This window comes from Caloenas nicobarica, chromosome 1 (assembly GCF_036013445.1).
Source record: "Caloenas nicobarica isolate bCalNic1 chromosome 1, bCalNic1.hap1, whole genome shotgun sequence".
In the NCBI taxonomy this organism is placed as follows: domain Eukaryota; kingdom Metazoa; phylum Chordata; class Aves; order Columbiformes; family Columbidae; genus Caloenas; species Caloenas nicobarica.
In genome coordinates, this window is record NC_088245.1 from 119,073,017 (window position 1) to 119,217,195 (window position 144,179).

Sequence of the window (144,179 nt, forward strand, 5' to 3'; positions counted from 1 at the left end):
AGCCAATCAGGCTGCAATGAGATGTAAAAACAATGGGTTGTGTGCCATTTACAATGAAGTATTTTGGTTTCAGAGTGACCAAAATCTGTAACAGTTACGTCTCAGCTTCTAAAGGCATTATTTAAATGGGCGAGGGCCTTTACAGAGGAGAGGTGATTTTTTTTATTATAAATATAAGCCCAACTTCTCCAGTAGGCATAAGCACACTGACGTGGTACCTTCTCCAGTAACCAGTGCTCTCATTACACTGGATACCTGCTCTCTTCCTCTTACAAAACACTGCCACAGCAGAGACTGCAGCGTGCTGACAGAAGCACTTGTTCCAACAAGCAGGAACAATTGTTTCCTCCTGTATAGTCCTGTGTGCTCTAACCTACACTGTAAGATAAAAATTCCTCTGTGGAGGGAAGTGCAGCTAAATGCTGCATGAGAAACAGGCCTCAAAATGAGTCGTGGTTCTTACTCCAAACCCCTCTTCTCACCTTGTATGCAGGAATAAAGAGCACAACACAGAGGTCCTACACATGCAAGCAAGAGGCATACAAGGGCAGTGGCGCAGAATGCCAGCAGTTGGCTTCCTGTGGAATTTCTTTGGAAAAAAAATTAAGACAAGGATGTTACTCACTTCCACATACCTACTATCTTACAATGAGATGATTACAGCACATAAATGCGCGCTCTTCCATTAATTACCCTTTCTCTGTTCTAGGATATAACTACGGAAACCTTTAATTACATCTGCTTTATTCAGCAAGACTATCAAGCCATTCTTGTTCTGTTTAATTCTGAAATGATTAATGCATTCAAAAATAGGATCTAACAGTTTGTGTGTGCACAGTATATTAAATGTAGATGCTTTTATTACAATCTTCCTTGCCACATATTTTAAAATACAATAAATCAATACAATCACCATAACAAGTCTCAGACAACAAATTAACACCATCCAATCAAGATACAGTTAAGATACCCAAAAAGGTAGTATGAGTAGCTGGCAACCTCTGTCCTCTGACTCTTTTGTATAACACATTGATTATAGAGTCATCCCACATAGATTTATCCCACTAATCATAAAAAGCAGCAAACAAACATTAAAGTTTACAATCCAGACTGCAGATTTCTAAAATAATTATATCAAGTGTGAATAGCATTGATTTTAGCACAATGTCCCCCAAAATGGTACATGGGAATTTTCAACGCGCAGAGACTAATCTGGGCCCAGAATAGAGTAGATCATTTGTAAACACCTTTTGGTCTCTCCTGCACGATGGCTCCGCAAATGAGTGCACTTGCAGTCATCAAAATGGCAGACCCCTACACTGCCAGGGTCACCCTGGAAAAAAAGGAGATCCAACACAAACTACTTCCAGCAAGGGAAAAGAAAGAACAGCGGGGAAGCCGACTGGCCACAAACACAAAGCGTTCACCGCTCCTGTGTGCGCGGGTACTTCAGCACGAGAAGCTGTCCCCACTGCCAGCTGCGCGGGTACACGCAGGAGCACACGTGGCAGCGGAGTCAGTGGTCCCCGACTGGCGAGCGCTGGGCTGGTGGGTGACAGACACCTCGCGTGCTGTTAGGACGGTCATGGAAGATTATCCACTTATCGACTCCCCTCTCTGGGCTAAAGTGCTTGTTCTTCTGTAATAAATTGGGACCTAGTTTAGACTAACCATTATTTTTTTACCTAAAGATCTGCAAGTGGATCAGACAACACTGATAAGTCTCCTCCGGGCCTTTAAATATTAGTCAGCTGTCTAATACTGAGACGCTTTCCAGCTCCATGAGAAAAACAGCAGGAACTCAGAAATAGATACAGATATCACATGCAGGAGGAGAGGAGGGAATAAAAGATTGGATGGGACTGTGCTGAGTCTTTGAATTTTGTTCTGCAAACGTTATGAAAAAGCGCTGTGTACCTCCAAACAAAAATGCGTCCAAATATTAAGTATGTATACTTTGACATTTAAAAATACCTGTTAGCCTGTTGCGACTACAAAATGATAGCTACACAATATATTTACAGATAGTTTCTGGTGTTTGTTCCTGGCAAGAGATGTTAAGCCCAATTCTTCACTGAAGATATAGACCAGACCGAATTTAGATCAGGTCAGTGGGAGTTTAAAACAGGTATCACATGAGAAACTCCCAGGGACTTAAGCAGGAGAAGCCAGCAGCCCATTGCTACGGAATCCAGCTACTAACTTTTGTAAATTGAGCACATTAGTATTGTTATTTGGTTTGGTGGGGTTTTTTTTTTGCATGGTTTGTGGTTTTTTGCTGTTGTTTTGTTTTTAGCATAAATATATCATGGATTCTAAGGAAGGTATGAATTACTGGACTGCTTCTTTCTTTGAAGCAGCGGGGAAAAAAAATCACACCTGACAGGTATAAACTGCTCCAGCAAACATCTCACCTTCTCTTTTAGAGCAAGATCTAGGTTCATTACGGTTTACAGATGAAATCTTGTTTGTAAGGTAGCTTTAAGTTTCCTAAATTCCAAGCTTCTTTATTTCAGAGGAAACCAGCCCTGCCTTTCTCTCAGTTCCGTTGTGAAAATCTGCTTTTAGTGCCAAAAACAATCGTGCTGTCTCACACTTACTAAAAGGGCTTTTCCCATGTGTTCATGCTTACAACAGGCAGAGTTTCTCTCACAGCACATTCTGACAGTGCGTACTTAATGTTGTTTTTAGAAAAAAAAAATTAAAGGGGAATTTTGAGCTTCTCTCCTGTGTTGATCCCCTGATGTGAAGAACTGAAGAACCTCAATTTTGCAGGGCCCCAGTGCAGGGATGGCCACCATATGGCTCTCAGTTCAGCCCCACGCAGCTCCCAAGCCAGGGACTTGAGTGGCAATGAAGCCAGAGTGGGTAGAGAGGGTGCTGGGCAACCCACAGCCCTGCCTGCAGGAGATGGTGCCCAAGAACTACCGGCAGACCCAGCTCCATGCTGGACCCATGGGACCCTAGAGAGCAAGTGTCATTTACTGCATGTGAACTGCTCCTGGGATTCATCTAATCCTTAGCAATCTGAGGGACAACAGCAGAGGTCTCAAAGCTTGGCCACTTGAAGATTTCTGTCAGTGGCCCATAGGAGCTGCAAAACTGGATACAACTGGGTGAGGGTGTCAAGCATAATGCTGCAAAGTCGACCATGACTGGACACTAGGAAACATTTCTTCATGGGTAGGGTTGTCAGGCAGTGGAACAGGCTGCCCAGGGAAGTGGTGGAGTCACCATCCCTGGAGGTGTTTAAAAGACGTAGATGAGGTTCTTAAGGACATGGTTTAGTGCTAGAGCTAGGTTAGGTTATGGTTGGACTTTATGATCTTACAGGTTAAGGTTGGACTCAATGATCTTAAGGATCTCTTCCAACCAAATTGATTCTATGATTCTATGATATATACAGGCAGGGAAGTTCAGTATGTTGATCCCTTCTTCCCAAGAGGATGGTAGGGATTACACACTTCCATGTGGAACACTCTAATTTAAAAAGATAAATAAACTCATAATTATGTCTGGAATATGGCATGCAACACTTCTTTAATCAGTGCTAGAAACAGTTAAAATCCTTTTGCGTTCAACTGTTGAAATGCATCACCAGCTACAGTATTTAAATATCACTGCTGAAAGCAACTATCTCAAAAAAGGCAATTGTATTCCTGGTACAACTGTCCAAGCAAAAAGCAGATGATCCAAAAAGGGGGAAAAATTATTAATACTGAGCTATTTCCTAGCCTCTCTGAATGTTTGTGTCTCAGGAAGAAAAAAAAAATTGCATCAATTTAAAAATACAGCACTGCAAAGAAAGGCAATTCATTGTACTTCACAGAATGGTTGAGGTTGGAAGGGACCTCGGGAGATCATCTAGTCCAACGCTCCTGCACAAGCAAGATCAAATACAGCAGGTTGCTCAGGGCCATCTTCAGTCAGGTTTTGAATATATCTAAGGATGGAGATGCCACAACCTCTCTGCGTAACCTGTGCCAGTGTTTGATCACCTTCACAGTGAATTCTGGTTTTAACATTTAAATGGAATTTCCTGTATTTCAATTTGTGCATGTTGCCTCTTATACCTTTGCTGGGCACCACTGAGGAGAGTCTGGCTCCTTCTTTTCACGGCTTCCCATCAATATTTATACACACTGTTAAGATAGTTTACGTCTTTTTACATGTTGGATATCAGCTATGAGCTCATCTCTGCTACTGACTGCTAATCTTAGCAACTGTTCACATCACCAAAATTATTATTGCTAGAAAGTGATTTCATGGCAGTGGTTAACTAAAAACTGTGGCAGCAGAGTCATGTTTTGTAGGTCATTATTTCCCCCCCTTAAAATTCTAATCTCATAAGAATATTCTTCATTTTTAATGCCGAATGTGTGAGAGGAAATAAAATTATTATTAGTTGTTGAAAGGGGAAGCCTGAAGTTTGCCTATTACATTTACTGCAAAATGTGTTCATCTCTTAAATTTCATTTGCTTTGGAGACACTGAAAAAAAGGGATTTCAGGAAAGTATTAATTATGAAATCTTACTCCATGAAAAAATCTGTTCAGCTAAAAATTCACTTTAAGGATAAATTACTCTTCTACTAGGTGAAATGGCAGAAAATCCACAAAAATGGTGGGATAAGTGAAGACTTCAGTGGCCAAAGCAATCTCCAAACCAGCTCTTCTGGGGACTCCCAAGCTATGCAAGTGATGCATCACTTAGGCAGGTGTGATGAGGAAGGGGCAGGAAAGGTATCTCGGAGATACCCATGAGTGAGTTTCCTGAGCATACTCAGGTAATCAAGAGAAACTCAGCCATTTCCTCTAATGCAAATTTGCTTCATGTTACTGCAAGCAGAAATGCAATTTTAATCTCCCTATGCCGCCTGAGACAAACAAAGCTCATCAACTGAATCTGGAATTAACACCACACTAGACGTCATCTTGGGAGAAGTAAGAACCTCACTCCCATACAAAAATGATATGGAAGTACGAGTGGCCAGTGCCTGTCAGCATATCTGCCCTACTGGTATATGTGGCTGTGATGTATAGGATGCTGAAATTACTAAGAATCCCATTTTGAAGGCTTATGAAGCAGAATTTTGAAATAAAGATGCATTAATAATAGTGCATTTCTGTTACCTCTAATCAGCAAAGGCTGCAGAGGCTTACATGAGAACAAATTAATTTTGCATGTTTCACTGCATTTGGTAAACATATGTAACTTACTAAACCTTACTAAACTAAAAATGTTACTTTTACCACACTGCTTCACTGACAAGCCTGCCAGCGGTGCTCACTGTTGTGAAGTGGAAGTGCCCTACGTAGTTTGTAAATACATCCACCCATGAAGAAGAAACTAGGGTAGCCAGCTTCCAGGGTGAGACCTGCTTTATCTTTCATCCTGACAGAATGTTTGCCCTTAGTGAAAAGCTAAACAAGGAATCAAACCCAGCCTCAAAGGTAGAACTACAAACTTCTAATCAGTGCTACCAAATAAAGATATTATCTTATTAACGAAGATGTTTTCTGGAGCAGCTTTTGGAAGAAGATCATGTCAGCACCCATGGACATTAGAAGTAGCCAGCACCTGCAAAAACTGAAACCGTGCAGCTGTTCACAGACAAGAAACGGGAGCAGCTGTGAGTAACATGAATGACACCTCAAGGTTGCTTCAGAGTACTTAAATGCCAAACATCTTCCAAGTACTCCTACACACGACCAGAACTTGGTGTGCGGTTTTAACTCTACTTAGTTTCATAACAGCTGGGATACTGAATACCAGAGTAGGTGGCCAGCTATTTGCAGGAAAAGGGAGCATGGAGCCAGCTCCATTCGCTATCTTGAAACGTATTTTCCAGTCAGTCAAACATCTGAAGTCTTTGGCAAGGCAGCAATGTTGTACTCTCTTGTCCTGGGTAATTACACAGACTAAGTTAATTTGACAGCCTTTTTGACACCTGGTAATATGTGTCAATGCACACTAATTGTTTTGTTTTTAAAACTGAGCAAGGCCAGCACATATGTTTGAGAGTGGATATCTGCCTATGCTGGGCGCTATTTCATGAAAGTCAGGTTTCTGTCACAGATCTAAGGCAAATATTACAATTTATAGGAAAGAAATGAGGACATCAATACATTGTGCGTTATTGGAGACATACGGCCTTTATAACACAGTGGCTTTCACTATGATCTCTGGGTTTTCTATGTCCTTTTTGCTTTGGACCATTCTCAGTTCCAGCTGGGCTGAGTTCGGTTTGTTTCCTTCTCCAGCTTGTGCTAAAAAGATTACATCAGAATGTCATTAAAAACAGCAATATAAAAAGACATGAGTTACATTGTTCTGTTACCCCACTATTTTTTCTACCCTCCTCCCCTCCCCAGTCTCCCTTACTATCCCTGCAAAAGGCTTCCAAGGTGGAAGATCCAGGTCAGCACTGTGATTTTTATCACCCCTTCTCTAGGAAAGAAACAGCTCTGCTGTAACTAGAAAGTGACACAGACATGCTCTGAGAAAGTACAGATCCCATCTGGATTTCCTTAGGAATTGAAAGATGTGGGAATTCCAAGGGGAGAGAAGCTGAAAAAAAATAATCGCTCTTCACATGGCCAATACAGCAAACAGACTGTTTATTACTAGTTGATTAACCCCTCTCAATACTAAACACACACACTCAAAGGGCAAGTGAGAAAGGTACACTTAGAACAGCAGCTCTCTTGCATGTCAAACTCGGCATTTCCTCAAGTTCTTCTGCCACTGTTCTGCAAAGCAGCCAAGCAGTCCCACTACAAGCTGAACAGTGACATCTTCTGTCAGGTGTTGTCAAAAATAGGCCTGGAGGACACAGTGAGGAATGTGCACTGACAAGACCACCAAGCTCTCACTCCATAAATTCTCTGGCTGCTTCTGCTGCCCTTAGGGGGCTGCCTTTAGTCAGGACACCCAGAAAGCCCTCTGAATGTTTCTTCTGATGGAAATTCAGACAGAACAAGAGAATGAGGTTTGCATGAATTACCTTTTGCACTCTTAATGGTCCTTTGCAGAACGTGTTGCATGGCTGACACAGTCTTTTCACATGCCACCTATGTTAGTATAATATATTCAGGTTTTAGTAAAATTGCAGCTGCCTGGTTTAATAGCAGCAATTTTGAAATAATATTTAGAGACAAACGTGAGTGACAAGATGCAAACAGGATAACAACTATGAAACATAGAGTTTGGGAAAAAAAAATTTAGACTCTCTTAATTCTGCCAAAACAGGTATTAGAAACCACACACTCGTATCAAGGACTCTCTGCGCTTAGGGGACAGAAAAAGAAAAATAGACCTGATAAATGATTTTCAGTACTGATTATGAAGTGAGTGTAAAAAATATACTTACAAACATGCATGCAGTCTCACTCTCTCCAGAGAGAACAACAAGTTATATGGCAAAACTACAAAATCTCTATGACTGAAATGTGACCATACGAAGTTATACAAGCTAAAATGTTCTGGGAAAAGGGAAATCCTGCTTTTTTTTTTCTTCTGAGGTGAGGAAAAACAAGTCAAAACAGAAGACAGTCTTTAAATATGGTCATAGATTAAAAGTAATTAAAAAAGGAACAGAGTCTAAACTTGCAGAAAGAAAAATAACCTCTCTCATACCTTCAAATTGTTTGGATGCTTATGTGTCCATGCCAAAAGCATAGCAGCAAACAAATCTCCTGTTCCAACGAAGACAGCATCCACTTTAGGAGACTCCACTCGAATTCTTTGTGTCATCTTGGTACCATCTGCGTTAGCTACACCACAGACAGACAGTTAGGTAACAGACTGAGCAATTAATACGAGAGCACTTACTATAATTTAAAAGTGATCACCAGACTTGAATTCCTTTGCTGTTTGGGACATGAAGATGCTAAGGAGTATTGTAAATTTTGTACCAGCTCTTTTAAAAGGTGCAACCTTAAAAAACTTTGCCAACTTGGAATTGCATTTAGAACTTATATACTGTACATACTTAAGAGGAAAGAGTTAGCTAGCACCTTCATTTTCACAAAGGACTGAGAGCTACCTGTTTTCATTTAGACAGCAGCAGCATCTTGCTCAGGAAACTGCATATATATGGAGCCTGCTGAATCCAAGATGGGGCATCCCAAACCATAATCTAGAGTATCTCTGGGTTATATGGAGGGACAAGAGCAGCTGTAGACATCAGCAGAGAATATCTGATCTGTGTGTCATACTGTAATCACCATTGGAATGACCAGGCTTCTTCCAGACCTGGCATGTACTGAGTGCTAAGAGACACCAACTGATTCTTAATTGAATCTGTTTTAAATATAATTTTTTTGTCTCTCAGCAGTCCAGAATGCGATGTCCACATTTGGATCACTTAAACGAACAAGAAAACTAGATCATATACCACACCACATAACTATGCCCTTCTCACGTAAAAGCATCCTGCGACAGTCCAAACACACAGTGAATCCTGGTGATGGTATAAAAGGGGATATAAAGAAGCAGAAGGACATTTTACAGCCTACTAGATGAGGAACAATCCGCTAACAGAGCAATGTAACTTTTCATGAAAGCATTCAAAATTCCTCTTTTACACCATTACTACTTCTCAGGGCCACTACTAGAGGCTTTAACAACCCTGACCAGCCTCACCCAGGAAATCCTCCACCCATGCACCTTCTGCCCCCTTGCCCAGGAGCTGCAGAGAAGCTCAGGCCCAGGTGCAAGCATGCTTGCCTGAGCTATGTTGCAGGTGTACCTGTGTACAGCCCTGACTTGCTGATTGGATTTTCCAGATTAATCTTGGACCTGGCTTGTCTCGCCTTTCTCTGATCATCACTGGACTCTCAATGAGACCTGTCTGTCATCACCCTACCCCTGTTCTGCTCACCTTATTTGGATACTGTGGGCCTGTGCCCTGTTGGTGAGAACAGTGCTCTCCCTGTGCTATGACTACACTCAGCTTCCAGCTTGTCTTCCCTCACGGAGCAGCTCCATTCTTACTGCTCTCTGATACTACTGTACGAGAAGAAGTTCACTTAGGGATCTAAGCTCCTTCTATGCGCTACAGATGGGTCTGATGAAACCAATTCTTCACAAAGTGACTGAAAGCACAGAACAGGTTAAAAGAAATCACACTTTAAAGAGGGAGTTCATGACTTACTTTTTCTGTGGCTTCCCAGAGCAATTAGGTAGTCGTTTCCTAGAGGTGCCTGGAGATCTGAGCTTGTGATCACCACAGTCTCTGGTCCCATGGCATGGAGCATATCCATTACCTTTCCATGTGCAAAAAGGCAGGAATCAGTAACTGCAATACGTGTTGATTAAACCTTGCATCATTCGTAAAACTGAGGATTTTTGACAAGCATCTTATTTTGGTATCTTTTGTAAAGAGAAGAAAACAGTTCCTACTCAAAGAACTCACTTGAATTAGGTAGATTAATTTTAAATAGGGGCAACCATACATAAATGTATAAGCTTGTTAAAATATACAAGCATCACTGTTTGTATTATCTTTGGATCCTCCCCTGAAAAGAATAGCCTGTTTCAGCTGTGATCAGAATTTTTGTCTGCATCATGTTTTCCGAACATGTTATCAAAAGAATAAGAGAACAAATATATAGACACATGCAACTGAGCTGGCAGCTTGAAACACTTGCCAGAAAGACAGTAACTCCAGATCATGAAGTCTTACTTAGCTACTACTTTGTAAGTTACCAAAAATGAAGAGTTAAAGAGCTGAATCAGATGCACAAGTGTGTCTGCCTCATTCTGCTTTTCTCATTGTCTTTGAAACCCCAAACTACACCTATAAATTAGGTACCTTCACAATTATATTTCCACTCTGTGTTCCTCACTTAAAACTCATGAACACCCTACTTCTGACATCATAATTGGTTGCTACAGAAGTGATTTTAATTTCACAGGAGAAATAATGACTTCAATAATGAGTTCAGCATAAAACACAGATAAAATATTAATTCTCCCAGGGGCTTTTAACTAAAAATCCTCTCGGGCTAGCTATGACTCATAAGCAGCTGAATGATAAGGATTTATTTCTGTTATTTTTTAATTCGCTGTTGCTTTTCCTTCTTGCCTAAGCCTCCAAGTTTCTTCAATTCCCAGACCTCTTTGCACAGACATCAGTTGGGTTTTAATGAAGCAGTAAATGCACCAGTATATGCTGACATAATCAACCAGTAACATTAAACTCAATTTCATTTCTCAGTCACCAAGAACCTAATCACCGGTATTTCTAGTTGCAAGACTTAGCTCCTTCTAGTTAATATTATGTCATATTTAATTTTATGTTAGAAGACTATACTGTTGTCACTAGTCTTGCTAAAGAAATGAATAAAATCACTTCACCATGGAAATCGATGCCAGAATTTCTACCTCCTCCGAAGGGGACAAATTCCAGCATGGATTATTGCTCAGAGGGATAGACATATATATGACATGCAGCTGGGGAGATCGTCAGATTAAAATATAATATCCTGCAAGCAACTATTTTAAAAATGTTTCCATTCCTAAGTATAATTCTGTAAGATTCTATCTCTTTAGAAGAGATTTTTTTAAACTCATCACAAATAAGACCTAGCACATGAATCAGAGACTGTGAGAAAACTAACTTGTAAAAGTGTTTAGTACATGCAACTCCTGTTCGCAGATGAAATACGCAAACTTAAAACTAAAGGCTACTCAGCTAACAGTGTTGTTCTCAAGACTGTGGCTCCACTGGTGAGGGTGAGAATAGAACTGAGTTGTAGTGAGCAGTTAGTGGCAGGAAGCACAGTTCACCACTCTTGCCCAGCACAGTGGGGTAACGCATTAATAAAACTGGAGAGGGTAAAAAAAAAAAATAAAAGAGCTGAGATCTTTGGAGCCACTTCCTGCCGTGAAGAGATGGTAATCTACCCATGTAGCATGATGTTGCTGGAGGAAAAAAGCAACAAACATTTGGGCTGACAGATCACAGCTCCTCTCCAGGGTGCCACTGCAGCTCCTCTTTGTTTAAAGATTTTGGGTTCCTTTGAAGTTCAAAACCAAACTGGAAGAAATAACATCAGTCGATTATGAAAGCATTTCACTAGTCAGCAAAAGAAAGACCTCACCCTTCTCAGGACACCAATAAAACCATATTCCTATTTTGTCCTTCATCACCAAGCCCTGCAGATTTTATTTTCTTCAGTTTGTGTAAAGGGGTAAATGCTTACATCTCAATGCAGCATATTTAAGGACCATCTATCACCTCTGTATAACAATGACAGCAGCTATCAGTGCTGTGGATTTGTCTGTCTTTCAGCAGGAAGCACTCAAAGGCCATCAGTCCCAGTCTGGTTTCTCATCGCAGTCTATCCTTTTGCAACCCAGGTCTCATCCCTTTTGAATCCATTTAAGGAAGATAAACAGAGCACCAGCTAACACTTTCAGGAAGAGATTCAGAGTGTATTCAATCAATCCTTGTAAGAGTTTGCTAGTGAGGTCTCTTTCTTGCAAGCAGCCTCTATGAGAGGAGAAACGCCTGTCCCAGCACTCAGCGCTGCTGCTGCACGACTCACACGCGGACAGCAGAGGGAGCGACTCACGCAGGTTTCTAAAGCCCGGGGTCACCCGGGGTTTTCACCCCAACCAGCTCATTTCCACAGCGCTGACAGCCAGGGCTCACTTGCCATGTGTGCTGCTGCTACCCTTCTTACACTGCAGGAACACAGGCTCACAGCGATCTACTCGTTGCCACTGTGATGCCTCTACCTTTAGTTCTTTCAGGAAATCTGACACTACAACAGAAAGTGTTTTGCACCTGGAGTGCATAAGCTTTGATGATAAATGGAGAGAATGGATAGAGGTCAAAATGACTTCAAGGTTAAAGACAAATGGCGGAATGCAGTGTTGCAGGCAGGAATGCATAAAGAGATCTCACACATCCCACTCCTTGCCTACTTACCTCTAAAGCTTCTTTTTCTGTGTGAATCTTCCTGCCAGTGAGTAACCTGAGAATAAAACAGAAGACTTAAAATAGCACAAGCTCTCCAGGCAATGACTGCTTTGTTTACTCTTTGAAAGGAGGAAAGCTTGGACTGCACCATACAGGCCTAAACAGTTTGTAAGGTCTGCTGCACCAGACCACTGTCTTTAAAAGTTACATGCACAGATACACAGTGCTTCTGAAGCGGACACACACCAGTCCTAACCTGTCTCCTTTAGAGATCCCAGTATTGTAAAATTCCCTTACAAGTGTCTTCTCTCCACCTCCCATGTAGCTGCTCCCTCCCCTTAGGGGACAGCCTGTGATGTATCACAACAGCTGATCTGACCAGAGTCACAGCTATGTAGACAGCATGGCCAGGGAGTAATTAACTCCTATGAGATGTTACCATGGTGGTATTTCTGAATCTAATTTTGGGGGAGTTTGTGGAGGACTGTGGTGGGTCCGTGGATTCCCTGATGGAGAGCATGGGACCAGAGATCAACCTTGAAGATATTAAGGCCTACCCATGAGAAAGATGGGAGTAAAGGAGTATCCGGAAATATTAAGATGTACCCGTGAGAGAGAAGGGAGTAGAAGAGTAACATTGATGATAGCAAAATTAGCCAATGAGATGTTACTGCTGTAACTTGTAACCAATAGTGAAGAGACACATGAATTGGTAAAACTGTATAAAAATGCACTTGTGGCAATAAATGGCATCTACTACTTTCATCCTGGAAGAACTTGGTCTATGTCGTTTGTCCGTCTCAGCCACGACAGGAGTTGAGTCAAATTAGTTCAGTTTTGATATTCTGACATATAATAAACATTTTCCTAGGAATGGGGAAGGATGGGGAAGGGAAGAGAGGTATTTTTTCAACCTGCCCTATATGCAGGCCTCTGGAGACAACAAGAAGTGATCATGAAAATGAGTGACTGGAGAAAATAAGAGAAAACTTTTCCTCACATAATTCCAGATTTTTTAAATTGGTTTCAATATGAAACAGTTGGAGGTTTGTTGAAAAGCACCACTAAAGTAAACAGCTGAAAACTAAAACCCAGCACATATATACATAAGGCACTGTATTGAGACAAATAAAATAATGAGTATCAGTCTCTCCTGCTTTTATCCTCAAGTTTATTTGGCTATAAAAGGAAATAAGTACTTACTCAGCTTCAAACTGGTTAGGAGTAATGATATCGGCAACAGGCACCACTTTGTCCCTGTAGACTGGGAGGAGATCCTTGGGCACGTACTAGAGGAGAAGAAACAGTATCGAATGTTGTCAGCAGCATCTGAGATGTAGGACTGCAACTCCCCTTCCCTCAACTACCACTCATGCTGTCATGGAGTAACCTGACAGCTCCCTGTGCACTGCTATGTGGCAGTAACTCAAGTGGCAGCACACCCTCCAGCTGGTGACAGTACAACGAACAGCTCTTCTTTCACTGGAGATGATGGGAAGCATCACTACGCAGACAGGCCTAAACTGGCGACATTAAACAGAAGTTGTGCCTGGGATGAAGAGCTTTGAGGTTTTCTCGTACCAAGGTGACACAGCAGCATGAACAAATAAAGTCTCCCAACATGGGAAAACCTTTCTCACGTCCTTATGTCTGAAATAAAGTACTTTGTTGTTGTACCGACAGTACAGAGGCCCTTTGCGGTACAGCGTGTGCCCACATTGATTATGTCATATTGTGGAACAAGTAACATCCATGCTACGGGTTATTTTGCCTCCTTTCAGTGCAGCATTTCTAGGGTGTGCTGAACATCAGTATGCGTGAACAAGACTCGTATTTGTAATTTGTTTGGTACAACTTAATCTATAAAGCAGTTCTGATAAGGACATTAAAAACGTTTTGCTTGTGTTGCACCCAAGTCTAACAAAACACTAGCGGTGCCTGCAGAATCAGCTCTTCAAGTGCTGAGGGCCAGTGCCCCCCTTTCTGCCTGTCTATGCCGTCTCTATCCCACCTTCATTAGCTAAATACAGCCCATTGGCAACGGGAGCTCGGTTGTCTAAGCAGGTGACATGCACTAAGATGTAACAGGAGCCCACCAGCCTGTGTCCTCTTCAGACTCAAAGCTGAAAAGCACCAGTTGTTTTGGCACACACTGGAGATCAGCTTGGAGTTCGGGTTAGATGGGTACAGGGGTGACTCACCATCCCAAGAAGTCCTGCTGTCATTCAATTTAACAAAACTTTTTAATTGAAGTTCATTGTTTACTAGTAACTGATATTCTTTGGTAGAACCTCATTTGTTAAATCAGGATTAATACCCTCTTTTGTCCATGTTTTATTTTCTCTGTTAGTCTCATAAGCTATGCAGGGCAGGGTGCATGTATACATGTGCCCGTGTGTTACTGTCTCCCAATTGTATCAGCAACAGCTACAATCCCACGGCAGTGTTGACCATGAGGTGCTACCAGAACACCCACCACACTGACACAGAGCCCAGTCATGCAGCCATGGGGAAGCAATGATGTCACAGGGACTCTTCCTTTAGACAGAAATGCAGGACCAGGTCATGTCTAAACCAAGGCATTTAAAAAAATTATTTTATTACTTTTTATGGCAGGAATGAGTTGGTGGGTTGCATGTTAAACACTCTCCTCTCCTTCCATCTACCTTATCTTCCACCCAAAAGACATAGGTAGGCCCATGGTTATGACTTCTCTCAAGAGCTAAAACTTTGCAAGGCGACTCTAGAGCTGCTAGATCTCTGCCTTGTTAGAAAAAGCCAAGGACAACCAATATTGCAATAGATGTAAAATGAAAGAATAGAACACAAAAGCAACAGCAAATTTATTACTAAGTGTTACTTTATGTGATGTTTTATGACCAGGGAAACTGTAAAAAAGTATGAGGACAAAGAGCAATTCATAGTGCATGACTAGCTAAGGCAGAAGAAAACATAAAATATCGCTATTGCTGATGTCTTCCTACATCACATTTTTACTGAAATTATTTGCTAGTTTTGGTCAAAAAGGAACGTTTCTTTGTCAGTGTAGGCTGGTGTTGGCACACAGAACCTTTCTGTTACTGATCACAGCCCAACCGCTAACAGCTGTTGGATCTCACACAAAATATGTCATCTTCATTTAGGGTCAAGTGGTGTGTCAATTCACACCATCACTGACAATGCCAGCCAGGCTACCAGCCTAAACAGCTCTTGACAGAAGATGAGGGAACTCCAGTGAGACAAGGAGAGGGAGCAGGGGAATATTTTCATGAGGACAGGGCCTGTATTCCACCTCTTGTCTCAGCAAAGAGTTAGAAATAATCCCAGGCCTATGCAGCCATCATTCTACCCAGATATTAAACTCATTCAAATACAGGAAATTAAAGTACAAACTTACTTGATGATGGGATCCAAGGCCACACTTAGGTAAAGTAGCTTAGTTTTGGAGTTTAACAATTAATTTATCTTTATAAATCTTTATATAGCAAATATTCACTATACAGAGAATCCAACCAAATAAGTACTAACCATAGAGCCTTCTCCATTCCATTTGTCACCCATCACTGGATCGCATACTGTAACAGAATAAATCTAGCTTTAGAAATGGGGTACAGTTACAGAGACCTTGTAGGTGGGAGGGGAAAGTTTTAGGTAACAGTAGTGACTGTATAACAGCACTGAGCACCCGATAGCCTATATACTCTCACAGCTCTTGCAGCACACTCAACCTGAAATTTATAACTGGCAGCTGCCAATTCTGAAAGAGAAAGCCTCATGTCTTAAACAACTGTCAGAAAGTTGTAGTCACCCTCTCCTACCTGCTTCCACGTTATGTCTGAAGGTGATGAGGATGAGAGGGTCTGACTGCTGGGAGTAAAGGGGCTTTTGTTACTGAAAACACAGAGAGCCCTTCCCTTCACTCCCCAACCCAAACCTCTGGCATAGTAGTATGATGGGGAAGACACATGTGAGAAGCTAACAGAGTCCTATTTTTAGTTTAGTGTAAAAAGACACACGCCAAATGTACACCCCAAAATGCTGTGTGTACACATAAAAAAAGAAAATCCACGACAAAGTACATAAACTCATACTTGGTGTAATACTATTAACGCACATTTGGCACAAGTTCTGAATCACCAGCAGTATTAACAACATATTCCAAGTGTCCGCAGCTTCAAAGTGAGGAAACAGCTTAGCCTTGTACTTTAAAAAGGAACATTGTTCATTGTATTAAAAGAGCTTTTAGCAAGATAAAAAAGAAATACAAATCCAAAGGTATCAAAGCAATGCTAAATCAGTATTTGAGGAAGTTTATATAAGTAAAACAAGGGTAATTTCTTTTAAATTTTAAAAGTCTTTTTCTTACATTATAATCTACTTATTAAATATAAAGGATCTCAGAAACCTAGCTGTGTTCCATCTGACCAGTTCCTTCCTGTGCTACACAGCTAGATGTTTCTTTCTGCTTATACTCCAACAGAGTTTTTAGCTTTCACTTACTAGTACCAGGCTCTGGAGAACCTGACAATGCAACAGTGCTAATAACGGCTAAAAAGCAACAAAACAGGAGCTCATTAAGATATCTCTTCTACATTTTTCTAAGTGAGAACTGTGCTTAGTTATTTTTAAGTCAGTATTATACTTTGCCAACCCTGCGAACCATTCTAGTTTTTTCCTGACCACACAGTTTACTGAACCTGAAGATGACAGGCTCAGACCATCATTCACAGCTTTTTATCCCACCAAATCCCCATTGACTGTGCCTTGTCACTCTAAAGGTTTTGCTCAATTCAAGCCTGTGCTGTTTATGTTCAAAAGTCCTGAAACACGCAGAGAGCCAGGAAGCATAAAGGAGAATCTTTTCTCACAGGTTTAAGCCTGACATGGCACATTATAATGACAGCAGTTGCTAGAGTCTCTTGCACTTTGAGAGCTTCCAGGTAATCTTAGCAGAGGGCGCCAGAGTTAAAAAAGCCTTGGAGTTTAGGCTAAATTATGAAGCTTATAAGGCACAGTAAGACACTTCTTCTGGGATGTAACATGAAATCATGGCAGAGCAACACCCGAGAGTCCATCCTGCTTCTGACTGACTTGGAAACCAAGGAGAGGGTTCAGCTACCAGCACCTCCAGCCTGCGCCGCTCAACTCCCAACAGCAGCAGCCAGCTGGGACTTTCCAAGCCTTTCTTTGATACAATCAGTTCTCAAGGCACATTCTCCTTTGGACAGCACAGTGCAAGAAACATACCGAAAGGCATAAAATCAGAAAGATAAAAAAGCAACTCCCTCAACACTCAGGCAATGCTAAAACAAAATTTCACTGGAGACGCAGCTGGTCCCAGCTGGATCGGAGCACAAGATGGCTGTGAAATGCCGGGTAACATCAGACCAGCATTTTCATCCTAAAACGTGCAAATGATGGACATACACAATGATGATGCACAAAGGATTACAATACACATCCTTACCATACACTAGGTTAGAATTCTGTTGCTTCAGCTCCTGGACAATATCCACCACCATTGCAAGAAACGACGTGTCTCTTGTATACCCTGTGGGAAAAAAAGACACTTTTGAAGTCTGTTTTCATGAACTTTTTTTTAATTAAATTTTGGATAGAAATGCTGCATATTTCTGATTCTTTGGAACAATGAATTTTTAGAACAAAGGCATTTTAGTATTTCGTTTAGGAATTATAGGTGGAATATAAAATTCAGATAGTGCTTGCACAACTACAAATACAACTTTAAAAATCTATTTACTAAGTTTGTTATATATGAAGGGCTCATACAACTCCAAAATGCTTGAACATATATGCAAAAAGTTCAGGCTGAAAGGAAAAAACATTCATTTTCTTCAAAACAGCAGTACGAATCAGTACTATTTACCATGTAGTAAATAAGAAATATTTTAAATTCCATACACTTTTCTCATACTCTGGTTTGAAGCAGGGTTTTTATTATTATGGTGCTGACATAGTCCAACACATTAATCCAATGGAGAATTAATCTTAAATATTTTAGAGCAATGGCAAATGTACCAATAAAATTCCTATTTTTAGGCTTAGCAGTGAAATAATTGGGAAATAAGTTTTATTATATCTCAAGGTCCTAATCACAATGCTTGCACCACAAAATTCTTATTTAAGCATTAATTTGTTTACTTTATAGACGCTTCTTTATTTATATATTTATTTTAGGTTTTAACTTCCTTTACAACATTTATTAATGAATAATTTGTTTTCCACTGATTTTAGTTCATTTAATAGTATTAATTTAGCAAGATGCTTCTTCAAACCTTCAGCTTGGAAATGTCCACTCTACTAAAATATCTGAAAATCCGTTTTGGAGATTTTTCTTTCTTACTCATAAAATTGATCAATTCTTAGTTATTGCAGAGAAATGGCAAAGCTTCAAAGATTTTTTGGCTGAAATGCTTTGTCTTATGTCTATGAAATACTGATAATCAATCAAAATATCTAAGCAAAGATTTTTGTTTAAAATGACCTATGATGGTAGACTGGCTGAAAAAAAGAATACAGAGTATGATTAACATTATTGACAAAGGTGTTTAAAAAAACGTTACACTGAACTGGAGTTTCTCTCTTACCTTGACTGTTTTGCTGTAAATGGAACAAATATATTAAGATCTACAAGTAACCAATCACGAAAGTTAATGAAGTGCTATCTTGTATAATCAGCTTAAGTATAACGATTTCCATCTCAGCCAAGATAACTACAGTCAGACATACAACCACAGTCAAATCCCATCCGCTGACAAATTAATTTCAGTGTTTGAATAATCACATCCAGGTTCATGGAGGTACAAAGTACAGTTGTACACTACAAGTGAATGGCTATTCTTGTTTGAAGAGAAAAATCTGCCTTTTGTCCCTGAACGAAAAAAGCTGAATTTTAAGTTCAGCCACAACACAAACAAACACTAAACCACAGAGTGTTATTACATCTGAAGAAATTAGTGTCATTTTCACCTATGCCTTCTTTTTGTCCATACTGAAAATGGTTACACTGAACAAGATTTTTCAACAAACAGGAACATGCTGACCCATCTACCCACAAATCATATTTTAAAAACCATATTAATGAATATCCCTTTTTTCCTCCAAAATTTATTTTTGCCAAAGATTTCTGTTTTTTCTTCTACAATTTTTAATCTCTTACATCTGTTTTGCCAGTACAAGACAGTGACAGAGAAGGACTTGGGGTCTCTTTGAACAGTTGAAAGTAAAGTAAAAAAGGAACATTTCAGCTAAAAGAATACTCAAACATTATTTACAAATTTTGCATACTAACATCTCCTGAAAACTCCCACAATACAGCGCACTTTTCCCGGAAACGTCATCTACGTGACTTCTTTCAAGGAATGAAAAGGTGTTTGTCTATTTCTCAGTCACAAAGAACCCACTTATACTGAAATGAATTTCTTAACCTTAGTTCATTCTATTTTCTGTTTACTGTCCTTCACTTCAGAGATTATTTCCTGAAGAAGAAAGAAAAATGACTCTTCAGACATGCTATACCCTTCAAGCCAGAATGATTACTTTGGGCTTACAATCCATACACTTAAAGTTCCAGTTTTCCTTGTGTATAAAGCACTTTCCTACACGTGGAAGCCACGAAATCAATCAAACCTGGTAATGTTATTTTCTGTTTACCTTTAAAAGTGACTGTTCACTACTATGAAAATTTGATACTGTAATCTAAACCAGATGCATAGCCCTTACTGAGGTGAAACCCAATCAGTAACGTACATTTGAGAAGCAGGAATTGGATAAGAAGCACTTTTTAATAAAAACTGCATATAGAATCTCCCTCTTCTATAAAACATTCTAGAAGAAGCTCTCTTTGCCTATATTTATAAACACTTTGCAGCTAGTGGCAAGCAAAGGAAAACACCACACTGTCATTATGTCCTGCAGAACCGTATCCACTCAGAGGACCTACACAGTAACAACAGTGAAAAATCAAGAGAGATGACAGAGTCAAACCCAAAATCCAACCCTGCTTATACTTTGCTCTGTATCCAAAGCACTACCTCTTAAAGATCAAGTAGAAAAGACAAGGATAGACAATTGTGTATAAAATCATGCTACAGTACCGCTGCATGACAGTACTGCAAATTTAGGAGGAAGGATTAAACTTGTGTCTTCATAATAAATTTTAAAAGAATACTCTGACATTCCTCATCCTTTTTTCAGCAGAGGCACTCCCAAAACATTAACTAAGCCTGTACGTGACTGGCCTATACAACTCTGTAAACAACACAAGGGGATCAATTTACGCACCGAATTGCAACTTTCAGGCTGGAGAACAGTGGTTGTTTCAAACTACATAGCATAAGCAATTGAGACTATAATATACAGATAAAATTGCAGGAGGAATCAAAGGTGGTAAAATGAAATTGCTTGGTTTGGAATAAGGAAGGATATGGTTTATATTTCTTTACTTTTGTCTACATCTCATGGGAACTACCAAGGAAGAAGCTCTTCTTACCTGTGAGTACGTAATCATACTGGTTGACATTGTTCAGCTTAAGTCCATCATACAGTTCATGAAGTTCATCTGAATTTAACACCTGACCCTTCCAGTGGGCATAACCTGCAAAGTAAATGCCAGATAATTTTTCAAGAGATAGATGTTCTATTCAGGATCACACAGATTATACACTTGGAGGGATCAGATATCAGCACCAGAAAGCATTTCCATCTCCTCTTCTGTAAAACACTGTTGCTGAATTAAAACTTCTATCAACAAAACAGTTAAGTGCTCCACTTTTTCTAAGCATCTCTGTTTCCCAAAGGAACTACAGTGACTACACTGGAGTTTGAGACTGTTCATTTATCAGCAAACGGAGCAGAGCACAAACAAGCTCTTCCAAGTTTCCCCATGGAGCCTATATAACTATCCCTCTACTGTGTGGAGGGGGACAAACATATGTTTTAGACTCCACTGGGGGAAGGAAGGTGTCAGTATAATCTATTTTTTTATTTTATACTATTAAGAAAAAAAGATTGACAGCTAGATGACAAGCTTAAACAGGCTTGTGGATCCATCTGGATGCAGACAGGCAGCACCGCTGCACCCATTAGACACAGCGTTCACTGGGACTTGTATGTAACGAATAGAGTGACCACAGCAGAACACTGTCACGGATGTTTTAAACTTACAATGTCATCTGACAGATTTTCTTCCAAGCATAGCACAATTTTAATGCTGAGGATCCCACAAGAGGCAAGTGAGTTTCAGAAAGACACTATAAACAGACAAATAATATCCATACACTCTTATGCTTCAATGATCTCTAAGAATTATGAGCCAATGTTCTTGGCTAAGAAGCCGATGGAAGGTGAAGTTATTTTGGAGAAGCTGAACTGATTTCAGCAAACAAGGGACCAAGCTCCATGGCATCCAATTTCATGGGGGAAGTGGGAGAGGGGATTTTGTTCCTTGACAGACTCTAAACATTTGTTGAAAAATGTAAACGCACGTTGCACCTTTTCATCAAAGCCTGCCCATATAGATGGCAACCATCACTCCCTTGTATATAAGAATGGGGCTTCCTCCAGGATATTAGACAAAGGACACACAATTTAACTCTTCCAACCTCCACGAATTCAGAGTTTGTTAAAAAGCTTGTCTTTTTATTAACTGGAATTAGGAAAAGTGATACGTTAAATGAGGTATCTTCTTCCACATTGCCCCCGCGTGAAGACAATGGTATTTTGTTTGTTTTAATTTCTGCTGTTGGAGTTAGAAAATTCTGTGATAAAAACTGTTGGCTTTGATTATCACTCTAAACTGTGTTATTAGAGTAACTGCCAAAAGGTGCCTAGAGCCTGGAATAAGCACATCTTTCAGTTTTCCTTCTTATGAATGCAAATACACCCACAGTAGGGCGAGCAGATGGATCATTTTGCTCTCCTCAGTTCACAAAGGCCCAGCCTCTGAAACACGACTTGCTGCCAGCTGGCTGGGAGACTGACTCACATCAGCCATGACGATCCCCTCCAAGCAAATACTTTTTAAAAAGCCTTTGTGAAGAAATGGACAAAGTGAGGGATTCCCATATGTTATGGCTGTAGTTCCACTCCAGAATACAGCGATATTCAAAATGGCAACACCTAACACCTAGGTATGTGTCTAGCCCCAAGTATATGGGGAACCCTTGACTACAACTGAGTCAAATATTTGGCTTATTTAACACACATGCGGCTGTTTCTTCTGTCACATCTGCAGCTTCAGAGAAAAACAGTCTGCCCCCTCTCCTCCAAATTTCCACTTCTATTAGCACAGCAAAGCCAGCCTGTACAGGGACACAACACAGTCCTTTTTATTCCATTGTGCCCATCAATGAAACTGACTGCAGTTTCACCCAGAATCAAGGTCAGGCAGCAAAAGAGCAATCATTCATCTTACACACAGACATAAAAATAACTACAATAGATTGTCCAGACAATCTAGATACACTTGGGAACCTTTCCTGCACAGGGACCCTGCATGTTCACTATATAACTAAAAGTTCGTCTTCCTATCTCAAGCTGTCTTAAACAGTCAACGCACAGGGTCCACGTCACACTGATCCTCCACCGAAGGAGAGAAATAAATGACATCCAAGGGTATCTAGAGGATCCTTTTTACCACCTGGTAACATGTGCAATACAACCCAAATTTAAGGAGGAAAAAAAGCCCTAGGGCAGCCCAAGCTATTCAAACAGAAAAAAAAAAAAAGGCCAATGCCTTCACCAGATCTGCAGAGAACCATGATTTCACTAGGAGCTGAATTATGTTCGAGTAAGAAAAACCAAACAAATCAAAATTGTCAGCAAGATGGGAACCACGCTAAGCCCCTTCCCCAGGGCAGCTTCATGTAACATGATGAACAAGGGGCAAATTCCATGACCCTGATTTTATCCTACTCTCCTAGTGCAATATACAACCAAAAAGCAGCTTCTGTAGATAGCCAGAAGAAAAAGCTGGTTACATGTATTCAAAAAGGATTTCACTACCTGAAGGATGGATACCCTCTGGCCCCAGAAAGAGGGGCTGGCTGGAAAGGCACGGGGGTAAGGTTCAGCAAAAATCCAGATACACTGTGTGATCAAAAAACCACCTGCCTAGCCCTGAACGCAAAACTAGTTAGCAGGGAATGCCAACAGCAAGCTTAAACACACGAGGTCAAATTGGATTTAGGGAAAAGCATAAGAGTGGTTGGAGTTAGGATGACAAGGAATCGCTGTCTTCCTCGGCTAGATATGAGAACTCAGCTGACAACGAGCACCTTTGAAGGCCCAGAGTTGCCTTGCAAGACCTAAAAGAAAATCAGCTTCCTATAAATGTTATTTCTATGCCTACACCACTGAAGATGAATATCCAAAAAACAGCAACAGAAAACTTAAAATATTCTGTTTAATTGTCCACTTACTATTAACCCCTAATCTGCAGTAGTATTTCCACTGTGGTGCTCAACAATACAGCAGTTCACAGTCTCACAGCATCTGGCTATTTGCACACATTGTACCAGAACCACAGCCAAGAAAACTTAAGAATGAGTTTCAAGTTTGTACTTTGGCAAAACAAATGAACCCTATCTGGAGACTACAGAGCTGGCTAGGCAGAGCAGCTGGATCAAATTATTACACTTTTATCTTGGATATTAAAGTGAGATCTTGTATCTTCCACAGAGGAAGAAAGTTGAGTCTTCCTTGCTTTGGTTACAAAACCACCAAACAATTCCCCTCAATGCTGGCCTGAGAAAGCAGAGACAATGCTGCAAATCATGATATAGCTCTCCAGAATTGCACTTGGCTCAGACTGACTGCATTAGTCTCCCAGATTACTAATAATTTTGAACACACAGATGAACATAAACACTTAAACATCTCTATACCCCTTCTGCATATCTGTGTTATGGTCTTCTATTGCAATTAAATGTTACATATTTGCTTTTAAGCAGGTAAGGGAATGAAAAACAAGCAAGATATGATGCCTCTTGTCACTCATCCCTCTAAAATGATAAAGGTATTCATTAGTCTCCAAGGAAATGCCTTGGTTCATATGTACAAAAAAGAAAAAAGAAAAAAACAAACACCACAACCAAGAGAGGCAGCTAATACTGCATCCAAGATGAATTTACATACCTTTCTTTCCTGCTTTCCTCTACTGGTACATTTTTTTCTCCTTTGGAATATATTTATAAGCCTCTTAGTTACTTCCAAAAACAAGGAAAAAAAAAGATAAAAATATCCCAGGCATGTAAGAAGAAAAAATAAAAAAAATTACAAAGCAAACAAAAGGCACCAAAACAAAAAACAACAACAACAAAAAAGCTTTCATTTAAGTACAACAAGGCATATAAGATTTATTTGTTTTCCAACCCAGAACATTCCGTTCTGAGGTTTGAGTTGCTCCTGTGGTGCTCCCTGCAAAACTATTCCATGTGGCTTCCATAAACAAATATTCGACATGGGAAAAGGAAGAAAGATGTAGTGTTTAATGAACACGGTGGGAAGGTAATCTGTTCCCAGCTGTGCCACAAAACTCACATGCAAACTCTGGCAGACAACCTGGTCCAAACATGACTTAATCTTCAGATACCAGGTGGCCTTCAACAAAACCAGAAATGCAGTACCAAACACTCCATTGGATTTTTCACAGCTGGTCAGTGTGGGAGTAAAATACTACCAGTGTCAGGCACAAGTGGAGATATTTTCTTTTTGTTGTGCACTGCACATGTGTGAAGGACTGCATACGGGCGGTAGACTGCGAAGAATCACATCAATGAGACATAATTATAATTTCTCATGTACTAGACCTACCAGCCAACCCAACCACCCACTACACATCCACTAAGTGGAAGTCAAAACTGCTTTGCTTAAAAATAAAAAGAAACAGAAAAAAAAAACCCAGGCTTTTTGTTCTGAAGCAGTTTCAAAGGTAGGATTTGGATGGCAAAGTAAGCACATTATATGCTTACAATTAACCTACCAATTAAAACCAAAAATGCAAACCACTGAAGTAGTAAACATGAACCCTAAAAAAAAAATTAACTATACAATAATAAAAAAAAAATCTAGATTTTTATTTTTGAACATGAGACAATGAGATGCTTCTGCAAACAGCACAGTAAAATTGAATAAAAGCACAGAATCTTTGTAGGTTGCATGACAGCTTCTTTTATTTGTACATGAAGCACGATGCCATTCAAGGATGAGTCACTCTAATCATGAAAGCTCCTCACCAAGCAACATGACAAACTGTTCTCCCGGAGGACCGATTTAAAGCACATTTTCTGAGTCTCGGGATTATCAGAGACTAAAGAAAGCTGAATTTTCTGAGCAGGAGTCAGCAGAAATGGGCCTGTGGTATCTTACTAATTTAAAAACAGGGCAAAAAAGCGCAATAATGATTCATCAAAGAAAGCCTGTTAGTCATAAATTCTCTCTGCGTTTTATCTTGCTGCCAAGACCAGGTTAAAAGACAGAGATGAGGAAAGAAAAAAATCATGACCAAAGCCTCACACACTTTTCTACCTGCGTCCCATCTGGAAGGCCACCTTCTTTTAGTAACTGGAGTTCACAGATTTTGAAGCAAAAATTTGCCCTTCAGCTTGAAGGATGACCACAGAAAGGGTTCTCATAAGATCTTGTTCTTGTAGGAAAATCAAGATATCTTTGCCAGTTCATCCAGCACAGGATTCCTGTGTATTGTGGCACTGCTCCAGGCAGAAGCTGCAACCTAGCGAGGCAGTTTCTTTCCATTAATCCCTGCAGTGTCACAGAGGGCACGTCCAGGGGTTTGCAGGTACTAGTGCAAGTCCATGTGCAGGCACACGTAAACATTCAAGCTTGGAAGTCTTTGTATGAGGATACCACATGCTCCTATGTGCCTCTCTCAAAAATTAGGTGCAAAGTCACTGAGCTTGTAATTTAATTCTTAAATTTAAGAAAGGGTAGAAAGGATTTCATGGAAAAACTGCACTGTTAGAAAACTAGACCTGCCACAAAAGAGAACATGTGCCCTTCCTTTTTTTTTTTTCCCATTCCCTTCCTCTTTCGGTCAAATGACCAATACTGCTAAACATAATCTCCTTTTACTCACACTTGGCAAGTACCAAACAGTGTATTGTGATTTTTTTCTGAAAGCTCTGCTTCCCAAAGTCATGAGGTTGTGCACCAATCTTTGGGACTTTTTAACACATTTACTAAGACAACCAAGATTATAGAAAAAAAAAATGTGACTCCTAAACATGAGGAGATAAAAGTTCCAAATATTTTAAAGACTTGTGATCTTTGAGATATTTTTAGGAGGTTTATTTAGGCCTTGGGGGGAGGGGTGGTAGGGGACAGGCAGAGGAAATCACAGATTTTTGTTCCTTCTACTATCTTCATTGTCTGCCAAACCATGAATGAAGCACTGGTAACCTTCCTCCAGCTGTGACACTATCAGAAAGAAGGAAGATTTGTTTGTTTTGTTTTAAGAACCTGGTCATCTTATTGGTAATGTTGTTTTCCTACTTTCAGACACATTCCGTTTATCATACAATAAAACCTTTTTTAAGCTCTTTTAATGCCCTATGATGCTGATTTGATCTTGAAACTGAAAGCCAACAAATGACAGGTTCTCATCCATTTTAAGCGCTGAGTTATTTCATGTGAAAAAATGGCTTCATTTCTGGAAGATTACAACAGTTTTACCCAGCTATCAAAAATGAAACAAAAAAATCCCAAACTCCAAAACCAACTACATTAAAAGAAACAGAATGTATATTTAAGTACCTCTCAAAAACATGAGAGAGCCTTTGTACTGTGTCAAAGGGTACAAGCAGAATAAGCAGCTTTTTACCTGAGCCAGGAAAGATTCTCAACCTTCGTTTAATTCTTACCTCTTTCGTGCCTTTCCTCAACAAGCAGAGATGGCTTTCTAGCTACCTTTGAAACTTTTATTTCTTCTTCCCAGGGTGCCACTGAATTCCTTCCATGATAGGAACAGCTTACAACCTTTTTGAAAGCTGCATGGAGCTCAATATAGTAAGAGAAGACAGAGGCTTCCTGCTCTGCTCTCTGTTCCAAAAATTTAGCAGTTTGTTAATGGGGCTGTACCTGTGAGATATTAAGGAAGTATCTCAACTTCTTTTTTTTTTCCTTTGTTAGAAACAATTTTTGCTCTTTTCCATGATGTAAAAGCCAGAATTTGTTACTGGACTATTTTTTAAGACATCCTTAGAATTTCTTTATCTAGAGTAGATCTCCCCTCAAACAACCTGCCACCACCACGGCAATAGATGTGTCTCTATTGATCCAAAAATAGCACGTCACTTGGAGCTCCTTTATGGGTGAAAAGTATTGCTAAAATAAATTTCAACTTTCTTTTGAAAACTAAAACCCTCTAGCACTGTGAGTGTTAGAAAGTCTAAAAGTATTATGTGAGTGCATCATGTTCAGGCTTATAATCCAAGTGGAAAAAACACCCAAATGTATTAAGACCCCATCCTCTTCCTCCTTCTAGAATTTACTTTTAGGATGCTTGCTAGCCAGTTGGGTGGGCACATAAAAAGAGGAAACATTGTGTCTAGCTCAGTATTTTGATGTTTGGTTTGGTAATAGGATTGTGAGTGTCATAGAGACACAATGAACAGAAAACAGTACTGAAGAGTCCTCCGGTTCACAGGTCTGCCTGCATAGATGGCTGTATTTGTGTTATTTCACTAAGTTAATTCGATTACTGCCTAACAAAAGAAAGTCACGCTCTGAAGTAGCAGAACAGGACATTACCACATCATATCATGCTCTAATGCCAAATACAGACTTCAATCAAAACCTAAAAATTACATTTCTGTCCTATGTCCTGAACATGTGTGTGAAAACCTAAGACCGATGTTCTTTCCACTGTCATGTGATGAGATGAGCCACACCTTCAGTACAGCTGAGTGACTGTGGAGTGGTATCTGAAGGCACACATAAAATTTACCTGTGTGGTTTGAAAACTGGACGGAGTTCACCGTATCAACTTCAAATCCCAAAACCTGTAACAGAACACAGGAATATTTATTTTACTAACATAGCTTTATTAACATGCTATCAATACCACAAAACACAAGAAAGGATTCTTATTTGCCAGTGCATATCTTAAAATCCTGAGCGCTGTTTCAAAGTGAAAGCTGAGTCAACATACATGCAACATAAACAAACAACGCAGTGCTTCACTGCTGCAGTGGACACAGAACAAAAGTCACACTGGCAACAGCACCAGAAAAACAGAGCTCTGTATACTCAGGCTGGAGTTCATCTGGGGATAGGGACAGAGAGGCTGGTCCAGCAGCGATGACTGAAACCCTGAAGAAAGCCTTGGCTAGTCTTTCTTGGCAAGAAAAGCAGTCTAAATTTCAATGTACTAAATTAATAAAAAATATGGAGAGAGGATGCTGTTAGTATTCCAGAAAGACAATCTTTTTTAAAGGAGGACAGAAAAATCTTAAAAGGTATCAACGTCATGAGCCATACTTGGATGTCACAACCAGTTTCTTTACAACTAGAATAGAAAGAAATCCCAGAGAACTAATTTGAGGCATGATTAGGCAACCAAAGGGAGAGAGCTCTTAAAAACACAAAGTAAAAAAAGCCTAAAGCATGCTCCAAAAGCTACCTGCTACCTTGCATTACCAGCAATCCAAATATTGAAATACCCAAGAATTTGCTAGTGCAATCAACAAACACGTTCTTGTTGCCCAAAAGGAGACAAATATTATGAAGAGAGAATATATTAAGAGCATTGAATCAGGAGAAAGCTAATGAGGATTTTTAAGTTGACAATATCTGCTTAATACAGACAGGCATTGCTGTTCAAGACATTTTTAGAGATTTTTATGTGCCACGAAAGAAATTCTAATGCAACAGTGACATAACAGTCTGACATTTAATATTTGTTTCCACATCCTACTTGGCTCTGAGTAAGAATTCTCCTCAAAAGAAGAGCTGCTATATATGGCTCAGTGAGTCACACAAGGGGATAACAGTAATGATGCATTGCTGTTTATGATCCACTTTCAGGCAATTTGCTGGGGAGGGGGAGTGAACAAATGAAGCTTTTGCCAGTCACGTTTTTCACTGAGATGCATGACTCCCTTTTTATCACAAAGGCAACACATCCACCTATATTAAAAACCTCTGGGTGTATGGTGCCAGACATGAGGTTTTCCCTGTGCACAAACCTTCTCTCACACAGAAAAGCCATGAAGTGGTAAAGGCTCCTATTTCAAACCCTGGGCCATTCCAAGATGGGTATACGTGCTGCAACAGGTGGTTCCCTCTGCCTGCAGGCACTACATTTCTATCATTTCACAGCTCAGAGTCCACACGAGTCTTCACAGAACAAGTTTCCTCTTTCACTGTATAATAAAAGTTTCTGTTCATTCTGAACCAGAAAGCAAAGTAATCTTACATTAATGATATACAGATCGGTGTGTTGGCTCAGCGTGATCAAGTTAAAATCAACCTCAGTGTCTACTGTCACCCCAGTTTCTTGTTTCACCTTGGTGGATTTTATTTTAAAGACCGAGGGAGGAAAGGGGTGAGAACATGGCCATACTGCTATGACATTAACCTTGATATTTGCATGTGCTCTTCAAAGAAATAAATGAGAATATTACTTCTAATGAGAGCAACAGATGTTGAGGTCTAAGCCTTAGTATAAAATATTAAAATAATAAAAATGTTGAAGCCGTATTAAGCCAGTACGTGTTAGCTACCAAGGCAAACTGCATTGAAAAGTCTCATGGAATTTAATCATCAGAAGACAATCTGAAACCAGGGTATACTGAAGTGCCAGAAGCAGCTTTTGACAGCAATCATCTCTTCTACCACTATAGAGAATCCTGTGTCTTAATTCTGGTTTGCATAGTTCATTTTAACAACCTGATCATTTACAGTGGATAAGGAAATGTTAGCTTCCTCCCTCAACCAACGATTAAAAAACAGTACTAGTAACTATCATCCTTGCATATCTAAAGCACCACATGTATCAGAAACAGTTTCTCATTCACTGAATGATGAATACATTCCCTGCTTACAAAGGGCGCTGTCTTCAAAGATGTCTTGTTAAATCTTCTGAATATATACTCATATTTTTAATTTCCTGGGCAGAGCTAACTAAAAGCATCAATTTTACGTTCCTTTAAATTTAATTAAAAATTTCTACCCAAACCAGAGGTTATATAAATCTTAAGTTAAAGTTAACTACCTAATTAGAAATACATGATTTTTGTATATACAGACCTAGAAAACTGAGATCAGAGCAAAAATATTCAATCATACAAAAAAAAAGTTCTTCTCATATTTGCACACAAAAGTATCAAATATCACCCAAAATTATGCATAATTTTTCCAATGTCATAACCCAGTAAGAATCAACCTTTCCTTTGGAAAATAACTAGAAAGCACAAATTCAAACCAGGACTAAACTCAACTATTTATATCATGTTTCTTGCTTGTTGATACGAAACACATTTAAATAACTTATTTTAATTCATTGATTCAATCCACTCTGGTTACTGACATTTTTTCTACATAGAAAAACAAACCTCTCCAGGTTTCTGAAGTAAGTACATATCTATATGCCAGTTAAATTGTCACTTTAACACTTTTTCTTATTTTGTGAGCAATGAAAATGCTGTAATTCATTAAAGACTGCACATGAAATGGTAAATAAATATAAAGTGAGATCTATACAATAGTTTGGTAGCATTCAGTCAACAGGGAACAAATTCAAGCTCATAATGGTTTATCATGGCTTAGTGAAGTCTGCAGGTGTCCCTACACTTTGCTCAAAAAATACAGCAGAATATTTCCCAGGTCTACCTGTGGCACAAATGCCTTTATTGAGATATTGATAGTTTCACCTTATACCCACTGACGCACCACTCTCCCTGTGCTGCCTGAATTTATTTGCATATCAGTCTGCTATGTTTGCAAAATGACCCAACTTCAGGTGTTGAAACTGTCATTTTTCTGTTCTGTGTGTATACATGTATGTGTTCCTTGCACTTCTGTGTAAATAAACTGAAGGAACTCACTCCACTTGGATTTTGCCTGTGTCAGAACTAACACCTTCAGATTCTACTTGATTAGTGTGATGACTGACCTTAATACAAAATGCACGATAATGCTTCATTCACTGCTTCCCTATACCAGCTTGTAAATAGTCTATACCTGTGTAATGTCCCCTGCTCCCTATAGAAAGGGTCTTGTGGTGACACTCCTGCCTCTGGTTTTGGAAATGTAGGTTATGGCAGATACTCTGCTGCAAGTGTCCAGGGCTCCAGCTGCCAGGGACACACATCATCTACGTTACCATTATCCCCTGCTTTGGGTGATCTGGTTTTTTACAAGCCCTCCAGCAGAGAATAATTCCTGGTTTCCATGCTCTTCTGCTGCTGTCATTCTATGTAAGTACCATTTGCCCACAGAACTGCAAATTCTGGGCAAATCTAAACCCATAGCCAGTTTGGCTAAGGATGATAAGCACTCTTCAAAGGAAAAAGATAACTGAGTTCATCCTAAATCTCTCAGCCTCCAGACTATGCACAAGGCAAACAATGTTCTTAAGACCCAAACTAAGGTTGCCTGTATCACATCATACAGTGACATTTAATGCGATTGAAGTCTCAGAGAAAACAGGCAATTCCAACGTATTTAAGTATCTTCAAGCAAAGGAGGTAAAACTGTTACATTTCTAAAAATACATCACAAAATATCAAAAATGGAGGAGTTTTGTATTTGGAAGGCATGGCTGGCAGATCTGAATGACACATTTCAGAAAAATATTTGGAACATTAAATCAAAATACACACACTGGAGCAGAATGTGTTTGAAGAAACACCTAGCATGAAACATATACTCCAGCATTATGCATGAGATCAAACTGGGCTTAGTTCTTCCTCACACATAACTGAAGGAAAGGGACAAATATCATCCAGATCTTCGCCCAGTGCAGAAAGTGCAATCTCAGCCTTGCAAAGAGAAGGTGTCTCACCCCTGCAGGCACCTCGTCTACAGCACTATTAGAATGCGTATCTTAGAACTAGTAAGTGCTCAAGGTAAAAATCAACACACAAGAAAGAAAGAGACTTCAAAATACATGGACAACCTCTGAAAGTGTTAGCTCTCTTTGGGAAACTGGACCAACAGCCTATTTTTTCTAAAAGCACGGAAGTAATTTAAACTTAGATCAAGACACAAATAAGAAGCCAAAAAACAGATATCCTTCAGGATTCAAATTTTACAAATGATACCAGTTGTTTTACTAGTAGAACAACCTAAACGTCCAGACAGACAGAAAATGTCTTGGGTTCTATAAGTTATATATATATAGTTAGATCTTAGTTCTGGTTCATCTGTAAAAATGCAACCTTTTGGACTTTGCTACTGTGCTAACACACGAATTGGAGCTTTGTTTAAAATTTACAGTCTCTCTCCCTTACAGAAAACATTTCAATCATACATACACTGAAACATGTTATTGCTTCACCACAAAGAACTAGTACCCAAGGTTGTTAGAAATGCAAGATTACAAACATACATTTCCTTCAAGAGGTCAGCCTAAGTTGTGTCTGTTATGTAAAGGGAGGGAGACTGTAAAACAACAAGAGAAATAAAACTGTTCCGCATTATGGAAAATTGTGAGTGTAGCAACAGAGGAATTAACAGGAAGATTTTGAAGCAAATGCAACATCTCAAATTCAGTTTTAATGGTTGCTAAGCATTATGTTTATATTTGTATAATCTACATTATGTACCAATGGACTGGAGACAAATAAAAGTACTCGTTTTTACCTCCTAATCCTATTTGTTATTCCACTGTTAACAACACTTGAGACTGAAAACAGTTATCTTCAAAGATAAGCTCTGCCTCAGAGTAAATATTAATATAAATTCTCATTTAATAATTCTATTTACTCTAAGAAATGCTTAGAGAAATGTGAAAAGCTGTTACTGAACTGCTTCTGTTTGAAATTTGTATTGCACCTTCACTACGCTTCTGCAGGGAAAAAAGTAAATTTTCAAAAGTATCACACGCTTTACAGTACTCAATAAGTTCTCCTTTTTCCTTGCTTGTGTTCAGTCTGGGGTTTTTTGTTGTTGTTGTTGTTACTGGGTTTTGTTTTTTTGTTTTTAAGATATAAGTATCTTAAATCTAAATGTGCAAGAAAAACTGTCACTTGGATTATGTGAACTTCTAAACTGAACTACATTTTATTGCTTTCCTGGCTACTAAACATTAGAAACAAACCAACCAATTTCCAATGCATTATATGTACATATTTAGAGAAAGAGAGGTTTAGAGGGGGCTGAGAGAGATCCTGTGGAATCACTGTCCTTGGAGGTTTTCAGGACCCAAGAGGACAAATCCCTGAACAACCTCATCTGAACTTAGTACTGATCCAGCTTTGAGCAAGCGCTGGACTGGGGACATCCCCAGGTCCCTTCCAGCCTGGGTCACTCTGTCATTCGATGACACTGCTACACAAAAATAGCTCAGCTTTACTTGTTGTAGAATGCCATGTGTAAAATTACACAAAATATCATCACCTGCTACCCATCCTAAAGTTCTGGTTATAAGGATAAAAACCAGTGGTATGGTATGTTTACACTATTGACTATGCCAGCTTTGTCAGTAAAGATAATACATCCTTTGCTGTTAAATGATGAGTGGACCAATTTAACTAGAATGTTTGAGTTTGTACTTAATTTAGACAACCTTAGAGAACGATGACCTAGTTCAGCAAGAAGAAAATTCAATTAAAAATACCTCCCCATTCTGCAACATGGTCAGTATGTATTTCGCTCCTTCGGCACCAGGTTTATGCTTCTGGTGGCATTTCATTTTAAGGTCTGAAACTAAAACCACAAAGCAGTATGGCAGCTCAAGTTAGAAAAAATCTGAAACAATGAGTGAGAGACAGAGTAAGGAGAAAAAATAGTAGCATGAGGAAGAAAAAGATTGTATAAAACCAGGCTTTGTAAATTGCACATTTCTTCCATAGTATTTATGTCCCCTGATACATGTTTACGGGTTGCTATCTGTATTTCACGGAACAAAGCTGAGACGTCCACCCAAACTCCTCAGTTCCTTCACAGTTCTTAATTTTGGAAAATGTTGCCTTTACCATACCAGAACACATCAAAACCAATTGCCCCAAGTGAGCCCACAAACCAAATGGTTTGTAAACTACAAGTCCAGGGAAAATATCAGAGGTTGAAGTTGCAAATCAAGCTCAGCCAATTGCTCATACAAATTCTTTTGTTGAGAACAAAAGGTAACTGATTTATTGCATGTATAATTAGAGTTTCACATTCAGATCTCAGCTACAAATGCACCAAAAGTGAAAATCTCGCTATGAAATTTGTACACATCTCTAAAACCTAAGTTTATCACAAGGGAACACAATTTGACAAGAAAACGGCACTGGCTAAGAAGAAAGAAGGAAGAAGATTCTGCTAACCGGGAGAAAAGAACCTTTCAGGCTCACACTTTTGAAAGAAGGATTTGACTTTCATGCATCTAGTTCTCCAAAAAATAAATGCACCATTGTATTGCAACACTTAACTTCCTTGCACGTCAAATCCCCTGTTTTGTACCAAGATACTCACTTTACAAGTAAAGTTCGTGGAAAAAGGATGACTCTATTTCAATTAATGTTCAAATGATGAACCATCCAAGCCAGGTATGTCCTGTCCTTTGTGACAACAGATGAGAACAGACTGATGAATTAGAGCAAAGCAGCAGTAAATATTAACACTAGTGAGAAGAAAGTCAACACAGACTAGACAAGTGAACCAAAACCAAGTGAACCAACCAGCCATTCACACACACAGTAAGAATGCCACTAGGGACAAGACACTGGTCCTTCCCCAGCTGCCAAAGAACAGCTTACGGAATTTATGCTCTGCAGAATCCACTATACTGCATTATATGTACTCCGTGTGCTGCCATGGTCTCTACAGTATTGTATAATACGTGCGGTCTTGTACTTTGTTTTTCAGAACACAGACCATGCGACCTGCTGCTGCAACAACTACAACAAACTCAAAACCCCTTTATTCTTCTCCACAAATTAATGGCTTTTTATGGAAGCCTTCCAATATACTCAAACCAAAATGTACTGTTTAATTTTCAAAAGTTAATGGAAACACTTGACAAGCCTATGGGCTCTACAGAAAGGAAATAAAAGTCCTCAGTTTCAAAAGCCAGTCAAGCTTTCCAAGTAATGGGGAAGTGCTTTGATTTATATCACTTAAAGTACACAATAGCATTTCAAAAAACAGAAATGAATATTTAAGAGCAAATTCTACATCTCTAATACATATACACAAAATAAAAACATACACGATTTTTTATTAAGCTTAAGAACATGTGAAGTTTATCCCAATGCAAACATGTTCCCTGTGACTATGAATTTTAGTTAGCATACTTAATAATTGCCTAATTACAGTCTTACTTCTCTGCCTCCACAAACACGATTTACATAAGGGAATTCAACAAGGTGAACTGGGATAAAGTACTTGAATAAATGAATCTGGGCCAAAAAAAGAAGCTAAAAGCAGATAGGTATACCGACAGAGCATATCCGGTGCCCCATGCAAGGAGAAATCGTCTCAAAAGTATTAACCAGTAGCCCACCAGAACCATGATGTATGTACTGAAAGCAAAACAGTTGCCCTGCTTGGGACTACACGAGCCATGTTGACTAACCTCAGAGGGCCTCTGAGAGTACATGACAGAAACACAAAACCAGTCAAAAGCCTGAAGAGCCCCACTATATGATCATATTTTCTTCCAGAGGATCTCCCTCCTCATTCAAATTTAGATGACAGCTGGCTGCATTGCTATCAACAGGACACACATATGGTAGGTCCTACATCAACAGGAAAATTACTTTGTAGCAATGCAACACTGACAGATGCATCAAAGGACAAAGTTTCATAGCATAAAGACATACATAACCAAAGGAGGGTACAGAGACTTAAACAGATAAAATTTCTGAGAAATTGTGTTAAGTCCCCAAACTGCTGAGTTTCAGCAGAACATGTGTATAATCCACAAACTGAATTAGTCAGTAATACCTGTATTTGTCTATAAAAATCACTGTATCACATAAATCAAAGCCATTCCATCCTTTGTAATTTTTTTACATGTATTAAAACTGAGCTTAATTGAAAGTCATTAACAGAATTAACTCTAATGCCATAGTTAAAATTACCTAGTCAAACAAGGCAATTGAGCTTTGGGGCTTTTTTTTGCTAAGTAATGGCAATGATACTTTCCAATAAGAAAGTCTGTGTATCGGGTCATGAAATACACTATGTATTCGTTATAGTACAAGTCATGTGCACATATGTGCTATTGTTTATGTACTACAGTTTAGAACTTTGTCTCACACAGCAACAATCACTGTACTTCCAGTGAACATCATTGCTCCACTGTATTCCTCTGGACATGGAACAGAAACATCTGAAAAGGCTGAATTTCTGTAATCAAATTCATTTGAAGGGGAAGAAAGAGAAAGGATTTCCCAGTTTCAGCTTGCACCTCTCACTGTGGGCCAGCTCTTTCACTTAACTGCATCTTCTTCCATTTGATACTGAATCAAAAAAAAATACATTGTACTGGATGTCGAAAATTAGAACACAAATTAAGTTTGAGAAAAAGGAACTTGGCAAAAAGAAAAGGCATGTCCTGGCAATTAGTGAGGCAGGCATAATTGCTGGCGTAGGTTGATAAACTGAAACTGCTATCGACTAACCCAATCTCTTTTTTCTCTGTCTGAGCTTTTAATAAACCATACCAAGTAGATAACGAGAACTCTGTACATATAATATAGCTGTATTTTAGTGCAGCATTTGACAAAGCACTGCAAAGAAAAACCATTACGATATTGGAGATATTGTGCCAGGTTAAAAATACAAGAGCAAACAAAAAAGCTTAGGAACAGGGATGCTGGAGATGTTGGTGATTCATTCATCTGGAGTCCGATACCAAACTCCAACAAGGTTACAGACAACTAGAAAACAAACAATAAAAAAATAAGGCAGATGACCCTGAGGGGGTGGAGGGGGGAAAAAAGCTTTTTCACCAGTGACAAAGGCGAAGAAAACACCACCACCACCACCACCACCACCACACCAAAACAAACCCAAAAACTGGAAAAAAAAAAAAAAAAAAAAAAAAAATCACAAAACCCTATGCCTTTCCCTACCTGAACCTAAACTTTCACCTCAGCTTCCTGTACTTGCCAGTCATACTCCATGCATCTCTTAAACTGTTTTCTTCCCTTCTTGGCTTTCCCGTTACAAAAAATATACATGAGAAGCAGCTAGGTTTGGAGGAGATTGGGATATATTATATATGCTGCAGCCACATTTATGGCTCTATGGCCACAAGTTCTCAGGCCCAACAACAACTAGCCCCACATCAGCAAAAACAAGACAAGATGATCACCTCAGGTAACTTATTCCAGTTTCTTGACTAACACTCCCTTTTCACCTCTGATGACCTACGTATCAGTTTTCAGGATTTACAAGCTGACTTAGCACTGGACACCACAGAGGACATACTAGAGACTGAAGCAGAAAACAAATGCCTAACTTTTCTGCCAGAGCAGACTGCAATTTTTGTCAAAGTGCTCTGGCAAAATTGGTACTTGCTGAGAGTTTGCAGATGGGCTGATCTAGCTGTAACATCGTGACCATCTGAACAGAAAAGACTAGAACGGCCTGAGACTGTAATGAATTTATCTTCAAATAGTTTGTTTCTTGATTTTTCTGAAAAGGTTCACAATATAAGTACATATCTGAAACACAATCAGGCCAAATTCAAGATGAGGATAATGGTGCCTTAAGGATGCTCCTCCAAATAAGCCTTGGAGACAGAGGAATACTTCAGAGCAAATACCACCATGTCACTCAGTTTTACTTACCACCCTGACAGACTGATTGGTACACATTGCTAACTATTCAGTGCAGGTTACTAACATGACACAAAAATACATGCCTTTATCAAAATTCCCCCTAAGCCATTTTGTTCAGCACTAAGAAATTCCTTGTTCTACATCGTCGGCATTTTTTCACAGGCTACTCAAACAAACAGCCTCTTGTGCCTGCAAGATGCACACGCTCATTGCCATTACTCCATGTATTACACCAGTTCAGTGCAGCATCAACCAGACTGCAGGGTCCAAAGATTTGTGGTAAAGCTGCTCTATTAACCTCCCTATGGGCAGGAGGTCACGCCTTCCATCTGGGTTGGGATCAAGTGATGGATGTGCAAGGCACTGATTTGTAAGGGCTACAGTAATGAAAGACACAGAAATAACAGCTTCTGCTTCCCCCCTTCATTCTTCCCACTAAGGAAAAAAAAAAAAAAAAAAACAAAACGAGGTGGTGTTGTGGGTTCCTGACCACCTTCCATCCAAGAAATACATTTTCACCCTCATCTTGAGATTCTGCATACTGTTAGGTAAGAGTGACCTCAGATACTAATCTCTAATTTCAGATGGAGAAGCTGTGGTTCACATATTCTTTTGAAGAGTTATAAAATCTGTAGTTTCGCTGCAAATTTCAGATTCATCATCTTCATGCTGCTTCTATACTTGGATGTAATTTGACAAAAACACCATACTTGTCACTGCAAACTCCTGCCAACTGGCATCATGCACAGTGCTACACAAGGACGTTTACAAACACTGATTAGGAGAAGCAGACATACACAGCAGCAATAAGTCCAACAGGCATGGACTAACCTATTTTTTACTTTAGTGAATGAAATTGGAGGAGGGGAGGAATCCCACAACACATTCTTTTCCTCTGATTTTTATTTGATTTTTAATCCTGCTGTTTGTATTTTGGATAGCTAGCGCTCTAACTGTCAGTCCATTAGCACAGCATGGCAAGCACATTATGTACATCTACGGTGGAGTTATCCTACAAGAAAGATATTTGTTTTATCCAGCACATAGGCTTTATTTGGCCTTCTTAGGTAGACTATGAATGGATCCCACTCTCCTACCAGGCCTTAGATGTTAAAATGCAAGATAACAGATGCTTGTGTTAGGGAACAGACTGCCTTAGCTTATTGAATTATTTGGTGTACTGCTTCTTACAGAACTTGGTTAGAAACTGCTTATATAGAATTTGCTTAGCATAAGTTTGCTTAGCACAACTTCTCCAAGCTGTGAACCTTTGAACTTTCTGCTTCATTGAGTAAAAAATGCCTCAGTGTCTTCAAGCTAGAAGATAAGGGGAGCTGCATCCCTGGATATAAGTAAAGGAACAGAACAGCATGTAACGGAAGAATAACGAAGAATTTACTCTCTCCAGCTGCAGGTGCAAAATAGCAACTGTAGGTCAGAACTTTAACTGACAGCTCACTTGACGAAAATGAAGAGATCCCATGAAGAACAAGGAAACCCCAGACTCTAATTTTGCAATTGGCCTGAAGTGACACACAGGGGACAGGAGGAGGAAAGGACTTGGAATTTGAGGGTGTAATTGTCCAAGTTTTTTTCTCCTGAGGGTCCCTCTACAAGAGGCACCCAGCTGAAGCTGCTCTATGCTGTATCTTGCAAATATATTAATTTAAGAAGACCTTCTGGAATCCATGCCTGAGTCTCTACTACAAGAAACCTAGGGAGAAGAAACTTCTCTAACACTTGTAAAAGTGGACAGGAAACAACTCTCTGAAAGATGTGCCATGTTATGCAAAGATTACACCAAGGCCACCGCAGGGAAAGCATGAAGCTTCTAGAGAACGGTTAAATGTCTCACCAATTCCTTCAGAGAAAGCAGATGTCTTAGATAAGAGTATACTTCGAGGAATGCTTCTTTTAGCAGATGCCAGGTGCAGGAGCCTGGGGCTTGCTCCTGATCTGGCACCTCAGCTATGCCAAAAGAGCTGTCTGTGGGGCTGGTAGGGAACTGGGTCAGGAAATTTACTCACAAGATAAAGATTTCCTTCTTTTCCCTCTTTGTCAAATTATTTATAATCTGGATTGCTTCTCAGAGCAGTCCACCACATGGCCTCACAAAATTAATCTCCTTGAAGAGTTGAAGTGAACAGCAAAGTAGTGCAGGTGGAAGAACCAGCTGGTGGTGGCAAGGAAAGAGCAGGACATTCTCAAGCTGGCTGTGCTACTGAAGCCAGCAGATCATGAAACTATACCCTAGAGCAGGGGTGTCAAACTCATTTTCACCGGGGGCCACATCAGCCTCGCGGTTGCCTTCAAAGAACCAAATGTAATTTTAGGACTGTATCAATGTAGGAGTAGCTCCCAGTGAAAATGAGTTTGACACCCCTGCCCTAGAGGGTAGGTGACAATATAAAATCTCTCAAATATAAACACTAAATTGCCATATATTTGTTTGGTTGTTGTATGAATGAGCAGAGGCACAACATTACTTCCAACAACTACAGTCAGAACAGAAACAACCATCCCTAATACAAAGCTACCAGCAATATTTGACTACAAAAGGAATAACCTGGGACACAGGTTGTAGCTTGTGCTGGTCCACAAACAGCAACAACAAATAATGCGCTGTAGGAAATACTGCCCCTGCTGGCCTCAGGTTTAAACATTTTTAAACGTTTTTTTTTGTTTCTGTTTCTCTTAGCTGCTCAGAGTATCTGACGGTTTCCACAGGTAACGTGGTGCCCACCTCTATGACACAGGGGCTGTATTCTGCCAGAAGAGTGAGAGTAACCGCAGTAAAGAGCTGGACAGATAGAAAAAGAGTTTTCCTTCAGCCTAAACTTGTTCAGCAGTAGTCATCACTCAGAACAAATGCTGTAAAATACAGGAAGATACACAGATTTATAAAAAATACATATATATCTTAATTCATTAGATTTAGGCCAAACTTTACTAAATACATCACCATAAATTCCATCGTATAATCCTACGAAAACAGTATCAAATTTTGAGAATTTGGTCAACATTTTTTCTCTTATAGCATTCTTTCTTTCCTCTTCCAGAAGATGGGGACAGAATTACCACGTACAGGAGCTATGAACAAACATAGTAAAATTCAGGAAGAAAACAAATAGCTTAGTCTTCATAAAAAATAGAGGACTATTAGGTGTAGTATGAAAGAAAAGATACTTATTAGCTAGCAATCTGCCAAGTTATGTAAGACAAAAAAAAATGTTGCCTTATTCTGATATTGTGGGACAGATCAACACTTCACTTCTTCGGCAGTTTCAAGCATGCTGACCTAGCAAATGCTATTCTTGAAGATTGCCATGGATTCCTCCCTTCAACTTACTAATGTCACTGACAGCCATGTCATCCTTGCTTGAGATTTCCACATGAATCGTCTTCTGAGAGGTAAAACATGACTGGATCCCTCAGAGGGGAGAAGGGGAACAGTTGTGATCAGACTGGAAAGGGTTCCCTGTTCAGGAAAAGCATTTACCTCTGTTTTCAGAAAGAAATGCATCTACAGATCAGAAAGTGGCTCTCCAGCTTTTGCTTTGCCACAGGGGAGACTCTTTACCATTTTTCAATATGTGCTCTAGCACCTCCTCAATCCCACACATCCCTCTGGCAGGAGGTGCTTTGCATTCCCAAGAGAGTGAAGTTAAATCCGCATGGAAGGATTTCTACTCAGCCCAAACTTGATACGTTTAAAATTTACACAGGATGACAGAAAGTGAAATGAGGTGGCTTTTGGTTTTCTTTTTTGTTTGTGCGATTTTTTTTTTAAAGAACTATGTGAAAGGGTTTGGTACCACAGTTCTCTCTCCTGCTCTATGGATAGTTGTTCCAGATGTTAAAGGAATTGGAGGTCAGAGGTGCCACAGATGAATTAGCATGAACAAATATGAGTACTGAACAAAGGTTTGAAAAAATTCAAGTAGCTCAGCACAGCCAAATTTCAGATCAGTAATACTTTTCTGCTATGACCAGCTGGCCCACTGCTGCCAAGCCACAAGATGATGAACTAGTTTGGCTTCTGTTGGAGCACGTATTACCTATCAACATGGAATTGCTTGGCATTTTATCCTCATTAATAATTTTTTTCCTCTGTAGAATACTATAGAGGTGCATACACTTACCATACAAAGTAATTCCAGAAGAATGGACATTTTAGGTACCAGGACTAATGTCCGACTCCACATTAACCTTGCTTCACCGACTCAGCCTGTTTTCCACACAACACAAGTAAGTGAAGTGGAACTTCCACTTGTGTCTTTTCAGCCTAACAAGGCTAAAAATACCTGCCTGGTGTGTGTTCAGTCAGCCATGGACAATGCTGTATCCCGTATTTAAAATGACTAAATATGCTCTTCAAGGAAAGGTGACCATAATTTTGGATATAAATAGAAAAAAATGGGAAGTAAGAAACAAAAGGAAGATTTTAGAGAAGTATCAGTAGCTTTGTATGTTACCTATTTTTCTCAGGTGTATCTTTGTACCATCCTCATATATACATACTTCAGTACCTTTTAATACATAAATTAATTTTAACTTGAAGCTCACATTTTTCAAAAATCTGATCAATATTGACTCTGTTTTCTGCCCTTTTTTGTTTATACAGGAAAGAATATTATCTCTACTGTTTCACTTGGAGCAGAAATAAGACATAAGAACTGCAAGAATTCTAACAATCAAAAAATCTAAGGCTTAAAGATAGAACATAAGGCCATTTCCTAATTAAAAATGCCTTAAGCAAGTAAACACTTGCTACTGAGTCTCTGAGTACACCATATTCTCCATACAAACAGTGCAAATCCAACTTCAGGCAAGGTTTTCCAGTCCTTTAATAAGATTTGCAATTTCTTGATGACTCAATTTTTTTCTAAAGAAAGGTGAATCGGGGTAAGGCAGTTTTGCTTGCTCTGAAGTCAAATATCTGCTTGTACTTGTAGACACTCAATGCGATCCTCCTTAATCTTTCTAATTTGCTGTGTTTTGTTAGATCAGAAGACCACAGTTACGTCCAAAAAAAAAAGCTAGTATTTCTTCACTACAGCACACACCCCAGTGTAAATACTATGTCGAATATCAGTCTATGCATCTGCATAGTTCAAATTTTCACAATGTACCATGAAAAAGGTAGCAAATTACAGTAATAATCTATCACTGTAAATATTTATCATCATCTTTTTAAAAAGTTTAAAATGGCAGCGGGTCAACTAGTCCCATACACACACTGCAAAATAAACTTTAATGCATCTTAAAATGCTTTTTTCAGCTTTTCAACTGTAATATACAATCAACCTGTGTGAACATCCCTTAGCACTTCTGTATTTTCATGACAAAAGCTTATTTAACAAGTCGCCACAATTAAGTGATTTGTAGAAAAGGTCATGGATACCACTATCCCACACTTAGACTCGACTTCAGATGATGACCATTCACTCAGCCCCACTCTCTGTTTATTAGAGACTCTGCTCAGTCTTGCAATTCAGAGTCCGTCGCACATCAGCAGTCCTAGCTGCACTTCTTTTAGGCAGGTTGAAATGATTCTAATTTTTCAAATTGATTAGTTCGCATTAGCAGTTGAAAAGACTTCTGTAAAAAGTTTGTAAAGAAGTTTGGGATCTCTTAGTTTACAGCACTACACAAACATAAACTACTATTGTCAAGTGAGATCCCAGGACTTTTCCCAGCTCTTTGCCTCAGTCTAGTCTGTCTTCAAGCAATGTTAAGAGCTAAAAGAGTGACGACCACCATCACTACCCCTATTTTATTTTACTTAGTTTCAAGGAGTTTCCTACTTTCTTGACTTCTCTCAAACCTGTTCTACTCCCCTTCCAGCCTACCATATGGGTCAAAAGTCTATCTCCTACAATCTTATCAAAAGTTCAAAGTTCTCAGAGTGCATCAGAGCTCGTAGAGGGCCAGAGCCATCCTTTCTTCATAGGTGGGTTCATCTGGACAAGTATGTCTGGAAAGTTCTGGTAAAGCCTCTTCCCAGAAATCCAGACTGCCAGGAACCACGTCGCTAGGACCTTTTGGATTACAAGTCTTTTTTAGGGCCTCATCTTGCACATGGTATTCATAAGACTTCTGCAACTACATATACTGACATCCATGTAACAAGAAAATGCTGTTTACATAGCTATGAAGAAGCCTTCCCAGAGGGGTTGAAAGTTGTTTGTTTTAAAAACTCATCTGTCCCTTGTTTACCTTCCTCACAAGAACAAAAGCAGAGACAAGGAAGAAAACCATGCTTCCACTAGCTTCATTTGAAGTATGAATCTAGAGCCACAATTCCACAATAAAATAGATTATTTTAACTTTGTGTTTATTTTCTGTTTAAGGGTTAGGCTTTTTGCGAATTTGACGTGTAAAAAAAATACGGGCTAGCTAGCAAGTAGGAACATTTCTTATTGTTATTCTGTAAAGACTTTTGATTGATTCATCCTTCTTCTGACTCATTATATAACACAACTGAAGTAGGTTTTGAAAAGCAGAGCAAGCAGTCCTTTTAAATAAGCAATGCTCTTTACCTGTCTCTCTTTCTGTACAATATTTAAGCTGTTTGACTATACTGTTCAAAGAAAGTAATAAAGAAAAACAGAAAGAAAGCAAGCCTTATTTTTTTTTTTTTTTTTTGCTAGGGCAGCAGATAATCATTAAAGATTGGTTGATAATGGCTTTGGTCTCAGCATAAGAAAGCAAATTATACCCTTGGCTTTGAACAATGCAGTTCAAGACTATCCTTAAATATAAAAGAAATTACCATCTGTGCTGACCAAAGTTGTTTTCCTATCTTTTTTACAATTAAGAAGGCGCTAAAAATGGATACTTAATCTTTGTTTTGCAGGAGAGAATCACTGAGGACTACTGTAAAAATGAGAATCATCTGCCCTTATTAATACCTGAACAGACAACTATTTCCATTCAGCAGGGAAAAAACAAAAAACAAAAAAACCCAAACTGAACAGATTTCAAAAGGCCATCTTATCGTGTATTATACAAGCTGTCTATGGTGGTGTCCTACAACTCAGAACAGATAATTTCATTCTCCAGATCCAAATAATTAATGGTATTTGTCCATGTTTTTAGCTTCATCTTCAGGGCAAGCAGATATAACAAGAAGTCAATAACTGAATACTCAAAACAGAGACAAGATTTTCTCAAATTCTATTGAGTGTTAAGGCAGACCCAAAAAAAAAAAAAAAGTAATCATGTTTCATTAGCATTATCAAACAAGGTAAGAACAGAAAGTACCAAACTCTGGATCTCATTGTTACTTATAGATAAACAAAGATCAACAGTTTTTGGCTTGCAGACAGGAGTATAGTGTCGTTTGTTCGTCTCAACCACGACAGTATAACTTACTCCAGTGGCAACCAAATGCCAGTGTCCACTGGCCAGGTGAAATCGGCTGGGACTTTCTCCTGTCTCTTCCTTGTACTTTCAAATCTTTTTCTTGGAAACTCATAGAGACCCAAAGGACTGAATATACAGACAGAAATACTCAATCACGAGAGCTGATCTTATGATGGGTGTAGTATATGAGTCGTACATTCACCTGTCTAGCAAAATTTTCCTGATGGTCAGAATTAAGTACCTCTGCAGAACAGAAATGAGCTTGCCCTTGTGTATTCTCTCTGTGGTTTGAGAAGGACAGTAACTCTCTGCTTGCCAGTACTTCACACTTCTTGCTACATTCTACCTACCTAAAAGGTGGGGCAGGAAAGGTAAACTAAAATGCTATTTAAAACTAACAAGTAAGAGATCCCTCTAAGGAAGAAATCACATAGGATAAAAGTAATGTTGAATGGCATGGTGAAAACGTACATTTTATATCATAAAAACTACGACAACTCTTAGTCAAGTAGGAGAAACATTCTGTGATGTTTTAAAACAATTTCTCTGACTGACAGTGGCAACACCCTAAGTTAAGGTATGCCCTACTGCTCCTGCTCTCTTAAAGTCTGGACAATCCTAAACCGTTTCCTGATACCGAAAGATGCTCAGGTTACATAATTGTGAAATAAATTATGACTATTTAAAAAATAATTCAGAACCACCTTTAGAATTTTCAAAGAGAGAGTAAAACCATGCAAGTAAAACCTATTTAAACTCTTGACAAGGCAGAATTCAAAGCACAGGTGAGGACAGTTCACTTCCTGGATTTGTGCTATCTGGAAAATCCAGACGTGCATTTCCCCTAAGATCTACTAGTTAACCTGAAATCTCAAACTACTTAAACGTATTTTATCTTGAAATGGTGTAAAGAGTTCTAGCATTTCTCACTTAGCTACATTATTTCCATTATTATAACTGCTCTAATATATGGTCTAACTCTTTTGCTGTTTGCTATGTAGAAAGCATCTACCACATACTTCACAGAGAAAGTATTTCCACACACCTACTCTTAAAATACTTTTAAAGTACTTTAGCTTTAGTATAACAGAAGCCTGACAAAGCAAACCCAACTAGTTAAAAGGAGACACTAAAAAGTTCTCTGCCAAGCACAGTGCTGCACTGCCTATTGCTAATAAATAATAATGCCATAGACTTCTACCAAAGATCAAGTCCTTCAAACATGACTGATGTTTTTGCAGAAGTCTGCAAAGAGCAGGCAAAATCCCATCTGCTTTTCTGTTTGGATGCTGCTGTCCAAATGCAGATTCCTGAACTGTTCTGCCAGGATTTCAGCCCATCAGGCCTCTCATGCACACACACACGTATTTACATATATCTTGCCTTGCAAACTCAATACTGATGAGCTCAGAAGGAAGCCTCATTTAACCATTATTGGTTCAGACGATAAAAGTAAAAAAGAGAACGGGAAATAACATAAGCATGTCAGATTTGCACCCATCCTCAAGACTAGCATCAGCTTTCATTTGTATGTATATATAGAGAGAGACACTCAGCTTTGGAATTCCTCTCCTTATTTCAAGAAAACATAAAAAGGGTAAGTTTCACTTGGTGGCAACTTGCTACATCTGACGTTCCAGCAAAACCAGGGTTTAAATAACTTTCTAGCAAGCACAGCTTCATTAAGGGTTGCCTACATAGGATTTTCAAGCACAGCCTGTAGTGAGAGGAGTTCAGCTATTCCCCAACTATCTTTTTTTCCACCCATCCCAGCAAATTCTTGTTAGGCTGTTCACTGAGGAACATTACACAATGCAAGTGTGATGGCCTCCCAAACAGAGCCCAGCTACAAAATCGATAGGACTTCCTAACTGCAATAGAATTTTATAGTGTCATAGTAAAGGAACTACAGACACTCTACAGGAACAAATTTGCCAGGTCATGGGAGACATCCATACAGAGGCTCATATGCCACAGAAACTGTAAGTTACAGAAGAGTGAAGAGAACCTTTGAAACAGAATTAAAATGAAGACAACAGTTCAAGAGACTGGAGATTTCTGGAATAAGTACTACTGTGTGCCCTTCTGCTACCACAAAAATAGCTGGAGGAGGTAAGCGGGGGAAAGGGGCACAATTTAGACATAATTCTCTTGGGAAAGAAGAGGCAGCTGGCCTGCAGATCATGACAGCCTTTAAAGCATGGGTCTCCACATACACAGATTTTTCCACAATACACAGACTTCATATGTACATCACCATTCATCACATACTAATTTTCAAGAGACTTGGTTACATATAATTGGATGGTGATAAGGGGGTGTGATGTTAGCTTCTTGCAGACCTGGTCTCAAGCACATAGCTTATCAGAGTATACCATCTCTTGTGTCTAGTCAAGTGGGATTATGCCATTGTTTGTTAAGTATGCACCAGGATAACCGATGTCACAATACACTGTGTTCTGGCAATGAGATTCTTAGACAGCAAGCTTCGTACAGCCACATGTGTGTCAAGGAACAAAGACCTCTTCATGGTAAGGGCCCAAATTAGCCCCTTATGGTACAGACACTTCACAAGAGAGAACACCAAGACATACAAAGGCTCAGCCCAAAGCACACTGATGTTTTCCCACCATCGGTTAGACCTCAACAAGCAACTCTAAAGTCAGATCATGACAGCTGTGAAAGCCAAGATCCAGTTATACCCTCAAGCCCCAGGCCATGTAAGCCAGTTGCTCTGGCTCAGCCTTGTAGTCATTAAGTGGTCCTTATACTCTACCACAGCTTCCCCAGAGGCAGAGGGGTGAGGGTTGACCCAGCTCCACCACCCACGAGGACTAGAGCAGCTTAGCTTAGTACCAGCACAAGGCTACCGGTCCACCGAGCCCAGCTCCCCGTCGCCAGCCCGGGACCCCCAAACTGCGTACCAGTGCTACCAGCAGAACGGACAGCCCGAAGCGGGAGCGCCCGGCCGCTGCCGGAGCACACGCCTCGCCGCCGGGCACAGCCGCCCGCAGAGCTCCGCAGCACGGCGCCGAGCGAACCCACCAGCCGCACCTCCCTCACCCTTTTAGGCTCGCTCGCCGTACTACAGCCTCGAGCCAGCAGCGAGAAGACGCGATGTCAGCGGGAGCCGGCGGGAGGCGCAGCCGCACCGGCCCCGGCTCGCCGAGGTGCGCGGAGACTCGGGACGCTCACTGCCCCCGGCTCGCTCCGCCCCAGCCCCGCGATCCGGCACTTGAGAGGGCGAGGAGGGCGCTCGGCGCTGCTCCCGGCCGTCCCCTGACCTTACCCCCGCTTGGCAGGAGGCGCCCGCCCGGGCACCGGAGCCCGCCGCTGAGCCCCGCCGCCGCACCACCTGCCCGGCTTCCTTCGCCGCCCCGCAAAGGGACAGCGGCGGGGCAGGCGCGGCGGCGGAGGGCCCGGTCCGCGAGCGCTCACCTGCAAGGGGAAGGTGGCCGCCTTGTTGCCCACGTAGCCGCGGACGACGTGGCTCTGGATGGAGAGCACCCGGCACTCGCGCTCCGGCTCCATGGCTGCGCCGCCCGCCCGCGCCGGGCCGAGCTGGTGGCACCGGGAGCAGGGGCGGGGGGCGGAGCGCGGAGGGCGTCACGCGCTCGCCCTCCCCTCCTGTCACACACACCCCCCCGCCCCCCACCAGCGCGCGGGAGGCGGGAGCGCGCGAGCCCGCCGCCTCAGCCCCGCGGCCGTCAGGCGATCGGTGCGGACACCTAATGGCCGCCGCCCGCACTGCCCGGGGTGAGGGGGGGGGGGGGGGGGGGGGAGAGGGGCGGCAGCCGCCGCGGCGGGGCAGGGCGGGGGGGGGGGGGGGCGGGGGGCGCGGCGCCCACTAACGGCACCGAACGGGCCCCCCGCTCCGGTGCTCTCACTGCAGGTCTCGCCGCGGCCTCCGCCCCCGCCTCCCGCTGTCACGCGGCCCGCGCCGTCACGCGCCTCAGCGGCCGCCCCTCCCGCACGCGGCGGCGCGGCGGGCCCCGTCGCTGTCACTGGCGCCATCCCGCAGGGGGAGCGGCCCCAGCGCCCGCACGGCCGAGCCCTCCAGCCCCCGGCCGGCCGGGCCGCTGCCTCAGCCCTCTGGCAAGCGCGGTGCCGTGACCCCCGGCCCACCCTTCACAGAGGGAGGGCTGTGACCCCCCGCCCCCCAGGTACTGGTGCGCCCGCCCAGCCCCGAGGTGCTCGCTGACACCCACAGAGGCACTGCCGCGCTGTCGCACACCTCTCCCCAGTGCAGGGCCCCCAGTACCGCTGCTACCGGCGCTGCCTTGGGTGTGCTGGCGCTCGAAGGCCCTTCCCAACGCTATGTACCCACGGCCCACACACATGGACCCCCCTTTCCCTCGTCCCACATGTCACACCAGCTGCCACCGTCATAGAATCATAGAATGTCCTGAGTCGGAAGGAACCCACAGGGATCATCGAGTCCAACTCCTGTCCCTGCACAGGACAACCCCACAGGTCACACCGTGTGTCTGAGGCCGTTGTCCAGTCTCTTCTTGAACACTGTCAGGCTTGGGGCCGTGACGCCTCCCTGGGGAGCCTGTTCCAGTGCTCCACCACCCTCTGGGGGAAGAACCTTTTCCTCATGTCCAACCTAAACCTCCCCGGCACATCTTCCTGACATTCCCTCGGGTTCTGTCACTGGTCACCAGAGAGAAGAGCTCAGCACCTGCCCCTCCTCCTCCCCTCGTGAGGAAGCTGGAGCCGCCATGAGGTCTCCCCTCAGTCTCCTCTTCTCCAGGCTGAACAAACCCAGTGACTTTAGCTGCTCATACAGCTTCCCCTCCAAACCCTTCACCAATTTCATAGCCCTCCTCTGGACACTCTGCAGTAGCTTTATGTCTTTTTTATCCTGTGTTGCCCAGAAGGGCACCCAGTGCTCCAGGTGAGGCCGCACCAGTGCAGAGCAGAGCGGGACAATCACCTCCCTGCCCGGCTGGCCATGCTGTGCTGGATGCACCCAGGACACGTTTGGCCCTCTTGGCTGCCAGGGACACTGTTGGCTCATGTTCAACTTGCCATCGACCAGAACCCCCAGATCCCTCTCCGCAGAGCTGCTTTCCAGCATCTCATCTCCCAGTCTGTATGTACAGCCAGGGTTGCTGTGTCCCAAGTGCAAAGTTCGGCACTTGCCCTTGTTGAACTTCCTGCAGTTGGTGATTGCCCAGTTCTCACCTCTGTCCTGTTCTCACTGCACAACACCACAGCACCTGATACCTCAAGCACACTCCCAGCACCCATAGCTATGCCCAAATGTTGGCCAGAACACACAGTGTTGGCCATGCAACGCTCTAGTGCCACCCATCCTGTGCAGTAATTGCCGTTTGCTGGCCATGCTCCCTTGCACCTCAGCGCTGCCCACCACGACTTCCCCACAGCATGCTGGGGGGCCAAGAGCAGCACACATGTCCCACCTGTGCTACAGCTTCCCCTCCTCAACGGTTCAGAAAGCCCTGTGGAGCCGAGGATGCCACAGGCAGCCTCACACGGCACCCTGCGGTGGCATGTCAGCCCATGCTGCGGTTGCCCTGACAGAACACCACCCTCGCAGTCAGGTTTTGAAGTGATTGCAATTGTTTGTTATTGACAAACACACAAAAAATCCTTCTGAGGGCTGCCAAAGAGTAAAAGAAGATGTATGCGTTGGCCAGCAAGTGCTACAATACATCAAGACTCTGCTGAGATAGGACTTCATAATGTGTTTGGGAATTTAATCTTTCTCCGGCCATTTGTCATTATTGACTGTCACAGGTTCAGTCAAAAATCACAATAAGAAATGACACCCCATGCCTCTTGTTCTTCTTTTTGGATAGCTTTAAATCGACACTTGAAATAGTATTATTATTTCTCAGCAACGTGAAAGAATACTTTCCTCACCATAAGTAATCTGTTGGAAAAGAAGTAACATACTGAGAGAATCTTTTCTGTTGTCACTCCAGTTGCAAAACTTGGGGCTTGTTCTAGGCTGGCCTTACTACTGTTTTTTCATCACCTATAAATGTAGGTATTTTCTTGAAATGTAGAAATTGGTCCATCTCCATGGAGTATAGGGCCAGAAAAATGAATGATCTGCACCTTGTATGCTCCATCAGTCTGGGAAAACAGTACAAAACGGCATTTCACACAAGGAGGTTATCTCAAGGGGACACAGGTCTGGATGGCAGGGTAAGCCAGAAGAATTAGAGACAAAGCTGTATCTTGGGATGTGATCTTCCTCAGTTTCTGGTCATCCATCTCCACCCTCCACCTCTAGGCTCCTTGCTTGCTTTCCTCCACACAGTCACTCCCCATATCTCTCAACCTGAAGGGTCCCAAGTCCCAGTTTTCTTTCTCTCATCATCTTGATACTCTCAGAGCCAAAGCTGCTTGCCAGGTCTGTTACCTCATTCACATTCCCCCACATCTCTAACTCTTAATTTTTCCTCTGATATGAGCTATTCACCCCCCCGCAATAACTCCACTATCTCCAGCAACTCCACCTCTTTTTTTCTTTTCTTTTCTTTTCTTTTCTTTTCTTTTCTTTTCTTTTCTTTTCTTTTCTTTTCTTTTCTTTTCTTTTCTTTTCTTTTCTTTTCTCTCTTCTCTTTTCTCCTCTTTTCTTTTCTCCTCTTTTCTCCTCTTTTCTCCTCTTTTCCTTTCTCCTCTTTTCCTTTCTTTTCTCCTCTTTTCCTTTCTTTTCTCCTCTTTTCCTTTCTTTTCTCCTCTTTTCCTTTCTTTTCTCCTCTTTTCCTTTCTCCTCTCCTCTCCTCTCCTCAACATATTTCTCAAGTCCATGTCCTTGACTATCTAGTCTCAGTTTCCAGTGATCACTCTTAACCTAGTGTCATTTTGTCCCTTCTTGCTCTCCTGCTTCAAACTCCTTGACCCATTCCCACTCGCACTCTCCCACCAACACATGGCTTGGTCTGGTCCAAATCAGGCAACCTGATCGAAGTTGACATTTTCTGAACTCACAAGGGAGGAAAAGGGAAGGCTCCATTTGCAGTGCTGAGATGAGACAGGATGCTTGAGAGTCCAGACCGGCAGCTGCAGGTCAAATCTGATTTAAAAAAGACAAAACTCTGAAGAATGTAAAGCAGATCTTAACAGAGCACAGCCAATGACTTTTTTTTTTTTTCTCCTCACAAGGGCTGACAGAACTGTGTTACATTTGGGGCTGCTTTCCATAAGTTGAGTAAAATGCACGTTCTTGACATGAAAGCTTCATCTTCCCCCAAAGAAGAAATCCAGGGTTCCAGAGCTTAAGATGTCATAATCCTTAAAAAAAGGTTGCCAAAGATATCAGGGGGTGATATTCTGTACCTTCTGCAGGACTGTTCCAGACATGACTCAATGGTTCTACCTTATACTCATTCCCTTTGTCCTCTGTCTTAACCCAAAATGAACCTGAGGCAGAAAATGTCTATGAAAACACTCAAGGGCTGGCAAATTATGAATTTTTTCCTGCTTTTTCTGCCTTCCCCAGCAACAGGGCTTAATGCTCCACTTTGACCTTGTAAGCATATGATACATACATACTGGCATATGTTCCTTTCGGGAATGACTCAAGATCTATTTTGTGGGTTCCACAGTGTTTTTAGGTGAGACTGGGCCTCAGTTAGGACAGTTGTGCCGTGACATTAATGATTTGTCTCTGCAGTGCCTACGCCAACTGTATCTTTCCCTTCCTGATAATGATATACAGTCCAAAGGAGATGCCAGGGAGTATTCTGGCATAGACAGCTGTTCTTTCTAAAAACTGTCCAAGCACGTCTGACATTCTCATTGCAGCAAGTTCCTCCCCCAAGAAGGAAAGCACAGCCTACACATTTATCAATGCCTGCCCGTAGGTTTTGTACAGCTGCTACTCCTGCACCTAGCAGACCACTACTGGGCAAAGCAAGGAATAGGCACAGGGAAGTCTCACATAGCAGAGCACAGCTGATACCAGGCTGCTTGTACACCTGAGTGAGGAAACTGGCATGGGTAGCAATCAGAGAATCACAGAATTGTTTAGGTTGGAAAAGACCTTTCAGATCATAAAGCCCAACGATTAACCTAGCAGTACCGAGTCCAACACTAAACCATGTCCCTAAGTGCCACATCTACACCTCCAGGGATGGTGACTCCACCACTTCCCTGGGCAGCCTGTTCCAGTGCTTGACAACCCTTTCCGTGAAGAAATATTTCCTAAGATCCAATCTAAATCTCCCATCTCCTCTTGTCCTATGGCTTGTTACCTGGGAGAAAAGACCAACACCCGCCTCACTACAATCTCCTTTCAGGTAGTTGTAGAGAATTATCAGGTCTATGAGGAAGGCAGGGAGGGCACAAATGCAGAGCTCTGCCTTCCTCTGCAGCTGCTGGGAGTGCAAGAGTGTTTGTTACAAGGGAACGCATGCTGTTTCTCCAACCAAGTGGAGAAACCCATTCTATGCAGGATTGCTGCCTTCTTCCTAATGTTCTGAAAGGTCCAACAAAGCCAAGTACTCCTAGCAATCTTTATGCCTGCCCCAGAGGAACATCTGAAGCTTCCCTTTACACTCTAAGCTGTAAAAATTGAAGTCTCTTTCATGGATTAAGGAGTAGAACCTGCATGGACAACCAAAAGTAAGCAAGGGGATGACTGTCCCGTCCCACCAGGTGGGCTTAGGGGTGAGTTAACTCTGAATGCGATGCATGGCCTTTCTCACCAGGTGAGATCAGGTGTGAGTTAACTCTGAGTACTTCTGCACAGTAATGCAAAATGAATGACAGACAGTCACTTGAGAGGTCCAATTCAATTATGAATATACTAAAAGCACTTGGTGGAATACAAATTACAGTGATTAGTGACTTGGCAAAAGTATGTTGTTATATTACAAAACTTAACAAGGCTTTAGCAGCAGAACTTAATTACCTTTATATTTTAAAGAAGAAGGAAAAGAGAGAGAGAGAAGGAAAACTAAGATGTCAGAGAGAGAGAGTAAGACATCGCGGCTCCACAGGTCGATCGGTCCCACAATGTCCTCTGGCGAGGGGTGAACACATTGAAGATTTTGCTACATGCCACCACCTCATGTCATGCGTGAGGTCATTTTATAACCCAGTTTATTTACATGCGAGATAGGAGAGGTCAGTTCGTTTCCTCCCTCTGTTCATTCTTCATGCTGATTAGGAAGACTCTTCTGGAAAGAGGTCTGGGGTCTTCAAACTAGGGAAAAGTTCACATTACTGACCAGAAGTGAGTTGTTTTGCCCATCAGAGATAGCTGTTGGTTCGTGGTTTCTGGTTCGTGGTAATTGGTTGTCCGACAGGTGGCTCACCTCTGTCATCCCAGTTAGGCCAACACTGTTAATTACCTCTGTCTTAAAAATCTATGTTTCGTTTCACAAAACCTTGGGAAAGAAAAGACAAGGTGTCTGCCTCCACCCAAAGTATCAAAAACTAGATGTGTAAGGCATAACATTATCCTTTGTTTTAATTGGGGTGGGGGGAGTGCTTCAAGGTTGTCACAGTGACAAGAGTATCAAGCCCCAACATTTTTCAAAATATGGGGGAATCTATATGTCTATATGCTAAAAATGTTGCCACAAGTGAAACAAAGTCTGGAAAACAATTCTTCAGTTCCAGAAAGCAGCTCATCTAAATGCAAGTACCCACTTTCTAAGCAGTGTTTTTTAACAGACTTTCCCCTATTTATTCTTTAAGAAGTTAGGCCCTTTCCTCAGAAAAAAAAAAAAAAAAGTGTGTGTCTCAGAAAAAAGTGAAGCTAGACTTCAATAGTCATAATGCATTCTGTGGTGCTGTCCTTCTCAAGTCTGTTCTGTTTGAAAAAAAAAAAACTCCTGGGTACTCCTCTAAAGGGGGTTCCTAGGACTATCTAAAGAGCAAATAACCATTCAATGTGTGACAAAGGGCTTCATTAGGAAAAAAGAAAAAGGCAGGACAGGTTAGATCAAATGTAGGCAATAGAGAAGCTTTCCTAGGCTTCCTACTACAGCTGCTGCTGGGATGATACCTTCTCGAGCTCCTGACCTTGTCACAATACTGTGCATGGAGTTTTACGGTTTATTTTTTAAGGTAACCTGACCTCTCAAACCAGTTTTCCTTGGTCAGAGCAGAATTATTTTCTGGAAATCATGAATTTTGAGCAGAAGATTATTGTAATGTGATCAAGAGAGAGGATAGTCAGAAAAAGCAGAGTTTATGAGCAACTGGCAATGTTTCTTCCACAAATGTTCGTCGTTCCTCCTATGCTCTCCTTCTACAACTCCCCTAAACCCTTCTCACATCTCCCCCTCTCCTCTGCTCAGCCTGTCTGTGCACCAAAAAGCAAGACACCCCATGACAGACCTGAGGCAATAATACACCTGACAGTTGGCCAGACAGCAATCCAGGAAGATACACCTCTTTACCTCCCTTCTTTGCTCCTGGCCAGACAGGACAAACAACTTTATGGGCCATTTTTGCACAGGCTGCTGCCTTCCTAGGTCTGTGTTGTTACCCTTTGGAATTCCAGCTCGCTATTCATGAAGAAATCGTGAGACTACAGTGAATAACTAGTTTAACATGGGTCAACAATGTCACAATATTGCAATAAAGGTAATCACCTTTTGGACGGCATAAACAACAATATAGTCTGCAAGACATATGAAGTAATCCTTGCAGCATGCTTAGCACTGGTAGGGTCTCTGGTGGAGTACTGCCAAGGTTTTGGAATGGCATTTCATTCAAAATGAAAGAATTGAACAATGTGAGAGGCTGTAAGAAGGATCCAAGGCTCAGGGGATATAACCTAGGAGGAAATGGTTTCTTTAGCTTCATGAAAGTGCAACTCTAATAGCAGCCTACAAATACATATAACGCAGAGTTACGAAGGAGCAGAAGGGAATAAACTGATGTCCTTAATGGAGGACTTACTGCCATTATGCAAAGGATTATGAAACACACAGGAAGAGATTGCTTTGTAAGACTGATGAGTTTTTATCTTCAGTTGTTTGTGGTTTGGTTTTTTTTTTCCCATAACTAGTGGAAGAGATATATTTTATAAATATTGATAGCTATATTTAAGTTTGTCTTGGAACGGAAGACAGACTGTGTTAGATAACAAGGCCTCCCAAAGTCCAGATTTCCTATGTAAGCACAATAGAAAAGATATGGGGCTGCCAAAAATATAACACACTCAGCTTGACAAAAGAGAGGTCTTAGATCAGATTTTGTAAATTGTATATGGATTCTCTAAATCATCGCAGGCATCAACAGAAAATATAAGGTGAAGTTTATAAGTCTTATTGATAGCCTCTCCTTTTCTCAGCAAGTCTTCACGGTGGCAAAATTGGACCAGGAGAGAGTAATAATTGTGTACTCCCCAATCAGAAGACCATCTATATTTAAGATACTGATTTTTGCTGGTCAGTTGAATGTTTGCTAAAACAGATTGTAAAGTATCAATTTATGATTGCAACAGTGATAAAGTATTAGCAGCATTTGATATAAAAGGGGGCCGTTATTCTTGTTTCACACCAAATTTTAACTTGGCCTGTATTAAAATTATTAACTACGCCAGTAATTGTCAACAATGGCAGAGAAGGAGCCATATTCTCAGCAAAAGAAAGCAAACTATTGAAAACCGATCTTGCCATCAAAGCTGTTCTGCATGGAGGAATTAGAAAGGCCATTCTAAACCCTTTGACAGGCAGGGCTGTGGGACTGCTGTCTCTAGTACAAAAAGAGCACCCATCAGTGCTGTTTCTCCAAAACCTAGCATGAAATAGAACTGCAAACTAGCAAGGTCGACATGCTCTCAGCTTTGGTGAAAAAACAGCCTGCAGAAAAATTGTTGGACGTAGATCCACATAGACTCCACTAGCGATTATCATGCAAAGAACAGTACTCATAGATGCGCCATCTTCTTTAAACAGTATTGAAACAGTTGTCATAACAGGCAGTAAATAATGAAAGTGGTACATGTAATGCTGTACCTCCAGAACCAATAATGCAAACTGCTGGATGCTCCCTTCTCTTATGGCCTTTGAAACTTGCAGAACAAGGACCTGTACAATCTTTCCCACACTCCAGAGTAGCCTGGCGTTGTAGCCATGTAAAAAAAAAAAAAGTAATTTTATGTATTAAGAGATTATATGATCAGAAGAGTAACAGTATATTCTGAGCATTTTTGCAAAATGGGGCCTCGGGGAAGAGATCATGCGACATATCAGCCTCCAAATGTCAGGATGAGTCTTGCCGTCCTCATGTCGATTTTTTAATTGAAGTAAACGGAACCGCTCCTACGAAAAACATGCACAGGACTGGGTGTCAAGCTGAGAGATGGGCCAGTGATAACTAAGTTCTTTCTAAAATGCTGTATCACTGTCACAAGTTGTCACAGTTGAACAGCACTGTATAGCATGTCATTCTTGATCCCCATCTCTTTCAAAAACCTAAAACCACACCTCTTTTTAACAAAAAAACCCGCAAGACCACTCTGCTGGGAAATTCTAAGCTAAAGCACCACTTATACTGCTACGGTAACTGCACATAAATATTTTGTTTGGTGCTGATGCACGTTTTGGTTCCAGTGTCCATTTAACAAGATGGTTGAAGTGAACGAAAAGGCAGCAGGCGGCCTCCTTTGGGTGGCTGAGGGAGCTACACTGCTTAGGATCAGCTTCCAGTTTTGCCCTGAATGCTCATGCTTATGCCCTCAGGATCCAGTCTTATTGCACTTACCAGCTACTACTGGGGAAAAGTAACTCATTATTATCACGAGTTTAATCCCAGTTACCCTTTTTTGTCCCTGAATAACCATTCACCAGCATTAAGGAGGTAGCAGGGTAAGTGCACGTACCCCTTTGCTGCCACCGTAGCAGCAGAGCAAAACTCTGCTCTGGCAAGCAAAGAGGTCAGAGATGCAAGCAGTTACAGCACAATCTAGTGCAACGTAGCATGTGGTCATGATAACAGCTTTACAGAACTGCATACAAATTCTTTCATTTTTGCTTTTGCTTCATTTTTTAAGGGGAAAGAGTGAAGCAATCAGTGTTACTTCATTGCTTTTAATACTTTGATTTCACAGATACTTGTGTGCCTGGGTTTTAATATTTAACTTTGAAAATTGTTCGATACAGATTTCGGATCAGAAATGCCCCACTACGTATATTTGTTTTATAAAACACATGGTAACACCTGGAAAAGAACAAGGCCCTTCCTGGCAGTGGGAATAAACCTCTCAGTCATGAACTGCGTCTCTCAGCAGCTTGTCCTGTGCGTGTCTTGCATCACATGCTGTCGTCTTGCAGTCATGAGTCACTTGCTTCAGCTCCCACTGCTCAGGGATATCGGTTTGGCAAAGCTCTGTCGCTACACAGCTCATTCCCTGGGGAAATCTGCACACAGAGCAGTGGGAAGTCAGGCCACTGCTGTGCTCAGAACAGAACAGATTTGCATTTGAGTTCAAGCTGCAGGGAGTACATGCGAAGTTGACTAATACAGCATCTATTTCTAGTCCTGTTACCTGGGTAAGGGTAATTTCATTTTGTTCTTTTCCTTCAGTGGTTACAACAATATTTTTCTACTTTAAATTAACCTTTAAAAATCTGAATGAAATTCAGTAAGTTCAGAAACAAACTACATAATTTTTCCAGTTAGCGTCATTTCACTAATTAGCAAAATAGGGATAATGGGGACAGATTTCAGTAGTCTGAGAGGTGTTGGTTCTGTTCCAGGCTGGAAATTCCTTTCTAATTTGCTCCAGCTTTTGCCTGTGCTATTAGGGGACAATCCTCCCCACTATGACCATTTTGAATAGTAGCAACAGCTAACTTAGGTAGTTCTGAAGGTCTCCTGGTTTTTCCTTCTTAGTACAAAAATATAATGGTAGGATGAAATGAGCAGACTTTAGTGGGACCAGGATTTCATACCAAACCTTCACACTTTCATCAGGAGTTTCAGAATGATCCTAAGTTTGCTATATTTAGCATTTACCAGCACCTTGCTGGTTTAGCACCTATAGGTATTTAAAAGGAAAAAAAAAAATGAGAAGCCTAAATCCCACATGCACTTCTCCAGCATGGTAATTCACACAAATAGCCAAAGTTACAAAAATTCATCATTAACTTCCATTCTTGGAACTCGAATAATAAACAATTCCTTCCTGGAACTGAAGATAAACCCAGCTTAAGATTCTCTGAGCGAACAGCAGCAATTCCAAGGCAGCCTCCCAAAACTCTAGCAAAAGGGACAGAATGAGAACCTAAGATTACAGACCATTCGCATAACATAAGCAATGCAATTGTGTGCAAGCCACAGAATCTGGATTTGGGCTTCTGGAAAGGGAGGGCCAAAAAAGAGAACATTGTTTTAGACTCATCACAGTCTCTCACCTAATTGAAAGCAAGATGCTTCATCTTCCCTAATTTGGTATCTGGGGATTGAAGGAGAGAAAAAGTTTGACATGAAAATTACCAACACCATATAGTGAAAAACATCCAGCAAGATACCGGTAAGTTTGATAGCAAAGGTTTTTCTCTGGGACAGCTAAATACCTCTATATTTAAATAAGCTAAACTGATACAGAAAAGATCTGAAGACTGCATGAGATAGATGGACAAAGACAAAAAGTTGCCATCTAGTCCTGGCAGATATGTGAGCTGCCTGTCATTATCAACGGCAACAGTAGGCTCCTTGGCAAATTAATGTCATCGACCATGGCTGCTCGGAAATAATCAGCAAAAAATTGTGTATCATATGCAAGCCATAAACATGCTAGTGGTCAACTGCAAATTCCTGTGCCTGGCGTTACAATACAATACAATACAATATTTCCTATTCTTGGCAAACAACCACGTTGGAGCTCAGACCCTCAATTTTGCAGCCTGCGAATATTAAAACAGCAATTTTTTTCCCTCTTGCCTTAAAGGGCTCCCGAGTGGATTTCTAAGCAAGAAACAGTGGGCACTCTCTCCTCTCTGTCAGTTTATTTGAAGGCAGTGCAGACCTCATGAATGATTCCAGTTCTTCCGTTCAAAGGGATTAGTGACAGGGAAAGACTTGAGAGCTTTCTTTTCAGAAACAAAATTACTCCGTGGCAATACTCTGCAGAGACAAGTAGACATTTTTGGATTATACAAGTGTTTACAGTGTCAGCCTTCATCATCAGATGTCTCCCAGATGTTCACCATAGTGGCAAAGCCTATGAAAACATGGGTTGAGGCTGGAAGGAGATCTGCTCCCTACACTAAGCATGGAATTCGCTTCCCTGGAGACACTAACTCTTGGCACTTCCACGTTTTTCACATATCTGTCTCAAAGAGGTAGGATTTAATCAGGGATTCTCTCCACATCTCCACCACTTTGTAAAGAGCAAAACTTCCTTCACTGAGAGCTATTGTAGCATTTTATCATTCTCTGAGCAGGATCACAGAAGGGTTCAGGCTGGAGCCTGACCAAGCCTTCATTGAACTAAAGCTTTCAACAGCAGAAGGAAATTCTAAGAAACAATGTACCCAGAAATCCTAACTGGATTTCAGGGAGAAGTCTGGCTTTTCTGTTATTAAGATCTTGAACTCTGGTTTCAGTCTTTTCCCCTTCTGTTTTAATTCTTTGCCTTTCTGACCTTGCATGCATTTTTTTGTGCTGAGTATTACGTTCACCATCATGTTGGCCCTCTTAGCCTTCAGGGAAGGTAGAGCATAGAAACAGCAACGGCAGCTTTTCGGCAACTAGCACGGAGGAATGCAGGCAGGAGACAGTTTCTGAGTCTGCAGAACTTGGACCCACACAGTGAACAGAATTCAAACCTCCCAGGGCTCTGGTTTGATTATGCAAGACAAATATCTGAAAGAGAAATGTAAATAAGGAACAGCTTAGCCTAGGAACTGTGTAATTGCACGAAGTTTCAAGTTCCATGTGGAACGTTGTGAAATGCTTGTGCTGAGGCCATTGGAGATTTTAATTTTTTTAAAAAAAACAACTCCGAAATTGGCTAGTATCTACTGGTGTTGAATCCAAAACATTGTTATATTTCAGAAGAATGGCATACAAATCCTGAAGGAATGAGGTTACGAATAGTGCTTTCCTCTGTTTAACTCCCCAAAAGAAGCCAGCACACAACTGATTGCAGGAAGTATTTTAAGCATATGCCTTAAAGCTCTTCTCCAAGAAAAAATATTCAGAAGACTTCTTACATAGGAATCTCACAAATGCCTCCTTTAATATTTCTGTTTTTTTTCTGGTGTGGGGCCAATATCAGAAAGACAATACTGAGGTGCTAAAACCTGAAGCCTGCCTCTCAGAAATAAGGAACATAAGCAGCTCTACAGAACACAGATTTTTTGAAAATCAGTTTCTTTAAAATAATTCATTTTCCAAGATGAAATTCATGTAAACAGGGTTCTAAAAACAGGTTTTGGAAGTTTCTTAAACCCTCTTTAAAAAGGCTTCCTAAAGAACTGAAGATTTTTCCACTTCCATGTCCAATAAAAAGACATGCCAATAAAGTGGCTATATTAAGGAAACTACTGCACAAAATGGTGTTAAAAGTATTTTGCCCACCTCTTGGATTTTATTTAGTTAACTGTATTATTTGCAACACGTCGGCAATGTTCTTGCAGATGAAATAGTTTTTTTCCTCTTCAAAGTAGTCTGTGCTTTTACACATACAAAATGTTTGAGTTTGGGCCCTACAATATAGAATATATACTCACTGTGATTTTGGGGACAAGACGAAAAAAATTCTTTCAACTTCTTTTACCGGAGTGATAATTTTTATAATCTGGAATGCAGCCATTACAGATGCCTGACTACAGCAGACTGGTCAAACATGCTCAAGTTATTTTAGAGATCACAGAATGATCACATCAATAATTGTAGCTGTGCAAAATACCACATGACGACTGTTGCATTGTTATGTTGAAGTAACAAAATCCATTAGCTCTTTTTTTTTTTAAAGTAGATTTTTGCCGGGAAGGGTTGTTTCCATGGTTCATATTTTGGTTCTGCAACAGATTATATGAATCTTGAAAGAGGCACTACATTTCTTCTTGATTTGCATAGTAGGAATAAAATGTAAAATATGCTTGTGTTACCTTGCATACTGTTGCTCAGACAAATGTTTTCTTCTTTCTTGGAAACGCCAGCCAGTACAGATCACCGAAATGCCAATCCCGGTCCACCCTGCTCGCATGGATCCCATGAAGAACCATGAGGGGCACTAAATTTAGGACAAGCCCTTGGGGAATGTTCAGGGCAGGCACTACAAGTTTTGCTGTACAGCACCCTACCAAAGTGAGTGAGACCCTTCGTGGCGTGAGGGTGGCATGAGGTACCACAAGAAGTCAGTCATAGCTTGGCCCCACAGCTCAACTACAAATTAGGATTTCCACCTAACACCATGTATAATAAAAGCACATGCAGCACTTAATTTATGGTTGTATGCTACCACTGTGGTCTTCAACACTGTCAGCACGTACTGCTATCTCGAAACTGAAGGCATCCCTAAAGATGTGTGAATTTTTTTAAACATGTAACAAGAATGGCACTTTTACAGGACTTTGTTCTGAAGGAAATCTGTTTTCATTTTACCTGAGGATTTATGTTTTAATTTTACTAGTGCCACTGCTGTGGATAGGTCACTTTTCTTTGTGTGAATAAAGTTTTATGCATTTCTGAAAATTCTGTGCCTGTCAAGAAAACATGCCCTTTTTCCTTTTAATTGATCCCGTGCAGTTGCAGGGCCTGTCAGTAGTACTGTGGGATTCCTGTATATACATAATTCCGTATGGCACGCTACTGCTAACAAATAAGCAAATAAGCTTTCAGAATGTTCACCTCTTACCTACTTTGGCATCTGCACTACTCCACCTTTGAAGTACGCCTCTTGCCACATTATCACTTCAATTACCAATTTTAATTCTGGAACGACTATGTGTGATGTTCTTGTATCTCCTGAGCAATCTTTCAGCTGCTGGTATCTACCCTACGGCCCGATTACAAAGGTCAGAAGCTCAAGGTGTATGAGCCGGTGTGTTCTGTCACAATCCTGCTCACTTCTGATGTGCCTGAGTCTTCATCAGTTTTGGTTATTTATACAATAAGAATAAAATGAGAGCACGTCCACGCATGCAAGAACAACTTCTTTCGTACTTTCAAGTGGCTCCCCAGATGGTACCTTCCCATCTCCCACCCTCCAAATTTACAGATTTAACCAAAATACAATGTCCACAAAAAAAGATGGTTTATTGGCCTAGACTAAATGATGTAATGCTTAGACACTGTAATTGTACTGACAATGCTGTTGCCAATGTACAGAGAATGACACATGGAATATTTTTTCTGCTTATAATTAAGTCTAAGCACAGGAAATAAATAACAGAAAGGGCATTTGACGGTTTCCAAGTCACATAGCTTTGACTAGAAAAGATCTTGCATACCCAATAATTTAAATATAATTTCAACTTTTTGCCTTGCTGAATTTGTTTTGTGCTTTTGAGTTCTATTGAAGCTATAAAGAATTATAAACTATTAGAGTTTGAGAAGTACAAAGTTGATCAGATTCCTAACAAAAATGTAGAGACAATAATTACAAAATACTGTCCTTTAAAAGGTATGCCACATTAACTTACTTTGATTTAGAGAATGATTGGCAGCTGCGGAGTTGGAATAACACTGAAAAAAAACAAGGACATGATATCAAACAGGTCAGATTTGGTTTTCCTTTCTCTTTTCCTATCAATACATCTCTCCTTACAGTACTATTGTGTCTGTGCAGTGGATATTGCAGATGTTACATTTACTTATTTTGTTTGTCTTCAACATTTATTGGAATTGTTACCATCCAAATACTTCAGGTAAGATATTCAATTTAACCCAACAATGCTGATCAAACTGCATTGACAGTGCTTGGTTTTTGTTTGTTAAGTTGTCCTGATGAAATTCCAGCCACCACTGAAGACAATACACCCTACATATGTATATTTACAAAACGTTTGACGAATTTCATGGCACAGATGGATTACGCATGAATCCCAACAAGCAATCACATCACTAAAATTTTAGATAAACCGACTGCCATTTCTGCCCTCTCCATTTAGCACTGGGGGCAACAAAATACTTGGACAAGCAACAGGTTCAGCAGAACCACAACCAATATAAAAAGATATAGACAAACATTTCAATACATTGCTTAATAGGTTATAAGTAATAAAACCTAAACCAAACCCATATGCGTCCTCATTCTGGATTTTTTGGTGCACATCAGATCCACCTACTGATTGTTTGCATCTATATCCTTGGAAGAACATGGTGTCTTCAACCTAATGCGTTAACAACCATGCACATACAAATGCTTTTATGCATATTCCACAAGAGACTTCTCACCCACAGTACAAGATAAACAGTACAACACATTGAACGGTCTTTCTTAAATCCTACTCACCGTCTGGTCAAAAAAATGCATTATGCTAATATACAATGAGATTAAAAAAAAAAAAATGAAGAATAACTGCTCAAACAGCAAGTATTATTAATTTTATCAGATGTATTTTCCAGAGTTCTTACTGACCAGTCAAACCTATACAAACTAAACCAAAACCAAGTGAAACTCAGTCCTTCACTTTAAATCAGAAAAAAGAAGAGCAAAATGACTTCAGCACTTCCATGGCAGTACCACAAACCATGGACTGTCACAAACTGAGTGCAAGAACTGGCACAGATTAGAACTGAGCAACTGAGACCAAGCAGTAATCTACAAGTACACAAGTGTTCTGAAGAAATTCTACATGACCTACGAAAGAGCAGTTTCAATCCAGTTGCTTATGGAAGGTCATCTGGCAGAGGACAATCAGCATCAAAAGAATGGTAAAAAGTAGCACTGAAGTATGCAAATGTATTATGTCACAAAATTTAATTTTGCCGGCTGAACTCGCTGAATGTTTAGCAGTTACCATAATAGCAGGCCTACCCTCTCTCTTATAGAAAGCAACTGGTGGGAAGCTTCATGAACAGCTTTGCCCTGGAACCAGGTTGTGCTTTGAAGCTGAGCTCTAACACAGACATGTGCTGCAAAGCCTTTGCCTCATTCACATAAGCAACGCTTCCAAAGATTTCACATCTTCCAACCGTTCTGAAAAATGTTTCATTTTCATTTGTTCTCCCCTTCCTCACAGTTCCCCCTCAGAATACATTGTTGGTCTCTCACAGAAATACACCTCAATCTTTACCAAAGAAAAAAAAATGTGCACGGTAGTAATAAAATATCCAAATAAAAACTTAACACAAAGAAATGCTGCAGAAAGAATTCTTCTGGTTCTACATCAAAACCAAAACCAAGATGTCTGGGCTGCTAAGTTTTACTGTGTACTGAGGCACCAAAGCTTCCAGAGAGGTGTGTCTGAACCAAAGATGCACTCCGCCGATCTAGCTCACTTCAGTACAATTAGAGGTTCATTCATTGAATGAGATCTGAGTTCTGGTAAAATGTGGTGATGCCAGCTGCTAAAGAAGAAAACTAGGAGTCTTGTCAGACCTTCACGAAAGACAACAGTGAGGGCTGGGGGAATACCTGCATTATTTCAGTTACAGTAAAGAGAAGCCAGCCTACAATATGACAAGGGTAAGTCAGCTGTGGCACTTCCATTACTGAAAATAATGTGGTGACTGTTCCCAACTCAGCAGGCAACCAGCTGTGAAGGTTTATTTGCAACAGTGACCACTTGAGCAGCTGGGTATTTTTTATCCCAGGGAAAGCTTGCGTTTTAGCTGTACAGCTATCCAAGTCCAGCTGCTATCAGAGACATGAGGTAATCATTATTTCCAGAAGAATTAACATGATGTCAAGGGTGACACAGGAAAAATGATGGGGTAAAATTTTAAAATACAAGAACAACTAGTAGGTTTAAAATTGTATTTTTCCATTTTAAGTCCTGTCCAGTGAAAGATAGTTTAACAGCATGAAGTATAAGTTTTCATAAACTGGCTCAAAAAAAAAAAAAAAAAAAAAAAATCACTGGAACAATCAAACCCTGAACATTCCTTAATTAAATGAACAAGCCTCTTGGGAATGACACAGGCAGAAACCATACTTTTTGTAGACCAAACCTGAGCAGAGATCGGATTTTGTTTCTTTTCTGTAAATAGACAAAATAAGTATTTCAAGATACAGCTGAAGTGGCATCAAAATAGCAACGTCCCGGGTCACAATCAGAATTTTGTATATACAATTTGTATTAACTTAAAAAAATAAAGACGTTCCAAATACCTCCAGAGAACATTCTAGGTTAGCAAAATGTCCTGTACAAAAGTAGGCCACATCTGTTGGTTTAAAAGAAGTCCATAGCAGTTGGTCTCTTCTTAGCTGATACAGTAAACGGTTTCTTCATTTGAGGCTCTCCTGCTGGGGTACCTGTGGGTGACTTCAGCACCCCATGATGGGGTTTCTGTTCAGGATTGAAAGCCACACGGGAAGGTCCTTCTGGGCTCACTAGTATACTTTTGTCAGTCTTTTTAAACTCTGTTGAAAAACAAGCAAACAAGTTTAAAGAAATACAAATCCTGGAATATCTGGGCCCATCAATCAGTCGTGGAATTACCCAACCCTGGAAGCCTGCCTTAGATCCTTAAGTCCGTCACTAAGCAATAGATGCCTAAGACCTCGCAAAAAAATGGAGAGATGCTGGTGAAGCACATCTCTCAGCAGAGTTCCTTTGAGAATGGGGTCTGCTGCATTCCCCATGGTTTCACAGACCACTGGAGACTCTAGGCCTACTCCTCAGAAACAAGAGTTCCAGCTATCCTGGAGAACACCACACTTCAGTTTAAAAGATGACGATGGGTAAGAAGTGGCTCTACTCTGTTAAACAGTACCGCTCTAGAGACTCTTGGTTACCCCTTCTGCTGGCAGGTGGTCATTTTTTTTCTCTTTGTGCAGCTGTGTTATATTAACATAAAGACATATATCTGAACCCACTATTCTCCATTTGAACTTGGCCTATAGCACACCTCAAAGAGAGAAAAAAATGATAAATGTATACATGGAATAAACTATGCTATGGAGCAAGACATTTATTTATCAGGGAAAACACTGTCTGCTTATATGTGGTATCCAGAAGGGAACTTCACATTTACCTACTCACTATTGTTAATAAACCACAGGCAGCCAAGATAAAACAGAAACTTTGCTATTATATGTGGCAACGTACTTGACCAAACAAGGACATTACAACAATCTCATGGACTATCCACTGAGCCTTGCTGATTAGGTCCCAGTCCAAGGACACGATGTAAACAGCAAAAGCTGCTTGAGCAAGCATAAAAGCAGGAACTGGCAAGCAGCAGTTAACTGCAAGAATGCGAACAGCTGCCATACATGGGGACGCGTGATGTAGCAGCAAGAGCCAATCAGCAATGTAGCCATGCACGTGAACAGCTCGTGGACAAACTGTTTATCCAATCAAATAACAGCGTGTCGCGTGTACGGAAATAAGATAGGTATAAATATAACTTTGTTAGAGCAATAGTGTCTTCAACTATGATCATCTTGATCTGTCGTTGAGTCCGTTATTTTGCTCCCGCAATTATACAGCCTGAGTTCATCAGCATATCAGCACCTTTGTCATGTGAACAGAAGTGAGCAATGACGACCGCAGTGCACGTGTTTCCCTAAGAGCTGCCCTGCAGAACGGGCAGCTCAGGAAGGAGAGTTTGTCAGTCTGCTGCATTGTTTTCTATCCGTAAGGCTCCATCTGCAAGTCAGTAACGCAACACCCTGGAATCATGCAAGTCTAGCTGTTGGGCTGAGCGTCCTAAGCTTTACCATCTCCTCTGGGCAGGAACCTGAGGATGGTTTATAAACTATTTACAGATATTGAGGTAAAAGGGATCAGAACCATCTTGTTCTAGAGAGGTGAAGGGTACAGGTATGTATGAGTGTGTACAACTTCCCCCTGCCTTGGCTACAAGAGAGGCTGTGGAGACATAGAGATTTATTAGACTCACCAGCAGTCATGTTTTTATTCAAGCCAAACGTGACTTTTTTGGAGCTGGATGACTGCAGCTTGTTCATCTATAAAGCAAAATAATAACATGAAATAAAATACGAGGCAATGCTATGAGTTCTTTTACCTACATCCCATCAAAACCGACACAAAGCAGCCCACTTCCTTCATTCGATTTAGAGCTCCCCCAATCCTCTAGCACTGACCCCTGCTAAGACAGCACTGTTTTTCTAGCCAAAAGCAAACATATTCCATTTGTAGAAAAATCACATACTCTCCTTAACGTCATTATGTAATTCGACAACAAACAAGAAAGTATTTGTGTATTAAATACACTGGCCCCATAGCGCTCAGGCCTCAAAGTGCAAAGACGGCTTGCAAAGATACTACATGTTAAAAAGGCTGAGAAAAGAGGGCAGTCTTTGGAAGCCCTGCACTGTTGCCAGCCTCCAGAAATGGGAAGAAATGGAGGCTAAGTCCCTTAGCAAGACTGAAAGTCTGTTTATGCTTTTGCTTTCTTGCAAAATGAGCAGGTTAGGCGTGGTGTCCTTTCAACAAGAAGGTAATTTTGAAAGCAAAGGGGAAGGAAGAAGAGATTTTAAAGATGCCTACAACCCAATTTCTGAAACTCTGGAGCCATGTGTGATTCTGTCTACCAGGAAATGCAACCGCATTTCAGTTTTATCTGCCCATGTTAGACTAACAGAGTGGAAACGACAGCATTGTGGTGGCTGCCCTCAGCACCCCCCCAGCCAAACCAGCAGCAGTTTGGTCCAGGCTCCAAAGGAGAGAGAGGCCTGAGCTGCAGCCAGGTCAAGAACTCCTGTTAGGAAACGCACAAGGAAGCAGAACGGCGCACTGAGCACCAATAATTTGTGGGTGCAGGGAGTCTCGTGCAGACCTTTCCCACTGTGTGCAATTTGACTACAAGTCAGCCTTTTTCTATAAATATGACAGCCTGGGTGAGCAACTGTGAGCTCTGTCTGCTGAATAACCGGCTGTATGGCGATGGTTTTACTACTAACAGGTCAGTGGGTAAGCCCAATTTAAGTTTCATACCAATCATTTAGCTTAAGTAAATGCATACTAAATATATGGAATCCTCTAGAAGTACAAGGTTGCGTGATTTTTAATAGACTCTCTGCTTCATGTTACCTAGTAAGCTGGATTTGCTGAAATCTTAAGCTGTAAAGTTCTGCTCATATTTACCAAAAGCAACTACAAACTACACTGAACACTTGCAAGATAAGGTCTAGTTTGCACTTTGCTGGGAAGATGGGAATTGACTGGGAAAACAACTTAAGGCTGACGTGAAGACATTACAGACATCTGCAGAATGGGGACTCTTTTGCACTTCACCAAGAAGAAAAGGATTTATTCAGACAAAATAGCACCTGCAAGGCTATGAACTATAAACAATATCTACAGCGAAACAAAACAAAGGCACGCACGAGATCATTGAAAAAGATTCAATGAGAAGCAAGAAGACCCCAATCTGAAATGTTGCTATTGGACTGAATCATGGTATGAATGATCTGTAAAGATATAAAAATCTATGGTTTTTGTGCTTAGCTGGACCCCTGTGCAGGTACCCAACTTGAGCCAGCCCGTTCCTACTCTACTCCATTATTTTTTTTTTTTCCTATGAAGATGCCTGAAAGTTTGCTCTGCGAATGGTATCAGGCTCCTGGAGAGACGGTAAGCAGCATTTGGCTTGGCATATTTCCCCCCATTCAGTAAAACAGAGCGAACCCGCCACTGAACTCTTTTAAGTCGCTCTTTTCTTTGGTAAACCTAAACATCGTTCTGCAGTAAGCAGAACCCTAAATCACTCCCCTGCAACAAGCATGAGTGAGGTCATGCCCTTTGCTGGGGCAGGTAGCTTGGGAAAAGACCTGTGCCCAGACTCAGCTGCCAGCTGTGGGATTGCAGTACCTGCATGGACGGGGCCCTGGTAGAAGAGATGGTGCTTCTGGCTTTCCTGAAGAATACTGGCTTTGGTAAAGTTGATTTTTCAAATTTTACAAAATCATTTCCTGGCTTTGGTAAAGTTGATTTTTCAAATTTTACGAAATCATTTCCTGGCTTTGGTAAAGTTGATTTTTCAAATTTTACGAAATCACTTCCCGGTTTTGCTTTCTTTTTCTTTAATGATGGTAGAGCAGCACTGCTATCCTATAAGGGAGGGAAAGGAAAAAACGCTCATAAGTACAAAAGTACTGTAGTTAACTCTACCTAGTACAGCGATCAGTGCTCAGAGCTTACCATACGCGGCTTCTGTAAATATCACCACAGCTGAGAAAGTGCTTAGTTGGTACTCACATAAGCTATTCATCATGGTTAACTTGCAGGAGTTAATTTTGCAGTTAGCGTGACTGAAACCAGAAGTTTAAGGCAAGCTCTGCACAGAAATAGGAAGGTCACTGCAAAGCAAAGAACTTGTAATACATTTGTCTGGCCTGTCAGAGTACAACAAACATGTTTTTTTCATGTGCATGAGGCTGCCTTACAACTGATCCAGCTCTCCTGCACACAAGTGCTGGGTTTTTTTTTTAACTTGCCCTTAAGCAAAATCTCTTCTGTGGTACTTCTGGATGCATAAGATATGCAGCTAATGAACAAACCCAGCTTTACACTAAGATGGAGAGTTTAGAGAAATGAAAAAAGTGGAGTATGAAGTCTGTCTATACTCTCAGAAATCCAGCTATTGCATATTACTACTAGTTTGCAGCCTCATATTCATGCTGAAGATTGCCATTTAAAGCAATCCTCTCCAGCACAAGGGAATTCTTAGGAGATGTACTGGCAGTGCCACTAATGGAGTGCAGCCCTCCAGAGCTTTCCAACCTGTTGTCTATGGGCCCCAGATATCTGCGGACTATTGTGAGGGGAAGTTCAGCTACGCTTCACATCAACCTACAGATGTGAAATTCTGAAAGCAGTTTGTAGTCATGCTGTGGAAAATGTCCAGGGGATATGGCCTCTTGCTTTCCGAAAATCACTTCTGCTTTAAACAAAGTGAAAAAGACTAAGTCTTCTAGCTTTCTGAATTCCAGAGATAATTGTGAAATAATGCTGAACTTGTCTGGTTTTTCCCATTCTCCCCCTCCTCCTCCCTCTTGATATTTGAAGCTAGTTCTTTGAAGGTGTGCTTTGTCTTTGAAATCAAGATTCAAAACATGCCCCTCATGATTTCTGGGCACAAGACCGGTATTATGTAACTAAAATCAGGAAATAAGATGTTATTTCTCAAGCAATGAAAACAAAATTAGCGAAGCCTCATTTCCTCCACATTTGTGCATTTTAGCTTTAACCCTGCCCTCTTTCTTATACCAATACTCTGATTCTCCTCCTGACTCAACTCCCAAATTTCTTTCCTCATTTCTATCCCTTGCTCCCACTCAACACACACATACAGACACAGTGATCTTGACTGGGCAAGAAACAGCAAATGCTGTCATTTTTTTTGAATTACACACGGGAAGAGTGGCCCGCTAGCCTGTGCACGGCCTGGCCAGGCAGCCAGCAGGCAAGTGCTGGGCTCACATTGCTGCCCGTCCCCGTCCCTCAGGGGCTACGCTAATTTGGGCCACCAACTCATTTCCATGAAGCTTGCAGGAACTTTGTCTTGAATCTACCATGAGTCTTTGAACCTGTTGCTCGTTTGCAGCAAAGTTTTACAAACGGAGATGGGGGTGGCACGATCATATTTTATTCGAAACTAAGCTCTTATAGGGAAAGAAGGAGGAGGTATGCAACAGGGAATATTTAGGCAACAGGAGACAAAGCCAACGGTTCCTACTTTGGAAGCCTCGCAGTGACAAAAATGCAGTCTGCACATTGAGAAGAGAGAAACATTTTGGTTCTTCCTTCTCAGTACTTTACAATCAAAAACCAGAAAATGTCAAAGCTATTTTAATACTACTTAAGCAACGTTTCAAAATGCACTTTTTCTCCCTTGAAGGACTGAGTGGTTATACCAAGTTCAAATATGGGACTGCACTACTAAACTAATCATAGAGTTTTAAACTTAAGTCAAAACAGAAGCGAGCTGACAGGCCAGTAACATGCACTTTTTAGTCAGAGGAAGATGGAGTTGTTTTGTATTCTGAATCTCATTTATGCTTTATGAATTTTCTTTCTACCAAAGAGAGACTTCCAAGAATATAATTGCACCCCTAAATGTGTTAAGGTGAATATACGCACAGGAAATGAGCAATTAAAACAATTTCAGTGGCAGGAGAGGGAAGAACCCCTGCACTGTCTCTCATAGCCACACTACCAAAAATATACAGTGCAAAATGCTTGACTCTCAAATTGCTGAGCAAAATCAATGCTATTCTACTTATTGCCAAGAAGAAAATGGGGGTGGGAGGTAGAGAGGGGAAAAAAAAAAACCCTAGCTTGTTCCCAAACTGCAAGACATACATTATTGAAGAAGAATACAATCAGACCTTGGTAGTGAAAAAAATAAAAAGGTATTATCTTCATAAGAAACTGGACCATTCATAAATGTGATCATACAGCCATTGATGACGTTGAAGGTCTCAGTGTCATATTCTCTGTTTGGTCTTGCGCCATACAGCACTAACAATTTGTTTAAGATGAAGAGCTGAGCTAGCAAAAGAAGCCACTATTGGAATTGTTGTGGGCAATTTCACAAGGAGCTTATACTAATCTAAGCATGTGCTGCTGGAAAAGGGGTGTTCCATTCTTCTATTCTCATCCTTTTGCCAAAATATGCCCTTTGTCAATATGCTGTGAGCTCAAACAGAGAACCAGTGCAAAAGAATAATTAACCCAGGGATACCAAAAAGAAAAAAAAAAAAAAAAAAAGAAAAAAAAGACAACCCGAAAAAAAAAACAACAACCCAATTTTCAGCTAGATGTGTTCTTTCAGCTGAATAGCTGGCACAGGCTTTAGTGCCGTTGCACAGGAGGGCTCAAGACTGTGGCAGTGGTTGTGGATTTCTGGGGAACTGAGCTCTTTTTGGTGGCAATGCACGATGACATTCGCACACAGCCTGCCCATGAAGCTCTGCACTCGGAAAGCGAAAGCCAATTTGAAAATGAGCCTGGCAGTTCATGAAGAAGGCAGAGAAAAGAATGAGATATACATACCCCCTTCTTGCTTTTCTTGCAGGCAGTCTCCAGAACTCCACTAGCTTCGACAGAGTTTAGCACCTCTTTTATTTTTCTCTTCTTTTTCAAGATTGCTGCTTTCTGGCTGGAGACTTTCATCGCTTCCAAACCAACCAGCTTTGTCTTTGTCTTCAATTTGACCTTTCTGGAGCCTGCATCTCCTGACAGGGTCCCCAGCAATCCCTCCTTGGTGGATTTCAGGTCAGCTCGCTGCAAAAGGGTAGCCCCGTTCACCAGGATAGCCCCTGCTTTCTGCTGCTTTTTCACAGCCTTAGGAGTTAAGGGTGTGACAGAAGGGCTGACACCCTCTGCCTCACTGGCATTAGCTGATCCATTCTGACACGCTGGTTTTACAGGAACATTTTGCACTTCGGGAATAGTTTTCTTCAACTGACTCTTTTTGCTCTGTACTGTGTCTCTCAGACTGTTTTGCGCAGAGATACTGTGATTTTCTCTGGTGTCAGTTGCTACATTTGTGGTCTCATTTGCCTCATTTACTAGCAATTTCTTTTTCTTCCTTTCCTTGTTATTTTCTGGCACCTTTCTCTGGCTAAAAATATTAGATCCAGATGTTTCAGCTACTCCCTCCTCAGAATTTCCATCAGCTGTTCCAGAATCAGCACTTAGGCTGTCTCTCTTCTTCCTTTTTTTCCTCTTCTTCTGGGGAACCGGTGCGTCCTTTGCACTTGACATCTCTTGTTCATTGTCTAAATCTGCCCCCAAAAGAATGCCATATAACACAGATGTGAAACACAAAGCTAATTACAAACAACTGAATTCTACTCTACTTTTTCCTTTTTTTAATTTAATTTTTTTTTTTTTTTTTAAATTTTCTTTAAAATAGGCATACCATTTTCCTGCTATCAGCTGGCACAACAGTTTTACTATTACAGCTGGTCAGAACACTGCATTCCTCTGATGCCTGGCCTAATTAATAATTTGCTAACATCTGAGCCATTTCCTGTAATAACTCTATTTTATATAGAAATATTGCTAGAAAAAGTTGCTATTGCTCTCCTGTTAAGCCCATCAGAAGGGCAGCTCAAGGGTTCAGTAGTTTGGTGAGATATTTTTGGGTATGATTTGGCTTATGCCACGTCAATATAAGCTGTGATGCTAGAGATACTTGTGCCTGGTTCTCAGTAACTCTCTTCACCTTTCCAGAAACACCCCAAAATTCTTATATTCTAACAGTCATCCTATTTTAAGAAGACTGACATATTTCTGTTTTCCTACAGTAAATGGAACTGCTCAATGTAGCAATGCAAACAGCAGCTTCCAGTTCTGCTTTTGATTGACATTTGAGGTGATAATTGCTTCAAAATTGGTAATAAAATTCCCACCACTTTCACATTTAACCTTCATCACAACATGACACAAATCAGTACATCCTGAGCAAAAGGTTTGCCTTCTTCAGAACTGCTTGTGGCTGATACTTTTAAATTACACAAGTGACTGCAGATTGTCTCTCTTCCAAAGGTTGGTGTTGCCTTACCTTTTACTTTTTCCAACTTGTTTTTCTCCCATGGCTTGACAGCTTTTTTCTTTCGCCTTCCTCTGCTGAATTCATCGTCATCTTCATCTGTAGAAACATCTTCAGGAAAATCTTGAGGGAAGATTCCTGTTGAGGAGGAAGGATAAGGTATCTGAAAACTAACAGTTCTATTTCTATTAACAGTTATGCTGTTCATATGCAGCATAACTCCCACGGAAAGAAAATCAACTCCTCATTCCCCACTAAACCCAAAAGAAAATCATACGAGTGATTACTATTTAAGTAAAAATAGTAATCTTTCATTTAAGGACCAAGTACGAGGTTGCTCAAATTGTGAAGAGGATTTTGCCATCTCACCAAAAAAGTGTAATATCTTAATGAGATTTTAAAAAAACCCTCATAAAACCCTCAAAACAATGTTCTTGAGATTTGCATTAAAAAAAAGAAGAAAAAAAAAAAAAGATTTGCAATACACATTGTACAGGAACATTATATATCCTTTAAAAGAAAGAAATTACTGTCTCTGTCTGCTGTTCAGTCCTTACCTTCTGCTAAGTCCTGGAACCTGGAGGTGGGGAGGAAGAGAGAGAAGAAAAAACAAAACAGCATTACTGGTTTAGTACCAATAATAACACTAGCAGCATAGTGTCACTGTACCTATTATGGTTTTGTAAAAATAGAAACAACATATTTTGCACAGGACGTTACAAAGAGCTAATTCCAGAAGAGATCTGCCTCAGAAATCCAAAAACTCAAACCAAATCACTGGAACTATTGAGAAAATGGCAATTTAACACTTCTCCCACGTTTGTAACTAGCATCACACAGAATCTAATGTCACATCCTGCAGTACAAACCCACCCAGTGCGGATACCCCTTGGCCAGCTGTGGTTGTCTCCTACCAATGAGCAACAGTAGCACAGGCTTCAGGCACCTTATGCACATTACCCAGGGCTGTGAGACAAGCCTGCTCTTGCGATATTGTCGCCAGGACAAGCGAAGGTGGAGAGAAAGCAAAGTTGTTTAGGACAAGGTGGCACATGCAAGGCGTATTTCAACAGAACTCACTTTTTGACCAGCTTGTACAGACGCTTTCTGTTAAGGGAAGGTGCATTTTTCTTGCTTGCCAATTCAAAGAGTTTGTCAGCAACAGCCTTATAATCAAACTGTTGGAGGAAAGTATGATATGGCTCTTCTTAGTCAGCTTATTCATGCAAGATAACCTAACGCAACTCACATTATCAACACTTCAAGTAGCATACACATCCTTTAAACAGCCACTTCCTTTAAACCCAAAGTATTTTTTCCTCTGTTGAAATTTATACCCTCTTCACACATGTACAGTGACTTTTACAGATGGTTGCTTCACTAACAGAACAGCTGAACTCATTATCACTTTCTCGAACATCTCTAACCTTAATTCTTACTCAAGAGAGAAGCCAACCAAATCAAAACTCACACAAATATTTAGCTAAGTATCAGATTTAAAGTGTGTCATGTCCTAATTCTTGCTTAAAAGCCACAGATGCCTGAAGCATGTCTGCCTGCCTGTGCGTGTGTTTCATTAGTGGACCTGTCAAACACACTACACTGCACTGGAAGTGCATGTAAAAAACCCCCAAATTGCAATGTTACCCTCTCTCCTATGTATCCCATCATCTATTACTTTTCTTCTTTTCACCAATGAAATTTATGCTGGCAGCTTCACCACCCACAGTGACTTGGCTTTTGCCACATATTTTTGAACTCTTGAAACAGGAAGGGAGGAGCAGAAAAAAAAAAGGTATGAGAGAGAAGAACGCAGAATTCAGAATTTAGATAAGGATTTCTTTTCTTATAAACTACTTATTGTGTACATACTACATAAATACCACCTTACATTAAAGCAGAAGGGACTAAAATTTTGTAACATGTTTCTGCAACTAACACCCTTTACTTCCGTATGTCTTGAAAGGGACACGAAAAAAGAAAACAGAGAGGGAGTACAATAGCAAAGCAAGCAAGCCACAAACCTGAAGAACAGTCCCGATACCATCATCAGAATTTTCATAACCATCTTCTGTTTCTTCAGAGCTCTGTACTGATTTTCTTGACAAACATCTGTCTCCTATTAAATAAAGAAGACTGAATATTAATGTCTAGTTTGTAAAAACTGAGACAGCATGCACTACTCTGAAAGACGGAAGATCAGGTGCATTTTTCTTCATGCTCTCTTGTGAGCCTGGACTGATTTAACCACATTATGTCACCATTATGCAATACACAACTATGGCATTATCTGAGTGCCTTTTAAAAAATTGGTCTGTACCAGAGCAGTATATCCAGACTGAAAACCTTCCTGCTCAGCCATTTAAAAAAAATTATTTTATTTAAAACTCCCACAGAATGCCAAAACCTCATAATCTTAAAAAATGTTCTGGACATCCAAGAACCAAAAGCCAGACTGGGTTATCATCTAGGACTGTTGCAGAAAGCTGATATTGCCTGATTTTAGAGAGACCACTGATTTTTGTGGTGTGTTGTTTTGGAGTCACTTTGTTCAAGCGCATCTCAAGGGAAGAGAGGAAAACGCAACTACCCTTACAATACCTTCAACACGTATTTGACTGGTTCAGAGCAGAAATGTATTTTTAAGAATCGGATTTTTAAATCCTAGCATTACCAAGGCCATTTAGAACTTCCTTCTCACCTTTGGTTTTAAGTGCCTCTTCATTTTCCTCTTTGTCTTCTTCAGATGCATCCTCCTCATCACCGTTGCTACCCAGTTCTTTCATCAGGTCCTCGATGGCATAGGGGGACTGATCCACAATGATCTCAAAGATACCAGTGGCAACGGCATGCAGCACACTTCGACTGTGTTACAAGAGAGCAGGGATGAGAGTTGAAAGGCAGAAGCATGCACACTCTCCCCTCTCACAATAAAAAAATGGAAATTTGAGGAAAATAGGGAAAATGGATAAGAAAGAAGATCTCGGAAGAGCATCTAGCTCTCCAGATGAGGCAAGTGAACCTGTTACTTCCCGGACAGCAGTCTTTTAATCCAAACAGTGTCCTGCCAGTGTTCCCCCCTTAAATGTCACTGTGTTTATATGCTGCTCTATATTTCACTGCAACAACAAAGAATCTACCCAGCGTGGCTGTTCTACGTGTTTAAAAAATACAACCAGACAAAACCAAGCAACAGAGGCTGATGTAGTTCTTATAAATCCATTAAGATTATCTATAGCTTTGACAAACACAAGTAATCTTCAAATGACTGTGCACATCATTAATATAGTATCCTTCTTTCTCTATGTTCTGAAGTTATGCTGTGGCTCTTCTTCAATCCATTTACTACCATGTGGAGCAGTATACACAGAATTACTTAGTTCTTAAAAAATATGTATCCTTTCATTAAACTTACTCCTTTGAATTGGCAGCAATTTTGCAGAAAGGTTCAATGAACTTGAGATTCTGGTCTGCTGTGAGCTGTATAATTAGAAAGAAAGAAAAAATAATTAGTATAGTAAATGTTGTATATGTGTATGTTAAGGTTTGATTGCAGGGCAATGATGTCCTGGTTTTGTTAAAAACAAGACAGTGTACAATCAAATTATTTGAATATTTTGTGTAGCGGGATCTTCTTAAAGAAGTTAAGGTAAATCTTTCAGCATATTATCTGGTTCCAACTGACAGGAGAATCTAGTGACTTTTTGTTACCACTGGTACCACCAACTTCCAGATATTCTCTGGAAGAATTATAAAAATGTTGACTGCCTTGCAGACTTTAATCTACTGAGTACAGAAACATAACAAACCTTCTTATTTCAGATATGGAAACAAGAGGTAGAGAAAACTTAAATAATTTTGTGTAGTTTCACAAAGAAGGTCTGTAGCAGACATGAGTAAGATCTGAGTTTCCCTTAGCTGGACTGCTTGGACCAAAACACTATCAGCTACAGTAGCACTAAGGATAAAAAACCTTCCCTAAGTTCAATTTATGAGCATCGTCTGCAATTTCAAATAGTCTAGGAGACTAATTCCCCATGCTTCCTGTGTGTGGCTTAGCCACAGTTTTGTGACTGCGGAGCTGCAGAAATTATTTGGGCTCCAAGTGCAGGCACTTCTTTTGTGCAGACGCCTTCTCTCTCACGCTCCACAACCCAGAACCACAAAAGCTGTAGGCAGGGTCACTTTCAATACTGACTGCAAAGAACGCAAATGGAAAACTGCGAACAGTTTCACCCACTGCGATGATGCCAGAAACGAGAGGAGGTAAATGAGCAGAAGGCTGGAGTAGGGCACAGGGCAGCGAGCAGCTCGCCCCCACGGAGCAACAGGAGATGGACTCTTTGGAAGAAGTTCAGCAGTGACAGCTGCAGTAGCGGCTTTCAGTGCCTGCAAAACTCTGCATCGCGGTCACATCAACCAAAATTAAGGACAAGAGAAACAGGGATAAAGAGCAGAGAGAGACATGTCATCAACAAAACGAACAACTGGACGCAGAGGGTAACTTGCTCAATGAGCAGCCAACAAGGTTTGAAACTGACAAGAAGCAAGTAATGGACAACTCTGAAAGCTCAGTCTCCCTCTATTTAGGTGTCATACAGTCAGCCAAGAGAAGGCTTTATGTCAGTTTGTGCAAAAGCAAAGACTGGAAAACATGTTCACGCAAGGAAAAAAGATGTCAAGTCCTTTCTGTTGAAACAAACAAATGAGAATCCTGTAACTTTTGTATCACTAATTCCAACTTCAATTTGGAGCAGTATACCAGCACTCAGGAACTACTAATTGTCTACACGAAGACATGAACAAAAGTAAAAGCATAAATTGTAATAAGCCACTTTCTTCACACTTATTCAATATTGCTGTGTTAATTTAAAATTGTTAAAACATACATAATACATAAAAATTATATTTCTTCTAAAATGCTGTGTGCTACAGTTAACTTTAATCGGGAAGAAAACTACAATGTATTTTCTAACCTCCTTTGCACCAACTTTAGCCAATTCATCCAGATAGATATCAATGAAATGTAACTTTATCCCAACAGGAGCACCGCTCTCTGGGTCCATAATTTCTTTAATTTGTAGCTGCAGGAATAGTTCAATCAGACTGAAAAATAAAGAGGAAAAAAAGAACAAGTTATTAATATTCAATTGCTCATGTTCTATTTGCTTTGAAAACAAACTCCAGTCATTCACAGTTTTAACAGTTCTTTAAGACGGCTGTCCAAGACTCATAAGAAACAAATCCAGTGACCAATTTTCATATCTTAAAGGAAACTTTAAAAAAAAAATCCATCCATAATCAGAACTACTTACAGCCTAGATTATTTTGTAGCATCAGACAATCCACTCAACGCAGTTTGCTACAGTGAAAAATCACTGTTTTAAAACTCATACCTTAATTTGGACTAAAGTTTATTATGCTATATGATTGATGGGTAGGAGGAGGGACATTTGAGCTGGGCATTCCAAAGACACAGCTGTCACATTCATTCATCCTTGATGGACAACACCTCATACTCTTTTATGAGATGATTTTCATTTTGGTGCACACCCGAGGATGAAATGCGATACTGATCCTTCTCAAACTCATTTCAACTGTGCAGACTTTGCCTTCATTAAAGCATGCTATCCGCTATCCCTTGTAGCAAAACAATTACAATGAAGAACAGACTGAGGGCTAAGCCAGGCACAAAAAAATCATTATCCCAATAGCTCAAGCCACAAGTGACTGGGCTGTGTACAAGTAGGACTGTGGCTCCATTCAGTTACTGACTTCTGGAGTACTAACAAATACTGCTGGACTGACATGGCTCAGAGAGACAGGCTGTCATTGCTGCATCTAAGTAGCACTTGGGACCTAATTTTAAAAATTATTTTAATTTTTTTTTTCTCTGAGGCCTATCCTAGGTATCTTTCAGGAAAGTGAATCTTTATATATTCCACACTTTCTCCCCTGGCATTCTGTAGGATCTCCTGCAGTTTTGCCCAGAACAAACGTTTCCAGTTCCAAAGAGAATTTTAAAGCATTCTGAAACCATTAAGATTATTTCGGTTTTACTTTTAATACGCCTTTCTTCAAAAGCATTTTCAAAAAAAGAGAAATGGAACACATGCTAGGCAGCTTCTAGGCTCCACCTGGGAGGGAAAGGCAGCTCCTGAGCTCCCTCACTCTGCAAAGAAAGGAATCACGATCTTCTCTTCCCACATTGCCTCCTCTGGTGGGGCAGGGCCTTCCTGGCCATCCTTCCAGTGAAGCTGGAAAAAGGGAGGCAAAGCCCTAAGAAACCTTGTCAGAGATGTTTGGGTGACCACGTCTCTGCCATGGGAAGGTGCGTGGAAAATAAGGGCTTTGGCTTTATCACACCTCCTCCCACACTCTCTGTCACTGTCAAGGAGCATTTTCATCTCTTCATCTGTGGGCTTTTGCCCAAGGCAAAATTAAGGTAGAACAGAGGGGATGTGGTGTACTTTAGCTTTGCTTTCTTTTCTGTTTCCACAAAAACATGCCTGTATGCATTCTACATTTCAGAAGGCAAGAGAGAGAAAGGATAGCCTTAACACTAGGTTACCAAGAACTTTTAATTAAAAGACTTAGAGCTCTTCATGAGTTTAAACCCAGAGCAAGCTTAGAAGTGGCAAAAGAGCTCTAAACAGAGAAAGATCACTGCAATTATTGTAACAAGCCACCAGACTGAGTTTATTCCAAACCCCTTCTGGGATGGGCTCCTTGTCTAATCTCTTCAGAGGTGATACTCCATTGATAGCTCTCCTGGCTAAATCAGTCAGATCTAGCAAACTCCATTATAAATTTGGAAACCTTAGATTTCACAACTACTTGGAATACCACATGACAAGCTCCTACGTTCAGGTTTTGCACAAGCGTACATCAATTACTTTCTCAAGTCTCTTTCTGTGAAACATGCACTAAATGGCTCAGGTTAATGTGAGAGTTAGTGTGCATTTAACTTAATGAAGTGTAACACCTAACTTTGTTTCTAAGCTACATATCATAAGTGCTCTGAAGAACAAATAAGCTCTAGTGTTAAGGCTTCATGACAGCACCGTTTGTGGAGAAAAAGGATCTATTAAATGAAAATGCATTTGATAAAGGTAAATGGGGCAAATTCTTTATAATCTGCTCACCTTTCATCCCATTCATTTCTTTTCAGCACTTCAAAGGATTGCCTCAAAATCATACGCATTAGCTGCAAAGTACAAAACTTGTTATACATGTTGTTCATGAAAACAGATAAAGGAGTTACTGTGACTGTAACATGAATAAACTTCTTAGTAAAGCTCTTTGTAGCACAAAAAGGTGGCCATATTCCTCATATGAATATCTCCAGAGACTTGACTATCATGTCAAGCAACAGAAGGATGCTGTGAAGCTCGAAAGACAAACTATTTTCACATCCTAAGCCCAGAAAAATACATGACCGTTTCTACTATACTGCTTTCTCTTGCTCCATCACCCTGATTTCTTCATTAAGTGCTTCCAAATTTAAAACACCCACAGCTTAAACTGGAGACAGCAAAACACCACAGATGGTACAGTAATTTAATTTACTTGAAACTTGCACTAGGAGACAGATATATGTAAAATAGCTACGTTAAACTGGCTCAAAACACTTTCCTTACTGAAAGACGTGGTTTCTGCTAACATTGAGAAGATAAAACCAGCAGTGAACATGCCCGCAATTAACTTCTTTCAAAGATGACGATTAACGTGATTTTTGGTATTTACAAAGGTAGGTTTTTAAGATTCTTCTCTTGCTGATTTTACTATTTGTTTTAATATACTGTTTCCTATAGAAAGAATTATGATATTTGAACATACTACAGTGGATACTTTAGTAGTGGAAAGTTGTGGTTCTAGTGACAACTACTTTATACAATCATTAAAAAGTCTTTAAACAGTCTGATCTAAATAACTGATGGTGATGCAGTGTCCTCTGAGACAGTACTTATATTCCATATAGAAACCTATGAGAAACATCACTATGTTATAAAGGAAAGCAAATAAGAAAGCACTTGCAGCATGACATAAGCTATAATGGCTTTTAGATTTGCAGTGGTGAATGAAAGCCTTTAAAACAAGGATCTCTTGCAATGCTTCAAGAAGAGTCACTTGTCTACTCTTACAACATACATAAAGCCGTGTGTAGAAAAAGCTGCCTTCCAGCACACCACCACCACATCTTTTCTTGCAGAAAATATCTACAAGAAAGTTAGTATTACCATATAGTACTTATCAAGGCGGAGGTTGTCTATCCCATTCCATTCACGGTTCATAGTTTGCCAAAATGTCTGAATGAACAGGTGTCCTGTAAGAGAGTAAGAAAACACATCTGCATGTCTGGCCCAACAGGTTGTTTTGCTAGCCTAAAAGAATCTCAAGAAATCATGTCAATGTGAGAAAGGAACGCATTTTGGTAGGGATTTGCCTAGTGGCAGGGATTGAGCTATGGGAAGACATGCTTGAGATAGGCACAAGGATAAGTCAATGAAACTTCAGAACAAAAGAAAAGGCACTCAGCTACTTTTAAAGACAAGTGCAATTACAGGGACAGCTTTGTATCTATTTTGTGTTATATACACACAAGTTAGAGCAAAATATCCATTCTGCACTCATTTCTGCCCATGCAAGTTCTGGTGTTGACTGAGCACTGTATTTCAAGTGCATTTTGAATACTAGGTGCTTAACAACAGCTCACGAAACAAGGTTGGTTTTGAGTAGGAAATACACAATACAAGTAAGTCTATGCAGAACAACAAAGGCGGCGACAAGTTTGCTTTGCTACCCACCCTGCAAAGTCTCACCTTTATCACACTGGAGGTACAACCCTTCCCCTGTGACAAGCAGAAACAAACCACATCTCATGCTTTCCTTAGTGCCATCACACACACCAGTTGGACAAAAAGCAAAGAAAAAACGCAAAGCAGCACACCTATCTAGCTCTTTCTATTCTGGCACTGTGATGGTGGTCTCAAAATCACCAAAGATGAAAGTACCTTACAAAGCATTTGATAACAAAATAGTACTTACGAGCCTCGATATTCTGAATCACATGGATAAGCTGTGAGATATTGTTTGCAAGTTCCTCCTAAAAGTAAATATAGTTAGTATAGTATGTTTCAGTGCTTGATCTCTTCACTAAACATGCAACCAGAAAACAGCAAAAAGTATGAATAGCATGAAGCTTCCCTCAAAAATAAAAATATTGTCTTAACAGCTGCTTTAGTACTATAGTTATCCTTCCATTTGGATTAGATCAGTTGTAAGAGAAGATTCAAGGGTATGAAGCTCTGTTCACTTCACCAGACCTCTACACAAATCATACTTTTAACAGCAGACAAAATGAAATTAGGAGAAAAATCCCATTCAGAGGGTGACTCCAAAAATGATGCCATTTAGGCTTCTGTTCATCTGGTGAAGATCAAGTTAGTCACCTCTCTTGCACATGCCACATATGGGCAGCAGGGGAAGGGGAAAAAAAGGTGAGCAAAACTCACTATGGTAATTTTCAGTATTCTAAATTAGTATGTCTCTATAGTATATTTTAGAAGAGACCCACTGAAGCAAATATAAAATCAGTTACTATACCTGTAGCAGAGGTTTATCCTGCATCCACATACAATAGAACAGGCCCTTCCATATTTTTAGCAGTTCTTCCTGGCTGAAGCCACCTGCAGAACAGAAATTGTATGAACAAAAATGAAAAATCCCACATTTCCACCAAAATGTTTTCATGCAGTTCCCTCTGTTCCCTGCTTTCTGCTTTGTCTTAAAACCTGAATCTATTGTATTAGCAACCACAGCATGCGAAACTGAAGGCCTTCTTTACCTTAAAGCTACCTTGAAAAAGATTTTGGTTTTAGGGCTTCGATTGTAACTCTGTCCGTATGTACAGTGTGGGAGCTTGGATTAGTAATGTTACAAGCACTCACTGAAGACACGCTACTTTAATGCAAGCCTTGTTAGTATTTCTATTTGGGAGTTATGCTGTTCTGACATTACTATCAGTAAAACTGTCATGATTTTTCTTGTTCTAGACAATCTCCAAGGACCAGATCCACAGGAGCTCATTTAGAGGAAATGACATAAATCCTTTACAGATCTGCGCCCAAATAAGTGCAGCTCCATCAGATAGAAAACCACGCAGCAATATTTCCTCTTCTAATAAAAGTTACTTTTATTTACTATTTTTTCACCAATTCATTTACCAATTGTCTCCATAAAGATATCCTGCTATTATTAGCCCAGTACAGTATGCTCTTCTTCTCTTTCAATGTGCAGATTTTAAGAATGAATTAACAAGAAAAAAAAAGGACCACTTCCAAGGAATACTGTGCTCATCCAAGTTCATCTGCACACACAACTTCAGAGAGTCAGTAGTTCTGTGCCTGTAGGTAAAGCCCAGTAGAGCTCAGACTGTTCAACTGGGGCTGCTGATCCCTTTCAGAGGAAATTTCAGTTTTGTTTCGCTTTTTTTTAATTTCAAGCCATGGCATGTGGTAGAGATTGTTACGGAAATTACACATGCCAGCCACCATAACAGGGTTCAACTCTAGGTTTCTGCATAAGCCAAACTCTGTGGAGTTTAACTTCTTGTTGAAAACGAAAAGTTCAGCATGACGTGTAATTCAGCCTTCGCACTGACCATGCCGAGCAGTCCTGCCTACCTGTGAAACATGTGACTGAGGTGTGAGGTGAACCTCTTTCAAAAGTTAGCATGTTCTCAGCTATTCAAGGTAGGGTATCTAGCTGGGTTATCTAACGTATGAGCCGCAACCCTCTCAGAACGCTGGATGGATAGAAGACTGCTAATTAATAAATAACTTAAATCTCTACTGAACATAACGCTTTCTCTCCAAGTCCAAAGAAGATAACTTTTGTTTTAGTATTACTATCTTGAATAGTATGTAACAGTAAGTACATCTAAGAGCTCTGGAAATTAGTCACCCTTATTTCCTACCCATTTGCATTTCACGGCGGGCTGATTTTAATGTGCGAAAGGTTCACATCCCAACTCATAATTTCCCTGTGGTGGCTTCCTAACACCTTTTCCCTCAGTTAGAGGACTCCTGTCCATTTGGCAGGCTACTTCCACAAACTTAAAGGAATCTGCACTTAGCAATGAGATGCACAGAGCACTCCTGAACACACAGAAGCCACGTTCAGCTCAGGAAGTCTCCAGAGTTAAAAACAGCTGGAGGCTCAGAAAGTACTTGGGAGGAATACAGTGTACACTCACTTGCTCTTACTAGTCCCCAGGCAATCCCTAGATCTATGGTAACTGTCAGAAATGGGATAATGGGCTATTTGGCTCTCTGGCCTGACCCTGTAAGGCTGTTCTTATGTGGTCTTCCTTCTGTCAAACATGGCTAATGGGTCAAATACTATTTGGAAAGAGAAGAGGGTAAAGGGAAGAAACAACATCTATTCCCCAGCCTCTTTTCAAGGAATTAACTCAAGTTAAACTAGTGTTCCAGTCTCAGTTTAGCTCTTGGGGTGCCAGGTCTAGGCTGGCTTCCTCAAAGCCAAAGGGGTGTGTATGCATAAAGCTCAGTACCAGTTTCCCAAATGCTGACGGAAGGTTTACTAGGTCACACACAGTGCTCTGCAAATGCTCATGACCAGTTTCCCTCCTGAGTTGTGTCCAGGTTGCGAAACAGCGTGCTGGAAAAAGCAGTCCAGAATCATCACAGAATCTCTTGGGCATCTCTGTGCCGTGCTCCTTATGACTCCAACAGGAAGGTTTCCCGAGCTGGATCCGTGCATTCACACAGTGCTACGACTGACCTCGTAAGCCTCCTATAACCTGCATCCATGAGGAGGGTGCAAAGGAGGCACCTTCAGACTGGCATGGCTAAACACAGCTGTGTCCAGGGACACCACTGAAGTGCCCATGCACTGGACTCCTGGTTCTAAGGCAGCAGTACACAGCTCCATCTGGGATAATATACCTCGTTGAAAAAAAAAGCTTTTGATACTATGAATGTGGAGGTAACAGGTAACCCAGATAATGTGAGAATCGACTGCAATTATGCCAGTAATGAAACACTCCTAAGCTTTCCTTAATTCCGTCCAATGCTCTTGAACATCAGCCACGGAAACAGGCAGCTACCACCTCACCATGCACCACAGCAGAAAATAAAACTATATGTTCCATACGTCGGGCTGCACTCGGCCTGGGGCAGCTCAGTTGCCTTTACGTCCTGTTCCTGGGAAGGAGCGCGGGAGCCACACGGCTCCGATGCCGGCAATGGTGATGTTGCCAGCAAGACCCGCCCCGCCCCGGGCCTCCCCGAGCCCTCCCGCCCCCTGAGCGGGCGCTGAGCCCCGGCCTGCCCGCGGGGGAGCTTTATGGGTGCGGATCCCAAAGGGTCCCCACTCCGCTCACGGCCGCTGGAGGTGCACGCCTGCGGGATCACCGAGGCGAATACTTTCTGTGATAAAATCCAGACGTAATAATAACAATAATAATAATAATAATAACAACAAGAATAAAAACCAACACCACAACTAATATAAGTCCCCACAGACCCCGCAGGCGGCGGCCGCACGGTGCCGGGTCGCGGAGCGGGAAGCGGCTCCCGGCCACACGTGCTTCCGCTCTCCCCGCCAGCCTGCCGGGGCCGCCGCTCCACCCGCGCCCCCACCGCTGGCCCCGGCCACCGGCCCCACCCGGGTCCCCGCCGCTACAGCCCCGCCGGGCCCGAGCAGCGCCAGGCCGGGCCGGGCCGTGCCCAGCCGAGCCGGGCCCTACCGTCCGGCCGCTGGGTCCGGCCGCTGATGTACCCCCGCAGCTTCTTGAGGGCGCGGTCCCGGATGCGCTTCTCGTTGGCTGCCAAGCGCTGCGCGAACTGTATCTCGGGCGGCTGCACGGCGGCGGGAGCCATGGCCTGTCCGCAGCCCGCCCGGCCCGTCCGCGCCGCGCACAGTCAGACGCCGCCCGATGGCGTCACCGACGCCCCCGTCGCCCGCCTTTGCCGTCATCACGGCGCGGGCGGCGCAGCGGTGTGGGTGCGGCTCCGCCTCGCCGGGTGGTTGGTGCCGGTGCGGGGGTGTCACCCCAAACCCGTCTCTTACAGCCTGAAAACTCATCGGTACCAACGGGGCAGAAGGGAGCGAGGGAAGGACCCGCCCGGGCCCCCTCGGGGCTCCCCCACCCGCCCATGGCCCAGGACCCCATGTCACCCCTCGGGGCCGCCAGCCCCTGCCCCAGCGACACCGCAGCCGGACCGCTCTCCAGCTCCCCACAGCGCCGCCCGGTCACGGGCGCCGCCGAGCCCGCCCCCGTGCAGCCGCCCGCTGCCCCGCAGCCGCTCCGGGCGGGGCGGACCCCGGCAGCGCGTCCCGCCCCAGGCCCCGCCCATCCCGCCCGCGGAGGGGGCGGGGCAACCCCAGGGGCGGGGTCAGTGACGCGACGTGACGCCAGAGGGGCGCCCTTCCCGCCACCACGAGGTTGGCGGCGGCCGTTGGCGCCATGCGGCGGCGCGCCGGCCTCGCGGGCGACGCGCAGGTAGCGCGCGCGGCCCGGTGGGCGCGGGACTGGCCCCGCCCCTGCCCGCCCCGCGGTCGGCGTGTGGGGGGACCCCGCTGGGGGGGGTTGGCTCCCCAGATGAGGAGAAGGGGAAGAGAGGCCTGCGTGGCGGCCCTGAGGGAGCGATGGCGCAGCGGGGCTCCGCGGGGGTGCCGGGGAGTGCCGGGCAGGGCAGGCCCAGCGCTGGGGAGCTGGCTGTGTGGGGCACACTGGAGCTCGGCACCTGTGGGGGTGGGGGGGTGAGGGACCCTCCCCATTGTAAGGGGGCAGTGCAGTGGGGGCCGTGTAGGGGAGTGCCAGAGACACCCCCCCGGCTGGAGGAGAGCGTAGAAAGGGCGGGTTGTGTTCCTCTGCTGGGTGTCAGAATTCTGCCTTGTTCAGCCCCCTGCCAGGCGGGGAAGGGGGATTCAGCTCATGCAGGTCCGGAGCCAAGGTACATAACCGGAGTGACTTGACTGTTGTGCAAGAGATCTGTGAGGACTGAAGTCAAATTTCCTACATCCAGTCACCTGCCATGAAGGGCTGGACAGAAAACTGCTCTTCTCTGTTGTCTTTAAAATACTGTGTTAGCAGGGGGAGATATTGAGTAGCTGCTTAACCAGAGAAAATAAAACTTGTCTGCTGGCAGTGCAGTGTTGCAAAGATCTGTGTTTACAGTGGGAAATATAAATGAGAATTTTCTCCTCGTATATTTAATAGCTCAATCCCAGTACTTCTGCAGTGTATTTTCTTTGAATTCAGCTTCTGCTAGTGAATAGAGCTGGTTTTGTGCCTGTACAAAATATGCTCCATAATTTTGAGCAATACTGACTTGTCTCTCTGTTTCTCCTGTTTGCAGACATACAGATGGTTTTCTTTTATAGAGTTCTGTTGCCATGTGTTTATTCCATATTTTCTTGAGACATAAATGAGTTGCATTTTCCTTGAATCATGTACTGTGGTGGTACTTGGCTATACTAACTTTGCCACAAGCACTTTCTAAACACAGCTTGGAGCGTACAATTCATGTTAGAAAACTAAAATATTTTCTTCTGTACCTTTATTGTGGCTCTCATGCCTCTGAACCGGGAAAGCTGGAACTGGCCTGTTCTGTCCCTGTAACTGTCTGGGTTTGAAAGACAGATGGGAAAGAAAGACAGTAGAAAGCAAAACTGAAAGTAAATGTTTAACCTAGGGAAGCAGAAAGAGAGAACTGTAGGAAATGGTTGGAAAGGATAGAAGTGCCAGGGTAGCATTGTCTGTACCAGTGCTAACGGCTTTCATTTGGCTTGTACAGCTGGACTCAAGCGGCAATGCATGTTTTGTACCTTTAGGAGATAGTTGTGCAGTAATTTCTCTGTAATTTTAAAATAAATGCACATGCTCTTGAACTGTGGAAGTGAAGTTATTTTATAGCAATAGCTTGGCAGAAGAGGAAACTAGTAAACGTTTTTTTGTCTTAACGCAGGATTAAATTACTTATATGTGGCATTAGGTTGCAAACAGTTGCAAATATTTTGTACTTCTCACAAAAGATTAATTGTTTTGAAAAAATACAATTTCCTTTAAAAGGGCTGTTGTCATTTAGCAAGGTGACTGAGGATCTTGCAAATATTTGAGTTAATTAAAAAAACTCCATTCTGTTGTATCCGCTACTACAGTCTCAAAACAATAGCTTGGCATATGCATAGCTGGTCACATTTTAAAATATTTTTTACAGCATTCTGAGATACATTGTACACATTTTAGGTGAAGAAACATATGCAGAGAGGTAATATGATTTGCCTTAAGCCAGAGTGGCAAAAATTAGATTAGAGTCAAAGAGTCCATCTGGGAGACTTTCAGGTTTAGTTATTACTGGATATTTCTCTTTTAAAAGGTTATGAATTTCTGAAATGATGTAATACAGAGAAATATATTTGTCCGAGAGAAGAGATTCAAGCAGAAAAGTACTGCAAGGCTGGAACAGTGTCTTTGGTTGGTTGTTGGTTTCTTTGTGGTGGTTTATTTATTTATTTATTTTTAATTTCAGAAGACCGAGGCCAAAGAGGAATTTGTTAAAGTTAGAAGGAGGGATTTGGAAAGGCTGACAACTGAGGTTATGCAATTGCGGGATTTCTTACCCAAAATACTGAATGGGGATATCCTGGCGATGTTCCAGAAACTGGATGCTGTTGAATCGAGTGAGTAGTACCATGTTACAAGCTATTATAGTTTCTGCCAAATCTACTTAGAACCAACTGTCATGCCCTTATGAATAGTCATGGAGTTTGTGGAAGTATTCCAGATTAAACTATCATGTTCAATGTCTGCTTCAGTAAACTGATGTGTTTGTGATGAAGAAAATTACAAACTGTATTAGAAATAATTAGACATGTCAAATTAATCTTCAAAAGTATTTTACTGTGTATAAAATCATACTTAGTTCAGACAGTAAGGGAAGATGTATCAGGAAAAAAGTGATTCCTCTTTGAAAACAGGTGAAAGCATTCTGTTTTTCAAAGTGTCACTTTAGATGCACAGCAAAAAAACATGGTAAATAGCTGTGGATAAAACATTGAAGGAACAGATAATATCGTTGTATTTAGCCAGTCTTGGTTTTTAGCTTGCGTGCGCTTTTATTGCCATAAATATAATTAAAAAAAAAAAAAAGTTGAAGACTCTCTGTTATGAAGGTCTTTTTACTGCTGTCCCCAGAGTCCAGTTTTTCAGTGTTAAGATTCTCTGTGCATTATTTTTTCTACAATTGCATCACTCCCAACATGCCATCAGGACCAAAACTGAGTCCGCCCCATTCCTAGTCTCTAGGTTACATCCAGCAGCACAATTCAGCTGGTCTCCTAGGAACTGTTTTTTCCTGAAAAGATGCGGGACAAGCACTGAGATGGATTACAGAGGGTGTATCTCTTCTGGAATATCAAGCAATTAATTGAAAATTAACTTGCAACAGCTAGGTAAGATAGAGCCTGAAGGCCTGTCTCTGATACCAAGTAACATATAGGGGCAGAGCTTCCAGCTGCTTCAGTGATCCACTCTTTGGAAAGAATCTCCCATGCCACCAAATCCTAACAGAGGTGAGAAGACCCTACCACCTCTCCTGCTGCTAGTTGAGATGTCATCCGTGTCACAAGAAGTGATGTAGGATCTGGAAATGTTCTCTTTATGCCATCGCAAGGCATGAAGGACTGTTTCCACCTCAGGAAGAGTGTTCAACTCTGGGAATCTTAGAAAAATAGCTCCGACACATTTTTCAATATTATTATGCGTATGTTTAGTGTAACTCTGTCTACTGCGGAAATGTGAAAAGGTTGCATTTAACATTGATCTAGCATTTGGATCAGTAGAGCTGGAATTCCATCACTTGCTGGCATTCATCCTAATTGTACTCAGTTCTCCACCTCCCAGAGCTTTGAGATTAGAACTCCTGTCCAGAAAAGCTCCTGGCTGGGCCAACAGCACGAATGAGGCGCAGGATTTTAGTGTCAAGAGGGAAGGAACTTTCTTAGCAGGTGTTTGTGAGTTGCAGCTGATGGGAGAACCTGATGGCTTTCCCTCTGTTTTGGCTCAGGACCACGGTGTGCAGGAGTCAGCAGCACAGCTGCAGTCCTTAGTGTCACCAAAGTGTCTGCTGCTGTGTGTCACGAGGCTGTCAAATGTCGGGACTGGTGCGTGCAGCCTTGAGTTCTCTTCAGAGCAATGGTGTGCACAGCCGGGAGAGTTGAACGGATGTAATAGGGGGAGCTTCCAGGAATGAGGCACACCTGGAACTAGATCATCTTTTTCCCTCTAGAATGGCCCTAGGCGTAGTTTCCCTTGGCATAAAACATTGTGATACCTTAGAGGAGGCTGAAACATCATCTTTTTTTTTTTTTTTTTTTCCCCTGGAAGACTTCAAAAAGGTCCGGGTGGCATTGTATTAACACTCAGTAAATACCGTTTCCCTTCTCCTGGCTCAGTTTGGTTCCAGGACCTTTGAAGTCTGCCAGTGAAGGATGGGGCATCTTTGTGTGTCTGCTGGCTGTGCCGATACTGGATTCAGAGCAGATCCATCCTGTCAAAGGCTGGAGGTGATTCTTCTCATTCGGGAGAGCTTGTTTCCTTGCAGCAAGACAGATTTTCACTGGCGTTGGGTTCCACTGGATGTATTACCTGGCAAGGATGAGCAGGTTCTTAGTCTGCCCTTGATAAGCAGAGTGTGCCCTACACTGGCTCAAGACATCTTTCTGTCAAGTATTCAAGATTAACATCCACATCGTAACAGGTCCATGGGACTGAATTTTCTTTACTTGATAGAAGGAAATAAAGTTTCCTACCGCTGACATGAGTTATTAATCAAAAACTCAGTCTATTGCCCACTTCGTTCTTTTCTTTTGGATTGCAGGGTGCAAATAGCTCAGTGCTTTGAAGGGCATGTGCTGGCACATCTGTATTTCCTAGGAGAGGACCCTTGCTTGGTCTCTTTGGTTTCTGTTAAAAACTCAGTGTTAGAATTGCAGAAGGGCTGAGTGGAAGTGGGTTCTGCCTCTTTAGAAAAGCTGTTCGTGACTAGGTTATCTTCTATACCTGCTACTCAAAGCAACATGTATGTATTTGAGATGATAACATTTTGCCAGTTAGGACCCAAAAAGAAAGAAATTTATTTCCCAATGATGTAGAATTACTAAATAAAACACCAGCATCCAGGCTTTTTGGATAATAAAGACTGTGGTTTTTTAAATGATATTATTTTTTCAATGATTGAATTTGATATGCTTTTTGATAAATACATTCAAAGATATTGACTGTATGTAAGGGGAAGTTTTTGAAGTGTTTTAAGCCATAGAACATACTCTTGTGTTCAACTGTTTGGCTCTTGAAGTGGGATGAAACTTGGTTTTTAAGCTAACCAAAATCACAGTAGATGCTGTTTGGACATTACTTTTTGGAATGTGTTTCCTTTTTTCAGTATAAATACTAAGCATCTAAAACTGTGCTTTTTAAAGTAAAATACAATATGCAACAGTTAAAAATACCCTTCAATGTGAATTCTTTAAAACAGATATAGTAATCGTGAAATATAATACTATAACCTTGATTTCTATTCAGTAATATAAAGAGTCTAAATTGGAATATATTTCTGATAACATAAAAGATTAATTTTTTAAGGGAATTGTAAGATTTGCTTGTCAGTGACATAATGTTTAAGTAGTTTATAATGTCTTATTTTATAAACATTAATTTTAAATGTTTGGAGTAGTTGCGTTTCATTCTTACTATTCATATAATTTGTATTTTGAAACGTTCACTTTTGACTGATCTTGGTATTCTTTTTCTTTGGTTTTCACTATACTCACTGAATTTCAGAGCTACTGGACATGAAAACCACCATGAAAACAAAATAGAAAATTGAGTAAATTTTTAAAAATCCCTGAGGAGTCGAAGCTCAGTTCCAGAATGGTGTCTTATAGGCACACAGTATTTAACAGCCAGATATGATTCTTTTAGTCTTTCCATGTTTTAAATCAGAAATGTCATGTCCGTCTAGTTTCTTCTAAGAACTGTTGAAATGTGGCCAATTGTGATACACCAGTTCAGCCACGAGGAGGTGATCTAACACAAGCAAATAGTTAAAGCACCCTCTTAAAGTTGCTCTTGGATTCTTTTTTCTTTAGTGCAAGCCAGTTGGTCATAACTTATTACTTTGTTTATCTGATTTATCCTATCACAGACATGGAGAAAAAGGAGGAGGAAATAGAGCAGCTGAAAATGGATTGTGAACACTTCAGAGCCCGTCTGGAAACAGCCCAGGCAGATTACATGAGGGAGAAGAAGGTAGATTTGCTGTCAGAATATTTGTACCCATATGCTTGAGTTTTAATAACAAAAGAAGTAATGATCAGTCTTTCATGTTCGCGTCACAAAATACAGCCTCAGCCTGGAAAACAATCTGAGATTTCTATTTATGTAGTCAAGTGAGTAGATTACTTACCTATAAGTTCATGACTGATGGTTTTTTTTCTCCCATGATATTTCTAGAGCAAAAGGGTCGATATTATAACTAGACAAGATACAATATGTTGCAGTACCAAAAAGTATTCAATGTGTACAAACAAAGGTACCAATGGAGAATCGATCTCCCACTTAGGTGCATAGCTCCTGCATAACTGCATAGATCTCTCTTAGCTTCCATAGGGTGCAAGGTGCGATTGTATGGGATTACATTACAGGCTTCTTGTTAGGGCTTGTTTTTGTCTCTATGAAGTTAAAAATCAACCATTAGCATTTTGTTTATATTAACACATTGAAGTAAAACGTTGGGTATTCGGGGAGATTGTGGTGTAGCTGGCATGAAAAGTTCCTTCACAGAATCAGTTCTTTTGAGTTTCGTTAAGTATTAATGTGTTTTTGAAGAGAACCATGGAAGATAATGTAAGCAACACAATGTACGAAATGAAACCAGCCTCTCTTTTGGCTTGCTATAAGCTGTGTGCCTTTGTTTAGTTTTAGTAGTCTTTCTCAATGCACCTGTTGATCCAATTGCCATGTACAGCTCTGAGTTAAATAACAATTCCAGGGCTCCTTTTGCTCTGTCAATATTGTATTTAGTGATTATGAGAGGAGAGATTCTTAACAATGCATGAATAGCAAAGACTGTGACTTCTCAGGCTGTGGGTCTTCTGTGAATCTCTTGAGGTTCAAATGGGATCACACAGGCCAGTGGCTTAATTTTTGAGAGGTGTGAAAATCAGTTATGATTGTTTGCTGCAGAAGTTCATTTCCTTGGAGCTAATAGCAAGATCTGCAGTAGTCAGCAGAAGCTTTGTTGGGATTCTACGGTTAGCATCTGCTAGCCTTGGGATTGCACAAAGACAGATGAATCTCCAGAAATTATTTCATTTTTGAAAAGGAATAAGCGAAGAGTTCAGTCATGCAGTTTTAGGCCATATCTGTGTAGACAAGTCATTCTGGAATGCAGTTTGGTATGGATGTAAAATATGATGGAATAGTTGTGTATCTGGATATTTCTTACCTCAAAATAAGTATCTTCTGTGACAGCTATTGCAGTTCAGCAATAGGTACTCAATTAGCTTTGCTGTGCACCCAGGTCCTTAGTTGTATAAGCATCCAGGATGAAATCTCTAAAATTTAATGTTGCTGCTTTAGACATTAACGAAGTGGGTCCCACTCTTTATGTTAATATTACAAAATAAATGGCAAGTGGTTTAGGTTTGTGATTTCTTTTGGATGAAAGTTTTAGCTAAAGTATGGATAGTTTACTAAGAATAGTCTTGGTGTTCCTGACCAAAACTCTTCTCTTCATACCTTTGCTGCTGTGCAGTATACACTCCTATCTAAATGGCTTCTATTATATGCCACAAAGGTGTATCTGAGTGGATTATGCTTATGCACATTGTGAAATCCTGTAGCTTGTTCAGGATAAAATAAGATGGTATATGTGTACATGTGATTTTTAGGTTTTTTTATTTTATTTTTATTTTCTCGTGTTAATCACATTGCATGGTGTTTTTCATTTGGTTGCTGTTCTGCTATGGGCATCCTTGTGTATAGTTTCTGATTTTTTTTTTACATATTTATCTTCTGAAGGAAAAGGAAGCGGTTCACTGAAGCAAACATAAAATAAATGCATTTTCTAGTTGAGCAGTGTCCTTTTCTTAGGAGATCATACATCAACATTTTACATTCCAAAATTCCTGTGCAGCGCTGTATCGCTGATCAGGGATTTGCTGTGCTTTCTGAACCTGAGCAAAACTTGAAGTGCACATGTTATTCTTGCCTAATGTCTTCTTTGTCTGTCTTTTCATAGTTATGTACTTAGGCGCTGCTGTATCCTTGTGCCTTGACCCTTTCCTGAAGATGGTGGTGTTGCACAGCACAGTGATGGCTTTGTGATCTGAACTCTCAGGAGAGCTGCTTCCAGCTGGGTTATTTGCTTTTGCAGGCTCTGTTCATTTTCCTGGCTCTTGAATGTACTACTTTGTTTTCCTTGCTTTGTACCTTTGTTCTGATGTTGCTTGTGCTAGCTTTGTGTCCTTGTTGGGAGATCTAGCTTTGGTATTATAGAGTTTTATGTCTTACTCTTCAGTATTAGCATCCAAATGCAAAATGCAAATAAAATGTTTTAAAAGATACATTTTCTAAGACAAGGACAGTGCAGAAAAGAAAGACAGGGACAATTAAGGGTTGGACAGGAAGATGCCTGTGGAGAATTTGTTGATGCACGCAGTGGCAGAAAAGCGGATAGGTCTGGCCATGAGTTATGTAAAAAATGAAATTCACCAGCAAGTGTCAGTCTTTTGCATATATCAAACTCTAAGCTGAAAGAGACTCCAGAGAGTAAATATGCACAGAAATCTGCTTGATAAATTTGAACTTTACAAATGCTAAGCTGTGTGTTCCATTAGCAGCATGTTAAAACAATGGAAATCAGGCTGTCAGGTGTGATACAGGAGGCTAGGCAGGTAACTGACAACAGAGTACAAGCAGCTTTATACTGCTTGATATCATATGAAATAAATTTTCAGATGAGTTTACATTTCTGTTCTTTGTAAACCCTCAGCACGAAAGATTGAGGCGAACTCTTAAAGTGACAAGACACTTATTTCAAAATCTTCATGGGAGTACATGGTTGAAAGTTTTTGTTCTGTTTACTTGCTTTCAACATTGATGTACAAAAGCTTCATTCTCATTTCTGCAGACATCATCCCGATAGCTAAACAGACAGGGGAGGCTGGGCTGAGGGCGGTGCTTTCCGCGGGGAAAGCAAGATCCTTCTGTTCTTTTGACATCATGTGATCTGTGATTCTCTCTCTCTTTTAATACTTGATTTAGCATCATTTTTCTCGATTGACCTTAGTCTTTCCCTGCAGCACTAATACCACCCCCCCTGAGTTAGCAGGGAGCCCTCAGCCACCCTGAGAGACCACAGACTGTGGTATCCCTGCCTTCATCTCACTGTCTGCAGGAGCTCTAACCTGAGAAGTGCAGCAGCTTCACTACCCCTGGGGCCATGGGTAGGAAGCTGGTGAGACCTAGAGTTGTACCTAATCTCATGTTATTCTTCTGGCCAACTTCCCACGTGACTGGAAAAAAAGTACTGCCAAATTGAAATTGTGTCCTGGTCATGCAGGATTGCTCTGTTCTCTCTTTATGCTTTGCGGGAAGGACTGCTGAGCAGCTCACTTAGGTGATGGATGCATGATGATGCCTGGGCTTTCTTAGTATGCAAGGTCCTCCAAATTTCAAACCTTAGGTGTGTTTTCCTGGGGCCTCTGTATTACTTTGCCACTGCTGATCAAGAATATGCCAATAGAAAAAAAGTCGGAAGAGACAACAGTATTTATCCTAGATATCCAGCAACTCTGCCATGTTGGCTAAGGCAGAAATTTATTTTGAAAAACAAAACGACCCGTTCTTCCTGCAAGATGTTTCCAGTATCTCTTGTAAGGTGTCTGGAAAGGCTGATCTCTCTGATGCTGAAATCCCTTCTCTCTCAGAGACGTGTAGCTATTTGCCTAGGAGGAGTGGAGTCTCCTATCAGTCTTCTCTAGGTGCCACTCAGTCTCGGTGGGTCACTTGGCCTGACCTTGTGGACAGGCTTCTGGTTACTGTCAGCCTCCACGATGTTCTCACTGCTTAGATATCACTCAGGAGAGAAGGTGTGTATCTGCAACTGCTGTGAGTTTGCAGCCCCCCCCATTTCATATATGGCCATGGTGATCTTTCTTGTTCTGTCCCTTAACCTAGAAACTTGTTTTGCCTGACATGAAGTGCAACCAAAATTTCCTTATGCTATTTTAGGAGAAACTAGACCTCCGCCAGCAGCTGAATGAGGCCAAGCAGCAGCTCCTGCAGCAAGCGGAGTATTGCACGGAAATGGGCGCAGCGGTGTGCACGTTGTTGTGGGGTGTCTCTAGCAATGAGGAAGCTGTTAAAACCCTTCTAGGAGGAGTAAGTATGGCAGGTGAATACTTACTGATGGTAATGCTGTTAGGTCTTAAAAATAAGGACCTTGCTCTGTAACATGCTTTAATATAAGGACATATTTCAGAAACTCATTGGGCTGTGAAAATGTTTTTGAATTGTTTATTCTTTGAGACCCATCCATTCTCATTTAAGAACTGTTGGAACTATAAAGTATTATGAAGCAGGCTGGGAATAAATGCAGCAATTAATTCTTATGTTACCAAGCAAGGATTATCTGTTTTCCGCCACACACAGTCAAACTAGAAGCAAGGCTACAGCTAGCACAATGTAAATATCTTTGCAAGCTAAGAGAAGAAGAAAATAATTCTTGGACACATGCAGCAGTTCCCATGCCTGTAAAAAGATTGGAAGAGCTATTTCCATGGAAGGAAGACATATCCAGTGATCCTCCACTTCTTTAAATCTTTGTCCTGCCTGAATACTTGCATGACTCTTGGAAATTTAGAGAGCCTAGCTGCTAATGAATCTTATTAAATCTTCAATGCTAAATGTGGACAGGTAGATTAAAAACCAAAACAAAAGCAGAACCAAACAAAAAAACCCAAACCAACACTTAGTGACAGTAGTAATATTACAACTAACACAGTTTCACTGCCAAGTGCAGCTGATGGAATGAGAAGGGATCAGAGAAAAAGGCCTGATATGGTTTTTCAGTCTTGTCACAGCCAACATGAGAAGGAATTGTTGTATTTAGTGTGAGTAAACTGATGACACAGTTTCTTCTCGCTTGATTTTTTCAGCAGCATGATGAACAGCTGAGTGAATAGGATTAATTAATTATAGTAAGTGGTAAACTAGTGTCTTTGTAAGAGGTTTTCCAGTTTGGGTGCACCAAAATACAAGTATAACTTTATAGTGGACATTAGAAAGCTGTACTGTGATACCTTTTTGTGATAAGCTGCGATGATGATAGGTCCAAGCAGCAGCAGTTACAGAGCCCCCACGTAGCAACAAAAGCAGTATAAAAATACATTCTGTATTTTCAGAACAGTTTATAACTGTAAGAGTCAACAATATTTAGTGACTAGCCGTTGTTTTTTGACTTATGAAACAGTATTGAAGTGGTGTGTTTCCCACAAACAAAATGCTAGCGGTGATGAAAATGGCTCTATTTCTACAAGGTGAGAGTAAAATTAGTAGAAGCCTTATTGAAAGCAGTCTTAAGTATCCAAGTTAAGTAGAATTAGATAAAAACAAAACTGTTACCTGATGATTTGTATAAGGCTAAAAAGCCCAACTGTGAAGATGCGATACTTTTGTTTCTAGATTTGCTTGAAATGCAAAATACTTCTACTATAGTCATTCCCATCAATCATCAGAGCCCATTGAACTGCTATGCTTCTGGTGAACGTCATAGCAACGTTTTTGGGCATCGTTTTCTTGTGATGGTGCACATAACATGATAAGGGTTTGCAACAAGAATACTAAGAAAAACATAAACGACTTGTATGGCATTGCATCAACCACAGATTACAACTGGCAATGAGTCAGGTTATTAAAAGATGGTGAAGGTTTGTCATACCAAGTTTTTGGTTTGGTTATTTTTGGACAAGTTGTACAGCTTCTAGCATCTTCCTCCCTCCCCTGAGAAGGTGCCATGGACTACAAAAACAAGAGCATCCAGAGCACTTTGAACCTGTTTCTCATATTTAAGCATGCGGGGAGGTTGACGTCAATTCAAAATCTTTTCATGCATTAGGGCACAATGCGGAAGCTCTTTCAGTCTTTGCACAGATACAGAAGTAGGTCTGTTGTGCAGTTCTGTAATGCAGATTGACTGATATCATGCCTGGGACCAATATACCATTTGTGTCCATACGGGTTGGGAAAGTCAAAACGAGAGCAGCAAATTTGGAAGTTAACACAAGTAGTTTTTGAGGCACAGGGGGAGAGCTGCCTACTGGTTCTGCCTGTGTGTAACGTTTCTAGAGAGAACTTGAAGAAATGTTCAGAGAAGCAGCGTGAGAGAGTGTTTTCAAGAAGGCCTACCTGCATGTGCCAAAAAAGAAGTCAGTTAATCCCCATGAGATTGTTTTAGATGTCTTTCAAAAAAATTTCAACCAGGTACCCACATGACAGGGCTCTCACATGGAAATGCAAACTGAAGGTTTGATTTCAGAATGACATCGAGGCTTGCTTCAACTTGAGAAATTTTGGGTCCGACAAGGTGGTCTGGTACTTTAGTTATCTGCTATGGTGACAAACGGCTTTATACTTCATAGCAGCAGTTTTGCGTGTTAACTGATGTTTCACACAGGAGTTACTTGGACAGCAAAGGGTTCACTGTACCATTTGAGCTCAAGCACCTTAATGGCTGCTCTCAGATTTGTCCTTATCTCTGTGTTTGTGGGTGAGACATTCTTCGGTCCCACGAAAATACTGTCAAGCTAGTAAGAGACTGCACAGAGTACATAATGTTTGCTATTTATAAACCTGGTTGGTCTAACTGTCCCAGATCCTCAAACATCACTACTAGTTAATTAATGGCTGTTTCTAGAAGTCTCAGCAGAGAGCACACCAGTGGTACCTCAAGAGATTGACAAATAGAAGATTTTGGTTGTTTTCTGTGCAACATACCAACTACTTGGTTTGCTTAGTACTCTCTTCTGTTCCCATGTAAATACATATTTTCACAATGACTTATACTAGTCTGCTATAGTAGGCTCTCTTCATTTTTCTCTCATGGCCTCTGCTTCTTGAACTATAGTAACTACTTATGCTAAAATTTCCATCTTTGAGGTGTAGTGTCCATACAAGTATATAAAGTACATCTAGCACATGCAGAAGTGCACTTTTTTCCATTCTCTTTCCCCACGGTGTCTTCATTCCTATTCTTCTGGGACCACAATATCATTTGTGAAGACAGTGAGTATTGACCGATCCTGATTTTTACGTCTTCTTGCTGGAGTCACCCCCCAGGAGCTGTACATATTTGATATGGTGAATGTGCAACAGTGGAGGAATAAATAAATGTTACCAGTAGCTTTTCACATATTGTCAAAGCAGTAGTTTTGACAAAATATTAAAATTTTTAGTCACTTTGCAAAATGAATAAAAGTTCAGGCATTTCCTGGGCTGTCCCATTGGGTCACTGCCAGGAATGACTTAATGTTTCAGCGGTTTCATAAAACAATTGGCAGCATTATTAAAGACACTAGGAAACCTGGCATTATGGGCTCTCTGTTACATTATTTTTGTTATAAAAAACCAGTATACTTTGTGGGAAATAGTGTTACATCAATGTTTTACAGATCAGAATTACTAATAAACAGGAACAGTTTTCTCCATCCTTTGTGAGCTCTGTCTGTTCCTCTGACCAGGCTCTTTCGCCTGCCCTGAGCCTTGTACCAGGTGGCTGGTTCTTCAACCGAGATACCCCAAATGGAGCAGTATTTGTTTTCTGGTTTTGTGTTGTGCTGGGTTTTTTTGTGTGTGTGTTGGTTGGTCGTTTGTTTGTTTTGTGGGGTTTTAATTTTTTTTTCTTTAGAGTGACTGTATGTTTTAATAATTTTGCAACTGTCCAGTTTTACTGTAGCTTCTAGTAATCATAGTTGCTGTAGTGTGTATAATCTTTTTTTTTTTCTCCACGCTTGCAGAGTAAAGCAGTAAAGTTTTTCACAATCACTGCACAGACCATGGAGAGCTTTGTGACGTCATTAAGTGAAGACATGAAACAACAGGATTTGGATTCTGATGAAAATCAGTTTGTATTAGCTTTGGCGGGGATTGTAACAAGTAAGTTAATGTTGTCTCTCAGAAGAGGGAGGTGGGAGGTGTTCAGTTTCTGCCTGAGGAGGAATCAGGATGGTGAAACAGAGTCTTGCTTTACTGAAGCTGACATAAATTTTGCCAGTGAATTTTATGTTCCCAAGATGTCTGTCTTTGTCTCTGTTATTTGAGAAAGGGGGTTGCTGAAACTCAAGTGTGATAAAGAATATGGGCAGATGAAGGATGTAGAAGGTACCAGTCTAATCATCCTAGTTACACCATAATATAGTTTTCTAGAGTAACACTACTTTAAAAGAACACTGAGGAGGTCGTTAAGTGCCAAGTATTCCGAAGTTAGAAAACACCAGACCAGAAGTTCTCAGTGCAGTCTTAACACAGCCCAGCGTGCACAAACATTGCCATAACAGTAATTATGTGCTGTATCCATAGTACCTCTCCTTATTCTGAGGATTCCAAAAGGCATCGTGATGTACTTGCAGAGGAGAGAGAACATGAGGCTGTGTGGAAATGGGAGAACCTTGTCATGCAGCAGATCCCCAAGCTTACCTGAATGGGAGGCCAGAGAGCCAGGTTCTGTCCTGAGTTGCATACACCACGCTTCACGTGTTTGGAGAAGGCTTGGCCAGGTGCTCAGTACAAAGAAACTTGCGTTGCTGGAAAAAACCTCTTGCACATAAGGGTGCCCTGAAGCATCGGGCACGTGTAACAGAAAATATTAAAGGGAAGTCTGCTCTGGGGTAGTAGTCTGTGGAAGTGGTTTTGCCTTTTGGTTGTGCATGAATAATGCAGCACTTGCAGAGAGGTAGGAAACGAGCTTTTGAGTAGAGGTCCGTGAGAGTTTTGGTTCTGTAATATGCCAGGTATATTGGATTGAGTGATTGTAAAACGATCTGCAATCTTGTTTCTTTAAAGTGGGGCCTCTAATGATCAGCTTTGCTTCAGTCCCACATTATTTGTCTATGAATCCAGACTTTTGTTTCGTAATTCACTGTGTTACTATCAGGATACTGAGCACTCTGAATAAATATTACAATTACTGAAGTAGAATTATGAAGGAGTTTTACCAGGATAATTTGCTGCTTCAGTATTTGCTACGTAGCTTAATATAGTTTGAAGTTTATATAGATGCCGTAGTTCATTCTTGAGAGCTGACGTATCTCTTTAGTGATCTCGATAATTAGCATAAACTTTTGTTTTAAGCGTGATTTTTATGGTGATGGTTTGTGTTCTCTCACAGATGTGGCAGCGCTGGCATGTGGCCGTGAGTTCTTGGTTAATTCAAGTCGCGAATTACTGGACACCATGATGCACCTCCTGGGAGACTTGAAGCCGGGGCTCTGTGCCAAATTTAAAGTGTATGACAACTTTACTCTTTTTTTTTCCTTTCAAATGAAATGCGTTATCTTGCAGTGTAGGTCACAGTGATGAGAGCAGTTTTCCTACTCCCCCATTATTTCCTTTTCTGTAGAGGAAATGTAGTTTTTGGAAACTCTTTTCACAGTAGCATTCCTTGCAGATATACTAGGCTTGGCTACAAGGCTAGCTTCATACAGTTTTTGCGTCTCTTTGGAAGTCTCTTAAGCACCATAATACTGCAGAGATCAGCAGGGATGCACTCCTTTACCTTAGGAACGTATCGTGAGTTGAGAGTCAGATAAAGAAGGTGCGAGGTCAAGTTTTAAAACAAGAGAGGATGTGGCAAATGTGGACTCGTATTTATTCCCTTCCAATATGAAGACTGTGAAATGCTACATCTGCTTACGGAAGAAAATGAGTTATTTATCTATGAAGAGCAAAAGTTAAATCAGTTTATGCTACTAGTAGCCAGAAGCACCATGCAGTTAAGTTTGTAGAAAGTAATGCCTATAAAGCAACATTATGATACAAGATTGTAAAGAAAAGGCTATGTTGCAGAGTTGAGATGCTGCAAAAGTGGTACTTTCCAGCTGATAGAGAGATCAAATAAACTATCGTCTTTGCCTTTTTCTCAGAGCTGTTACAAGCTGAGGCTATATGGCCTTGACTGAGCAAATTACTGTGGCTTAATGAATACTTGCTTATCCGCTAAGCTGCGGGCAGTTGTCCTGTACACCTGGTTCATTTGTTCACACTGGGGTGGTTTTTTTGGTTTTTTGGGTTTTTTTTCATAAATGGGACACACATACACACACACAAAAGAATTCATACCCCAGGCAGCTGTCACAGCTCAGCTGACAAACAGCAACCCCATCAGCCACAGTAACTTGACTGTGTCCACGCACACATTTAGGCAGGTTGTACGTGACAGGTCTGAAATCAGGCTCAGTCTTAACTTCGGTTAGGTTTTATCTTGCCTTACCTCAGCTATCAGAAGGCGATATGTTGAGTATCTGCGAACTGTCTGGGCTCCTCCCCGCAGTCAGTGTAAGGAGATGGTGCTGTCAGGTGGTCGCTCCCTCAGCCCGTGTTAGGGGGAGCGAGTTGCCCTCCAGAGGTGCTTGACTTTCCCCATTGTGTAGCCAGGGGGAAGCTGAACAGCCTGTGCTGTAGGTAGTGGTCAGATACTTTAATGTCAGTCATTTCCTGTGTTTCCCAAGTGCTGGGCTTGAAGGTCAGCATTCGAAACTGGGTAGTTAACTCTTATAGCGGTGGGGATGTTTTTTGTAGAGCCCCAGCTGAAGGATTTGTATGAGAATCTCAAGAAAGAAAAGGTAATTTGAGCCTTCATGTATATAACAAACAAAATGCAAAAAGGGCCTATACTGTTTCAAAATCTGTACAGAAAAAAGATAACAAGAGGAGACTTTATTTTGAGAGGAGGAGGGAGAGGAAAGTGTTCCTAAACACACACACACAGACACACACTCTGAATTTCAAGAGGATGTGTGCCTATGGGTCCAGATAGATTATTTTTTGATCATTTCAGGTTGTATTGATGTAATTGGACAGTGTAATTGGATTTCAAGGCCTTCTCTTTGAACTGATGTTTTGGGTGGTTTTTTAATTATATTTAAAAATCTGTCTGCTTTGCGGAAGAATTACACATGGTGTTATAAACTTGGCTGCCATACAGCAATACTGATAAAATATACATAAAACAATCCCATTAAGTGGCTAGGGATTCAATAGGGGCCAGCCTCTTAGGCTAACAAATCGAGTGAAGCCTAAAAAAGAGGTTGCATGAGGTATTTGATAAATGAGAAACGTTAAGCGTATGTTACAATAACTTGAATTCAGTGCAATGATAATATTTTCCAGTAATCTTTCTTCTTACTTTGAACTTGACATTTGATAAAAAAATGCTGTATTGTGACATTAGAGCAAATGCCAGAAAGGAGATTTCTTCATGGCCTGGTCACGGAACAAGGGATCCTAATTTGCTCAAATGTTTTAGTGCAAAATGTTTCCCCTGTGTTTGTCTTTCATGACTGTGGTCAGGTTTCCTTTTTGTCTATGAGCACCCTACGCGTCTTGTCTGTGTTCTGTTCTTAAACCCCGTTTCTAACACTAGATCTCTTTCCTGTCCTTTTTGGGGATTTTCCACTCTCCCAGCCCAGAAACTCCCAGGGTCCTCTGCAGTTAAGGCTTTTTAGCTGCTTGTTAAATAATCAACATTTTCATAAGCAGATGTATCAGAAACTCCCTTTTCTCCCTACCATAAGGAACACAAGGCAGTACAAAATGACAGATGAATGTGAGATAAGGATATGATAGTTAACAGAAATTGTAGTGAAATTTCAAAGTTAGAGATAGACAGACTCTGGAGTCATCATAAATAATGTTTACATACGCACACATATAAATATACACAGGCAGACACATTTTTAAAACTATACCTAATGGATGAAAACATCTGTACGTTGTTTTGGAAAAGCAATGTGTTTTTCTCAAAATATCACCACAGTATTACGTGGAAGGACGTAATCAACTTTAATCAGTTAAAGAAAAAAATTTGGCTTATTATTTTCAGGGATATGTTTGTCCTTTGCTCAATTTTGAGGTTTTACAGTTCTAGCTTTTATTTTCAGAAATATTTTACTGTGTGACAAATCAGGGGAAACTCTCAGTCTAATTCTTCACACAGCAGTTTCAAACAAAACAAGATGATAAAGAGAGGAGTTCTCTTCCTATTCTAGTTCTAGCCATTCTGTGTTTCACTTGTAACAGTATATAAATAAAAAATTTACAGGGGAAAGCTGTCATTTGTTCCAGCACTGCTACGGTATTCTTTGTTAGACCATAAGTAAGTAATATTAATAAATATGTCCAAAGCATCTATGTCACTGCTGGGACTGAAGTCTCGTGGGTGTCTTTGCCTTCCTGAAATAGCAGTGGTGTAAAAGACTTCAGGTTTTCTTCTCAGTGGTATAGGGTTTGTTCAACATTTGTCAGCATTAGGCAGTCAATAAACATTTACACAATTGTTAATACCTTTAATTAAATTGTTAGGAATCTTCATATTTGCTAATGTAGCAGTTGAAAGTAGCCAGTAAAAATATGTACTTTAGTACATATTATAGTACATGTATTAAGCAGAAGAGAAGAGGCTTTAGCTGTGCTTGTAGTTCTAGATTTTAAAGAAAGCATTGACATATACAGTAGTACAAGATTTTAATTACATTTGGCTTGCCTAAACAGGAAGACTATGAAATGCATAACTAAAAAGCCCTCCATGTTAAAAAACAAAACAACAACAAAAACCAAATGGAAATAAACAAACACCCCTCCCCAACAAACAAAAAACAACAAAAGCCAACCGAACAACCATAGAAAGTATTGTTTATCCAGTAATTGTGTGTGTCAAGTTTGCTTCAATAAGCACTTTTGCAATAATTATTGTAAAAAATACATCATTAGAATGTGCAAATACTAGAGGTGAATGTGGTATAAAAAGCCTGGAAATGCTTCTGTGCTGTGCTCAGGTGAGTGTGTTTAATTAGTAATAATACACTACCACTTTTGGATTAGGCCCTTAAATTGGCTTGTGGGATGGGTTGTGTCTTCTTTTGACACTCCAAAACCACTGCAGTTCCCTGGGTCACCACCACCAGGCCACTTTGTCTGCACAAAGCAAACAAGAGAAGTAAAAATACAAACATAGCCGCATCTTTTTATGTCACTTTATTTCTTACTGCAAATGTCAAACAGATTAAGGATGAAAGAGACTGTCAAGAAATGTTAACACTTTCCCTTATAAGATACTGCTTTATTGATCATTTCATTCTGGCTGATTATAGGTATAATAATTATGGCTGTGCTCCTTTGTCAGGGCCTGGATTCTGGAACCCAAGTAGGAGCTGCAGAGGCTGTAAGACAAGGAACGTCGACAAGCATCCATTTTAGTTCCACAGCACACCTCGCTGCTTGTTGGTTGCCACTGATGAAGTAGATATTAAATCTACTGTTCCTTTTTTTTTTTTTTCCCTACTGCTTAAGGCCCTGGGTGATCAAACCTCCAGTGGTGCAGCACGTAATACAACTTAACACCTCTTCCATTGCAGGCTGACCCAATCTGTGTTACTTTCCTTTCCTCCTTTCTGAAGGTGTGCACCCAGAGGGTCTGAAAGTCTGCTGGTGGCGTAGCAACTTAAGCCATGAGAACCCATTTGAGAATAGGATGTGAGGTGTGAAGTCCGTTTGGAATAACATTATTTCCCTCTTGTATGGAAATGATGGCAGTGCAGTGACATGCAAGTTTATCACAGTCATGGGAGATAGCAGCTGCCCAGCTGGCCCCAGAACAGAGGAGAACATTCCATCCCATTCCTGTTTCTCTGCAATTGTTTTGTATGTAACCCAGCACCCAGCTGTGAGTGGGTATGATGACATGTTCCATAAATGTTGTAGGAGCCCTGCTCATTCATCTTCCTTTTCCATTGTCCAGAAAATTGACTTGGGTGTTATCATCTTTGAAAAGAAATAAAATAAAAACGAAAGAGCATCCATCATAGCATAGCATAAAGTGTCACTAATGCCCTCTCCCTTCAACTACTCCACAGCTGTAGAGATGATCTGCATAAAAGGCAGGACAGGAGAACAGCACTAGAAGGGTGAAAGAATTTGTAAGAAAACTTTTGACTCCAGAGTATGGCTCTTTTTTGGAGCCCAAAGAGGCAGAGCTGCCATTTCTGCATGCAGTTTCCTGTACCTTACAGAATTACCTCAGCTCTGTCATAGCTAAGGCTGAGGGGGTATCAGTAGCCAAACCCCCTTCAGATTTTGCAAGTTACTGATCGTACTGAAACTTTTCATGTTTGCAGTGACTTCAGCATGAGCCACTGTGGGAGAAGCCAGTGGGATCAGCAGGCTCGAGTGGTCCTTTTAAAATGCAGAGCCTTCTCCAGCCTACCTGGTTTTCTCTCTGTGGAGAAGTTGAGACTTCGGTTTAATTTAAAATCTGTGATTTATGCAGCCTCAAAATGACTAATGAACTTCCTGTTTTGAGAGGCTGATAAATTAGGAAATCCTGGGTTCGGAAGCTGTTGAAAATGTGGCTGAAATTAACATATACTTACTATGTGTATTTTTTTGTTGTTTACACATTGATGTGCAAGCAACAGTTTTGGTTTGTCAGAGATGTCATTTTAGGTTTTTTTAAATTGCTCAATTAAGGAAATATTTTCTAGTTGCCAGGCCACAGACCTTCTCTGTTACCTAGAAGTCAGGTTATGGGTTCTGTCCTTCAACATCAATGGCCATAATAAAAGAGCAAAACAAATTACCTTCTAAAAAAAAAGGTGGGGGGAGGGATGTTATTTGGAAACAGTTTTGAAGGGGTGCAGGTGAAAGTACCATTTGGCCTGTGTTATCCTGGGTTTGGTCCATGCTAAGACAAGAGCACAGTTTACAGCCAAATTGAATTCCATTGTTATTGACTTAAAAAAAAAATCCGCATGTACATTGAACATAGTCTGGATTCCTGAAGGCAAAGTAAATAGGGAGGTCCATGATGACATAATAAAAGACAAGCAGTTGTTTTTGTCACAGCAGAGTCTCACTCAGTGGCCCAGATGGTGTGGCCCTGCCTGACTGCAAGGGGCTGGAGGGGAGGCAGAGCGAGCTGCTTCTCTGCCTTGCACCCACAGTGGAAGGGATGAGTCTACCTTAGGAGGGAGTGTGCTAAGCTGACCTGGGACTACTAATGTCTTCCTTTTCCCTCCTTCAGGCCCATCCACTTCTTCCAAGTGCTTCTGTAGGCGTAGTAACTTCCCCTGCCAGCTGAGAGAATCTGCATTGGTGTTTGCTGTGTGCTGGCTAAATACTGCATCTGTTCGTGTTTGCAGGAGGAGGAGGAGGACCGTAGAATCACAGAATAGTTTGGGTTGGAAGGGACCTTCAGAGGTCATCTAGTCCAACCCCCTGCCATGAGCAGGGACATCTTCAACTAGATCAGGTTGCTCAGAGCCCCGTCCAGCCTGGCCTGGAATGTCTCCAGGGATGGGGCATCTACCAGCTCTCTGGGCAACCTGGGCCAGTTTTTCACCATCATCATTGTAAAAAATTTCTTCCTCATGTCTGGCCTGAATTTCCTCTCTTCTAGTTTAGAACCATTACTCTTGTCCTGTTGCAACAGGCCCTGCTATAAAGTCTGTCCTCGTCCGTGTCATAGGCCCCTTTTAAGTACTGAAAGGCCCCAATAAGGTTTCCCTGGAGCCTTCTGTTCTCCAGGCTGAACAACCCCAACTCTCTCAGCCTTTCCTCACAGGAGAGGTGTTTCAGCCCTCTGATCAGTTTTGTGACCCTCCTCTGGTCCCTCTTGATGCTTGAGAGAGGATGGCATAAGCAACATGCCTATGTTTCAGCTGAGTGGAGGGTCAGTGCACAGGAAGGCAGGTGTTGTAGAGGCTTCCTTTGACGTTGTTTCTAGTACTCTGTATATAGACTTGCTTTCTGTGTTTCCTACTGGGCCTTTTATTTGCCAGGGCAAACAGCTGATATGAGATGGTCATCTGCCCAGTGGGGATTGTCACGACGAAAGCCAAGTCCTAGTTCTGCACATTTCACCTAATAGATCTCGTGGAGTTTGACGAAACTTTCTCACTTCCGCGTGGGATGTTTTTCCGTGTGTTTGAAATACATGATTGAACAGTCAAGGCAAGGTTTTGCGCAATGTTGCTTATATATAATTTGAGACTTTTCTCTTTTATCAAAATATAAATTATTAGAATAGGCTTCTGCATCAGTACATGCTTGGCATAAATAGCGAAAGATGCCAAAACATGCAAAGAAATCAAAGGCATCACATCTTTTTTTCTTTCAATTCTAGGCTAATGCTAATGTCACTGTACAACGTGAGTATCAACTTGAAAGGCTTAAAGTACATCAGTGAAAGTCCAGGTTTTATTCCTTTGCTTTGGTGGCTATTGAATGGTAAGTTGCTCTAAGAACCTTGTAAATTGTGACTTGGGGTTTGTAGATTGGCAATAGGTGTTACAATTAACAGAACAGAAATGTATATCTGTAACCTGGTTATGTATAGCTTTTGTCAGATTAAAAGTGAACAAAAAGGGCAAATAGCTAGGGGGAGATGATGTGCATTTCTCACAACAATTTTGATACTGTATGCAATATTCCATGACTATAAAATTTAGGGATGGTAGAATTAAAAATAAGGAATGGAGAAATTTGGTAAAGTGGATTTTAAAAAGACACTTGTATTTTCACATACCGACTTGAAAATAAACCCCGAGGGCACACTACGTATCAGGTTGCTACCATTTAACAAAAGAAAATGTAACTGTGTTCTAACACCTTTTGGGGAAATAAACCAACCTCTGTTACTACACTCACTGGTGACAAAAGTGACCCCTTCTGCAGCTGAAGAGAGGCCTTGTGCTCTAATAGGATTTGGGCTTGCAAGGCTTGAGTACTATTCCCAGCTTTGCCTTTGGCGGGTGCAGGACTTCAAGGACGTCAAGGGTTTCTGTTGCCACTGTCAGGTACATGAGTGACATCAAGGCTCTGCTCTTTCAGAGGCTTCAAATCCCTGCGTAGGAGCCAGCAGAGATTGACGTTGCCAGTGTGTGTTGGACTTGGCTGGCAGCTGTGTGCACAGCTCGTAAGGGACGCTGAGGACAGTGGTAAGGACAGAGCCATGACACTCTCCTGCCTTTGAACTGCTCCTAGAGTTGCTCTGTCTTGGCTTTCTCAAGTTTTTGTGGCTCATCTGTGAGGAGATGTTGGTGTGCAGTTTATAGGGCTGGAGAGGTTAGTCATCATGGCTCTCTGCTGCTATGCAAAACCCTACTGAAATACAACCAGTAAATACTAACAGCAGCTGAAGTGAGAGAGGTTGCCTCTGCTTTTTCAAGGAATTAATTTGATATGGAAGTTTTGGAAAAGCTTTGATTTGAGCTGGTAAACTGGAAGCTACTTGTACTGTTCACAGTTCCCTCTACTGTTTTACAGGAAGTGTAGGTACTCGTGCTTTTCACCAAATAATTTGCTGTTTTGCAATGTCATAGGCTCTCTTTTCTGAGATCTCAGAAAATTAAGTAATCCTTGTAAAACTGGAAAAAAAGCAATTTTATAGGGTTTTTTATATAGTCTGAGAATTGTATTCTTGCAGAACTCTGAGTACGTGGTCCTTTGTTTTCCTGTGCTTAGTCAGTCCAGATTTTCCTTCTGCTTTATGTTTGGCTAATATATACATAAGCTGTTGTTCTAGGAAAAAAAAAAAAGCTCAAAAATTCCCAAATGTGGCCTTCTAAATGTTGCGATAAAACAAAGAAGCTTGTTGTTTGATGCAGTTTGTTGTTTGAAGAAGGCTCCTAGCTCACGTAAGAGGATGAAATGTGGCACAGTTATTATTAATTTGCAGCTGCTAATGGAAGTAAGAAATGGAAAGACTACTATGCATTTTAAAAGTGTTAATTTGTGTATGGCTGGCTTGTAGAAGGAAGGACAGGCATGGCTAATTCCTTCACTTTTTGATAATAAAAGATCTCCAGTTACAGCTAAGGAGGAAGATTTTCAGATAAACCACATCTGCAGGTTCAGATTTCTGACTTTGGAGGAAGTCTGCTCACTGTTGAGGGAGAGGGCTGACTAGTTTGTATGTCAGATGAAAGGTCAGATCCAAGACCTGATCTTGTTCCCATTGTTTTGTACGACATCTCTCTGGTTTTCTCTACATTTAATCTATTTCTAAATGTTCCAACTTGCAAAATTCAGTCAGTTCCTCTCACTCTTGCTCCTATCCTGTTTCTGTGCCCAGCATCTTCAGCTTCTGCCAGCCGTGATTCAGCTTAACAGTGTTTTCTGTGCAAGAGAAGAGAGCCCTGTGCTCTGCTGGCAGGGTATCCTGTATATGCCGCCTTCCTGCAGGAAGCTTCTTCAAAGAGTGTTTTGATTAAGGCTTATGAGATGATTCAGCTTTCCACAATTCCGTAAGCTTTTATCAGCATTCCCACTAAGAGAGGCCCCAGAAATCATCCTCTGACTTTTTTTTTTCATTTTCAGAGAACCATCCAATTTGCTTTTCCATTGTCAATTTGCAAGTGTCTGTGACCTAAGCCTACATATCAAGGCCATTTTTCTCCCTCTGGCTTGTACGCAGCTGATAAATACCTCAAATTCCTTCTCTGAATTCTCAGTCTGTGCCCGATTTTCTCATTCCCTGAAGAAGAATGTCTTTCCCATTAAGGGAAGAGAGCAAACCATTAACTTGATTTTCTTTATTCTGCTTTGTTGTGTCTGAGGCAAAGAGGGATTTGGTTCAGGTTGTGTAGCAGGCTTTTTGAAGAGATGGAAATATGCCTTGACATTGAAAACACATATTGGAAGAGAAAGGAAGAAAAAAAAATCTAATAAAGATTTCTAGTGGAGTAAGAATGTTAACAGCAAAGTGGGTTCATCTGTCCTACTGTCTTTGGAAGAATTGAATGAGCTTGTATAACTTCACACTCCCTTACAAGAATTCTTAATAGCTCTTTTGGCTGGAGGCTGTTCTGATAATAGGAGAAAAACAAATGTTTGACACACTTTTTGAAGGTAATGCAGATCTCTTTAGTTTTAGCACTCTATGAGGTGGACTGTCTCTTTCTACCTTTGTAAACACTGCCTAAAAGATGGACACACTTTAATAAGCAACACTGATCACTGAAGAGCATAATCTTTAGATAGCTTACGTAGCTGCTGTACTCTTGCGTAGGTATCAGCTATGCCTGCCTATACCTTCCCAGCCTGGTGCCAGCATAAAACACGTGAACGTTGACTCAGATTTCTGTCCATGGAGCAGCTTGTGGGATCAGTGGAGTTCTCTTCTTGTGGTGCACCGTTTGTTTGCAGAGCAGCTGTTCCTGTCTTGGAGAATTCAGGCAGCTTTAGTTTTCTCCCATCAGCTGCTGTCCCTGTGTTGATCTCTTGGCTAAGGGTTTTGCATAACTTTCAGATTTAAAGAAGCCCTGTCCCCAGCAATAGAAAAAGAAGTTATATAATTCTGGGTGAAAATCCACTTGACATATCTCAGTATTTTTTTCTAGTGTTTTATATCTATAGATGCAATAAGACTTTCCTTCTGTAATTCCCGAAGAGATAGACTGGGAATTTTCTCTGCCAAGGATCTTTTGAAGAATAAGAAGACGCAGTCAGCTCAGCGATTAATAATAAAGACTAGATCTAAGTTTTTCATTTTTGATCATACAGAGCATCTACCAACAAAAGGGTGCTGGAGAAAGTGAGTTTACGCTCTGTGGTTTGTTTGTTGTTTTGGTTTTTTACTATCCTGTATCTTTATTTTGGTTTTCCCCACTTTTCTTTTCTTTGAATGCAGTTTAAAAAATTGCTCTCCTTGGATATATGAGAAAGTGTGGAATTCAGAGAGACTGTGTCAGTGACATTTCTCATCCATAGCTGGGAAATTGCTCCAGGTACTTCATTAAACAAAAGACAACAAGAAAAGTATGACTAATTTTAGTTCTTGCCCTTCAGTTTCCTCCACTACAGTTCCACACGGAAATCTAGCCTTGTTTATCCAAATTCTTTGCAAATGACGGGCTCTGTTATAAATGCTTGTATGAAGCACGTTCTCATTTTGCTAATGCTGCCTGCAGCCTTCAATATTTGCTTTTCATGACTAACCCTGAAGATTTCTAATGCCTTGCTTTTCTGTTTGAATTGGTTATGGCTGTGAGAAAATTCAGGTTATTTGCATGGCAGTATGTTTTAAATAACAGCTGGGCATACAGAACCCCCCTATTTATAAACCGATGTCTGTATTAAAGCAAATTTTTGTTTGTAAATCAAAACCTCAGTTACTGGTCTTTCAAGTGCGCAACAGTTTTACTCTTCAGACTATGAAACGAGTCTTAAAAAGAGGATTGCCCTTCTTGCCCTTTAAGACCACATCCATTTTCTTAAATGCTAAGCTGTGAGCTCTGGTGAAGAGAGTCCCCGAACCCCAGTGAGCTGAGAGGCTGGACGTGGCCGAGGGAGGAATCACTGAACACTTGCCCTTTTCCATACTCCAGGCAGCTGCTGCAAATGATTCTTGCCCAGATGGAGCTGGGCTGGGCACGGTATTTCTCCTTTTGTGAATATACGCAAGAAACCTCAGTGTTGGTAAATGCATCTGTCACTGTAAAGCGTTGGTTTGTTCTTAGGTTGTTCGCCTTGTCCAGTCGCTCCTGTGGGAACCCTGGGAAGCCAAAGCTAGGATTGGTGGGAGCTGGACAATGTATCTGTCAGCTCACCCACAGATCTGCCAGCTGCAGAGCCGTGTCTGTGCAAGCTCCTTGTCACTCGCAGCCCCTAAGTGGCAGTCAGGCAAATTGGGACTGAATTGCTGCTTTGATCTGGGCCCTGGGAGTCACTCTCAAGGATTTCCCAGGTACAAGTGTGACAGGCGTGTGTCTGTGGGAGAGCGAGGAGTTCAGGTTAGCTGAACTCCATGTGAGAGCAGCCACCTTGGGCAGGGAGGAGACTGAAGCAAACCCAGCTGTTACACAGGAGCTGGGGCAAATACGTTGCAGAGAGAAAGCGCATTTGTGTTTGCAGGAACTGCAGCAGCAAAGCTCAGCCTTTTTTTCTGCCACAGCGTTCTCCCTGCTCCTTCCCCACGTAGCACCTTTATTGCAACACTTCTTGTCTCCTCAGACCTACCAGCATTACAAAAACGTCCGGAGAACTCTCTGCTGCCGCAGATACTGACTCAGCTCTGCCAGCAGTGGCAATGCAAAGAGATTTTACATGGGGCAAGCTGTGGCCCTGGCTCTCTCTGTCAGACATGCTGTGAATGTAGATAGTCTGACAGGTTCATAAAAAAGATAGGAGGAGCGACAGGACGCCCCTTCACGCTGTAGTCAGACGGTAATTGAATCGAATGACATTTACGACAGTAGTGGGAAGCTTTTGAAATACTGATTTTGTGCACAGGCATAGCTGTAAACAGCTTGCTGGTAATAAGTCTTGCGTTCAGGTGGCCAGATAATGGTGTGGGCACGTGTAAATTGAGTTCACTCAACTCAGACCCAATTGTAGATAAGCTGTTTAGCATTGATGTAACGCAATTACTTTAAACCCTGCTGTAGGGAACAGTTCATCTGAGAGCACGGCGCTAATGACAGATGTGACTAAGATCTGTCCACGTTATCGGTTGCTTTTGTCGGTGACTGGAAGCCAGTGACATCAAACGGTAGTGCTGGCAGCTAGCAGAACGTCAGCAAACTCCAGCAGTTTCAACACCTTGTTAAAATTGCATCAGCATTTTATGATGATGGTAGGCTTACGCTGCACTTGTGATCCCTGGCTGAGGCAAGCAGCTTGATTTCTTCCCCTGTTGCCCAGAAATCGATTGTAGTTTTGGAATTTTAGTTAAGAGATGTGTGTGCTAGTTGTTGGGAGGATGTGATGCAGTGATTTGATTACAGCTAATGGATTTTTTTTGATCTTGTACAAACAAGATGTTACTCAGCTAGCGTAGAAATTACTAAATCTGGAAGCTATTGAAATAAATATAATGCTGAATAATGAAGATTCCTTACATTTCTTCTGAGTATTCTTTGGACAGGGTTTTTAGAAACAAAATCCCTAATGATATTGGAGAGACAAGAGAAAGACATCTAGGGTATTTTTTTAAAATCCTCTTAGAAAACATGATTATCCATAATAAGTAGTATTCTCAAAACCGCATGTAATCCTAAGGGAGTATATTTTAAGGCATAATGTATTTATTTAACTCGAAGCATCTCAAAATACATGCAAAACGATGGCAATCAGAGGCTAAATGCGTATTAAGTCGTCTTCTGGTGCAGGATCATTTCCTTCCTTCGCTGTGTGCCCGAGTGCCTAATCTGTTCTTCATCTGAGTGACTCAAGCTGCTGAGCTTCCCTGGCTGCTGCTGGAGATTCTTCCTAGAACCTCTTTGCTCTTACTGGAAAATGTTCTTGCTCGTCAAGCTGGAAATCATTTCCTGATCTCCTACAGATCCTAATTTTGTTAGCTCCCCTGCTAACACTTTTTCCCTGATCAATTCCTCACTTTCTACAGCCTTTAAATGCTTGCAGATAATAGTAACATAGGTGCCTGTAACAGTATTAATAACAAAGCACTTTTTATCCAGGGATTTAGAACATCTTACATATATGAAGCTTCTCAGTAGTACTGCAAGCCATTAAAAGTATTAATGGCTTTATTTCATGGAGGAATAATCTCACACGGAAGAAGATTGTAATGAACTACATAGATTTCACTCCCAAAAGCTTCTTTCTTCTTACCTATTTGGGCTGTGGTTTGTTGCTGCTGCTTCTGGTGAATTAATGTAGAATAATAGCAAGTACAGATAAAGGGGGCAGGTGATATGTGCAGAATTTGAATGTTACACCTGGCAAAAAAAAATAGGAATTAAAAAAGTCTCTGGCAGGCTTGAAGACAAAAATGGAAGGAACGGGAGGATGAATTCAAGGCTATTAGTCATATTTTGAGTAGGTCAGAATAAATCTTGAAACCAAAACTTGCACCCAACTTTTTTTCAAAAGGTTTCACTGACGTATTGATGTCCAAGAAACGGGACATAAAGTCTTGCTGTATGTGAGGCTGAGCTGCAGTGCATTTCTCCATGAATTACAACTGCTCATCACTCAAAATGGCACCTGTGGGTACTGCTGGAGATGATGATGGAGACTCCTCAGAGCCTTCAGCCCAGGTGGCAGCAATAGGAGTGGCTGTGCGATGGGTATGGCCACTTCCGTGGGGTGTGCAGCACTAGTCACTAGGGTTTTTTTAAATGCTACTTTGAAGCTGTCCAGCATGCTCAACAGCTAAGATTCTTGTTGCACAGAAAATCAGAAAATGTGTGGTATTCTTTGGTTTTGGACAATTCCTGTGTCTTCAGATTATACCCCACTCTGCTGGATTCCCAGGAGAAAGCAGAATTTCTTTCTTAAGAGGTTTACGCTGTAAATAGGGAAGAAGGTATGGTAGAAAAGACCTATGTATCTCATTTATGATGGAAAATGGGGGAAGAGGGAGATAGTGCCTGACTTGTGAGTATAGATCAGATGTCACAATCTTTAATATTATACTTCAGCCATGTGCTAGTGGGAATTGCTTAAAAATTCCCGTCTTGACAATCAGTTTCATGCTTAAAGCCATAGTCATCTTCACTGTCCATCTCATTCTGTTTTCTCCCCTGGGTGCTTTCAGCATTTCCCCTTATGCTTTAACAAATAATTCTCCTTAGTCCTTTTTCAGGTCACCAGTGTTAGGTATTAAATAAGCCAGGAACGGAAATGACTTGCCTCAGCCCACCAAACACTTCCTTCAAACTCAGTACAGTGTGGTTTATCGCTGCACTGCATTTATGCTCCTTCAGGGAGATTTTGGTCTCTGTGGTGTGCAAAGTGATCTGAATTAATTATTCTGAACACTTCTGCACAACACTTTATCAAAAGCTTGCTGGAGACTGGGTATGCTGCTGACAAGTACATAACAAATACATGGCACGTGGAACAAATAACTACTTCAGCCATTAAAATATATTATACATTTTCATTTGGAGAATGCAGAACAGAGAAGTGCAAAAAGCATTCTACCGGATGCTTTTGATAAAGCTATAAACAACTACATGTAAATGGACTGTTGTAAATGATTAAAATACAATGCTCCTAATGTGTCAGTAATTAAAAATGCATCCTGTGTTCTTAACAGTACAGTTATTCTATGTCTTCGTAGCTTAAGTCAGTGAAAGGTCTTTGCTACATTTCTCTGATGCATTCCTGAGCAGCAGTGCTTAGCTTCAGTACCCATTTCAATTTTGTGTAGATTGAGTTAAACGCTTGGAAGGTTGACACATGGTTACCAGAAAGTTTTATAAAGGTTAATATTTTATTGAGCTTTGAAGAAATCTGAAGGCTTGTATAAAAAGAAATCAGCGAAAAGCCTGGTGATTTACTGCAGATTTGATTAGTTGGTCTGTTTGTCATGGCATGTAGCTTGTTCTGCTCTTAAATTGGTTTGCGTCCAACAGTACATCTTGGCTAGTGATTGGATAAATGCATGTTGATAAATTCCCTCGTTTATAGCATTTTCAACATTTTGAAAAACAAGAGAAAGGTTCCTGGTTATCCCTCCCTCCCCAACACTGCTGAGCACAAGCTGCTGAGGAGGACAAAGATGTTGTTTTCAGGTTCCTTCTAGAGCCAGCCAGCACCAAATGGCAGCTGTGAATTATTGAAACTGGAGTTATTCCCCATCTGCCTTGTGGGTCCCAAGGAACGGCACTATAGAGCTTTAATTCTACTTTTTTGGACTCGCTTCTAGTAAACACTGGATTTTTTTCCTCTCCCACCTTTAGACCCAGATACAGAAGTTTGTCTTCATGCTCTGCGGCTCCTCCAGTCTGTGGTTCTGGAGCCAGAAGTATTAGCCAAGTCAGCCTCCGAGATGCGTGACACTTTGCCATTTCAGCGTATCATTGCGCTGTCAAAGAGCCGCAATGCAGATCTGCAAGCACTTGCGAAAGAACTACTTGAAGATCTTAAAATACTTGAGTATGAAGCATAGAAGAGCTCTGTGACACCAGCTGCTTACGTCTTTCCTATATTTTTATGCTGAAAGAGTTGTTGGAGATGGGCTTGACTGAAAAAACCTCTGCCTAAGTTGCTCTGACAAAATCCTTTTTGGAAATTAGGTAACCCAACTGAAATAATACTTTGGAAAACATGTTGGGTTTTAGCTGCTCAAATATAATCTTAGGTGATCTGGTAGAGATGGGACAGACTTGATTTCTTTGAGTAGGATTTTGTTGATAATGGGTTTCAAAAACGATCCAGGTTATGTTGTCTGTTTATCCATATGGAGTAAAGTAGCAATGTCAGTCATTGATAATATATAGTTTATTGCAGTCATACATAATCCTTTTGGTCCATCCTGAAGAGTTACTGTACTATGAGGAAAACTTTGTTGCTTTTCATAACTCTTCCATGTTAGAATGCATCCCAAGTTCCAGTTTTATTGTTGTTATTTCTCACCTCTCTTCCTCTATTCTAATAAAAGAAAACTTGAATTCTGTAGCATGTAATGGATTCTGCTTTCTAAATTCGCATTCAGATTCACTCGAACTGCAAGACGACCCAGTCTGTGGCTGCCAGCCGTACTAGCAACTGAGCCATTGTGTTTTCAAAAGCCCTGAAAAAAAGAGATGAATGACTGTTGCCCGTGTTACCTGGTTGTGCGCTGAAGAGGCTAAAATGAACTGCTGCTTCTGTCGTGAGCAGCATTGCATTCCCTCACAGCTCTGGTGTTTGTCAGAGCTCCTCTGTACAGCTTGCTTACCTCAGTGGTAAATACAAACATTTGTTTGCTTTGTATTGGTATAACTTACACATTGTTTTTAGAAAGAAGTAGCATCCATTTCTGTGACGGCAGAAACACGGTGGTTAGGTGATGCTGTTCAGGGGAATAGCAAATGAGAAATGCAATGCTGTGGTAGCATTTCCTCCATACTAAAGTTGTGGTACCTCAGCTGTGAACCCAATGTATCAACAAAATGCAATGTGGACTTCAAATGTGTAGAAAACATGAAGTAAACTCCATAGGATTTGATTTGCAGACAGTTTTAGAGGGAGACTGTTGCGAAAAGTCTAAGATAAGGTATAGGTCATCTCCCGTTAGGCTGCCTGCAGAATGATGAATGTTCAGAGTTAGAAATGTAATAAATCGGCTTAAAATTACTTGAAATAATTGGCTCAAATGCTACAAACTGTAGCAGCCTGATTTGGGACTGTCTAAAATGAAGATTAAGATAAACGTCTCACATACATGAGGGGGTTGCGTGGGGTTCTTCTGTGTCTGATTCAACACTACATTGAACTTACCAAGTGCTGATTTGGAAGGCTTTAAATCTTCTTTAAAGCATGCTTTCTTTGGATTTGTTTTCTTATCTTGCTTTCCTAGTTAAACCTCCTAGAGTTTAATCCTAAAGGGATCAAAATGATAATCGGTAATTTCCTGGAATGTCAACTCATGAAAGTGTTCAGTTTTAAGAAATGCTATAGGGCATCCACTTTCCATTTGATGGGCATCTGCTCATGAAGGTCTTTCATCAAACTTTTGGAAGCCAGTAAGTAACAGAAAAAGAAAAAAGGTAGTTCTGTGAGTAGAAGAGCTGGTGAAGCCTTATTTTCTGTAGGTTTGAGATATTTCTTGAAAATTTCTCTATCCTTCCCAGCGCTTCCCCCTGAAGCCAAGTCCACCCGACGGGCAGCTTGGAGTGTGTGACCTCAGGGTGACACAGATGCTCGTGGCCAGGTTAGTAATCTGCGGTGTGACATGTGCAACCGACCCTGCCGTGTCTTCACAGCCACTTAAGAGATCACACAGGAACGTGCAAGCACACCATAACTGTGCTTCGGCTGTGGATACTCTGCTGAAGTGCAGTGCTGAGGTGGACTTGGCAGTGTAAGGTTGATGGTTGGGCTTGTCAGGCATTGGAACAGGCTGCCCAGGGAAGTGGTGGAGTCACTATCCCTGGAGGGGTTTAAAAGGCGTTTAGATGAGGTTCTTAGGGACAGTGATCTTAAAGGTCTTTTCCACCCAGAACGATTCTGCGGGCTGGTTAGCTGCTGCCAAGCGGGATGTACGCCACTCTGCTAGCTTTGCCATCGTGAAGGTTTTAATTTAGGTCTTTTCTGCTGTTACCCTAGCTGTTCATGGAGCTTGAGGGAGCTTGGTTATCTTTGAGAAGTCTTCTCCCACTGTCAAGTTTGCTGGGAGCTGACTGACAGATTCAATGTTATGAGGGGGACTGACAATGCAATTGCACCTCATTTCCATATGAAATCAGGAAACAAAACACTCAGGACTGTTCATTTTAATTGTGCGTCCACTGGCATGGTCAGCACTTAAAAGCTGTGCTAAAGTAGGTGATCTGAGACAGTACAGTTTTTCCCCAGCAAGCTGCTCAGATCTGATGGTAAGTCTTTGAATGTCTCTCAGATGACTTTATTTTCAGGGGTAGCTCACCAGGACTGTTTTCAGGATCAAGCCATCAATGGTCCACCAACCCTGAGAAAGTCTTTTTTCTGTACTAAGTGTTTTGTTATGCAGGACTGATAAATAAGAAAAAGTCATGAAACACAATGTATCTTCAAAAAATACCAGAGAGCAAAAATCTCAGAATCATCAGGAAGAACCTGTGACTGTGGCCTCTAGGAAAGTCTTTTATGTTTTCCCTAAATTTACTTTGAATAGGTGTCTGCAATTGATGCTAGAGTTTCAATTCTTTATTTGGGTTCATGGAAAAGAAAAAGACAACAGTTAAGGGAACTTGTTATCATAGGGAAGAAAATTCCTAATACTTTTTGGTTTGGGGAAAAAAAAAAAAAAAGGAACGGTTACTGGAATCAAAGTATGTTGAAGTAGGGCAAGTGGATAGAAGCCAGGGATAAGCCTGACCCCTTAGCATTTCAGAGTGTTTGAAATTTCATTAAGGTTTCTCATACTTAAATGTTAGTAAAATAAGTTGAACATTACTAGTTGCAGGTTGCATTATGAGCTGTTATATCTTTTTGCTGTTCTTCAGGTTCCTTTATTCCCCAATCCCACATTTGATGGAGCCAGGGACCAGTCATCTCCTCCTGCTCCTCTACAGGTCTAGGGCTGTGTTGCAATTAATTGAACCATTTTGCTGTGGGGGTGAAGCCTGCAGCTTCCCATACAGGTGTCTGCTATAGCCCATGCCTGCTGCTGAACATAGCATGGTGGGATTCTCCCAGACCTTGGCACCTATCATAAACTGATGATGTATACTCTCCACTCAGCACCATCAATTCCTTATTGTTTCTTTTTCCGTGCTAAAATTGGTGGGAGTCTGATGCCAGTGGCTGTAGAGGAAGCTCCAGTGACTTGCTGAGACAAGTGCCAACTGTTTATTTTAGATGCCTTAAATTAGGTGAGACGGATCCGACACTTTGGTGTCTATTTTGCAATAATAGATACACAGCAAGTTTTCAGGTTACCCTGCTGTTCGCAGACAGCGTTTTAGAACCTCGTTTGTTGATAAGCTTGAGAAATCCCTCTTTGGAGGGGAAGAGCGTTTAAAGTCTTAGTTTGTCTTCTTGTGGCTAGTGCCGGAAATTAGGCAACTGTGGAGTTCTTTGAGTCTCCCTCTTTCTTGAAACCCATTTTTTTTTCAACAGTTTATGAATAAAAGAAAGTCTCCAAACAGGGGATGCTCGAAAGGTGTAGAGCATGTCCGAACTTTATTTATGAAGTTGAGCAAGGGTGATACACAACACAATATGACACTATATGGTGCTGATGCAGTTGAAGACTGGTTAACATGTGCATTATAAATCTGTGGGTTTACTTTGCTGTGAAGTTTTGCTTCAGTCTGAAACTGAGTCATTAGCAAGTTTTACTCTTTTAAAATCAATTGTTCAGTGTATACTTTGGAAAACAGCAGCTTTATGGTGTTGCTCTTTCCATATTCTGCTGAATACTTCGGGATTCTTCTATGTAGTAATTGATTAATCACAATACTAGCTTGCAGGAGTGAAGGCAGTTCACACAGTCAAAACACTAGTGTCACTAGCCCTGTCCAAAGTCCGCAGTTACTCTCTTGTTGCCATTTCCTCGGTAGCACAATCTCAGAGTTTCAGTGAAGAAGAAATGTGAGTTTGGTATTGCTTTGAGAAGTTTATCAGTTACTCTAGATTTGTAACCTTATAACTGAAAGCAAAATTTGACTCTTATGCCAAGCCATCTTAAAAGATGAAAAATCTGTTTTAAAAATCCTTAGAAGAAAGGGCCTGTTTACTTCATGTATCAGCTGCACAATTAAAATTGAACTTTACTCCTTTCAGTTTTGTATACTGCGTACAGAGCTGCTAGAATGACGTCGGTTCGCTGACGCTCCTGGGCAATATTGGCTTTTCATATTTGATGCTGATAAACAACTAGATGCAAAGGAAAAATAAATGAGCATCCCCTAAATGCATTTCTTGCAACTTAAGGTTAATTTAGCTGTGTAACGTACTGCCCCACCAGTTCTTCGTGTGGTGTCTTATGCTCATGTTTTGCCTGGACTATGAGCTGGCTGAAAAGGAGCTGGAAAACCTCAGCAGCAGAAAGTAAAGCGCAGTGTGAAGGCAGACCTGCTGAGTGACAGGCATGGCAGCATGAGTGGCCTGGCACCTCTGAAGGGGGCTGCGCGATCTTGGATGAGAACGGCAACCAGCTGCCCAGTTCAACTGAGGGAAGCTGGTGTTTGGTTCCATGCTGACGCTGGCCTGCTCCCAGGAGCTCGTTGCAGAGGTGGTGAACTGGAGTTCAAGACATTGTCCCGTTATGATTGTTTAAGAGTGGGAAGTAAGTCCGAGGAACAATGGGAAAGGGTGGCTGTTTGGTCATATGGCCACGAGTGAACTTCCAGATGATTCAGTTTCGACTGGTTGCACCAGTTGTTTAGCTGTTCCTTTGGGTTAACATTTGCACTTGTGATATGCACTGATTAGCACAAATTGGACTTCAGAATTGATAAGATTTTATGAGTCTTGCAAATGTTATATGATTCATCTCCTCTGCTGCTTCCAGTCCTGCAAGGATGCTGTAGGTGAGGAGAAAGGACTTTTACTGGGGAATAAAGACCCTCTGTTATCCTTGCCCAATGCATGCCCTACAAGTTAAGGGAAATGAAAAGCATGGCTGCCTCTTCCCTTCATAGCATCTAATTTGCAGCTGCATCTGGCCACGTCCGTGTTGTTCTGTAGGCAGTTTTCCTGATTTGTATACAGGAACTTTTGCACCTGCTAGTTGCTTCTCGTATCTGTGAGTTACAAGTTACAGCTGATAAAAAGTCATCAGAAAACTCTTAGAGGTCATACAGATTTTAACTTCTCCAATGCTTTATGATGACCTTTACAACCTATAACTTGCTCGTTCAGAAGCCTTAAAAAGACTTTGACCAAATTATAGTTCGGCATGTAATTTATAGGACTATAATTTTTACTGTGGGCGTGACTGCTGTTAAAGCACTTCTGAATGCCAGGTGCTCAGTCTTTTTGAATGCGCGTGTTTTTCATTTTCTCTGCCGTTGGGCTGCTGTGATGAGAGGCGGAAATCACTGAGGGCAAGGCTGGGGAAGGGCAAGATGTTGTGTGACCTGGGTGGTTCTGCCAGGTGGATGAGGAAGGTTAGGTCCAACGGAGCTGTATAAGTGGCTTTCGTGCCACCTGGGTCTTGCTTTGAACTGAGGCAGGGGAGTGGGCTGGGTGTTAGGAAAGCAAGTGAGCTGTTTGAAGCTCTCTGCAGAGAGGGAAATGCCTCCTTTCTTCTGTAGCTGGATCACCGCCGGGGTGAAGTAAAGTGCGGTAGTCACCCTGTATTGGCACAAAATGTAAAATGGAGCAAGCAGGAAAAGAAGCCCAGTTCTTGGGTCTGCGCCCCGTTCTGAGCAGGATCTGTGGTGTCCAGAGTCAATCTCAAGGACTCTTGGGCTTAGCCAAGGCATGTACAAAAGCTGATCAGTGCAACCAGCCCATCACTGCTTGCCAAAGTGCTACAGCTTTACCAGAGGACTTGATACTATGGTTTCTGGCGTTTTTACAGCTCTCATGGGGCTTGTTGGGGCCTTTGGTGCAGCACAAGGATAGGTCTTCAGGAGGGCTTCTGCCATTTGATCAGCCTGTGGGTTTCCGGGTGTCATGGGGAAGAGGGTGGTGTGCATTCAAAGGCCAAGGAGAATCGGGACTTCCTGCTAGGGTAAGAAGTCCTCTTGAGTTGCTGTGATGGGAGTCCGGATCTGTGTCAGTACTCCTAGATGTGCACTAGAACATTTGATTAGAAGTGGAATATTTGCAAGGTGACACCATGGTAAGAGAAAGATGGGGGATGGGTCTTCAGGCTGGTCTAAGCAGGGAGCAGAGCACTGGGGGCTGAGGGCAGGAGGCCTGGGGCTCCAGAGGAGCCATGAGGCAGAATCACAGAATCACAGACTGGGTGGGGTTGGAAGGGACCTCTGGAGATCATCTAGTCGAAGCCACCTGCTGAAGCAGGTTCCCCTAGGGCAGATCGCAATGGCAATGCCATTCGTGCCAGCACAGCCGTGGGGCTGCCGCTGGAGCCTCACTGGCCTGGCATAAGGACTGCAGTAAATAGGAAAGGGACTGATTTTTTTATTTTGGGAGGTGGGGTGGAAGGCAGCTTCTGCCGAAACAGAGGTTTCCACAGAGCCAGCCTGCTGGTGGGCAGCAGATCTGAGCTGCAGGACGGGAGGGAGCTGTGATGTGGCAACAAGGAGTTGGCATGCATGGTTCCGTGGGCCCACTGGGCCTCGCTCCATCTCTGTCTGCCTCCTCAGATGCTTTTAAACACGGCCAGTGGCACCCCAGGGCCAGGCTGAGTGGATGTCAGCCAACTTTGGTGCACTGAGGGCAGCTCCTCCGTGTTCCTCCATGCTGCTGTTGATGGCACTGCGAGGAAACATCAGGGAGGTTTTTCGGCCAGAGGACCACCTTGCATGCCAGCAAGCTGTCTGAAGCTTTTCAAGCTGAGCATCTCTTGCCTCCACAGCATGAATGGCCATGGAAGAGGGTTAAGACAAGCGTTAATCAGCCCAGCAGAGCCCTGGGAAGCTGCAGTCAGCAGCCAGGCGCTGCCAACACTGTACTGGGCTGTGGCTGGACCCCACTGCTGGAAAGTGGGCTGGGTGCCAGCCATGAGAGGGAGTGAAGTCTCTGAGGAGGCGATGGGCAGGGCAGAGCAGCCGAGCGGGGTTTGGGCAGACATGGGTGTAGGGTCCTGCACCTGGGTTGGGGCAACCCCCAGTATCAATACAGGCTGGAGGATGAAGGGATTGAGACCACCCCTGCAGAGAAGGACTTGGGGAGGTACTGGTGGACAAAAGACTGGACATGAGCCGGCAATGTGTTTTTGCAGCCCAGAAGGCAAATCGTATCCTGGGCTGCATCAAAAGGAGTGTGGCCAGCAGACTAAGGGAGGTGACTCTGCCCCTCTGCTCTGGTGAGACCCCACCTGGAGTCCTGCGTCCAGCTCTGGAGCCCTCAGTACAGGAAAGACGTGGACCTGTTGGAGAGGGGCCAGAGGAGGCCACAGAAATGATCAGAGGGCTGGAACAGCTCTGCTGTGAGGACAGGTTGAGCTGGGGCTGTTCAGCCTGGAGAACAGAAGGGTCCAGGGAGACCTTATTGTGGCCTTTCAGTGCTTAAAAGGGGCCTATAAGAAAAATGGAGACAGACTTTATAGAAGGGCCTGTTGTGACAGGACAAGGGGTAGTAATTTTAAACTAGAAGAGAGGAGATTCAGGCCAGACATGAGGAAGAAATTTTTTACAATGATGATGGTGAAAAACTGGCCCAGGTTGCCCAGAGAGCTGGTAGATGCCCCATCCCTGGAGACATTCCAGGCCAGGCTGGACGGGGCTCTGAGCAACGTGATCTAGTTGAAGATGTCCCTGCTCATGGCAGGTGGGTTGGACTAGATGACCTCTGAAGGTCCCTTCCAACCCAAACTATATGATTCTTTGTCCAGGGTTTGGGCAATGCTCTGGGCTCTTCTCCCAGCAGCAGGGCCACCAAGTTTCTGCACTGACACGTGCAATCCTGAATGACTTTCCTGAGCTGCCTTACTTTGGGGAGGTGGCTGAAATCACTAAGGCCAGGAAATGGTGCTAGCATTATGTGGGATGCCTTTTCCGAGTAACAAACCTGGAGCAAAGGACAGGGTAGCCAACCTGAAGGGCAGAGAGACACTAACCCCAAGTGCTGGCCTCCCCGTGTGTCCCTGCCCACCCCAGCAGACCTCACTGGCACTGGAGGTGTGCGGGCAGAGCTGCTTACAGGGGAAACAGGGAACTTCTGGGGGATCTGTAGTGCATAATGGGCCCATGGTCACAGCACCAGTGTGGCAGATGGGCAGGTGGTTACCTCTGCTTTGCATGTATAGGCTTACCATAGTGCTTGCAAGATGCCCATCATGTGCGTACAGAAATTCATGTGCTCTTGTGACTGTTTCTTGCATTTCACAGCTTGGCTGGGTGCAGCCACATTTTGGAAAATGCAGTGTGCGCTTCATCCTGTGCCTGACAGAAAGAGCTGCAGAGCTCTTTATGCACTCAGAAATTGTTCAGCAGGAAGAAACTACCGATAGTGATTGCTGCTCTTCCCAAACATATCCTTTCTCTTCTTTTTATTGCAGTAACTGTTTATTCCTTCAGAGTGATTTTCATGAACATCATTACTACCCCATTGCAGCAGAAGCTCAATCTCTTTGAAACAAGAGCAGCTGAGTAGGAGTGAGTCACCCTTGTTCCAGTAAGGAAGCCCCTTCAGGAAGCCTCTCTAGCAACGATGTCCTGTGCAGCCCTGATGTGCTGCCGCCGAGCTATTCAGCTTTAACAATGCTGACAGTGTGTAATACTGCCCCGGAAACCTTCCGAGATTGCTTGTCAGACACAGCCAGTGCCTCCAGTGCCCAGGCAGCTAATCTAGCAGCAGACAGATCTCGGGTAAGGAAGCCAAGGGAAAGGAGGTACCTTCTTGGCTGTAAATGGCAAGGGACCAAAAGGTGCTGGAGCCGTTTCATGAGCGCCAATGGTAACCTGGAACACAGTCAGAAAAAAATGAACAGCCTCTGGGGATCAGCTGAAAAGCTGAGCTGCTAAAAACAATAACGCGGCTGTAAGTGGCCTAGGGAGAGGGGGGAGCTTCAAGGGCAGATTACAAGCATGAGAGCACAGTGAAACTGATGTGGAAGCTGCCACAGAGGAGGCAGCTTTTGAGCGATATACTGAGCCTGTAATGGAAGGTGCTTGGTATCCCACAAACCTTTGGCCCTGGAATGACACACATTTTTCAGGATGGAGAAAGGGAGATGGTGCATTTGCCATTAATTTTTAATTATAATGGAGTGTTCTGTGGTGATAGGTAATTTCTACTCTATAGGCTGTCCACAGTGGGGAGTGGCCCACTGGCAACCTTCTTGCTGATAAGGCTGTCACAAGAGGAGCACAGAGGAAAGGGCTGGAAAATGTTTCTAAGGCACTGCTATAATGCCACAAAAAATGAAACATTACTGCACCAAACTGAGCATTTTCCTTGAAGTGCTCTGCTGCTACTAAATTACAGTTTCTTAGACCTGTTTCTTTGGGCACAAGAAGATCATACCGTTTGTGCTCCACTGGTGGCAGGAGATACTGTCTCCATGGTTCCTGCTGAGGCCTGAAATACAGCCCCCCAGGATGAGGTAGAGTGTAGCTGCTGGGCTTATCTGGGACTCAGAGGATGTAGATTTGGTTCCCTGTGCAGTCACAGACCTCCTGTGTGCCCAGGTAAGCCACGTGGAACAAATCTGCTGAGGGACTGAGCTTCTGTTGGAGCATTCCTAATTTCAGAGAGAGTATGCTGGAGAGTTCAGTCCTCCAAATCAGATTTCTGCTTTGGTTCTCTTTTAATGTAACTCCCCTCCTTTCTGCCTTAGTCTGACCACTATTATTTGGGTTGCAAAAGTCTTCGGGATAAGTATCTAAAGCATCTGGCAGACACAAGGGGGCTGTCATCTTGCTTGGCTAGCACTGCAGTCCAAGGAATGGGTGGTTGGAGAGAAGAAGAGGGACCCTGAGGTGTTGAGGATACCCAGGCTACTGCTCCCAGCCTCCAGCTGGCTCCCAGCTCCGTTGGTTGCGTAGCTGTGACGTGGCCTCTCTGCCGACCTGATAGTCCACCCATGGGTAATGAGTGAGATCCATGCAAGCTGCTAAGAGCACCCATCTTTGCGAAGTCCCGCGAGTCCTTCCCAGCCCAGGAGATGATGCTTCTGCCAGGTTACAGAGAACTCAGCGGAAAATAAGGCTCTGGGCATGCTGTTCCTGACTGTCTGCAGCCCAGCATGCACACAGCAGTCTGAATTTGGGCAGTGTGAGCTCTCTTGACCTCAAGCTGTGAAAGCAGGATGTGGGTGCCAAGGGGAGCAGCTCCTATATTGCAGGGAGAGCTAAAAATGGTGTTCCTGATCTCACCACCATAGGTTATGGGAGGGAGAAGTGCTCCAGCTCTGTGCTTCTCTGCCCTTCAGATGGGAGACTGCTAAGATCCTAAATGAGGATCCTAAGATCCTAAATGATGATGAAGCAATCCTTTCTGGATACTTCGAGGGAAGACAAAAGGACAAAGGGCATTCTGGCACCAAGAGGAAGAGAAAAAAGAAAGTTGCTTCCAAGGACTCAACCGTTAAGCACAATGACGTGGACAGAAGGAGATTCTGTTTACAGAGGAAGTGAGAGAGGAAATTAAAGTGGTGGGGTAGGGGAAGAAGCAGCTCGCCAACAAAAGCTTGTCCTTTGGGGCAGAGTGAAGAGGTAGGTCTGTTCCCTGGGGAGCTTGTCTCCCAGCAGCAGAAACCACTATCTGTGGCTGCATTGCCTGTGGCACTGGTGCGCTGCTGTTTGTGGGCCAGGCTTTGAGGAGGCCAGTGTGGGCCCTTGTTCGTGCCACAGCACAGCCAGACCTGGCTCCCTTCCCTCCCCTGGGGGGTCAGGGCAGGATGCTTTTTGAATATTGAATCTGTTTGTTCTCGAAGAGCTCAACTTCCTTGCAAAGTGAAAGGTACATTCAGGGAGCGGGCAACCTAAGACTTGGAGTATGTCTTGGAAACTGGAAAATGTCCCATGTGTTTGGTTCTTGCTGCTAGAGGGAGCCTGGAGAAGTTGGCTGGGTCTTTGGCATCATTCTGGCTGTGGATCAGCACATCTCCCAGACTTTCAGCCAAGCACAGCATGTGTTCATGCTGCTCCTGCAGCCCTCATCTCCCTGTCAGGTCTCAGAGAAACTCCTTCCTTCATTTCACAAGGTCTTAGAGCAACCTCCCCACACTGCTGAGCCTGCTGGTGGCTTTGGACAGTGTATCTAATAAGCTGACAGCAGGGTAGCTGCAGTGATGCTATCCCTGAGGGGCTGCAAATCCTGTCCTAACCAAGCAGGCTGATATTTCAGCTTCTCAGCTGCATCAGCAATGAGTGTGGGATTGCTGGAGGGGAGAGAGCAGAACTGAGAAGGGAAAACAGCAGCAGCAGTGACCGGAATGCTGTGTAAAGTTACCTGGCCTGTCTTGAGCACCCAAGCCAGGGCACCTGGAGCTGCCCAGCTGCCTCCTGCTGTCTGCTCCATGGCCACAACCTGCAGAGGGAGGAAGGGAGGCAGATAGGTAGATACCGTGATTTTCTGTTTATCCTGATGCTCTCCCAAGGGCTTGCTGTGGTTCCTTCCCTTCCTCTGCCCTGCAGGGGATGCTTTGTTTTTTTTACTTTGAAAATCTCACTGTCCTTGAATTCAGAATAGCAGCCAAGGCCAAGGATGCAACAACAGGGACAGGGCAGAAGGTCTCCTAGGTGTCTGTGACTCACAATGGGAATCTTTTTCCATTTCTTTTCCTTTTCACTCCTTTCCACAAAGATAGGCACCTTCCTCTGTTCTGCCCTCTTCCCTCTCCTGGGCATTAAGTACTAGAAAATGCACATGGGCCTTAGTATTGAAAAAGGCTGCAAACTTCTGTGGCGGCTGGGATATAGCTGTCTCTTGTCAGCAGTGCTACACCCAATGCTTGTCTCATTTGGACTTGTGTGAACAGACATGCAGAAAACACCTTCAGTATCGTGCAGATAATAGTATCAACTGCAGGGCTTCAGGTGCCTGTGCCACGGTGGGAAGGGACAAGGACAACATCAGCAACAATAAAGTCTTACAGAAGTAGCACCTATTATGTGTTGTTTAACAGATTGTCTGCACAAGGCCAGAACTAATTTGCAGCTGAGCAGCAGAGGAGCTGTCTGCAGGCAGCTGGCTGGATTCAGGGGTGACTCAGCTTGCTAACCATGTGTTCCCTCAGATCTAGTCATTTCCCACCTCCTGCTTGACTTTTCTATCTTAGAAAAATATTTGAAGAACTAGCTGAAAGTATGTGCTCAACAGTGTGATAGAGGGTATGGGTTTCTGTGAACATCCCGGGTTTTCTCTTGAGAAAACCAATACAGAAAGTTTGAAAAAAAAGTTGGATTCTTTCTCTGTTTTCCTTTGTGGGGTTAGACTTATGATATGGAGCAAAAGTAACAGTGCGAAAGGACAGAAATGGGAGTTGCCAAGAGAGAACTAAAGTGAAGTGTAACCTCAGCACTGATGATGTCATTTTTTAATATGAGAAGCACTGAAAGGCGTTCCCAAGTCGTTACAAACACTCGTTACCTATGCAGAGTCAACCCCATGTGTGAGTATTGCTAAGCAAATTTCTGCCTGGATTCCTGCAGTACTGAAGTTTCTGCATTTGCCCGTGTATGCCTGGAGTGCATCTTGTGGCTCTTTGGGCTGAGATGCTCTAGAGCTCTTTCCCAGGCAGTTAAAAGAAAACTTGTCTGTTCTTCTAGGAAAAGATTGGGGAAAGCAGTGGAAGATTTTGAACACTAACTGATTTCTTTCCCCAACTTCTCTGTGCAGACAGGCAGCTCAGGACATAACTTTTGCTCTTGGCCACACCAGCTAGCAGAAGCTTCCCAGGCCATGTAGAAAGGTAGTAGGGTAAGAATGAAACTCATGTGACTGATGAGTGATTGATCTCAAAACCACCTTCTGATAGACGGTGTGATTTTTCACAAGAGCTGGCTCCTTAGAGTTTTTCATGGCAGGTATTATAAAAATATGTCCCTGTCTAATGAATGCAAATGGGTTTCTTGCACTTGTAAGACACCCTCTTCCTGCAGGTTAGGAAGAATTTGAAGGCTTCCATAGTATATACCAACATCTCAGTGGGGATGTTATACTGATCTTTGCTCCAGCAGAATTAATATTTGCTTCATCTATTTTGAGAGGAATAAGAAATTCCAGCAGCTGCCATCTCGGAGGAGTACTGCAGAAGGGTATGGTTAAAATCCAGCATTGTGTTGAGCTCCTGGGATTGCCAGGCAAAGCATCTCTCTATGAATGACGACATTTTTTAAAACACTCTGAACGTTTGATGTTGGTCATATCGGGCGTTTTGCCATAGATCTTAATGGCTCTGTGGCTGATCTCTTAATCTCTAATGCACCTGTGCAAACTTGACAGTTTATTGCAATTTCATGCTTTTTGGAAATCATCTCGCACTAATGCCATCAGAGAGAGCAATTTTTAAGGTCATTAGCTCAGGACATAGCAAATAAATAGTGAGAGAAAACAATCTGTAAATGTCATATTTGTTTAACACACAGAGTAGCTTCTGAAGAGCAGTAATCCTTATGTCTAGAGACAGCATGAAAATTAAATTCTATGGCTTGAAAATGTGGGGCTGTTGGAAGTGAGAAGAGGATAATATGGTTGTTTATCTTCTGTGCTTTGTTCCCTATCTCCTTGCTGTTCCCCATGCACACATCTGTTCAATTTATTCACCAGTATCTTTAAATTATTGGACTGCAGACCAGGACTAAAGGCCTGACCAAAGAAATTGAGGTTCTGCTGCTGAGTTTTGAAAACAATGTGTTTTGGTTTTGTTTTTGTTTTTTTCTTTTCTCTGATGATACGTAATAGTTTTTAGCTGCTATTCCAAATAAAAGGAATTGGGGTAACTGGGAAGACTTATCCCTTCTCCATGTCAGTAGAAAAGAGACCGGCCCACTAACGTAATCTGATGTAAATGCTCTCCAAACCAAAAAAGGCAGAACCACACAAAACCTTTATCACTGGAATCAGGTCTATTCTGTCAATAACTGCATTTAAAACCGATTTCCAAGTTTGCCAGTGTTTTGCTTGTGGAAGCAAGCCTGAATGCATGGCCACAAATGGGCATTACAGCGGGAAAATCAGTAGAAAGACACACAGATATTCCCTTTGCTAGGGATTAGATGGGGAAAACAAGAGGAATGTGGGTGAGGGGAGTGTAAGCCCCCTGCCCTCCTGTGTCCCGATCAGCTCTACCTTGTGGAGTGCATTTGCTATGCGGTGTGATGAAGAGGGGCCACTCAGCCCAACCGCTGCTGGAACATCAGCATCTGCCTGGCTCTTTGCCACAAGTATTTTGTGGTCATTGATATATTTTAATTTGGTTTAGAAAAAGGCTTCCCTTCAGGTGGTCTTCTAGCTGCCCTGAAGAGGATCTCTGAAGACCAGAATAGTGGTGTTATCACAGCGTCAGGGCACAGCATAGTTTTGCAAGAAAAACCTTCTCCTATGGCTCATATTGGTCCATTCCAACAAAAGGCAGGGACTCACCACTGTGAAAGCAGCTGGGAGCACTGGCACAGTCTTAATGGTCCTTGAAGGTGGTCTTAGTCAAGACCTCTTCTGCTTTTCCCTGGATGCATGAAAGCAGGGTATGGTATTGTGTTACGATTCCCTGAATAAGAAGCTTTGTCCTCCTCCATCATCATCTACCCTTCCTCTCCCCCATTCTCAGGACAGGATACACTCTCCAGCAGTGCTGGAGCATCTGCTTGTGGGTCAGCACAGACTCACAGATTTAAAAGAATCTCTGACTTCTTTCTGGGTCATTTTTTTGAAGAATTGAGGAAAGTCACAATAGCTTTCCCACTGGTGAAACTAGAAATGGGGGACCAAACCCTCAGCTCCTGAAGTGGAATTTTAGCAAATGATCACCCTGCCCTGCTTGAGATATCTGAGTCCATAGATTTGTCAGCTCTCCAAGGACTGACTGTAGCCCCAAGTGAGTCATTCAAAGCGCCCAAGGGTTTCTGGGTTTATGCTGAGTATACAGGCAGCTGAGCCTCCTAAGATGGCAGGTGGATTAAATAAGCTTGGTGTCCAAGATAAATGGGATGCAATACACATTTATTTATGTGCTACAGGAACACCAGGCTGTCAGAAGGGCCAGATAAGCTTCAGTAATGGATAATTATTATAAGGTGCTGGGTCACACTTGGGTTAAGCATGACAAGAATTTCCCCAGTATAGGGAGATGTCAACTTTTGCTCAAAGTACGTGCCTTTTTTTTTTTTTTTCTTGCTTGAAATATTTACTTGTTCATTCTGGAGAAAGTTAACACTGTAAATTTACATTTTATGATGCAAACATTAGTCCACTAGCTATTTTTTCTTTTTGGCCAGGTTTCTTTAAATATTAGCAACATGTTTAATGGTTGCTTCATTCATTACAGTTTTATACATTTCATTAATTAATCTTGTAACTCAGCATGGCAGTAGAGGCTTGAAGTAGGGCTTTGCTCCCGTTATGATGACGTCTGTTAGCTTTTATCAAGCCGAGTGACTCAGTTTCAATGGATTTGTACATCCAGAGTTTCAGCCACACTGGGGTGTAAATGCCATTTCAAATAGAGAGAGAAAAACGACAGTGAATATAGAAATGCCATCAGTTTTGTCATGCTATAAGATTTGGTGTCTTTGAAAATTCAGCCTCTGTAAAGAGATTAAAGTCTTGTCTGGTGGAAATCTGAAATGCCAGGATTTGCCATCCAAGTAGCAGGTGCAAGATGTCGAAACCTTCTGGATGCTTAATGACCTGACACTCTGCCATAACTCACATCAGCAGTAATCCAGACAGACCCACCCAAACTGTGCAATCGATCAGCAATAAAGAAAAAGCAAGAACTGTGCTTTCCACGGGCAGGTTATTTCCACAGTGGTGGTGACTGCGCAAAGACGGTGGCAGCTGTGTGGTGCAAAATCACAGCCCGTAAGCCAGAATCTCATCTCGGCAGGGGGCGCCACCACATGCTCTCAAAGAAAATGCTGAAAATCTGGGCAATAGGTACATTTCTTAGGAGGATGAGGCGGGGGGTGGGGTTGGGGGGGATGTAACACTTCTTCCTGAGCCCCATTGTTTGCTTTGGTCTGTACTGCAAAGCATGAGTGTCCCCTTGGCCTTTGCTGTGTGTTCCTTGGCCACTACCTGCTGCTCTGGCAGGAGGAAACACTGCAGCGTCTCCCCAGCCCTATAACACCCCCAGCCATCGTGCCTGTTGCGAGGTGTCAGCCTGACCCGTGGTTGGTGCTATGTTGCCCTCAGCAAGGCCTTGCTGAGTCCTGCTGGGAGGTGCTCGCTCCCTGCCTGGGCCCTCCTCCATCACATGGTGGGATGGTCCCATTCCATGGGCTGGTGGTGGAGCAGCTCTCTCCCTTACAGGCGTATCGTAGATGCTAAGGAAGCTCACGTGTATCCAAGAGGAGGCTGGACAAGTTTGTGGAGGAAAATCCACTGGGTGGGTTATTTCTTTTGGTTCTGGTTTGTTTATTTGGGTTTTTTTAATTACTTTTCTGCTGGATCCATTCCCTCGGCCAGTTCAAAACCTGGCCCCACAGACAGGTAGCGTGAGGGGATGGCACAGGAGACAAGAAGGGAGGGCGATGTCAGTTGCTTGCACCAGTGTTGCTACTGGTGGCTTCGTATTGTGAAACCAGAGCCTGTTAGTCCTGGTGTTACTATGCCCACAGGAAGCTTTGTAGCTAAAACCTCAGCTGATGGCAACAGCTCTCTGGTAAAGTTAGGAGAAGTGTGCTAATTTGCAGCAGCAACAAGTAATTTTAGAGACTATCCCATGGCTCCAAATACTCCACATCAATCCTACCCAGGCTCTGAACACGTTGCTGTCCTGTGGCGATGAGTTCTGCAGGCTGCTGGAGCTGTGCTGTGGACTTTGTAGTCGTACACGTACAGATCTGAAAAAAAGATTTTCTCACAATTTACAGTAATAAAGCTAACAAAACTCTCCCCAGCATATCCACTGGCATTCTTCCAGGTTTGAATTCAAGGTTTTTAAAATCCATGTGTATTTTTTTATTTCTCTGTTAGGAAAAAAGGAAATATATATACCTATTATGTATATGCATATGTATGTGTATATATATAACTGCTGAGAAGAATAATTCCCGCAGTTGTAACAATTTTAAGCAAGAAAAGGTTCTATGAAAAGAAAATAACACATCAGTCAGAGAAATGCTGGTATAAAATAATTGTGGCAGATTCCCCTGTGTGCTCTGATTGCTGTGCATCTTTCTGGGAATTCAATATAGCCACAAACCCAGCTTGTGGATGGCAGCTCATGGCTTGGAACAGTGGCTCTGAGCGTGTAGTTAGGTCAGTAAATTTGTCCCTACGTGAAGCAGAGATTTTTCAAATGCAGAGTTCAGCCCCCTGCTGCTTGTGAAGCCTTCCTATGTGTCCTCTGAAGGCCACAACAATCAATACGTGACACATGACAGCAATCATGTATTGATTGTGTATCTTGTCTATGGTATATTGCGTGTGTTGTCTATTGTATGACTCTTCCTTTCCAGCCTGACATCCCCTGATTCATTGACTCTTTGGGGCAAAATTTCCCTTTGGAAGCAGAGCAGCCTTCTGTGTCTCCAGAATGACCAGTCACTCTGGAAACCTGAGAAATAGCTCACTGAAGGAAACACAAATGTAGATCTGATGTATTTTTTATACCTGAAAACCCCAAACCAAGCAGCCACTTGCTGGCTTGTTGTAAGAGTGATGGGCCCAGCGTAGGGGAACAGGGTGGGACTTGCTTCCTAGCGGTACATTCCTTACTGAGTTATGGGCCTAAGGCAGAGACCTCATTTTCTCCAGATGACTCTCAGGAAATACCCTCCCCATCAGCTATTATTGCCTAAATAATAGGGAGGGAAGTGCCACAGACTTGAGCAATATCTGAGGTACTCCATAGGGCACATCCCAAATCTGATGTAGGGCAAGGCTACTAAGACAACTGATTATAATGTCACTTGGTGGGTGTATACAGTTCTCTTTTTGCCCCAGAGTTATGAGGTCATGTGGAAAAATACAGATACTTGTTTAGAAATCAGTAACTTGTTGAAAAGAAACATTACAAAATCTCTTCCAAAGCATGGGCCTGTGTTGTCAACATTTGTGCATAGATTTATCTTCAATAATGGGACTTCTAGGTAGGAAAACATGTACAAATATTTGCAGGATTCCAGTCTTAAATGTTAAGTTTCCAGAAAGTCCAGTCCAGGAAGGGAAAAGCCTGTTGAGGGAGAGGTCTGCTGGGATTTGATTTATGAACAGGACATCCTGCTTAGTTCTGAGATCTTGCAGATACGATTCTAGTGAGACTGCTGGGTTATTGTGATGGCAAAGAAAAGGAGCTCACCCACTCCCTTGTCTGCTAAAGGCACTCACACCTGTCTGGGCATTGTATCGGTGCTAAACATTTGGCATTCTTTATCACATTTCATCACCAGTGTTCACTAAGTGATGTTAAAAATGCATGGCATGTATACAGCTCATACAAGCAGACTGACATGTCTGTCGTTAATTAGCAAGTTGCATGCTGTCGTTTCATTTGTGCAGTTAAGCTCAGGGTTGATTTCATGACCTAGCCACAGAAGAAGACTGTCCAGAAAGTTGGGGCAAAAGGCAGAGGAGAGGTAGAGCTCTTAAGAGGTTGTTTCCAAGTTCTTCTGGACCACTGCAGCTCCATCTACATTTTCCACAAGCTGTGGCATGGGTCTAGCTGAGCTCGTGCACTCAGGTTTCCTTTGTGTGGGAACTAGGGTGCAATGGGGATGAGAGAAAGGATATTTCAGTCCCACGTCATTCTCTAGGAGGAGATAAGAGACATTCAAGACATGCTCTGGGGCAGCGATATTGACACTTCTGTTACTGAGTGAATTCAATCACAACAAAGAGGCTTTAGAAAGCTGCTTTGTTCTTGGTGCCTCCGATGCTGGTGCTCAGCTCAGACCACTGAAGGGCTAGCTGCAAGTGCCTGCCTGAAACTCTCCCTGTTTTTTGCTGGATTTGCAGTACTTTAGCACCTCAGGATACTTCTCTGTCACTTAATTAAATGGTGCCAGGGCACATTCCCAGACTTTAAGACTGAGTCTTCTATACTGTTAAGTTGTTAGGATGTCTGAAGTACCTGCGCCGTCTTTCAGATGTTTGCCAGGCATGGCTTGGAAGCCAGCAGGGCCTGGAGACCATTCTCACTAGACATTTGAGATGAAACTGCCTTGTTTTGGCAGAAAGGAAAGTTCAGTAGTCTGGAATTAGAGTATCTCATGCTGGCTGGCCTTAGTGCCAAAGGACAGACCTGGGCATGTTGAAACACTGTTACAGACATAGCCTAGGTGCCTCCGGCTGTCTGTCCCTAGGATAGAAGCCTCTTTTATTTACAGAGGGGTTACAAAGGCTTGTATAGTGCTTTAAAGGTCAGCGCCAGTGCTGGATGTTCAACCTCATATAATACAGTGTAGCTTGGCGGGAGCTGGTAAGGAAGGAGGTCGGTAAATTCACTTTGGCTGCTTCCTCATGTGTGAAGGAAGGACGTATCTGAATTAGAAATGGGTAAGCTGTGTTTCCTTCTGGCTACACCACTGACAAAGCTAACTTTTTGCCTTTTTTTATTCCTGATATGTCACTTCTTCACCTCATTCCTTTATGTGGCCCCACGTCCCCACAAACTAGTGCTGAATCTCATACTGTGTGGGGCATTGCAGAAAATCTCAAGCCCACTCTGTTATCGGTGGACAATGTGTGCATATTATCAGTAGGAGTAATTCATCCAGCTGTGGATTAACAGAGGAGTCCTCCAGGCAGAATTTCCTCCCTGCCTCGTTCATTACTTTGGGACTGGCTGAATCCCTGCAGTTCCTCTTCATGCTTTGTCATTTCACTGGGAGTCGTGGCACTTCACTTTTACCTCCAGACAAAGAGAAACCAAATCAGAAACCCCAGGCAGATGACTCACAGCCACTTCATGGAGCTGTCTGTGTCTTCCAGTTGCTGATGTCTGGTTAGCTGCGTCATCTTCAGAACGAAGAAGCACTGGGTGGGTCTGGCTACCCACAGCTTTCACTTGGAAACCCCCCATTTCTAATCTGGTAAGTAGCCCCGAAGGTATGTGGGGGCTGCTAAAATTAAAACAGTCTGACCCCAGGAATGGGATGGATGATACGACAGCTGCATGGCCTTTGAATCGGTTGTTAATCTAACGAAGGGTGATTTAGTTCTGCCAGTCACACGTATACATTGCAGCTGCAGCACTGCCTATTGGAGATGTGGTCAGAGAGCCACCCTGCTTTGCAGGGACCCCTGCTCCCTCCTCCTTACGCCTTGAGTCCTGTATTCAGTTTTGGGCCCTCGAGGTGCTGGAGAGAGTTCAGAGGAGGCAACAAGGCTGGTGAGGGGTCTGGAGCACAAGTCTGATGAGGAGCAGCTGAGGGAACTGGGGCTGTTCAGCCTGGGGGAAAGGAGGCTGAGGGGAGACCTGATCGCTGTCTACAACTACCTGAAAGGAGGTTGGAGCATGGAGGGGGTTGGTCTCTTCTCCTAAGTAGCAAGTGACAGGACAAGAGGAAATGGCCACAAGTTGCTCCAGGAGAGGTTTAGATTGGATATTAGGAAAAAATTCTTCATGGAAAGGGGTGTCAGGCATCGGAACAGGCTGCCCAGGGAAGTGGTGGAGTCACCATCCCTGAAGGTGTTTAAAAGATGTATAGATGAGGTTCTTAGGGACATGGTTTAGTGCCAGAGTTAGGTTAACTGTTGGACTCAATGATTTTGAGGGTCTCTTCCAACCAAAATGATTCTATGATTCCCCAGGGCTGCCTCCAGCATGGGCAAAACCCCAGCTGCGAGGCCATATGTCTGAGAGGTGGCAAACCTGGGTTTAGAGCACTTTGTCCTGGGCAAAAGAACACTGCAGTTGTGTGACATAAAGTGCTTAAGAGGAATAATACTTCTTGGCCAAATTGGAGAGGTGTGAAAAACTGAGCTGGTGTGTTGCCTACGTGGCTCTTGACTCTTCCTCAGAATTTTGCTCAGTCGTCCTATCTCCTTTCCCTCCTCAGTTCTCCAGAGCTGTGGCTCCAGATGTGGTCCCCCTCTTTTATGCAGGTTTGTGCTCATACACACCTTCTTTTGCTTGGATGCTCCCCTGAGTCAGATAATTCCTTGCTGCCAGCTTTTTTGTGCCAGACTCCTCCTCAGCCAGCCACTCGGCTTGTCGATACTGAGCAGAATCCCAGCACCCAGCCTGCTCTCCTGCCACTTGGCCTTATTATACCCAAACTGGAAAAGTGTCAGCTCTGAGAAAGCGAACGCAGGCACAGGTGTGCAACCCACCTTTGCTTTTTAAGCTCTGAATGGAGTTTCGTATAGTGAAGTGGGATGGGGTGGGTCCTACTGGAAGGGAGATATAAAACAACTCCTCTGTCCCCAAAAGCTTATGCACCAGACAGAAGGTGGATGAGGGGACAAGCCACCACGTCGGCATTGGAGATGGGCAACTGAGACACAGAGGGCTCAACCATCTTCCCTAATTTCATGTGGGGAGTCCATAGCAAATTTAAAGGTCAGCCTGTGCCTGGGCCCTAGCCGCATCAGAGCAGCTTCTGGTGTGATGAGTGAGGAGAAACCCCAGTGCATGTGCCTTGTCAGCAGGCTCTGTCTGGGACGGGGTGGGGAGGCTGGATCCAGCCCTGTGCCTGGCATCCTGGAGGAGCACGGGGGAGAGCTGGTGTGGGCTGGCTGGGAGGCAGTGGGCACTGGGAGGGACGTACGTGACTGGTGACAAGCAGAGGAGCTTCCCTCTTTTTGCTCACAAGCGATTTCAAGGTGACTTTGAAGTGGTCTGTGACATTTTGAGCAGTTTTGGCAAGCTTCTGAGGGTAAACTTAGTGTCTGCCAGTCCAGAAGTGAAATAACGTGCCTGGTAGCAAACCTCATGAGACAGATCCTCTGTAGGTGTAAATCAGCACCGTTCCCTTGGTCTCATTTAGAGCTACGCTGGCTTACAGCCCGTGCTCCCAGCAGTCGTCCCAAGGCGATAAGAAGTAGAATAAATTCAGGTGTAATTGCTTCTCACAGAAGGAAACTGTAAGAAAAAGCATCTCGCTTAGTGAGGATAAATCTAGGTCTCATTGTTTTCTTTTCCTTGAAGGAAAGCAGAGTTATGATGCAAAGGCAGAAAGACAGGAATGCTGTAAAACAAGCAAACAAGTGAGGAAGTCTTTGCCATCTCATGGCCTTTTTTTCCTACATCCTCCTGCCACATAGCAGCTAGCAAAATGGACTTGAAGAAAACCTGAGGGAATGGCTGTGTGAACTGCCTTTTAAAGATCCTGGGCTATTTTTTCTCATCATTATTTTTCTTTTTTTTTTTTCACTAGTGCCACTCCATTGATTTTCACTGTAGTGACACAGCTGTAAAACAGGCTTAATGTAGTGGGGAATGAAACCTTATGTATCTGAATTTGTTTTTCAGAATTGTGCTTTTCTAACAGGGAAAAAGACGTGCTTCGAGTTTAAAGGTAAGCTCCAAATCTTCACTGCACCGTGAAGATTTGTGGATATAAATCCCATTTAGATGATTTTATAAAGCACTGAAATACTCCATAGGAGCAGGATTTAACCTTGGGATGTTCACTTTCCGTAATGTGATTAATGAGCCTTTCCCCAAGCATAGCAGATATCCAAGCATTTTTTTTGTGTATGGAAGTGGAGCAATTGTCCGGCTTTACGCAAATGAGGAGCTACTTCAGTGTTTGCCCTGTGAAGAGACTTCAGTTTCAATGGGCTTCAAGATTGCACTTTTGTGTTAAGTGGAGCTGTGATCTTTTTCCAATGAGTGTTGCTATGCAGGGCCAATTTGTGACGTCCATTATTCTAAAATAAGTAACTTCTGCACAGCAGAAATGTGCTCCACTTGCACTGCTAATCTGTCTCTCACACAAAGGCGTGTTTGGAAGAAAAGTTATTTATTGCAAGTAATAAATGCAGGTTCTCAAAAGCATTTGTAACTTAGTTTCCAGAGTCAGAACACTCCAGTTTGAAATAATTTCCTTTCAATTTTCTGTATTTTCAGTCTCTTTCCTGGCTGTTTTAGACCATGTATTGCATACTTAATTATTCTCCAAAGGACAATCTCAGCCACGGAAAATGGAATATACTTATCAAAATTCCTCATGCAAGAATCAGTTCTTCAGGTATCAACTATTGCCTGGCTCTCTGTTAAATAAGCATGTCAGATTGAAGTGTCCTGCCTCACCAGTGCAAATGGTTATAGATCTCATCTGTGTAGTTTATAAGCCCTTCTCAGTCATTGGTATAACAGACCATTGAATGTCCTCTGGCGGAAAATGGAAACTATAGCTAACACTTACCCAGTTTGTCTGAAATCACAGAGGAGATCCAGAGCATGGTGGGATTTGAAACCAGCTTATCTGTGTTTTTATATGTTATCTTTTCCTCTAGGTAAGCTGCATCACTGTAAGAGCAAATTGGTTGAAATTCTTCTCAAAAGGACCCCGAAACCTTAATTTTGTTAGAAACCACATGAGTTACTAGCTGTTGAGGATTCTACTTACTTGAGGAATTTGTATGTTTTTTTGAGACTGTTCTCAAGAAAGTGAAGTGCAATATTTGGAAGGGTTCGTAGGGTTAGTCTGGCATTTCTTTGTGGCTTTGGCCATCAGGTACTACGGGACTAGAAAGTGCTACTGTATAACTCCATGGCAGCAAAAAAATGAGTAGTTTGCACTCTTGTTTTACTCCTGTGTGAGGCTGGATGAGAGATCTTGACCCTCTTCCCTCTCTCAGTAGCAGGTTTTGCAATGGGACAAGGGCTGACTCCATCCTTATTGTGCTAAGAGTTTGGATGCAGGATGAGGTACGGCTGCATCCCTCTCTTGCTTAATAATCATTAACAAATTTATAGCAATCTAAGTAGGTATGTGAATAATTAGAAAAGTGGAAAAGAACGTTTATAGCAAATAATTCATCTTCGTAAAATCCCTACCCGTACAGTGTGTTCGGCTTACCGATGCTTTTATACAGTGAGAGGAACTGCAGGTGTTCCTGTCATCTCTCTGCCTTTGCAAGAAGGGAGAAGTTATGGCTCAAAATAGGGTTAAACCACTGTTCCAAGGTCACACAATATCTCCGCGGCAGTACTGGAAATACCCACATTTCCTTCTCATTTTCAAAATCCTTCCAAGATTTCATCCTTTCTGGCAGATTGTATTAGTCAAAAGAGTTTTCTACTGCTCTCTGAAAGACCTTCTGCTTGACAGCGCTGTCCTCTGAGGAAACATTTCTTCATAACAAGTTTGCCTTGAATCAGTTTGGCTTGATTTTCATTTTTTTCTTATATCCCACAGCAAAACTTATACCCCAGTGTAACTAGTTTCCATGAACTTCCCTACGAAATACAGGGCAAGCTGTGTTGGCTGCTCCCCATGGAAAATGAAAGACACAGTTGCACCAGCCAGTCCCTTAGTGAGGAGTAAAGCCGGTGTGGGACCCTCGTTCAGCAACCGAGTCCCCTGGAACCCACACGTGCATGAGGCACAGGGCTATATGCAGGGAGCTGTACACAGCGGATCGTAGGATATGAGTTTGCATGTGCAGCCATTTCCGAGGCACTGGTGCTTTGCTGCTTCAGCCCATTTTAACTGTGTGACATGTTGCAAGACTGGCATTTGTTATCGCCAAGTTATCCTTACATTGCTTACGGAGATTGCTAAGTTCCTCTGGAAGACAGAGCTTTCTGGGGATCTTTCCCTCCTGAGCATTCAGGCTGCTCTGATCGCTATTTAAAGAGAGACTGTGGAAAGCTGTGAGCTAATCTGTGAAGTCAAGGCTCGCTTCTCTTTCACTTCCCTCCTTGGGACTT

The 144,179-nt window shown here is 42.0% G+C and overlaps 3 protein-coding genes across 6 annotated transcripts; 1 reads left to right on the forward strand and 2 right to left on the reverse strand.

Annotated features, from left to right (window-relative positions):
• Positions 1 to 842: 842 nt before the first annotated feature.
• Positions 843 to 49,035, reverse strand: PDXK (pyridoxal kinase). 2 transcript variants are annotated; one of them, XM_065629390.1, is made up of 11 exons: positions 48,718 to 49,035; positions 27,918 to 27,972; positions 20,445 to 20,549; positions 17,400 to 17,483; positions 15,461 to 15,507; positions 13,136 to 13,221; positions 11,942 to 11,987; positions 9,158 to 9,269; positions 7,639 to 7,775; positions 7,007 to 7,073; positions 843 to 6,269 (listed from the first exon to the last, which is right to left on the reverse strand). In XM_065629390.1, exons 1-11 carry the CDS (start codon positions 48,808 to 48,810, stop codon positions 6,157 to 6,159), a joined length of 945 nt encoding a protein of 314 aa, XP_065485462.1. In that variant the 5' UTR covers positions 48,811 to 49,035; the 3' UTR covers positions 843 to 6,156. The 2 variants fall into 2 exon arrangements, with proteins under 2 accessions (XP_065485462.1, XP_065485471.1); XM_065629399.1 differs by lacking the exon at positions 7,007 to 7,073.
• Positions 49,036 to 63,489: 14,454 nt separating this feature from the next.
• RRP1B (ribosomal RNA processing 1B) lies at positions 63,490 to 87,876 on the reverse strand. Its single transcript, XM_065641425.1, has 16 exons — positions 87,641 to 87,876; positions 84,475 to 84,557; positions 83,917 to 83,974; positions 83,109 to 83,194; positions 82,014 to 82,075; positions 79,845 to 79,974; positions 78,284 to 78,348; positions 77,570 to 77,733; positions 76,893 to 76,987; positions 75,949 to 76,046; positions 75,426 to 75,445; positions 74,881 to 75,006; positions 73,365 to 74,098; positions 70,179 to 70,418; positions 68,245 to 68,311; positions 63,490 to 66,760 (listed from the first exon to the last, which is right to left on the reverse strand). The coding sequence occupies exons 1-16, from the start codon at positions 87,771 to 87,773 to the stop codon at positions 66,570 to 66,572; spliced, it is 2,352 nt and encodes a 783-aa protein (XP_065497497.1). The 5' UTR covers positions 87,774 to 87,876; the 3' UTR covers positions 63,490 to 66,569.
• Positions 87,877 to 88,312: 436 nt separating this feature from the next.
• On the forward strand, positions 88,313 to 119,576 carry HSF2BP (heat shock transcription factor 2 binding protein). Of its 3 annotated transcripts, XR_010606725.1 has the most exons (10): positions 88,313 to 88,396; positions 90,429 to 90,579; positions 94,104 to 94,207; positions 98,195 to 98,344; positions 101,977 to 102,115; positions 103,347 to 103,464; positions 110,355 to 110,458; positions 113,622 to 113,765; positions 113,862 to 113,958; positions 118,882 to 118,967. XR_010606725.1 is itself a non-coding variant. In XM_065641438.1 (8 exons), exons 1-8 carry the CDS (start codon positions 88,361 to 88,363, stop codon positions 119,088 to 119,090), a joined length of 1,011 nt encoding a protein of 336 aa, XP_065497510.1. In that variant the 5' UTR covers positions 88,313 to 88,360; the 3' UTR covers positions 119,091 to 119,576. The 3 variants fall into 3 exon arrangements, 1 of the variants encoding a protein (XP_065497510.1); XR_010606726.1 differs by lacking the exon at positions 113,862 to 113,958 and having other exon boundaries at positions 118,882 to 118,971; XM_065641438.1 differs by lacking the exons at positions 113,622 to 113,765; positions 113,862 to 113,958 and having other exon boundaries at positions 118,882 to 119,576.
• Positions 119,577 to 144,179: the final 24,603 nt, after the last annotated feature.

Excerpts from the sequence above, each read along its gene's own strand:
- HSF2BP (XM_065641438.1), top strand. The coding sequence starts at position 88,361 with ATGCGGCGGCGCGCCGGCCTCGCGGGCGACGCGCAG. Across the intron at positions 88,397-90,428 it reads GCCTCGCGGGCGACGCGCAG|AAGACCGAGGCCAAAGAGGA; the intron begins GTAGCGCGCGCG and ends TTTTAATTTCAG. Across the intron at positions 98,345-101,976 it reads TTAAAACCCTTCTAGGAGGA|AGTAAAGCAGTAAAGTTTTT; the intron begins GTAAGTATGGCA and ends CCACGCTTGCAG.
- PDXK (XM_065629390.1), bottom strand. The coding sequence starts at position 48,810 with ATGGAGCCGGAGCGCGAGTGCCGGGTGCTCTCCATCCAGAGCCACGTC. Across the intron at positions 20,550-27,917 it reads CCAGTTTTCAAACCACACAG|GTTATGCCCACTGGAAGGGT; the intron begins GTAAATTTTATG and ends TTTACTTTGCAG. Across the intron at positions 6,270-7,006 it reads GACCATTAAGAGTGCAAAAG|CACAAGCTGGAGAAGGAAAC; the intron begins GTAATTCATGCA and ends TAATCTTTTTAG.
- RRP1B (XM_065641425.1), bottom strand. The coding sequence starts at position 87,773 with ATGGCTCCCGCCGCCGTGCAGCCGCCCGAGATACAGTTCGCGCAGCGC. Across the intron at positions 83,195-83,916 it reads GATTCAGAATATCGAGGCTC|GACACCTGTTCATTCAGACA; the intron begins GTAAGTACTATT and ends ACTCTCTTACAG. Across the intron at positions 77,734-78,283 it reads ATTGCTGCCAATTCAAAGGA|TCGAAGTGTGCTGCATGCCG; the intron begins GTAAGTTTAATG and ends CTTGTAACACAG.